We start from the raw sequence: 144,179 nt of genomic DNA on the forward strand, positions 1-144,179 counted from the left end.
CTAGCTGGCAACATGGTACAGTCAATAAGCCACTGGATATTTGGTCTAGAAAACTGGCTTCACTCATGACTCAAAGCCCTTTAAGACAGAAAATTGTTCAGCTACATGTTGATGTCTAAGCTCTAAATTCACTTTGATAACAAAGAGAAAAGAAGGAAAAGAGGTCCTGGGGTCATCTGCTGGTTAAATGGTAAAAGAGAAATTATTTCCACTTTGATGTATACTGAAGTTTGCAGGTAGGTACCCTAAATAAATTATGGAAAGACTACTTGCAAGTTCCTCATACCAGCCCAGATGAGTTAAGATTTGAAGACTTAAGGCTAACAAATATTTTTCTGCTTTGTCAAAGCTCGAGCTGTTCAAGGTAAGCAGCCAGTACAAATCCAAATGTAAATACCTCCTAATAACCCACAAGAAGGTTTCTTTAAAAAGTACTTGCAGGGCACTTTGGGTATTTTTAACACCTCTGCTGAAGTTCGTGGCTTTATCTTTCAGTTACAGTTTCTGCTTATGTGATCCACCTGTATGCTTTTTCTCTGCGCTTTTCTTTGTGAGGAGGAATTCAGGGCAGAGGAGTCCAAGATGGGCTTGGATGGAGCAGGCAACTGATGTGGGAGTAAAATCCACTAAGGTAGTGAAATGGCTATAACACAGCACTTGACAAGAGCTAGAGCCTTCATCAGTGCAATGCATACCAGCGTTCCAGCGAGGTGCCTGTACCGCCAGTCTGTGGACAGTCCCTGCATGCTCTCCCCTGCAGGCAGAGCTGCCTGGTGTCCAGCACCAGGAGGTGCTCTGGAGAGCACCTTCTGGCTCCCTTGTGGGTTTGCTAAGTGTTGGGCTGCAAGTCTGCTGACCCCACTAGCCAGGAGATGCAGGGTGAGCACTCATTGCATTCACAGCCTCCCCTGCAATGACCCTGCTCTTCCACACTTGGGGGCCTCATGCACTAAGCAGCCAGTCTGTACTTTCATGAAGGTGGAAGATGGGCTTATTAGATTTTGGTGTACATTCATTTATTGTGACTAAACTAGTTAATACTTGTAAATGAAAAACTCACCAGTTTTCCATGAGATCTCTTGACAAGAAACCATTTTTTTCACAGACTGTAAGTTTAGGTTGCTAGAAGATTTAGCTTGCTCACTTTCAAATTAGCTTTAGTGCTTTTCACATATTCCTTCTGCTGATATTTTTAACTTGGACAGTGTTAACAGAGGTAACATTCAGAACTGAATGCTGCACATCCTTTGTTGACATGTCCTCCTGAATTCAGATCCCACCAACTAGCATTTGGGGGAAGAGGAAACAAAGTCTTACAGTAGAGAAGTTACTAGTCTAAGGGAACGTAGCAAACCTTAAAGTACAGCTTAGTTTGCTAATTCTTAATTGAACTGAACACAAGAAAAAATTGTCAGGCTTTTTATTGCCAAATGCAGGAGAGCATCAGTACATAGATTAAAAGCACAGAAATGACACCCATAATGAACTAGGCCACTTCATTGCTCTCAGACTTATACATTGGCTAAAATTCATGCTTTTCAGCTAGGAGGGATAAGCAGATGCTCAGATTCAGAAGCTGGCAATAACAAGGCTGATGAGAAGAAATTAATGTTCTTTGTATATCATGATCACATCCTCATTTTATCCCTGTGCTTTTCAACAGGATAATCCATACAAAATACTATGTAATGACTCAAATTAGAGTTCAGGAGAAAGCTTTTCAGAAACAAAACTAGGTAGCAACAATGAGAAAAGGTAAGCTTTCCATTGGAATTGGACACTTAGGCTTCTGTACTGCCACGTTTAGGAAAGTTTTAACAGTTAAATTGTCATTAATTTTTACAAGATTTATGTTAAAACCCCATATGATTATTTGAAACCTCTGCTAGGAGGCAGATTACTAAATAATTGCATAAATAAGATTAAAGCTTTCATAACAGAGCCTTCTACGAAATATTTAGAAGCTTTTCCTGATCTATTTTCAAGATTGGAAAGACTTTAATGTTATATACATTTCAAACTAAAAGACAGGTACAAGGGGAGGGCATGAGAACTGCCCATTTTTTTGCTATTCCCCTTCTGCATTTCATTGGTGTGAACGCTCATCTGTCTCCAACTGTGCTAATTACTGAATTACAAAGCTGGTTTGGATAGGTCTGTAGAAGACAGATACAGCACTAGAATGTGCTGCCTTCTCACTCCCTGAGTTCCAGAGGTTTGGAGTGCCATCTGTGTTCTCAGAGCCCCAGCGACTTCACTTGTGATGCTCAGCACTGGTACTGACTGTTGTGCTAAGCAAGAGCAAGGCATTATTATTATTATTTAACGTAAGAAAACACAACTTTCAAATGCCTTCCCTTGCCTTACAGCTGTATGGTGTTTAAGGGTAGACCCCACGAGTCATTCAGGTACATCCGAAATTTATTACTGGTCCTTAGATCTCTAAGAGATACTTATTTAACAAAATCATGTCAATGGTCATGTTTCACTTTCATAGCAAGAGTAACGTCAGTATAATTGCAAGGTGAGTAGAATTACAAAGTGTTACAAGCCTGTGGGCACAGCTAAGGGTCACCATTAATGCTGGAAATACACACACTCTTCTATTTTTGTGAACAGGAATGTCAGTCTTATCTAAATAATCTTGCCATAAATCACTTAAAATAAACACAGAAGTAAAGAAACTGGAACAAAACAAACTTACCTCAGCTGCTTTCATAGGTATGCTCTACTGTAGCATGTTTATAAACAGGTCGTTTTGGACCTGTGTATTATAAATGCTGAAAACCAATACCTTTTTCCTCCTAACAGAGTTAAGTAAATAGAAAATAAAATGTTTCTTCTTTTCTTCCTACCTTTGGGTTGGCCAGAAATAATACAAACAAGAATACTGTCCTCTCACAATGTGGGTGGGATGCCCCACTTAATTTTGTAGGGGAAGGGAGCATTTCAGGCAGAGTCAGTTTTTACACAGTCTTAACAAAAAAACAGCTAGAACACTATGGTGGGGCTTGCAGGGGCAAAACAATTCAAGGCAGGAGTTACAAAGCCTCATCATTTTAATTACTTCTATGAAGAAATTCTGAGAGGAGCTTTATAAAAGCTCAATACCACATGGAATTAAGTAGTACTGGTCGTGTCTGTGTAGAAAGGGGCATGACACCTGCTGCTGCAGGGAGCTGTGGTAGAGGCACATGGCCATGCTTTCCTCCGCACCAGTGTAATGTGCTCCCTTCAGAGCGTTACAGGACTTCATGTCCCCAGAGAAGCACCAACAGAGAAACTTGGAGAGGAATGCGTTTCCTGACGTGTTCCGAGCTGTGTGGCTGGGTTTACATCTTTCCTGCGGCTGGAAGAGGTTTTTGGTTGCTATTTTTTGTAAGTCATGCTGACAGTCACATAGCAATCTGATTGAGGTTTATTTTGTTCACCATAGAATTTAGTTTCCTAAAAGGCATTTTCAAGTATCAAGAGTCTTGAAAACGCTGCAAGTCCCGAGAAATACAAGTAGAAACCACCAGCCCTAACTCAGCCGTTTTCGCTTGGGAACGCGATTGTCCAGACACAGTCCCCGGGGAATTCTGCGGAGCAGGTAAAGGGGTGTCCCACGCAGCTTCACTGCTCCGTTTTCTTAGCAAGACAAATCGCTCTCCCCAGACGCAGCCTGATCAGTGCAGTAAAACCACCCAACGCCCGTGTTCGCCCAGGGTGGCAAAACTTTCCCAGGCCCCCGCCCTGGCGCCGCTCCCTGCGCTGCGGGAGGAGACCCGCTCCGTGTCCGACGGGCCCAGCGCGGGCAGCACCTTCCCTGCCCTCCCGCGGACAGGGCGGGGCGGGCGAGCCCTCCACCTGCGGCTGCGGGACTGCGACCCGCCCAGCGGGAGGCGCGGGGAGGGGGCTCCCTGCGCAGCGGCAGCCGGGCCCGCGCACGGCGGGTGGCGCGGGGATCCCTCGGGCTGAGAAGCTCCCGTGCACAGCAAGAGCTTCCCCGCGGCGCCACCGCGCTCCCGGCGGGGCCTCCCCGCGGCCCGGGCCACGCCGGGCTCCCCGGCAGCCGCGGGCGCCGAGCGCGGGCCGCCAGGGGGCACCCGAGAGCAGCGCGCCCCGCGGCGGCGCCTCCCGGGGAGCGAGCGGGGCCGAGCCTCCCCCGCCCCGCCACCCCCCGCCCCGCCGGCCCCGCCACCCCCCGCCCGAGCCTCCCCCGCCCCGCCACCCCCCGCCCCGCCGGCCCCCGCCCGAGCCTCCCCCGCCCCGCCGGCGCGCAGCGGCTGCCAGACCGCCGCGGTCCCGCACGGCCGCTGCGCTCCGCTGCTGGGCGCTGCTCCCGGCTGCCGGCGGTCGCTGGCCGCGGAGGGCGCCAGGATGCTGCGCCTCAGCCGCGGGGCCGAGCGCTCCCGCCGCCGGCAGCGGCCGTGCCCGCTGCTCGTCCTGTCAGCGCTGCTCTGGGCGCCGGCGCTGGTCGCCTTCAACTTGGACGAGGAGAAGCTGACGGTGTACAGCGGGCCCCCGGGCAGCTACTTCGGGTACTCGGTGGACTTCTACCTCCCCGATCCCAGCACGTGAGTGGCGGGCCGGGCGGGCTGCTGCCCCGCGCCGGGGGCACCGGCGGGCTTGGAAGGAGGCGGCGGGGAAGGGAGGGCGGCGGGCAAACGGCGGCGTCCCGCCCGCTGCCCTGGGTTGGGGTGACAGCCCCCGGGCCGCCGTGCCGGGGTCGTCGCCCGTCGATCCAGACCGGCCCGGTGACTCCCGGTGTGTTGCGCAGGGTCAGCGTCCTGGTGGGAGCTCCCAAAGCCAACACCACGCAGCCAGACATAGTGGAAGGAGGCGCGGTGTACCGGTGCGCCTGGCCCGCCGCCCGCTGCCGGCAGATTCCCTTCGACAGCACCAGTAAGTGGCCGCGGAACCGCGCGGCGCGGCGCGTATGTTGCGCGGCTGCGGCCCTCGGGCCCCTTCGGCGCGGGTCTGTGCCGCGCTCGCTGCAGGGGTGGCACTTTGAGGACCTGCGGCTGGCGGGGAAATCCCGCTCCTGGGAGCCCGTGTGCGTGTCCGCCAGCGGGGAAGGGTTTAATGGTCCCCGGAGAAGTAACAGGGGTATGAGCTTCGGGATCTGTGCAGAGTTCATCATCGCTTCCTTTTTTCTTGTTTTAATGCTTTAATGAAAGCTGTTTGTGGCAGCTTCCTCATCTTGAATCTTTTGTTTTGTTTTTGAGGGGTCAGAAGGCAAAACCCCAAGACCCACGTCTCACACACATCTCTTGAGTCCTGGGAATCACAGGATTGCTGGTCCTTGCTGTTACTTTCAGCAAAGGTTTTTCTGTCTGTCCGGATGGATGAAGGACCTCGTGTGGCATACTTACTTAATTCTTTTCAGAATGCAAGAATTTTATTTCAGAATATTGGAAACTAGATGCAAACTGATTTAGGCACAATGTGGATAGATTGTATCCACATCCAAAATAACAAGACAGATGTTTCTTATTTAATTATAGGGAATGCACATTTTAAACAATTCAGGCTGCTTATGTTTTCTGTTGTCTCTTTATAGATCTTGGAAATAATTTAAGCCTAGTGTTTGCAGGGACTTTAAAAATTATTTGCTTTATTTAGACAGACTTCGACATTTTAATCATTAAGCAAAAGTTACTGTTCTTTAGGTTATATTTAATCTTAACACTTGCGGTTTCTTTGAATGCAAACACAAGTAATTCATTTATTTATTTTTCTGAGATCACAAATTAAATTAGAAGAGCTGACTTAAATGTAGCACGTGGTGCAGTTCTTTACCCCTTCCAGCTCCAGCCACCCACACATCCTAATACTGTGTTACTGTCTAGGAACTCTACTCAGGATGACTGTTCCATCATGCTGAGCATTCTTCAGAACAGAGTAAGAGGTGGTTCCTGTATGTGTATGTGGCTACTTGAGCATGTCATTTTATATACAGGTTATGGTTATATATTAATGTGACTGCACAGACATAAACAGTATGCATACAGTATTTTAATATAATATGCCATGCATGTACATCTTTAAAGCAAAGCCAGATTAGGAAATATTTCTGTATTTCCATCTTATGATTGGGTAGTTTAGGTAGCAGTAGTGAAATATATAATCTATATTAATGAATTTTAATAGAAAACTTGCCCAAATGAAAATTTCATCACATTTTAAAAGGACGTTTTGAAAAATGAAAGAAAATCTAATAATGAAACCTAGAAGGACATGGACATCTGGTTTTTCTTTGGGAAACTCCAGAAAAGTTGCGTAAAGAGACACAGGACAGCTGTGTACTCTTGGCAGAGATGTCCTTTTGCAGATACTGTATTTTGAATAAAGGCAGGTACACAGGCTGATGAGTAAGGATATCAACAAGGTTTTGGACTGTATCATACAAATATCCAGCTGTGGTTCATTCAGTCTACATGAGACAGTTGTTTGTGCATCTAGGTGGATGCCTGATTTGTAGACAGCTGAAGTTAATCCAGAGAGAGCCCATTGTATAGATATAAATGCACTGTACTTGGAGGAGGGACTGCAGGGTAGGATTGCAGGTTTAGCAGTGTTATCATGAGCTGTTATTTGGACTTCTACTGCCACCAAACCTGTGTGGAAGTGGGAACGTAATTGGTAAGACTCATTTAGCTGTACAGATTATTTCACTATTTCCACAATAACAGTAAACCTAATTTCAGGAAGGGTTTCTTCATTTGCAAGTGCTTTGATGTTATTTGTATCAACATGATTAACATCCCAGTTCTACTAAATGAAAACATGAGTACATTGACCAGTGTTCTGTGATGGCTTCCTTCAGTCAAGATTCTGGACATTTCAAGTATGGTCTTACAGATGTGGAGTTACTTTGTACTAATTTATAGTTGTCCTGTATTTTGCAGGTACTGAGATGTTTACTGAATGAATGGATAGATATGCCTCATTATAAGACTGTTAGGCAAACTGAAAAGGAACAAAATCGCTTTCCGCCAGTGTTTAAGGCTTGGTAAGAGGCAATGTTGAACAATAACAAGCTCATGAGTTAGGGGAGGGAAGGAAGAAAGAAAGAATGTATCATTTGTCAAGTATATATATTGATTTGAGAAAACCAAATAAGGGATAGATGCCTTAGGGAAGAATTTAGGCTTGCTCAGGTTAATATTATGATGGTGAGCACTGAACTAAGATGGTCTTTGGTCCTGTAAAGGCTGTTTTTGTTGAAGAGTTTTGTTTTTCTCTGTCAATGATATCTATCTTTAAAATAACTGAAATTTTAGCTTAAAGAAATTTACTCTGTATCCTGCATGCCATGAAGTCCTGAAGGGAGAAAGCAAATGCTAAGCCTAACTGGACCTGGCATCCTGACACTTGTGTAAGACAACTGCGGTGTTCCTGAGTGGATCAGAGATCTGACACTGCAAAGGTTGCACCTGCAGCCACAGGCAAGGTGCAGCTAAGCTCCCTGCCACTGTGCAGGCTCTCGCACTCAGAACTAAACTCTGTCCTTTGTGTCATGTAAGCTTTAAATGACAAAAGACAAATCTTTGTAGCCTGTGAAGCTCTCTTGCTCCCTTTTTCCCCGAGACCAAGATCACATAAGGGAATATACATCATTGCATTTGTTATTAATGTAGACATAACAGGAGCACTTAGGATTCACTCAATTCCTACTGAAAGATGAAAACAACCTTTAAAAAATGTGTTATTACTTCTGAATGCCTTGTTCTAGCTGTCAAACAGGGACTGGGCTGCTTACTACTAGCACTGGTGCTCAACACCAAGACTATACTTGAAACCTTCTCTGTGGCATGGTGTGTATGTTAGGATGCCCAAGCTGGTCTGAGTGCTATGAGCAGCTGCACAGCTTGTGTGGAAATGTGTGCAGGAATATCTTCAATCTGTTCTTAAAAGTCATACCACCTAACTGAAATTGTTCTACAAGCAGTTGTCCCAGGTGGTCACTAATTTCTCAGGTCACCTATCTCCGTTCTTCAAACTCACTAGTCCAGACATTTCCAAAGCAATGAGGTGATTTACTTGCAAACTAACATTAATAATTAATCCTGTTGATGAAATACTGTTCCTTCCTGACAAGGCAGAGGAGTGAAAGAGGATGAGATTTTTACGTGCTGTAGGGTTTGGGCTAACCCTTCCATAAGCAAGTCATGTAACTGGACATTCCCACATGGGCCAGCCAGTGATATGGCCTCCAGCCAGGAAGGGGCTTGAGCAGGAACTCGCCATGTTTCCTGCTGCTGATACAGCACTGACTTTGCAGTCCCATATTTGCAGTTCTTTAAAGCTCTGAAAATGTGGGTGCTGGGGCCAAGGCTCAGGGAAGCTGCTGAAAGCACTGCCCCTGAGAGCACAACTGGTGCTTTACCTTGCTCCAGTGCAGCAGGGAAATGAGATAAAGTATAATGGAAGGGCTTTTAGTATCCCCTTACTCCAGGAGATACAGACTGAGGGCAGAGACTCTTACCCCTTGTTGCTCTGCTCTGCGAAGCTGTCCTGTTACATTGCAGTTGTAAGGCTGTGATACTCTTTGAAACTCAATGAGAGGACAGGGAAACAAGCCTTGTCATTGTATTAAAGAGCTCTGATCTGTCTTCTCTGTCTTACTTACACAAAGCTAATGTCTCCTTTTCAGCTTCTCCCATTATGAAATGTAGTTTACTGTTTGACTATTTCTGCTTTAGCATTCAGGTAGTATTACCAAGTCCTTGTGTTTAAGCTGGATGCTGTTCTGTTCAGCTGCCAGGAGAGGTAGCAGGAGAGCATTATGAAAAAAACTTTCTCCCTGTTTGAATAACTGGGCAACTTCTGAACCACTCCAAGCATCTTGCAACCAGAAGCACACTTAAATGCCCCCTGAAGTGCACTATTGCATTTGAAATCTGGTAAAAAACTAATAGTTCATATTTCAGAAACTCATTATAATGGTCACGTTTAATTGTAACACTTACTGCAACAAGTTCTTGTGTTTGAAATAAGCCCCCAAAAAGCAAAATTTTAGGTACCACTTCCCCTGAGTTTCCAGAACCCACTGGGGTGTTGTCTTCACTATCAATTAACTTTACCAGTTTTAGTAAAATAGGTTAATTTTTTTCTAAACTAGCTGGAAAATTTTGAACAGCCTCTGTAGAGGAGCAGTGGAGAGGGATGTAGATCAGTTCTGACCAAGCATGCAGTTGATAAAAAACATGAGCTAATCTGGCCAGCAGTTGAGCTGATTGTAACAGAACCCAGGTACTGTATGAGAAAAGAATGTATAGTGGGACTCAAGAGGTTTAGTTACATGAAAAAAACATTAGCTGTAAAGATTGTAAGATTTTAGGGAAAACTTAGAATCCTCTTATAAAACAGAATTTGCATCTGAAGAGAAAGGGCTAAGGGATAACTTTTTGTACTTCTAAATGTTGACACATTTCAGTCTTCTATGCCAGTAAAACCTTATGTAGAGCCTCATGGTTCACTTGTAGCATTCTGATTTATAATAGACCCTCATGGGTTTCTTTTATAAGTCTCAGCCTTATCTAAAGAAGGGAAAAAAATACCCTTAGCTGTGTTAGTTCAAGCCCTGAGGTCTTAATTTGGTAGTTTATCAGATTGTACTTAGGGAATAAATCCCATTGGGATTGATAATTCTTTTTTTTTATTATTCATGGAATGAAAGTCCAAATAAAACACTCTAGATATGATCTATTAAATTAAAATAACTCATATGAATAGCATCTAAGGCACAATAAAAAACAGAAATGAAATAGATATTTGCAGAATCAGATAGATCTAAAAATAGAAGCAGCTCTTCTCTTCATGCGTGTCCTTACTGACTTTAAACAGCATTAATGTTGAAGGCAATTCCTTGGCTTGATTCCCTAGATCATAGTCTTTAGGTTTACATTTGTATTCTGTCTTTCTATGGAGGGTCTAATACCAATGACCCTGTGAATGTTGCTGACTTAACTTTGCTTAGTAATGGGTGGAGTGACTGGAGTCTTCCATGGTAGCGATACCAAAAAATACCACTCTGCCATGGTAATAGGGTTGGCAAGACCCCTTCTGTTCCTCAGTTCTAGAATATGGGACCATGTATGCTAGTACAAACTCTTCCCTCTCATAAACACCTGCGAGTCTTGTACTGGTGTTTCAAAACTGTACATAGCATTCCAGGTGTTGTCTCCATGTGAGGGATGTATTTACTTTCCTTGACCTGTATATATTTATATAAATATAAACGTTGGGGTTTTTTAATCTGTATTCCCATTTTCTATAAATATGGATAGATTGAGGTGATTATTCACCTCCACTCTGTGTATATATAATTATGTATAATGTATCAAGTAAGTATTTATAAATATATGAAATATATATTACATTTTATATTGTCTATAGTTATTTATATTTGGGGATGTGCATAGATACACACATGTATCAAAACAGATATTTGAAAGAAATTTGCTATCCTGGAAGTAGTCTGTGTAGGTACAGATGAGATAGAGGGCAGAGTGTAACAGAGGCTGCTGCAGATGCCTGGTTAATGGCCATCTGTGTTTATCCCATACATGCAGGCAAACACACACGGAGCAAGTAAACATCATACTTTTCATAGTTCCTGAAGGGTGCAAACTTACCTGAAAGAGTGGCAGATCTATTGCATAGTCAGATTTGTTGCTTTGATTACACTTTTAATTTAACATGTTGCTGTGTTAAACTTGATTAAAATATTTTTATTTGCTTTTGTTCATTTCAGTCTTTTGAAATCATAATAGATGATGCATTTTTTTTACTTTTAGTTTTCAAGAGCTGAACGAATCACAATGAGCCACTATTGGTGTTTACAAATACACGCAGATCCTGATTACTACAACAAAGAAATATTTGTAAATTAATGTTTGATTCATGCCTGTTTAACAATTTATAATGTTCCGACTCAGTGGTTGAGAGGAGACCAATCCCTGTGGAAAGTGCCAAATTTAGTCTAATATGTGCAAATAAGGGATTTGCATTAACACTTGCTCCAGGTTCAGGCTTTTAATTCCTAAAAATGAATAATTGCGCTGTTGTTCTTACATAGGTTTGCATTTTACTGTCCGGATTCAAATTTTTCTACTTGTCCAGCTACTGCTTTGGTAATTTAAGGAGGCTTTTTCTCTTTGGTAGCCCCTTGGTACCTTAAGTCTAAACAACTGGGTGAAGGAACACTGATTTTGAGAATCATGTGTCACCATCTCCAGAGCTGCTTCCGAATCTGGATTGTGGGATAGAACCAATGTGTAGGAGTCTTGGTTCCTACAGTAAGAAAAGGAGATGCTTTTGCATTGCTGACATGCAGTTTAAGGATGTCCTTGCACCTAAATTTATACTTACACATCTCTCTGCACTTTGCATATTCCTGGTTGTCTGGGTCTTAGTCTGCAATACGGCCCTAGGCAGTACAATTCAGAGTGACTCCAGGGCTAAGTTTCAAGCCAGATTTGCGAGTCATCCAGACTGTTGACCATCTGGAACAGCTCCTGGGCTGGCTCTGAAGCAATCCAGCTGGTACTCAGGCACTCCCTGGACCGATCTGTGGACAGGCTCAGGCGTTGAGTGCCCAGCCCAGCTGCTGCCTTGTATTCTAGCCATCCTTGCACAAGTGTCACGTAGCGTAATGCAAGATAGCCTGGACTTCATCCTAAAAGGGGCCAGGCATTCTCTTCCAAAAGAGAAGATGACATCTGAATGCAAGCTGAATTCAAGCCAAGTTCTTCTGTTCACAGAAGTACAGCTTAGCCTTTGGGTAAGGTACAGTATAGACACAGCCTGTGGGCCTCACATCCCCATAACACAAGGAGAGATATTTCCCTGTCATATAAAGGTGTTGTCAGGATACAGACATATTTTTTTCGTACTTAGATAACAGTTTTGAGAGATGTACCAAAGACAGAAATAACAAGTCCCTTTTTTTTTTTAAACTGAATTGAGATTTATCTGAGTAAACAAATAGGTTTTTTTCTGAGTAATCTGTGGCTATCTGCAGTTGGTAAAAAAAAATGATTAAGTACTTCTAGGCCATGGTTCTTCTGACCTCCTCAGACATATGTTTTAGGAGGAGAACTGTACCCTAGATCATGGACATTTACAGAAGCTTCATTCAGAGCCTTGTTGTCTAATTGAATCCAGTCAGGGCACAGAAATGACAGTCCATGTGTATTCAGACAAGTTAATTTTGTATGTAGCTTCATTTTCATAAAGTTACAGGGGAAGCAGTAGCTGGTTTACAGCAATCTGAAATACTGAATGGTTGTTATATACAAAAGATTAAACTGTATTTTAAAGCAAAGCCTCAGAAGCTGGGAATATGACTCCGTAGGTCCAGCCAAGGATCCTGAACAAAGGTGTTTAGAGAATTTATGTCAAAAGAGATTTATCTAGAGAACAAAGCTATTTATTAAGTTGTGTGTCTGTTATATTTTACTAATTATTTTATAATGAAAATCCCATGTCACATGATGGTGGATTCATCCTGCACCATATGCCACTAAGCAGGGTGGGTGAGTGTTTACAGTTCTGCAAATGCTTGTCCTGGTTTTAAAAACTAACTTCTTTTCCAATTTTAGTATACTTTGCCAATCAGCAAGTGTGTTGTTTTGATTGAAAGTGTAAACTCTTTCTACATTAGAATGCTGGTTGTGAGTATCCTCAGAGCCAGGCTAGCTGTGAGTGTGGTTTCTATCAAGACCTCATCTGTGGACATTGGTCATGTTCAGATCTGCTGAAGCATTAAAAACAGAAAAAGAAATCTTCAAAGTTTGAAAGAGTCTAACTTCACTGGAAAAAAATATCACAAGTGATGTTGCCAACAACTAGGTAGAAGCTAGCAGCTCCTACAGTGCATTGTGTCAGAGTCACTTTCTCCCACACTCTCAAAGTTTGGACCTAACTTAAATAAAATACATTTTTTAATTAATATTTTTTGAATTATTTAAAATTACTCTTCCTGAATTTTTAAGTTCTAAATATTCCTGAAATGTATCTCTTTCATAGTGATTTTCCATACTAGCTCCTGTAATTGGTGCAGCTCAGAAACAAATATTTGGATAAAGTAAGTTTTCTCAGAGACTTTTCAAACTTTCACAGATTCATTCTCATTTAACTTCCCTTCATGTTTATTAAGAAAATATAGAGATTGAGTACCCTTGTTTCCAAATACAGTGCCTCTTTCTTTCTAATTCAGTTTCTATCTGTAACATTTATGAGGTTACCACAAGCTGAGGTAACTGGTGATCCAACATCGTAGAAAAGTCTTCAGATATCTCTGTTCCTGATGGGCAAATCCCAGGAAGTGCTGGCTTTTTAAAGGTGACAGTTATACCAGCTGCATTTTTCCTCATGTTTTTTTTTAAAAAATGATGTAAATCCATAGAATATAACCTGACATTTTTCTTTTTCTGCATTCCAAGGTAGACAGTGTCCAGTTTTATTTTCACTTACAGTGAATAAAAAGGGTTGATTCTTGTGAAATGTCTCCTGATATGAACCAGAAACAAACAGAAGGGAATGCAGATACAAGGGGGAAGGAGTAATGCCCTGCTTATGTATAAATTGAGACGTTCATTAAGAATGACTGGTAAGGAAAGAGCATAGCTCTTGAACACATGGGAAATCAGTTTACTTCAGAGAACTGAGGGTGAAATGAAGGGATGTCTGCTTTTTATTAAAACCTGAAATGCATTATAATTGGCCTGAGTCTTTGCCCCAGATGGCTTCTCTTATGCTGACATCTGCAAGAGTGTATATAAAGCAACATTAAGAAGCTGTCTCTTGTGACAGTGTGTACACATGTAATTCTGTTAAAAAACTAAGTCCTTTGCTATCTGTAGTGTTGGTCTTTGAACAACCATGCTGAGAAATGTCATTTGTTTGACAAAAACTAATTATAGAACATACTTTTTCACATGGAAAGTTTTTACCTCCTATGAGAAAAGTTTTTAGGGCTTTTCACCTCTTTTTGTAGACTCTTGTTCATTTTTCATCATGAATTCCAGGTAAACTCTTTTTTGGTGGAGGGCAGCACAGGGTTTCTTCTTCTAGTCTTTTGGGTTTTTTTTTCTGAATTTTAAGTGTAATTATTTTGAATTTTCACATGTGAATATAAGGTGTTTTCACTGAGCAGTGAAAAGCTTGAATGATAGTAGAATGCCCATTTCATATTAAACTGGTAGGACAGTGATCGTGCATACAGTGTAATATATCCATTAGCCTCTTCACTTGTATCTGTAATTCACAGGGTAATACTTTTTGAAATAAACTGTCAACATACTGCTTCTTTCTTTGTCAGACAACAGGAAAATTAAAGTCAATGGCACCAGGGAACCTATTGAGTTTAAGACAAATCAGTGGTTCGGAGCCACAGTCAAAGCTCATAAAGAAAAAGTTGTGGTAAGTCTTATGCATGTGGTATTCATTTGGAGATAATGTTTACTTTTCTTAAATGTGCATCTCTGATAGCTCTCAGTGTATAGATAATGGAAACAACTCTATGATTTTGCATGATTTATAAAGCTGATGATGGTAAATTTAACTCAGGAAGTAAAAGCAGACTATAAAATAAAGCTGAGCTGATCAATTGAAGATGATCCTGCTGCCATGTGAAAATAGCAGAATGCCATATTGCAGTGGAGGTGAATGATGTTTGTTGTTTTTTTTTTAAACAAGAAATTGACATATTTTAGAGATAGACAGTAACTGATAGTTAGGTACTATAACATGTTTTGTGTTACTAAGCTTTATTTGGAATGTTAAATGCAGAATTTAGCAGAAGCCAAGAACCTATGCTGCAGTTCATTTAGTAAGAGAAAGCACTGTTTTGAGGGAAAAGACTTGTTATATCACAATTGCATTACTTTAAACAGCTATGCCATAGTCTTGGTAAAACAGCTTCAAAAGAGTAATGATGAAAAAATCTCCAAATCAAGATTCCTGACAAAGTACGATATCTGTTTTCAGTTTCACTGAATGTTTTACCTGTATTGGTAGAGGACCCCAGCAGGGGGCAAATACTTTTATTGCTAAGTGGTGGTGGTGGCCCTTACACACAGACGTTATATTTGCAGTTTATGCCCTAGGGTTTACACTGAAAATACCATGGAAATAATTGTGATAAAAATAATTAGTTTGGTTATTAGTTTTATTAGTTTTCACAAAGCAATAATCTGTGTCTTGGGATTTGCTTAAAACTTCCAATTATTACTTAAGAAGTAGTCATATAAGGAAAGAAGTATCTAAAGGAACTGCTTTCCCTTATATAGCATGACTTGTGGTAACCTAAGGAAGGATTTTGACATAAACAGGTAATTAGTAAAATACCACCTTGTTCTGTTACAGAGCAAAGTAAATGTAAAAATTCTAAAAATCGCTGAAGATTTTTTTTTAATGTACTCTACTAAGCAACAGTTCACCAACCTAAATAGAGTAGCCCATTACCATCATTTGCTGAATCTTAATCAAGGGAGCAGAAGACCTCATTACTGACTCATGTGATGTGTCTAGACTGACCAAACTTTGTTTTGCTTTTGACAAGTCTTCTCAGGCTTTCTGAAAAAAGATATAGTCAACACTTCTCAGGCAAAAACTTGAACAGCAAAGACAGAAAACTTTGTCTTCTAAGATTTGTCGACTGAAAGGAGGAAAAAAGAAATTACCAAGCTGTCAGAAACTTTTTTTTTTTTTAAACTACAAATACAACACTAAACTGTATTAGGTAAATGTTTATAATTATGTTGAGTTTTTTTTCAGTCCATTTTGGTCAAGGCAAATGTACCTAAAATCACCCTCACAGGACACATACTGCTCTTTGCTGTACTCTAGTTTTGCTCTTTGTTATGTTTTAAACTTTAAGGTCTTCTAGACAGGGGCATGTTAAGAGTCTCTTTTCCTTAAACCAGTGTTCCAGAAGCTCTGACTTCTGTGGTAAGCTCTGAGTAGCACAGGGGTTCACCCAGCTGGAACTGATTGCAGAACTAAGGCCTACACAATAATGCCTTGCCAGAGGTAGACAGATTTCCAGTTGTACAAGTAAGACAACGTAGGACATGAATGGTTTGTGTCTTTCAGAGGCAAGGTTGTGAGGAGATGTAGTGTCTTCACTCTGCTGGGAGAAAACTTAGGGCACAAGTACCCCTGAAGAGTGACTTGCATACCTGATAGCTTATATATATTTTTTTTCCAACTATGTATTACTTTAAAAAAATATAATGTCTCTCTCTACATAAGTTTTATGTCTTCTATCCTTACAGTATCGTGTTTGTAACACTAGTACCATAGCACAGAAAATTAAATATTAGTTTACTAGCCCAAACTTACTTAGCGAAAACCTGTTCACTTGGAGACTGTTGGATGCTTTATAGCTGTATCATCTCTCCAAAGATTTAAACAAAGGGTTGTAAGAAGGCAGACATTCTGATGATTGTGATATGACACAGCATCCTGACAAATCTGCTGAGTAGAATCATAGCAGTTCTGCTGCAGCAGCCACTACCTTACGACAGATCAACATCAAAGTAGGAAAGTCTTCAGATACATGTATATGATCTTCATCTTAAATTAAGGGATCAAGTCCTGTGCAAAGAACAGTAATAGAGCAAACATGCTACTTGTGAAGTAGGCTTAGAGGGTGTTTGTAACATATGCTTAAATATGAGTTGCAGTCCCTGATGGATTTCACCTGCTAAGGGCTGTAAGTGAAAGATCAGACTATGCTTTTCAGGTTATAATAGAACTATAAGAGGCAGTTTGCCCTGCAGTTTCTTCTGTTATTTTGTTAATGATAAGTGCTATATGAATAATACAATACCGGAGAGAATCATTGTACACTGCTTCATTTGCCAGATGTGTGATTGTATGAAAAGTATGCGTGACATCATTTCTGTTTTGATAGGCTTGTGCTCCTTTATATCATTGGAGAACCCTTAAAGATAGCCCTGAGAAGGACCCTGTTGGCACCTGCTATGTAGCAATTCAGAACTTCAGTGCCTATGCTGAGTATTCACCTTGTCGAAACAGTGAGTATTAACAGGAACACTCGTGTGTTGGAGGAATTGATACTGCGCTCGGTGTTTTCATGCTTTCAATCTTCACACAGTCTTGATTGAATGAAAAGTACTTTATAACATTGTTGCACTGGATGAGGGTTTAAAGAAAAATTGACATTAAATTATATGCCTGCAATTGGATGCTCTATTGTATAATTGAAAGAGAAGAAATTAAATAAATTAAGCTTATGCAGTTATAGTGATGAGATATAATTGGTTCAATTTAAATGGCTTTAAAATGTTGCTAACAGATCTAGATAAGAACCAGACAGCATTTTAAACCAATTACTCATGCTTATCCTGCATATAAATCTCTCATCACAGGATCACCATCTGAAGACCAGACCCTACACAGAAACACACAAGCCTGTATCGCCATTCATGCCAATTTAATCCACAATAGCTCATTTATGAAGGACTTCAGGCATGGAAGAAGCCATGCACGTTAGCACTGCTCTTCCACACTCTTCCCTGTGCCATTTTGAGGATGTGGTAGCAATCTATGGGCCTTACGTCTTGGGGAATAGGGAAGAACTACTTGTATATTTAGAACCAAGTGCATCCAAATCATATTACACTTCAGTCCTCATTGACCAAATCTGTATCAATCAAGGGCTGGCCCTGTGAAGGACAGGCCCCTTTCCCTTGCCATAGTTCAGAAAAGTTATCTGAACACTGACACATGCTGACCCATCCACTATGTCAATATTTGTTGAGAATGCCTTAGTGAACACTTACTTTTGTGTTTATGGCAGAGCAGACTGTGGTGTCCATTCTAGGATTTCTTGTTAAGTTGTTTGCATTTGTATTTCCAGCCAAATTTAATCTGAATCCCTGATAGTTGTTGCAAGGGTCCTTACCTGGCAGTGAGAGAAGAAAGTGCCAAGTAGTTGGTGCTATTTTTAAAAACGTTCACAGGGGATTGCATGTTCAGTAGAAAGCCTTGATGGGCTCTGCCTCTTCTAAAATAGAATGCACATCTTTTCATGTATTTTTGTAGTTTTGCACTTACAGCCTTACAGCTGTATAAGCTGTCTTCCACATGCCCTGTGAAATCAATAAAATGCTTCTACCTTCATAATTGCAGGCAATGCAGATCCCGAAGGACAAGGCTTTTGTCAAGCAGGTTTCAGCTTAGATTTTTACAAGGTGAGATTCTGCTTCTGAAGTTCTTTGACCAAATTCAGTTCTGATATATCCTCATTGTTCAAGCACTAAGAGTTTATCCCCATGCTGTTGCATAGGAAGAGTTTTGTGAAGTTGTTGCAAGTGCTTTCCTCCTTTGCAAGCTTCAGACCTTCTGGTTTCATTAATAAAAGAAATAGTGCAATCAGCACCTGTTTATCTTTTTGCAGCACTCCAGTCTGACTCTGTTCAGTTTATCATAACAGATAATTAGGCCAAAAATTGTACATGCTTCTGTCTCAGTGTGCCCCACTTAAGATGCTTTCCAGAGACCTGACTTTCTGGCAATAATGGCCAGGCACCAGGTAGTCTTTAAAAGATAGAATAGCTTGTATAAGGATGCTTTTGGAGGCAGACTGCTTACTGAGTAAGACCATTCTCTTGTGGAGGTGAAAGGGAAAGTGCTTAAGGGAAACAACTAATTGTTCTTTTATGCCAAGAGGGTCCAGAAACAATATTGGGGCAAAGAGTAAACTTTACAACTCTGGTTATTGTCTGTGCCATTATTACAGCACCAGGAACACACATGACTTTGATCATTGCCATTGCTTTCAGTGTTCTGGAGCTACATTGTTATTCACATTAGTAATAGCTGAGGAGTAAAGACCTCATTGTAGGGTAGCCAGAAGTATCTTTCTCTATGAAGTGTTCCTGTTGCTTCCTTGGATGCGAAGACGCTCTTTTATGCTGACTTTGTTTTCTTACAAATAATCAGCAGTTTTTACACTGCTGTTTGAGTGATAAATACAGCTTTCATTCAAATTAAGATGATCTTAACTTCACTTAACTGTGGAATTTCCTTCAGATCCATCCACCTACATCCTTTCCTTTGAACAGAGCTATTCTCCTTTATCATTATTCTGATATTCTTTTTGTCATTTATATTATTGTTCCCATGCATGCTTAATTTTCTCTAGTTCTTTTGTTGTGTAATTTTATTCAATTCTGCTTTTTATAGAATGGAGACCTGATAGTAGGCGGGCCTGGTAGTTTTTATTGGCAAGGTATGTTCATCTAGCTGGTTAACTTGATCTAAGAAGTGAAGCATAAAGTATTTTGAAAATGTTTTTCTAGATTTCCACTGATTTCTCAATTTAAGATAACCAGTCTCTGGTCTTACTTTCAACAGTTGTAAACCAGAATTGAAACAAATAAAAATAATTATTTTTAATATTGCAATTTTAGCACATTTTAAATTTAATTAATAAGCTGACTTTTTCCTAGGAATACTGCAATTTTAAAAATAGCTAATAATTCCAAAGTTTTTGTCACTGTTTGTTTCTGAACCCAACCTTTTATTGCTATCTGCATATATTTTTAGTTCATTTGTGGCATCACTGTAGTTTCCAAGATGTATTTTCTCATGTAGATAAAATCTGAATGGGTTTCATTAAAGAGTAAAAAATATATTTTTGCTTTATCCTGTTAGCACATGTATGAAATAGCTGATTTCCAGCCTCTGCCTAGCACTGCCATTGCCAGCCTCCTTGACATGTGGTTTTGCATTGCCCTTGAAGGAGAATGATCTAGTTGATTAATGTGGTAGGGAATTCATAGCTTTGAATTCTGTACTGAGAAGTTGCTTCCATTGGTCTGCTACACTGGTTCTGTACAGCATCAGAGGTGGCTGAACCTGAAAATGCTTCACTTAAGTTTGAATCAATGTCTTGTACTGGGTCTGAAGGTGTTTCTGAGTTGGTTCAATCAAGTCTCAATGCCTTGTTGTATTGACTGATGTGTAGTCTTGAGACTTTCAGGGAAATAATGATTGAGAGATGTCTACGCTTTCCAGCTGTGTTATATTATCCCTTTAGCTCTGTTCTGGTGTTCTGCTATTTTGTAGAAGCTGGGTCTCCTTTATGTCCCTTTCATTTAAGTTGTTTGAATCCAGGTCAGGTAATCACTGCAAGTATTGCGGATATCATTGCAAATTATTCCTTCAAGGATATTCTGAGGAAACTGGCAAGAGAGAAGCAAACAGGAGTGGCACCACCCTCATATGATGACAATTACATGGGTAAGCTAAGCTCTATGTCAGTTAGCAATGTGTTCTAAAAGCATGGGGCTTATATAAATGTGAAAAAACCCTCTAAATTGCTAATGTCCCAACTGTAAGAGGATTTAAACATGTTTTGCCTTAAGCACAGCTGCAAATCAGTAGTTTGCTAATTATGTCAGTGTATTTACGAACATTCTTAAAATTATGCACAGCACCAGGGTTTGAAAGTTGAGATCTTAAATGATTCATTAGGGTTCTTCTTACTTGATCTTAAATAATTAATCAGAAATACAAAATTTTGCCATTTTAAACTTATTTAATTCCAAGATAATAGATTGAGTTTAAAGTAATTAGTGTCTATTTTGATTTTGAATAGATACAAGAAAATTCATTTCTACAGTATTTTGTGCATTACTGCACAAATACTCAATTATTCTCACTGATATTGAGAAGATATAGTTAAAGTAAGCAATAGAAAAAATGTAATAAATAGAAAAAATGATCTTTATGTTCCTTTTATTGGATTTACCAAGGTGCAAATCATGCTTAACCAATCTGTTAGTTTTTCATGATGTCACAGCTGGTTGGCTGGATGAAGAGAGAGCAGCAGATGTCATCTACCTTGACTTCAGCAAGGCTTTTGACACTGTCTCCCATAATATCCTTATGAAGAATCTTGGGAAGTGTGTGTTGGATGAGTGAACAGTGTAGTGGATTGAGAGCTGGTTGAGTGACAGAGCTCAGAGGGTTGTGATCAATCGAGCAGCGTCAAGTTGGAGGCCTGTAACCAGTGGTGTCCCCCAGGGGTCAATACTGGGTCCAGTCTTGTTCAACATATTCATCTGTGACCTAGATGGGGGACAGAGTGTATCCTCAGCAAGTCCACTGATGATACACATCTGGGAGGAGTGGCTGACACTCCGGAGGGCTGTGCTGCCATCCAGCGTGACCTGGACAGGATGGAGAGTTGAGCAGAGAAGAACTTAATTAGATTTAACATGAGGAAATGTATCGTCCTGCACCTGGGGCGGAACAACCTCATCCATCAGTATAGGTTAGGGATTGATATGGTGCAAAGCAGCTCTGAGGAGAAGGATCTTGGAGTCCTGGTAGGCAATAAGTTAAAAAAGAGCCAGCATTGTGCCCTTGTGGCCAAGAAGGCCAATGGTATGTTGGGATGCATAGGAAGGGTGTGGCCGGTAGGTTGAGGGAGGTCATCCTCCCTCTTTATGCTGTCCTAGTTGAGGCCACATCTGGATTACTGTGCTCAATTCTGGGAGACCATATTAATGTCCATAAAATATCTAAGGGACGAGTGTAAGGAGGATGGAGTCAGGCTCTTTTCAGCAGTCCCTAGCAATAGGACAATGGGCAGTGGGCACAAACTGCAACACAGGAAGCTCCATCTGAGCATGAGGAAAAACTTCTTCAGGGTGAGGGTGACAAGGTGCTGGGACAGGCTGCCCAGGGATATTGTGGAGTCTCCTTCTCTGGAGATGTTCAGAACCCACCTGGATGCAGTCCTGTGTAATCTGCTCTAGACAATCCTGCTTTAGTGGAGGAGTTGGACTAGAGGATCTCTAGAGGTTCCTTCCAACTCCAGTGATTCTGTGATTCTGTGATTAGTACTGATATCTAAGAGTTTGCATGATATTCATATGTCCCTGCAAGACAGATTTTTCTTCACATAATTACAGAAAGGACACAGTAGAATTTGCAAAGGTGCATCCTTTCATCTTTTTCCATAGATTTGAAATTACAGTTCATGATGTAATCCAGAAGTCTTTACTCTGCCAATAGCAGTTATCTCACAAGTTTACTAAAGCTCCAGGAGGTACCTACCTGCATTTTTAAAATTTGTATTGTGTATAAAGCTAAAACAGAATGCTCACCCATTACAGTACAGTAGTGAAGACCTAAATTGTGTCAGTGACTTTTAGGGCAAACCACTATAATACCTGCTGCTTTTTTAGATAAATTATTAAGTATTAATGATTTAGAAGCTAATTTTTGGAGAAACAGGATAGATTTATTGCACACTCAGACCTACAGTTAATTTAGTCGTAATTATGTGAAAATTCTTTTTTCCACACAGTTTTAGGATACTAATTCCAGAAAATGTGCATTGTGATGATCAGATGAACAGACAAATGGAATTATCCTTGCGTATTTCTTGAAACAAACGGTTTATCAAGTGTTTTGCTTGTAATTTATCTTTAAACAGGATACTCAGTGGCTGCTGGGGAATTTACTGGAGATTCTGAGCAAGGTAAGAAGGTTTATACTTGAATGGAAACCATATGTCCATGCAGCTATTAAATTCCTCACTTTGTGTCTCTACACAGGAACATACCTTTTATCCATTTGAAACACTGATGAGACTTAAGCTAGCTGTACTCCATATTCTCAGAGGCAAATACTTGCTTAGAAGGTATAGCTTAACAAAGCAGAATTTAAGTAACCCTGAGTTTTGAATCTGATGTTATGGTATTGTGCCCATGCATCTGTTCAGCAGTTTGAGCTGCAACAGCATGATAGGTGAAGCCATCCAGGCTCACTTAACTAACCCAGTTTGCTGACCATTAGTAACAAGTGTAGCCAACAGTGCAGTCCTGTACAGTCTTCCGGTCCATATGTGGGTTCCTTACCTGCATAGAGGCTGCTGAACGTCAGCATCTGGCTGGCTGGAGGCAACATGGCTTGGAGATGTCTGTGTATGCTGAAAGCACACCTCTGACTGCCACATGACATCACAGCCCGGGCTAGGAGATAACATTCAGCTGCTTCTGAATAAAGATGTGTCTACACCAGCATGCTAGCTTTTGTTGGTGAAGGCAGCTCTTGGCTCTGTAAAAGTTTCCCTAGTTGCAGTTCATGTGCCTGAAAGATGAGGTGTCTGTGGCAGTTCATTAGCTGACCCTTTTCATGCATTATGTTTTCCTGCACATGCACAAGACGGTAAGAAAAGGTTCCCTGTGATCTTGGTCCTACTGCAAGATTTACTTTTAACAGCAGGATACAGAAGAATTTAATTCCTTTTTATTAAAACCTCGGCTTACAGGGAGAGAAAACATTATACATGTAGATGAAATGTTCAGTTAGATCCTTGAATTAGGACAAGCTGAATGCACATGAATATAAATATCCGAATATAATATCATTCCTAAGTATTTGTAGAAGTTCTTGGATCAAGTAAGTTTGATACGTATTTAGAATAATTCACGTTTAGATAGCAGCTGTCATCTGGAAAGAGCCAGACATCTCACAGACTTTAAGCATTGCTTGAAGATACGACCACTGTGAAAACTTCACCAGAAATGTTTCATGGTCTGTAGAACCCCAACTTCTAAAATTCTCCATTCATGAGATTCACTTTCCTGTGTCACTCAGGGTTTAAAACACTGTAATGTGAAATAAAGGTGTATCCCTGGTAATAGAAGGCTGCAGCCATTTTTGTTTTGGTTTGGTTTTTTGGACTGTTTGATTTTTTTTATGCATACTCACAGTTTTATAATGCGTGATTCTTGAATCAGTAAGTCACATGAATGATTGGCACAAAAAATTGCATTGTTGGCTGACCCAGGAATCATCCTGTGTCCTGTTTAATCCTTCATTACTACTTCCACCCCCCCTTGACCAAACACATTCAACCACAACAGAGTATGTGAACACAGAGAGGAAGAGACGAGTGTGAGGTCAGTACAGGCAGGTGTCTGAGGTACTGTGGTGTCTGAAGATCCTGCTGCTTGTTTTCTGATGTTGATACCTTCATGAGGAAAGGTTTAGACAGTAAAACTGCAGGGCCATGACTTTGTTTTCTTCTTTTTTTAACCCGTTTTTTCCAGTAGTTGTTTAACATGTTGCTGTTGGGCAGAATTTATGTCCTGGAAGGCAGCTAGGTGAAATGTTTCAGGTTCTTGTTAAGTGGATCCTCCAGTGCCACTCACAAAATCTCCTTGTAATGCATTTAGGTAGCTTGTGCAGAACTTGTTGAACACTTACGTGACATCAAGCCAAATAAAGATGAGACAAACTGTTGTGCAGCCAGAAAAAAAAGGAGTATATGAAAGAAAAACTGTGTTTAGCTTCATTACTCTGGCATGTGATACCACAACCAATTCTGGTTCCTTCAGTCCAGAGCTCTCAGGTAACAAGCTGAATTATACTGAGAGCTTTATCACACTGTATAAAGCTAAGTAATGCTAGCCAGGAAGAGATTTCTGGGTGAATGTATTTAACAGTTAAGATGTAATACATCATGCAACTAGATGTACTGAATGAATGTTGAAATTTTATGAATTAATCTCTTGAAGTGATTTGCAGGTGTTTCTGATACAGATAACAAATCAAAATCCTAAGGGTTATATATCAAGGAAGAGGTGGGATAGGATGTGTGTTGCATGCACCACTCAGATGGCATAACCAGTTCGCTGTTGATCATTTATCTTTTCAGAGTTGGTTGCTGGAGTCCCGAGGGGAGCACAGAACTTTGGCTATGTATGTACTGGACCCACATGTCAGCCTTTTTATAGTGAGAAGACAGTTAGGCTATTTGGAAGGTTAAGGTCTACATTACATTTCCTGTCCCTGTGATCCCAAACTTTCTAATCAGAGAAAAGTGCCACTGACTTTCACCCGTGAGCTTACCTGAGTGGGTTGAAATGTCTCACTGGTTTGAGCTTTGAATATCAAGCACTTAGTCCCCTCTGAAATCTGTTTTAAGTAACCAATTACAAGCGTGTTTTGAGTATGACTAGTATCCCTACACCTACTGAGTGTTACTAGACCTAAGCTTACTCACAGCTTAGCGTATTTTGTGTGCAATGCTGTGTCCGCAGTGGAGAGAAGTCCAAGTTCAGATTATTCATACCCAGTGCTTATTTTCAGTGCTCTGAGTATATATACTGAATACCAGGTACAAAGAGTCATGATATGCAGTTAGAAGTGAAGGAGAAGCCAATATATGTGTGTGGATGCTGCTTTAAGCTCATAGGAAAAAAAAAAAAAAATCACCACTAACCTGATGGGGAAACAGAAATCCTGGCCACAGATATTATCTAGTTCTCCAGATCCAAAACTCCCCGTGTCTCTGGAACATATTTATACCATTTTTCTGAAGAGAGGTGTGCATGTGTGTGTATATATATTTTTATGTATGCATGTATGTATTTATATACTTATTTATGTTTTAAGTTCAAGTTCTCATGACTAGTAATGTTAGTCTCTAATTAGCAGATAGTTTGCAATTGCTGCTGCTCAGTGTCCAATAAGGAAGGAAAATAGTCTTTTCTCCATTTTTTTCATGGGGGGACCTGAGACTTAAAATCTTAGAGATTTGTTCAAGACCATACAGGAAAACTGTGGTGAGACAGAAAATAACTGGTTTTTGTGTCAAATTGGTTTGCAGTGATGTTATGCTGTAGCACCTCCATGTATGCTTGAAACGTTCTGTATTTTTCTGTTACCAGGTCTCAATTATTAATTCTTCAGACTTGACCTTTATCCAGAACTTCACTGGTGAACAGGTAATGTCAAGTAACTAACTACATGATGAAATATTTTATCTCTAGAGGATACTGTTTCAGTTTCAGTAATATATAAAATACTTTTTAGAATTAATAACCATAGAAGCGAAGAGGATTATCAGTAAAAACTTTTCAAAAATGGATATCTGATATGAAAGCCTATCTGTTGTTTTTTATTTCCAGATGGCGTCTTATTTTGGGTACACTGTTGCAGTATCTGATGTTAACAATGATGGGTAGGTTACCAAATATATTCAGCTCCACTGAACATTTATAGAAGCAATGCCTGATATTTATTAATAAACACAGGTTTTCAGGTGCTTCATACTTCAAAATGCTTCTCTTCTCTGCTTTTCTAATTCTAATTATTCATATAGGCTTATCTTTGTGCAATCACAGTGGCACAAATACTTGCAGGGCTAGTTTGGGTGAGTTTATTTTCCTGAATATTTATTCAAAGCTTCTTGTTAGAGTAGAAATATCCAAAGTCTTAGGAAACAGGTTCAGGTATAAGAGTGAATAAGCAGTGCTAGCTACTGCTGGGAAGAGATAGGTGAAAGTAAAAAAGTTCATTCTTCTGTTCTCAAAAGCAGGTAAGTCTTCTCACATGTGGGCCGTGCGTAACTTCACTTCTCAATTTTAAAAGCTTTCCAGTATCACTGGCTCCTTATTTCAGTACCTGCTGGTTGGCCACCCGTTTTCATCCTCCAGAGGACCAGGAAGTGTCTATGGCCCATAGCGGTTATGACAGGGATTGTGCTTCTCTGAGGGACAATGCTGTTCAGCTCCCAGGGTCATGCCTAAGACACTTACAGGCTTCAGGCCTTGTTGAACAAAATGCTAGCTTTGAACTCATGTAAAGGCCAATTAAATCTTTTAGAAGATCAGGACTTTAGTTAAGTGATTATTAATACTAGCTTTCTAGCGAGGAGGTAAAGATCTCTGAAGCTCAGAGCCTTGGTAGTCTGCACAGAGGTGAGCCAGCATTATGTGTAGAGCTGTGGCATAATCTTGCCTATTGTCCAAAATGTGTCAGACCTGTCTACTTCATATTCTTTCCTTGTGATTGTTTCCTACTAGGTTTTCAAATATAGTACATTAAATAATTATTCTGGTCTAAATCACTGATTCCCATGACACTTTAAAGAGAGGGATACAAGAAAAGAGAAGAGTAACAAGGTGATAAAATGTTCCAAAATAAAAGAAGGAAACAAAAAAAAAAGAAAAAAAGCTGTAGCAGGTTCTCTGTTGGCTTCATAGTACTAAAATCTTTCCACATTTCTAAGGTCACATTTTGTCATAATACCATGGCTTTTGAAAATTCCTGTATTTACAATAATAGTCAGGTTTAATTTAGTCCTACCGTAAGGCATTACTCATGTGAATGGGTGGAGAAGCGTTGGTCTAAGTTACAATATTCTGTCATCAGACTTTCAGGGAACTTGCTATTTAACTTATCACTGTACCAAACAGTTTCCTGTGCAGGTTATTTCCTGTGAACCATAGGGTTACTTGGCAGGTCTCATATTTTCTGTGTACATCTAAGACCACAGTTTATGTCAATAATATAATCAAACTTCTGTTGAAGCCTGTGTGGTCTCCCAGCCTATATCTTAAAAGAAATCTAATTACTCTCTCTGGGATCCAAACATCCCACAGAAAACAAAACACAAAAAGCTCTACTTGATAAACACGTCTGATTAGATATGTAGTCTGTCTTTGCTGGTTTGCACATATAGTCCATAGAAATATTTATCTGAAAGGGAGAGTAAAATAGGGAGGGGAAAAAAAAAAAAGGGAAATTACCACTTCAAATTCGCTCGGTATTTTTGTACAGCTAAGGACAAAGGAGGTAGTGAGGACCTTATGAGAAACCTGATTAAATTATATGCTGACAAGTTTTAAAGCAATGATACTTTCCTATAATAAAACTGAAGATGTGGCTCAAAGATAAGGCTCATCCTAGGACAAAAGCTCTGTTGACCTTCTGCAGAACTGGAGTAGGTGTTCCAGGGCAACCCTGGCATTTTTGCCTGCACCACGTCAGGATTTTAGGCAGCACAGGGAAATGGAGGTTGTTGTTTGAACTACCATTTAGTCAACTACTGGTAATAATGAGGAATCCAAAGTGGACCTTAACAAATCAAGCTTTTCCATCAACTTACAGACTGTGTTTCTTGTAAAGAGGGTAAAAGGAGAACACTTTCTATTTAGACTGAAACAGTCTAATAAAAGTAGTGAAATAAACTGTTTACTGGTCTTTTATTTGGCCTGTATCAAAGCTTCCCATAGTTACACTTTGACCTCTTGACATTTCTCAAACTCCTGCTTTTTATTACTCAGTAGGATACAAAGAAACTGCATACAACCTCAGCAGGTGGTCAGCCTATCCCTTTTAAAGATTTTTTTATCAGAAAGGAAGCAGTACTGGCTGGTTACCTTTCTGTGCTGGAACAAAAATAAATATATAATCTGTGTTAACTGCAACATCTTAGTGCAGTAATGAAAGAAATCTAACCTGTTCAAAATACCACTGCAAACTGTGGTCATTGCTGCACGAGGAACTCCAGCTCCTGTCTGCTTGCTCTCTCCTTGCCTCAGGAATCTGGTATTTGAGTTAGGCTTCTGCTTAGAGAATTTTAGGCCACTTTGGATGGTAGATAGTTTGCCTATAGTTTTTACCATTTTAGGCACCCTGGATATTGCTCTATGGACTGGAGTTTTAAAGGTATCTACTTATTTTATATCAATGTACTGGGAGCATCCTGGCTCTGAATTTTTTTGGTTCCTTACCATCTCTAAAAAAATCTTCCCTTAGTCTTACGATCCATCATTCCTAAAATATTGACTGGTGCCAAGCTCATCTTTTACCTTATGGTTTATACAGCACGTAACACCACTGAGTCCCAGTCTTACTGGTAATACCTGGACTGTGATGAAATAAAACAATAATTGATGATGGTGCTAGAGTGTAATGCTTTTAGTAGATGGCATAGGTAAAATAACTTGGGGAAAAAAAAGAGCATTCGTTATCTGTTTTTTGTTGTTGCTATTATTTCTTGGCAACTGTTTCAGCTTACATTCTCTTCCAAATATTAACATCTTCCATTAGTAGAGAAGGAATTTTGATGTTTAGTGTGAAAGGAAAATCCCACCTTTGATGTCAGGTCAGCATCTGCTTCCTTCCTTTTTTTGTTACTCATTCCATGTGGTAAAATCTGATGTATAAAGAACAGAACAGCTGTACCAAAGTGACCTGACATTTTGAATTACAGTTTCCTTTATGGAAACATACTATAAAACTTAATAGAAAAATAACATTTCTAGAAGTACTTTGTCACGATTTATAGAATGTGTGATTAAAAGGCTTATAGATTAGATATTCTGTACTAAATTCTATGGTATATATCTTAGAAGCATAGTATATATCCATGGTAAAGTAGTAGCTGAGCTACTTCTAAATTGTATGGGTTTTTTTCTAAGTAGATTGGGAAAAACATTGTAATGCAATTTTACTAATTGGTTTAATAATTGATAAAGCCTTTGAGAAAACATCACTTTTGGGAATATGATTAATTGAGAGTAGAAAGTTTTCTACAACTTTTACAAAATTTGAAGAAGTTTCATGTTAGAGCAAGAGAATCTGTTTTCCAAATTAAAAATTCTGGGATTGAGTAGTCCTGTATATTTGCAGTAACAGTGTTCCTTAATATGGATGACCAGAGTCCACTGAATATAATGGGAATTGTCCTACTAGTTTATACGGTCTTGAGCACCTTCAGAACTTGATCTGATACTGTCATTTAATATCACAGAATAATCTATTAAGAATATTTCTGCTTGTTATGTGTCTGTCAATCTTGCTTGATTTTATTCTTTACTGTCTAGTAAAAAGGTCTTTTTTTCCACCCCATTTAGAACAATAACATGCAAAATATCCTTTGATCACTCTCTCTTCTTTTACTGATTCTTTCTGGACATAGCAAAATGGACAGAATAACTTTTCCCTCTAAGCATCAGATTTTTGTGATTCTGTGATGTCCTTTCTCTTTACTACTTAATACAGCAAATTACGTGAGTGCTGCAAGTACTTGTATACCTAATATTCAACAAAAGTGTTTTCAGAAACAAAGCTTTGACTTTGTCTCCCAGCTTCCATGTGAATTAGTGATGAGGCTTTCTCTGTTAATTGATGTTCTACCTGTGTTTCGTGTATAGTACTTCAAAAACCTGCTGGAAGGTGGGGATTCTTGTTCTATTGTTTACTTACTGATGGGTATTTTTTAAAAGCTAGATTTTATGCTAAAATTTGTTTCTCACTAGCACTGTTAGCAGGATAGATCTGCAGAATTTGTCCTGGCAACACAGATCCCCTCTGAGCTAAATTCCTGACTTCTAGGTCATTAGCTGCAAAGCATAGCATTTCAGTGTCTGTTGTGGGCATAAACTGAAGGGCAAGAAGTTCTGTTTAAACCTCAGAAAAAATGTTTTTGCTGTGAGGGTGATCAGACACTGGAGACAATTGCCTAGAGAGATTTTGGAGTCTCCATCCATGGAGATACTCAAAACTGGAGTGGACGTGGCCCTGGGCAGCCTTCCCTAGTTGACCATACTTCGACCAAGTGGACTAGAAGAACTCCACAAGTGTCTTCTTACCTTAGTCGATGTCTCTACGATAATTATCAACTTCTGTTTAACAGATACATGAACTGTGTTGATTACATTCAGTCTTCCAGTGACACCTTTTTTTGTTTGACTCTTCCAGTTTAGATGATCTCTTAGTTGGTGCCCCTCTCTTTATGGAACGAGAATTTGAGAGCAAGCCTAAAGAAGTTGGGCAAGTTTATCTATACCTGCAAGAAAGTGCCTTCCTCTTCCAAGATGCGCAGATTCTGACCGGCACGGATGTGTTTGGAAGATTTGGCAGTGCAATCACACACCTTGGAGATCTCAATCAGGATGGCTATAATGGTAATTTATATGTAATGTAGTCACATATCTCTCTCCATAGCACTGAAATTAAAAATGGCTAAGCAGTGAATATGAAGTGTCTGTTCAGTGCCTGAAAAAGGCCTTTGAAAGATGTAACCCTAATGAAACTGATATTGAGGGCCAAACAATGAAAAGCTTACCTATAGGACAGTCATATTGACTACAATGCTATTTTTAACCAAATATTAGCATGTTCATTTGAATAAAAATATTATATTTTCTTTTTATTACTATAATTACATTTAAATACTTAGTTAATATGATGTTTTGTTTAAAAGCAGAGTTGTTCTCAAGTGCTTGGATGGGTTTGAGCATTGAATGAGGCTCACTAAATGGAGCCTTTTGCCCACAGTGAAAGAACTGGGCAGGTACAGATGTCATATTTTGCAACCACGCAGTGAAGGGCCACAAAATTGTATTGGGGTTCAGGGTGCACAAAATCTGAATAACATCCTGTGGGTAGAAGCAAGTGGGTTGTGTCTGCTGTGAATACCCCCACTGAGCTGTCCTGAGGTCCTGCTATGGCCCAGCTGGACCCCACGGTGGATGCTTCATTTTTTTCTACCTGTGAGCAGAAGCAGGGGTCTTCAGATTCTCTGTGCAGGGAAGGTTGGTATCCTTGCTCTCCAGCATAAGGCAGGGAGGAGACTTGGGTGTTTTTCTCTCTCACTGCATAGAGAAGGCTAAGAAGGATCTAGAGCCAAAATTTCCTGCTTCGTGACAAGATGCCAGTCATAGAGCTTTGGTGCACTCCTGTTTAGAGTGAAGGCAGCAATTCCAGCTGTTGAAGTAAAGTTTAAGAAAGAAGTCCAGCACCAGCTCCTAGATCAGAAACTAAGAAGGCGAGCAGTAGATACCTATCTTCCTCTTGTGTTTCCAATTAGCTAGCTCAGCTAGTGTGCCTGCTGAATCTCAATCTGGACATATGATTCTCTCCACATCCCATGCATAGAAACTAAGAAGAGCATTGTGAGTTCCACTTCTTGGATATGGTACCTCAATTTTTAGGGACTGCAGTGCTTAACTGCATAATGCCCTTGGCTTTCTGTTAAATTCCTGGCATGGTACTGTTCCCATTTCTGAGTAAGGTGTGTGCTTGGTATAGATGAAAACATTATATTCCATTGTTCCCTTTTGCATACTAAAGCACTGAATGTTTGAGGGGATGGGTTTTTTTTCTGTGTTGAAAAAAGAAGAAAAAATAAGTTTTATCCTACAGCTGTTCCTTATTAATTAGTTTATAAAGGAAATCAAGGAAAATTTGTGTCTGTTTAAAAATATGGAAGTAGAAGCAGGCATTAATTAAATCTTGGTTTATTAAAGCTTATTAAATGCCCTGAAAGTATGGTAAAGACATCCAGTGTGGACTGCCTATATAGTATAATGCAATAACCCCTTCAAAAGATGGTTTTATAAGCTTTTGTCTTGAAAGCTTGACAGAAAAGACACTGCAAACATTTTGTATATTTGCATTAAAACTAGAATCCATACAGAAATACAGAATGTTGAAGTTCTTGTGTGTATGTAGCAGAAGCCATTTATGTCTGTTTTCCTGCAAGGACTTAATTTTTGCTGTATTTTAATTGTACCCATTCTTTTTATTCTTTTATTGCACTACAGACATCGCTGTTGGTGCACCATTTGCAGGAGAAGACAGAAGAGGGAAAGTGCTCATTTATAATGGATATAGTAATGGGTTAAATACTAACCCTTCCCAGGTTCTCAGTGGAGCCTGGGCCTCACAGTCCGTGCCTTCGGGATTTGGCTTCACTCTGAGAGGAGATTCAGATGTAGACAAGAATGATTACCCAGGTAAGATTTTTCCATTAGAAAGGGAATTTCATACTTCCATTCTCTGGAAAATGTATTATGCCTGTACTGGTCCTTTTGGAAGGCAGAGGTCAGAACAAGGAATAGGCATTTTTTGATAGTTCTAACTTGCTTTCCTGAGAGTTAAAATCAGACAAAACAAATACTCCCTTTCCTGTCAAAAGACATGATCTGAAAGGCAAGAAAGGGCTTGAATAGTCACATTAACATAAAACATGTGAAGTTTACAATAAAAAGCTTAACCCTTTCCCCTACTTCCAAAAATTGAATGCTCTCAGCTTGTTGAACTTGTTAGGCCTCCTTCATCCTGGCATTCTTTCTTAATTAAAAACATGTTGTATGTAGAAGAAAGGATTGACTTGGTTGTGTTGCTAAGTTGTTTTTTGCTGTCCAAAGAGACACTGAGCTATATATAGGTTCTTAGTGGCTTTGATTACGATACAATAAAACAGAGAGAATGCAAAGACATTGCTTAAAGGCAGATATTTCATTTGGGCTTTTCCATACTTTTAATGTTTTCATTCTGCTGTATGGACTCTTCCTTTTTAGGTTGGCTTTGATTCCTCTTTATTGGTTTACCTGACATGCATTCAAATCTATGAAGTTTGTAACTTCAGTTGAGTTTTGCAGGAGAGGTATTTATTTTTTAAGAGGCATGTTCATAGCTTTGTAAGTGGTCTGAATGTTAGAGCTATTTTAAATGAGCTGTATTTACTGTCTCTCCTCTAGAAGCAAATCTTTTTCTTTTAATCACAGCCTTAAACAGAGTGTGCAGTAAAACATCATATTCTGTTATTGTGAAAGGTTCAACCAGAGTAAAATGCTGATAGTCTTTACTTCCCTAACTTACTATGAAATCATATTAGTTAGCCTGGATTATTTCACGACCAGTGTTCATAAAAGTTTTATTGTTTCAAAAGTGAAAATTGTGATTTACAAAGGGGCAAAAGATGGGATCTCCTTTACCTTTTTGTGGTGAATTGTAAAAACCTCTAAAGTGTCTCTTTTTGAAAGCAGAAGAGGGTCTCTGGGAAGGGGTGTTTACAATAGAAATCATAGTTTTACAAACAGAAAAGCTGACTGAAGAGAAATAAAGTGAGGCTATCACAAGACTGAACTGAGAGCATCTTTAGCATTTGAGAAAAGAAAGGGCTTTTAGACTTTTTGTTTGCATATTGTTGATGTTGCTATTAATAGCCCTTCATTGTCCATGACTAATGAGGTTCTTTTGGACAATGAAGCTCTTTATTACAGTTTCAGGATTTAAACATTTCTTAAAGCACTCACAAGGCTGCAAAACCAAAGAAAACAGGATATTGCATTCCTGACATTTCTAAGATTGAAAAGATAGAGGGAAGGGAGAGATTGTTTCAGGTCTTTTTTGAGTCACATGGGGAAGAAAGAAGAGTAGAAGTCTAACTAAAGTGTTAGCATACTTTATATGGAGCATCTTTTAAACTAATTTGTGAAAAGTGTAGGTAATGGGTCTTGACCTTTCTAAACGTTTACTGAGGAACTGCTTTCCAAACTACTGGTCATGACTGTGATTCAAAGAGGGCTGTGAAAGATCAGAAAAAAATCTCCAAAAAATTAATGTGATCTTTTTAATGGGTGTATTATAAAATCAACCATTTTATAGAAAGAAAAAAGTAATAAAACCAAATAATGTTGGCTCATCACTCTTAGAATTTCAGTTCCCATAGACTGAGGTGTGAGAGCCAGCTATAAGGTCTGGCTGCAGGTAGAACTATGTATTGCCACAGTATGAAGTGAGTTTCTCCAAGAAATTAGCTCTTCTGTGACTGGAGTTCAAGTGTTGTGTGAAGTCAAATGAGCTCAGGAAAGGATCATGCTAGCAAGAAGTTCAGGACTGACAAGAGTTTGTGAGGACTCATGTGACTCTTAACTGTGCTAATATGATTTACTCAAGCCCTTGTGCCTAACACTATTCATGAGGCAGGCATACCCCTGCTAGGAAATGAGAGGCTGAGAGATGGGAGTTACTCTGCCATTTTGTTTTTAATGCACTGTATAGCATTTTCAGAGCTTTTAGCTTCTACATTAAATCAGACCATCTATTAATCTTTTTGGAGTAGATCACAAACCTGGAGGCTGGAAGATACCACCTGCTTTGTGGCTTCTCATCACAGACCAGTGAGCTTCATGCTGGGCTCACTATATTGAGCCCAGGAACCAGTGCTCTTAGAGACTGAGTTACAAGTTGGGGAATACAGTCACTAAGAAGTAATGGGGAATCACAGTGAAATTTTTCTCCTACTGGACTAAATGTACAATAACATTGTACAATGTTAGATGTACAATTGGAGCAATATAACAATAACTGAACACAGCTGCCACTCCCCAGTACATTAGGGGCTCTTAGGAGGTCCCTTTGCTCCATCCTAAGCTTATTTGTGTCATCAGCGCCCAGAACAGAGAATGAAGCCTCAGCTAAGGCATGTACTTTGAATTGTAGTTTATTTATAACTTTATGTATCTTTTTCTATTAGCATAATTCAATTTCCACAGGAACAAAAGAAACCCATGAATCTGTTTAGCAGGAAAGAAATTTGTTTCTTTTGGCTTCTGGGCATCCGTTCAAAGCTAGTCCCCACTGAGTTCTTGGAGTCTGTGATTATCTAGGTGATGGTGCTGCACTTCCAGCTGGTTCATCTGTATCTGCAGGGCTTAGGCATTTGGAGACTGTAAGGTTTCCACCCTCACGTTTCAGCATATGTTCAGTTACTTGCTGTCTGATTATAGCTGAGCAAATAGTTTATAATGAATAACTTACTCTACTCATTAAGCTTGCTTTCTTCTTGTGGCATATCCTCCAGCAGACTGTGGTTTCTTCAGATGCGTTTGTGAACCAGCATGATCTAAGGAGTTTCTTGGTGAGGCCGCATCTGGAGTATTGTGTCCAGTTCTGGGCCCCTCAGTTCAAGAAGGACAGGGATCTGCTTGAGAGAGTCCAGCACAGAGCTACAAAGATGATTAAGGGAGTAGAACATCTCCCTTATGAGGAGAGGCTGAGGGAGCTGGGTCTCTTTAGCTTGGAGAAAAGGAGACTGAGGGGTGACCTCATTAATGTTTACAAATACGTAAAGGGTGAGTGTCAGGGAGATGGAGTTAGGCTTTTCTCAGTGATGACCAGTGATAGGACAAGGCGTAATGGGTGGAAATTGGAGCATAGGAGGTTCAAGGTGAATATACGAAAAAATTTTTTTACTGTGAGAGTGACAGAGCACTGGAACAGGCTGCCCAGGGAGGTTGTGGAGTCTCCTTCACTGGAGACATTCAAAACCCACCTGGATGCGTTCTTGTGTGATGTGCTCTAGGTGACCCTGCTCTAGCAGGGGGGGTTGGACTAGATGATCTTTCGAGGTCCCTTCCAACCCCTAAGATTCTATGATTCTATGATTCTATGATTCTATGATTCTATGATTCTATCAGTATAGGTGGATCCGGAGCAGAGCTCTAGATGAATTCACTATTCTAAGATTGTTGATTAGTGAATTAATTGCCCAAATAAATTATGCACTATTGTTTCTGCTCCCTGCCTGTTTAGTTGCTTATGTAAGTCTTCCTTATTAACTCAGAGAGTCCCCCTGGAGTCAGTTCCACTGATGCTTCATATTCACGGTATCTTGCTTTTATACAAACACAGCTGTTGGTCTGTTCTTCTGGTTATTCTTTTTAGTCAAGCCTTTGTCAGCAAAGGGAAATGTATAAAAGCATCTTCACGCCTTGTTATTTTGGACTCAGTTATTATCTTAAGAATAGCATGTAGTTAATAGAAACAAATTACTCTAGAAACATTTTAAGAAGGAAACAATTGTCATAATCAGACAAAATTTCCTCAGAACTTCAGTAATCCAGTATAATCTTATTAAAATAGGAGTATTTTACAGCTCAATCTGCTAAGTATATTAACTCAAACAGCAGGAAACAGAGAGACTGAAGAACAGTCCCTCTGTTCTTGAGGGACAGAAACCCTCAAGTTTCTGTCTGAGAGGCAAGAGTTCTTCAGCATTTGTAATTTTTTGAGAACAGTAGGCATCATGCCAACAATATCACAAATCATAATCTAGCAATGATTAAATTAGGAAGTTGGTCCAGGAGATTTGTGGAAGAGAAACAAATTAAATCAATGAGAAGCTGCATCTGCTCTGTTAAGAGAGGACTGCTGAGCGTGGGAGCCAGAACGCGGGTGTGGGTTCTGCCAGCAAATGCAGCAGAGCTGAAGTGCTACCAGCTAATTATGTTTTCCCATGAGTAATCAATCAAAAATGTAGTGACAAGCCAAGAATCTCCTGTAAATATCTCAATTTTATGGCAGATTTTTATCTGTGTATCTTACAGGTACACTTTTTTAAAATTTTGTGAGATATTTTATGAAATCACAGTGTTGTGCCCAATGGAATATAAGAATAAAGCAATTAATCCCAGTAAGCAGGGATTTATTGAAGTGACAGAAAATTAACAGCCCTTTTTTGGATTCATTTGTGGCATAATTATACTAGCATTGTATTATGAAAGGGACTCATTCAGACAAAAGAGGAGCATTGAAATGAATTAGCCTTAGGTGTTCTGCTTAAGAGACCTGCTACCAGAATGGTTGAAAAACAGAGGAGAAGCAAGGCAGTTGAGAATGGTAGGACTGGAAAAAGTGACTCAGTTTTCGGTGGTGGTTGTTAACTAAAATTCTTGAGTAGTTGTCCCTAAAGTTGTTCTCCCTGCCCAGACTCCCTGGTGCTGCATCTCTCACAGGGGATGTAGAAGTCCTTTAAAATTACCAGCGGTTCGAAGAATTTGCCAAGGTAATAAATGAATATATCTTACTGAGACTGGAAGTAGGACATTGTTGATCTTCCTACTTCCTCCATCTGGCTGAAGGTTTAGGGATCATCGTGGCAAGTTTCTGCCCTTTATCATGTGGTGTTTCAGGTTTGGCACACCACATGGCAGAAGGTGCAGGTAAACAGACCAGCTTACAAAATCCAGTGTGCCTTTCAGTGCTGTGCTTTTTCCTTAAATTTTGTGATTTTTGTCTCAGAAGATGGATTTTATTCACCAGACAACATCTTGCAAGCTTCTCCTTCAGAGCAAACTAAAGTTTGAAATAAGCATTAGTATTGTTTAACTTTACACCGTGCCCCTTGACTTCAGTTGAGTTCATGCCAAAGACACTTGTTTCAGAATTAAGCTCTGTGAACTCTGCCAGTTGGGATTTTAGTGCATACAACCCTCCAGCTATGTTAAGTTCAAGTTGAAAATTCTTTTGGAATTACTCCATGCTGTTGGTTTTTTTTAGTTTTTGCCGTGTGGTTGTGACCCCACAGCTCATTTTTTCCACAGGAGCAATGATGCAGAAGCACATGGCTGCTGCCACAAACCCTGCATACAGATCTCTGCATCTCTGAAGGGCAGCAGCTGATACAGGATCTTATCAATGAGATGACATAGGCAAAGCGATCATTTACATACATCTATGAGGTCCCTCATCCTTCTGAAAACATGAAATAGGAGAAAAGAAGGAGTGAATGAGATCTTGTGATTCTGATACTTCTCTCTCTTTCTTTCTGTCTTTATTTATACACATTTTAATCTGGGCTTTAAATAACCCTTCACAAATGCAAAGGAGCAAAGGTTTTCATATGCTTTCCTTCAGGCTTTGTTTGGAAGGTTTATTAGTAGTTTAACTGGCTTTTTTTGCTATATAATTCCAAATTGCTTGTTAAATCCTTTTTTTTCAGCTAGTGACCTTTGCATCAGTGACATTCTGTGTGCAGCATTAACCAGCAATGAATAAAGATAACTTCTCTCTATTTTTAGGAGGGGAAAGTTGCCAAACTTCAGATAATTTAGACATCTCATGCATTTTTTTCATAGAAATTATTAGTAACTTCTATTCTGCAGAACACCAAACAAATTAAAAATCTAGGAGATTTGAATACACATAAAATCAGAGAACTTTCATAAGCAGAAGTTTTTAATTTGTTTCTTCAATGGAAGAAGGAAGAATAAAATTACTGCTTAGAACTAACAGAACAAGTCGAAGCAAAGCAAAATCTCTGATGGATCTTCCAGTGTATGCTCTGCTTGAATATATAATGACTTGGTCCTTGTATTAGTTCATAGATGTCACTACTGGGTATGTTTTATTGTTTCTGTATTCAGTCTTAAGTTCACTTTTCATACTGAGTGGTTTCACTCATTCAAGCTCTTTGAGTCAAGAATAAGCATGGTTTAGGCCAGAGAATAAAGAACATGTCAGGAAAAAAGCAAGAGCTTCCAAATTGGAGTGATATGAGCTCAGTTCTGACTGCCTTTAAAATATGTTCAGATAGGGCCTTTGTGATGGTGCCATGATTAAATGACCTCATATTTTTTACTGTGTCTCCAAACCTGGCAGAGGTGGCAATGCAGAAAGATTGCTCATGAGAACCAGTCTTCTGGTGTCTTAGAACTACCATTGCTCCTCTAGACCCGTTACCCTCTGTTTCCAAATAATCTGGGCTCTGTCCCAGAGAAACCAGCATTTAACTGTTAAACTGTTGTACAAAATCCCTTTAAATATTAAAGTGAGGATGCTGAGATAGAGGGAACCTAAGTCCACACAGCTGTAGATACTGAATTAAGAGTTCACTCACATTAGTGAGGCTGTCTGACAGACTTAATTATTTTTACCTTCAGATTCAAGCAAGCTACATTTTATTAAGTTTACTTGTGTGTTCAAGCTTTCCCTTATGCCCATGAAGGGTTGAAGTGCTTTATTTCTTCAATGAAAGATCAAGCTATGAAGTCATCACAAGACAGGTCTGGATGTCCTGGATATCCACCTGGTTTGTCTCAGTTATAACATACCCTGTATTGAAACGTTTGAATTACCAAGTCTAGTATGAAGCAGTGCATATCCTAAGTTAAATCTGTTGCAGAATTCATAGAGAGCATTCAGCTGGGAACAACCCCTTCCCTCTTGTCTTTGATTTTCTGTTCATAACATAATGGTTAAGAAAAACTCAAACGCAAAAACCCCCAAACCAACAGAATATTAAATATCTTTGGGTTACCGTGGATGCTGCTAACAGGGAGCTGCCAGGGAAGGTTCTGCCATATGTGTTGTTTAGCCTTTATGGTGATGGGTATGTCTCAATTGGTTATTTATTTAAGAGGAAAATATATTTAGGTTTTTTGGTGCTGTGTGCAAGTTGTCTATAAAAGCTGCTAATGAAAACAACTCCTAAATGTCCCAAAAAGGAGATAGAAACAACACTAATTTTCTTCTGCTATTTAAAGTGTTCCTGACCCTGAAGCATATTTCTCTAAGGCAGATGGAAGCAGAAAAATGTAAATGTTGTACAGAAGGAGGATCAGACCCATAAACTGTCCATGTCTGCTCCTATTAGGACATTAATCAATGCAATTCATTGTAGGACAGGCTGTTGCCCATGTGGAGCACTTGTTTAAACTTGTGAAATCCTGACCATCTGAAAAGCAGACAGAGTGCTGGAAAGCATGCTGCCCGGCCCAGCACAAACCCACCCAGCTAATTATCATCAAAGCTTTGTATTTGCATCATGCCAGTGACTTCAGGGCTTGTTAAGCAAACTGATGCTCCAACTATGGAGGCAGCAAGTAAGGGTTTATTTACAGCTCCGAGTTGTGGTTTAATTAACTGATTTAGATCAATTTACTATTGCAATGTCTGTTGTAAGACTTGGTCTACTGAATTGGACATGTGTAAATCAAGCTGTATGATAACAGCAGTGAGATGAAAGGGTGCCCAGATGGACAGTAGGGGATTTGGGTGAAACAAAGCTCATCTCTCTTCTTGAGCTGTGGTCCTGCTAGAGGCAGTAGAAAAGTTTATCCATTTCCTCACTGCTTGGCTCCAGCTTTTCTCCAGCAAGCCTGAATGGTGCAACAATCTTTACAGAGAACCCTGTGTAGGGACTCCAGACAAAAAGAGGAAATATTTGGGCCTGTAGATTCCCAACCCAGGCTGGTGTCCAGTAGCAAAATGTGCCCAGAGCACACCTCTGACTATGTGAAGTGTTTTCTTTTAGGTACACTGTTGAAAAAATTACTTAGAAAGGAATTGTCACACTTGTTTGATGTTACTGCATTTTTAATATAAATAATCACATTTACTCTGGGAAAAAAAAGTGTATGAGAGGCTTCTATATAGTTCTTCTGAAGGTGTTTTATTTTTCCAGATTTAATTGTAGGTGCGTTTGGAGCTGGAAAAGCAGTTGTTTACAGGTACGTGATAAATGCAATTCATTTTTTATTCTACAGCTTTGGTGGGAGATCTGCAAGTAAACAGATTTCACATTCTTTGATTTCCCTGGTGCAGTGTGTAAAAGATGTTCATTACAAATGATAAATTAAGCATCTTGTGAGAAACAAATGGTTTTTCCCCATGCTCAAAACCTGTCATTTTCAATGAAAATTTCATGCTTATGGGTCAGGATTAAAGATAGGGCAGGGGACATGACAGTGAGAGTCTGCTGCAGGCCAGCCAACCAGGAAGAGCAAGTGAGTTATGCCCTTTATAGACAGACAGGATTAGCCTCAAGTTCACAAGCGCTGGTCCTCACGGGTGACAATCACCTTGATATCTATTGGAGGGACAACAAAGAATCACAGAATTGCCATGCTTAGGAAGGACCTCTGACATCACTGAGTCCAACCATCAACACAAAAGAACCCAAAAAAACAACCAACCAAACACAATCACACACACACTCCACCAAAAAAAACACCCACAGAAACCCCCACAACCTCAGCCACTAGAGCATGCCCTGAAGTGCCACATCTACATATTTCTTGAATACCTCCAGGGATGGTGACTCAACCACATCCCTGGGCAGGCTGTTCCAGTGCCTGACCACTCTTTCAGTATAGAAATTTTTCCTAATATCCAATGTGAAGCTTTTGTGCCACAGCTTCAGGCCATTTCCTCTCATGCTGTCATTATTTACTAGGGAAAAGAGGCCAATATCCACGTCACTACAACCTCCTTTCAGGTAGTTGTAGAGGGTGATGAAGTCTCCCCTCAGCCTCCTCTTTTCCAAATTAAAAATCCCTAGTTCCTTCAGCCACTCCTCGTATGACTTGTTCTCTAGACCCTTCACCATCTTGGTAGCTCTTCTCTGGACATGCTCCAGCACCTCAGTGTCCTTCCTGTAGTGAGGGGCCCAGAACTGAACACAGCACTTGAGGTGCAGCCTCACCAGTGCCGAGTACAGGGGCATGATCACTTCCCTACACCTGCTGGTCACACTATTCCCCATACAGGCCAGGATGCTGTTGGCCTTCTTGGCCACCTGGGCACACTGCTGGCTCATGTTCATCCAGCTGTCAGCCAGCACCCCCAGGTCCTTTGCTGCTGGGCTGCTCTCCAGCCACTCCTCCCCAAGCCTGTAATGTTGCCTGGGATTGTTGCGACTGAAAGGCAGGACCCTGCACTTGGCCTTATTGAACCTCATACACTTGGTGTTGGCCCATCAATCCAGCCTGTCCAGGTCCCTCTGCAGAGCCTTCCTACCCTCAAACAGATCAGTTGGTCTCAATTTGGTGTCATCTGCAAACTTACTGAGGGTGCACTCAATCCTCTCATCCAGATCATTGATGAAGATACTGAACAAGACTGGCCCCAAAACTGAGCCCCAAGGGACACCACTGGTGTCCAGCCAATTATATTTGACCCTGTTTACCACAACTCTCTGGGCACGGACATCCAGCCAGTTTTTTACCCAGTTTCCTGCATTTGGGGAAATCTCAGGGGTCAGCACACCCAGTGAAAAAATAAAAAGAAGACCTGGGGAACTACAGGTCAGTCAGTCTCACCTCTGTGCCTGGCAAGATCATGGAGCAAATCCTCCCTGAAACTGCTAAGGCACATGGGAAATTAGAAGGTGACTGGTGATGGCCAACATGGCCTTACTGAGGGAAAGTTCTGCCTGACAAGTTTGCAGGCCTTCGTGATGGGGTTACAGCATTGGTGTATCAAGGAAGAGGAACTGATGGTACCTACCTGGACTTGTGCAAAGCATTGAATACTGTCCCACATGACACATGTTCCTATACAGTCAAAAAGTTCTTGCTACAGCTCATCAAGATAAATTGGAAAAGCATAACATAGAAAATCAATTTCTTACCTGGGGAAATGGTACTAGAAAGAAATTTTTGAGTGACACTGATTCTTCAGAGGCTGTGTAGGTTAAGATGTTAACCATTTATTGCAAACAAAGGCTGCTGCTTTCAGCTTCAGTTTAGAAAAAAAGTACAAGATCCCATTTTACAATTCACAAAGTTGTTACTGACCATGGATTTTAACTAAATGCATCTGCTGCCCTCTTGGTCCAGCCACGCTAGCAGTTCCTTGCATTTAAATATTCACCATCCGTTGCTGCAACAATGAGGTTATATTGCTTGATTCTTGTCTGCCTTCTTGTTGCCTGTATTCCCAACACCACCTGACTGGCAGAAGGTATGTTCTGCTTCCCGACTGGATGCTTGTGAAAACATAAGACTTTTTAAGACAGGAATGTTAGCTTATTTTAGCCAACAGTAGGTGCAGGGAGTAGACCTGATTTTCCTACTCCCCTGCCTAGGAAACAGACAAATACTTTGCAGTACATCACTTCTCAGTGGCATGAATGATTGCACAGGATGTGAAACATTGGAGAAGTAGATCCAGTGTGTATTTTAGATAGCAATAAAAAATATGTTCTATTTAATTTAAGAAAATGAATAGCAAGAGGCCCTCAATCTTTCTGTTTCCTGGCCAGAGTGTATCAAATATGCAACTTGTCGTATTGCAAAAACAGAATTTTAATAACTGAAAGTTGCTATAGGAAAGGTTTTCCCTGATGCATAAAAAAAGAAAGCTATTTTATTTTTTGATGTTCTGATGAAGTAATATAGAGCAGTAATCATAAAAGCTTAGCTGTGGATTAAATTTGAGGAAAATAATTTTGTAATTAGCTGGTTTTGCCAGAATTATTTAAGTTACTGTACAATCATGTTGCTGTCTTAAAAAACAGAATTTAGACCCTTTCTTGTTATTTGTCTTCTAAATTGCTCTTAGTTATAGATTATCTCATTACTTAATAACAGATTGTTGTTGAGAGAGGTTCCCATCACCACCACTATATATTTACATACTCAGCAGAATTTTATTAATTTTACAAAGTGTCACAATAGGAGAAATCACAGTTTCTGACCAAAAAAAAAAATTAAATTCTTCAGGGTAAAAGCAGCATTATAAAGGTGTTTTCTCCCCAGTAACATTTCCAGCTTCATGGCCATCTCAGTGAAGTGTTTCCTCTGCTGCAATGTAGGTACTCATGTGATCCTTCTGAATGCAGTGAACCTTATTTCTGTCCCTCAGAGCCAGACCTGTTGTGACAGTGAATGCTCAGCTTATTCTGAACCCCGTGATTGTGAATCCAGACAATAAAACGTGTCAGCTTCCTGTCTCTGAGCTTTTGGTGGCCTGGTAAGTTCCTGATGAGGCAAAACACAGTCTTATCCTCTTTCTCAAATACTTCCTATTCCTTACTTTTCTTGCAGCTTTTTGTTGAACATGTTCAAAGTTCAAAAATAATGTTCAAACAGACTATGAGTGCAACAACAACAATAAAAAACCCAACACATTTATATTTTATATATTCCAGTACTTCACAGATCCTGAAGATTAAGTAGCTAGAAGTTGAGTCCTTTGATATGCTGGTTCTGCTTCTACATAGGTAGATGCACAGTGTCTCCTAGGATCGAGCTGCAAATTTGCTTGCAGTGTATGAAAAGAAACATGAAATGGCTAAGATAGACACAGCACAGAAACACTGATCTGTCAAAACATACAGCTTTGTTGAGAAAATGTAATAGCAAAAGTGATGCAAAGAGCTGGTGCCCCTACTATTTTCTGTTAGAGAGATCTCAGTCTTTTTTGGAACAGAGAAGATACCTGGCAGGCCATCCTGAGGGCAGCTCACAGAGTGTTGTTTCTGGCTGCCATTGGTCAGTGAAAAGCTTTTTTTAGTGCATTGTACAGGACAATGTTGCATACATCTTTAAAAGAGAAACCCTCCACCACAGTAGCATTTGGCTTTGAAAAGAAAAAGTACATTCAAAAACTTGAAGCTAATGAAAGCAATTTAAGATCAGTTACAAATATAAAATGCTTGCAGGACAGTTGGAGGCTATCTAACAGCACATAATACCACATAAAGGCACTTTTACGACACTAGAAAAAACATGACTTAGAAAGGACCCCAGGAATAGTTGATAAAAGAGGTTATTTCAGATAATAAGATACTGTTTAAAAGTGGAAATCATAACAAATGAGGAAACTAAAAACAAAACAGAGCATAAACATGTGCAGGCTGAATGTAAAATACCAGTAAGTCCTGCCAAGGAGTCTGTGAGGAGCAGATTTCTGGGGCATAAAAACTAGTCGTATCATTTCCTTTAAACACATTAGAGGCAGAAAGCCTGCCAGGACATGGGTTGGATGAAAAAAATACCAAGGTGTAAAGGAGGACTGCAGAAGATAAGGTGATTGCAGAACTGTTGCACTACTTTTATACCAGACGAGATCAGAGGGACTCACCACACGTGAGATGTTCTTTATAGGAGATAAGTTTTTAAAATAATGTGAAAATAAGAGTCATCAGAAGAGTTTTTATTGACAAATATGAATCGTAAATCATGACCAGCAGCAGTTAATTTAAGAGTCATAAAGGGACTCTGATACACTTAAGCCACTAAGTGTTACTGGCTTTCAATACATTTGGTGCAATTGGCAGCTCAGAAAGTCCCTAAATCTACTGACTGTGAAAATCTGTGGTGGGGCTGTCAAGAGAGTTTCACTTTTGCTCAGTTCTTTTACACTTTATGAGACTTCTCATATTTATCATAATGTTCCTCATTTTACATCCTGTGTAGAAAATTGCCCATCTACAGAGCAATGTTGAATGTTCTCAGGAGAACTGTGCAGTCCCAGATCCATCCTGATTTTTTTTTTATTCAAGCCCCTTTTGTTTTAATAGTTGATGTAAATAGAGAATTTATAGTATTGACATTGGGCTGAAGTATGTTCGTTGATCCAAATTGTTTTTTCAGAACTTCAGTTTATAAGACTTTTTAATAATCCTTTATACTGCAATGGAAAAGATTTCAAAACCACAACGTTTACCAACTGTGTACTGAAAGAAAAAAGGGAGATTTTTGCACAAGAGAAATAGATAAAACCGCCTCTGTTAAAAAAAGTGTTCCTGCCATAAGATATTGTTTGGAAAAGGGAGGGAAAAAAAAAAAAAGTGTGCTCATTTAGCATGTATTTTTTTCAGTACTTTTCATTTTTGTTTTACAATAAGCCAGATGATGTTTGGGTCATATCTGTAAGAATTTTAATAGGAGCATAATTTATTTCTGTCTGTTTTTTTTCTAAAATAATCTTCCCTGAGTGTTTAGTTCATGTAACAAAATGACTGAAGATCAGCTGCTGTTTTCCATGCCATGATTTTTTTTCTTAGTTGATACAAGCTTGCATTATACATATGAAAACAATTAGTAGGGAAACTCCAACAGGCAAAGAATTCCTCAGTCTCATGGGACAGATTTCTGTTATCTCTTAGCCAGCTGTGCAACTTAAATAAAGTGTCTACTAACTGACACTGCAAAATTAGAATTAAAGGAAACCTCCTACTAGAAAATGTTTAGGAAGTGTGTGTGTATGAATAATGTGGATGATTGTACATTTCCAAGTATTAGGAAAATACTCTTTTTGCCATGAAACAAATTGGAAAGCTGAAGCACGGAGGAAACATGCACAAAAAGGGATTTTTTTAATGCACAGTTCTAAGAGAATTGTCCTAAAATTCTAGAAACATATTCTTTCTTTTCTGTGTTTAAAATGTGGCTATTTCTTATAGCTTAAAATTAATAAATTTGGAATAAATTCTGCAACTTTGAAGCTATTAAAGAAAATGTAAAAGGCTTTTTTTTTTTAATTAATTATGGTGTGAAGAATGCAGGTTCATATCTGTAAAAAAGGGTAAATAAAGTTTCATTTTTCAAAACTTGTTCCTACATCATATGCTTTATTGAGTCCAAGACTGGGCTCCAGCTATCAAGAAGTCTAATTTATCTCGGCATTGCTGTTTTTTATTACCATTTGAGATCTGGTTATCCACTGTTTGTTGCTATTTTGTGCTTAAATTGTACCTGCAAATTTTATTCGTTCCGCTTCTTACAGTAATGTGCAAATGTTGGTACTTCCATTTGGCAGAGGAACAAGAGGTCAGAGAAGTTACCTGACTTACCAAAAGTTAGGTAGCATGGAGGTGTCCAATCATGATAAAAAGCCAATTTGCAGAATATATTTTTTGATTTGTTAGTGCTTTTCAGGTTTGCATGTCTAATCTGAGATGTGCCTTGTAGGCTTCTTCAGGGAACTAAGCTACCCACCTTCTGTAAACTGACTAAGCCAGAGACAAACTGCTTAAAATTTCTGATCCTCAACAAATTTTTTACTATTTTTCTAATTTTGCTACTTTCTGCTGCTAGTGTTGTATTTTTCCCTTGACTTAATTTCAAACTGGATCTTCATGGGTATGGACCTAGGGTCTTTTGTACTTTGTTGAGGTGAATTTATGTGAGATTTGCCATAGAGTGTTGGCCAGCCTGACTCCATGGGTCAGATAGCAAACTTACATGGCCAGGAGTCAGAAGATACACACCTCACGCCTCCGGGACTGAGGGGAGGCAAGTGGGCGGGTGGTGACTGTTAGTACCCAGGAAGCCCATTGCTGTGTTGCAAAGCTCTGCTGTGCCTGGAATGCAGCTGAGTAATGTGATCGTTTTCATTCTAGTAGCTCTGGAGACATCCAAAAGACAGTCATTTCAGTTATCTAGCAACCCTTGTGTTACCACAGCCTGGCCACATTGTGTTTCCATGGCCTAACAGTAGAAAGCCTTCAGCATTAGAGCTCCATGTTGGTCGTTGTGGGTCACTGGGTTACGCTTTGGCATAACAGAATCAAAAAGCAGGCCAAGTATCAGAGTGTTACAAGTATATTGACTTGCTTTTACATATTGTTCTCCAAAGAGGAAACAATTTGTTTTAAGGTCATTCATCAGTAGATGACAACAGGCTCTGCTATTCTTATGTTGAGGTTTGTGACCTTGCAGGTTGGGGTATCAGCCTCACATAGAAGCTTCAAGGGCCTTTCTACTGAGGCGTTAGCCATTCTTCCTCTCTGTGTGCAATCCTGTGTGCTAAAACAACAATGACAAAATACATCTGGTAGGATCTGGTAATTCCTTGCTTTTCACTTTCTGAAGTTTCCTGTTTTCTTCACCTGCTAGAATAGCCAGACAAAAATAAATTATTTCTGGTACAAACTGCAGTCCAGAAAACCCTATTTGGGAGTAACTGACTTTTTTAATTTTCTAAGGATTAACCATTTGGCTTAATACTAGGTAATTCAGTTTGGCTTCTAAAGAGACTACCCCTATCTATGCCATTAGTAGTTTTGGAGAAAGGAATATTTTTAAGCTTCTTTTTCTAATACTAAAAATGTTTCTGTTACCTGAAAAACATAAAATTATTTCAAACAAACCTCTTTCTTGCCACTAAATCAGCAGGAAAAACTAGTGTGTTCAGTTTTAAAGCTTTCCCTTTGTTTTGTAGCTACAGTCAAATACTGTTGGAACCATAAGCTTATAGTGATGACGGACACTCAGAGTAAATGCAGCATAGGGATCTCTTCAGAAATGCAAGCAAGATTGATAGCACATGAAAGTTCATATGCTTTAGGATGATGGTCTGTTTCCTGGTTGTTTCTTGTCTGCTGATGTTTTCTTCCTTTAATTGTTAATTGTCTTGTTTGGTTTTTTGCTCCTACAAGCAAGCTTGAAAGCTTGACTATTGTTTGTCTGCCTAGAAGTCAGACCTTAAATCTCACAAGTCCTCTAGACTCGTGTCCTCTTCTGTATTCTGTCTTTTCCTCTGCTTTTATTTTTCTCACAGCAAAAGTATCTCTCAGTGTCTCCACAGCAACTTCTTTAAGTGATGAGCATATAATGGTATAGAGAACTAAGTCCTTGTGGAGTGTGACAGCAGAAATCAAACATCAGGAGCATCTTTCCTCTGACAGATTTCTTGTTCCCTCACTCATCAGGGAAATGTGCCATGCTAATAGCATCAAGTGTCAGTTTAACTGTTTCCCTAGCCATCCAGAGTAATTTGTGAAAAAAAAAAGCTTTTTAAAAATGTGGTTCAGTTAAATATTCATATAACTTGCATAGATTCCTTACAAAGTAAAACTTTTCTGTAAGCATGTATAATTTTTAGGGGTTTTAAATTAATTTTTATAGTAAGTCTTGTTAGAAGGTATCAGCCAAGCTATAAGAGGATTCTCGTGTCAGTTGTTGAGTATAAATGCAAATCTATTGCCTGACTTACAGAGAAGTGGAAATAAGTTTTTGTTATGAGAAATAACTAATAATGGCTGAGGTGATGTTTGTATAATACAGTTGTAAGTATTGCTAGGCTCAAAAAAAGCTTGCTGTATTGAACAGGCAAATGAAAACCAATTAACACATATTTTGTTGTATAGAATGTGTTGCATTAGCATACTAAATAATGAACATTAGTAACTAGTTTCTCTATGCTTTCATTTAGGATGTGTACCTGTCAATTTCTGCAAGACTTAGCAAATTAAATACAGTACATTCTGGGTAGTCTTGTGCAACAAAAATTCAACAATTCAGTTGGTATGTTTAGAATGGATTATACTTTCTTGACATGATGAAGTCGTATAGTAAAGCCAATGGAAATCATCCAGTGTGTTTTGATTTGCTAGGAAGCAGCTTGGTTGACTACATGCTCAAGGGTTTTTCTTATTTGACCACAACAAACCAGAAAGGACTTGTGCAGACAGCCACATATAAAGGTGGTTTGCTGGAGCTCAGCATAAGGAACCCAACTTTGCCAGTAGTGTTAGAAGGGTGATCTCTGCTGCCTGTCTCAAGAATTGGTGGGAACGGAAACTCTTCTCCGTATCTTTCCCAGGAAGACATCCATGTCTTTGATTATTAGTGGAGCCTAGGAGACTTGCTGACTTAGTTAAGGAATATCTTACGTAGGTTAATGCAGATCTCAGTGAACGTCTTTTGTAAGAGGAAAGGAGAACTTTAAAGGTATGACATGGGAACAGTTGATTCCCTGGTCAGCTGTCTTTCTGTTAATAATTACTGCTTCTTTTTTGTAACAGCTTTACTGTGAAAGTCTGTGCACACTTTGAAGGTCAAAGTATTTCAGATGAGATAGGTAAGAAGTGTTTTGTATTCTATAATTTACTCTGGCCTACTCAATTTCAGATGTATTATTTTCTTATACCTTAAAAGACTGTAGGAGTAACATTGACCTAAGGCAAGAAAATACAGTTAAAATATATATATATATGTAAATATATATAACAAAGCTTGTATTATTCATTTGAAAGATTTTTATTAATTTTAAGCTATTTTCCTATTAAAACCAATAAGGTATCCTGATGGAGAATATTCTGGTTTTGGGGAAAAAAAAAAAAAGAAAAAAAGAAAAAAAGGCAGCCAAATTGGAAAGAGACAAAAGTCCTGTATGAGTATGGTCTGTAGATGAAATTAGAAAGCTTACATTACATGTATGCCATACTCTGGATCAAAAACTAGTGTGCTGCTAAATAGACAGGCACTTAAAGCATGGATTAGTTTAACTAGGAAGATTTTCTTAGAGTAATTAACTATAATATATTATGAATTGTTCTTACTTCTTTCCATGTTAACTAAATAAATATTTTATATGCTTTTATTCTTCAGTGCTGAAAGGTGAATTGCAGTTAGACTCACTGAAACAGAAAGGAGCTGTTAAGAGGACCCTCTTCTTTGATAACCATCAGTCACACCATTACTTCTCTATTGAGACAGAAAGACAGAAACAGCTCCATTGCCAGGACTTCCTTGTTTATCTCAGAGTAAGTTGTTTAAAATATTTGCACTGTCATCATCTTTTCATTAGTATCAAGGATTTAAAGACAGTAATAAAAAAGGAGCCACTGGAAAAGGAAGAATTATTTCCATTGTTCTTAGACCCCATAATTACAGAAGTGTGAGGTAAGAAAGGTCTCATCTGGGTGCCTGGAAAATTCTTCTACCTGGGCAAAATTTCCTATGTAAATCTTTGGCTCATCTTTTGTCAGTATAAGTATAAAAGAAAAACTTCTCCTGAAGAAGGATGTAGAGTTCCTCTATGTACAAATACATTGATTTAATGCTTTTCTGGAGGTTCTGATTAAATACTGCATCTGCTGATACAAAAATGCAAGATTGCTCTCCCTGTAGTATGCACAGTTGGATAATCAACTAAACATGCTAAATGTCATGTCAGTTTAGTTCCAACAGATATTTTAAAGGAGTGTCACCATCAATATTGGCCTGAAACTCATCTATTTAAAAAATACTTTGAAGATATTTTAAAATTGTTTTAGAAACATTAAAACCATGGAACTGAAGTTGTGAAGGAGAAAGGGTCATCAGTTACTTGCAGTTACCTCATGATATTGAAGCGGATTCCAAGGCTGGTCCTAAAAATGCAGTAGGAGGTGAAATGGAGGAGTCTCAAGCAGTATGCAAGGAAATACCTATCTAGGCAATAGAGGCAGTGAAGTTTTACCGTTGCTAATCCTTACAGATTATTGGTTACAGAACCAACAAGCAATATTACCTCCTCAAATCCACACATCCTCCCTCCATTCCAGAAGGCAGGTTGGCAGTAGCTGCTAGGAGTTGCTTCTGTGTGTTTCTTTTAAAAAGCTTTTTTTAGGCTAATGCTTTGAAAAAAAATTGAGCCTACTCAGCTCAGCCAGCTTCTTCCAGATGTGGGTCTGTGGAGGCAATGTGTTCTGGGCATTCCAGTTACTGGTGAGTCACTTTGGTTTGCTAATGGCATTACATACAGCCAGGATTTGGCCAGCAGCTTGTCAAAGAACTGTATCTCTACCTTCAATAAAGACTAAAGTCTGAATCCTTTACCATACTATACTAACCTGAAATAATTATATTAAACCATTGTTCTTTATTGTGTGATTATCACTCACAGGATGAAACAGAATTCAGAGATAAATTATCTCCCATCAATATAAACTTGAATTATAGTTTGGATGAATCCAATTTTGAAGATAGCTTGACTGTGAAGCCAATACTGAACTACTACCAGAAAAGTTCAGTGACAGAACAGGTATGAATTTTGCACACATTTCCTGTATATAAATATGAAAGCATTTACAAATACCATGTGTGTCATCTTCCTTAGAACAGAATATCATGCCCAGGAATTACACAACAAGGATTTAATTAATTCAAAATGTAAATTGAATATAAATATAGAACCAGGCAGGTCTTTAAAGCATTTCCAAAACTTTGTTGTGTTCATAGTTTAGATTGCATTCTGAAATACATAAGCCAAGTTAGTGTGGGAAAGGGCCTGAAAGATTATGTTGTTCTGCTAAGGACCTAATTGACAGTCTAAATAGTCTCCAACTACTCATATGGAAAGGAGCTTATAGAAAAAAGAGATTAATTCATTAGGCAGTGCTTGTAATATTTAAGACACTCAGATTAGTGATATTTAATGAAAGTCTTTGGTCTTCAAAGCATGTACTAACTGTGTGGTTTTTTTTTTAATTTTGCAACAACAAAGGCTTACATTCTGGTTGACTGTGGGGAAGACAACTTGTGCATTCCTGACTTGCAGCTTTCTGCCATGCCGTAAGTTAAATAAGACAAATGATGCTGCATATAACAAAATCCAGATACTTCTGCTTTATCATAATGAAATTTGTAGAACACGGTTCTGTTGTTTGCTATAGCTACTCATTCTTACCTGATTTCCAGATTTTAATTTGTGCATCCATTTCATCTAGAAAATGAAGAAGTGGAGACATATATGCTTGAACATACATCTTTGTCAGACACAGTCATGATGTTTTATGTTTGTAATAGAAAATACAGTTTGCACATGGTTTTTGGGAGTAATTCTCTGAATTCCAAGAGATAATACAAATTTTTGTTCAAGTGAGATTTTGGATTTTTTTACTTTAGTGTGGCACTGTCTTTCCGTTTGGGACACAATTCTCCTAAAGAGAATTACCAGAATAAAAGAATTCAAAACATGGCAGCAGTTCCTCCTATGGAGGGCGAAATATACCAAGCAGGACAAGTGGAGAACTTCTGACAGCTGACTCTGTGCCATCAAAATCAGTATGTAGCTGTGAAGGGAAAGGGCACAGTGCCATTGCAGGTCTCAGGAGATCTTACGTCATTGTTCATTTTACAACTGACATGAGGGGAAAACTGGAATCCCACCACCTTTGTGCCCTCCAGAAGACAATGCTCATGAGAGACCTGTGGCAAGTAATTTCTCCACTAGATGCTTATTTCTTGTTAGAAAGTAGTCAGGCTCTGAAATTTTATACAACTAACTTTGAAGTTCTTTGGTAGTCCACTTTGATTGTCCGAAGTGGTGTTTTCTCTTGAACTCTTTTCTACCCAGTTGCTGGCATACTTCCCATGGGGTCATTTTTAATGAGAAATGTTTTATTCTGTGTTCACAGAATATATTCCAGAATAGATGCTGTAAGAACAAAATGTCTTTCAGCTTTATTCAAGCGTAAAATATAATCATGCATGTTTTAACTCCTGACAAGTAATATGTTCTCTATAGAGATAAAGATCAGCTAATAATTGGAGAAGAAAACTTTGTAATGCTCATAATAAATCCAAGGAATGATGGGGAAGGAGCCTATGAAGCTGAGCTACATATAAAGATTCCACCTGAAGCAGATTACACTGGGGTTGAACGCAGCAACAAGGTAAATGAAAATCAGAATGTTAGCAATAACAAATCCCAAGAACTGAGAACAATGTTAACCTACAGAGGCTATACCAGCTGAAAGCAGCAAGTAGAGAGGTGCCTGTTAGGAAGGGAGATTCTGTCATCTCTCAGCTATCCTTGCTCATACAGTCTAGGCTAAAGATCAGCCATGTCACCAGAAGATGGAAAGGTGAGGGCCATGCTGTTCAGAGCCAGCCCAAGTCCAGCTCCTTACTATTAACTTAGTTGTAATACCACAAATACTGTCACATTTCCTCCAGGGCCAGAGGTATTAACATCATTCAGATTTTGAACCATTAGACCCCACAAGCAGCAGGGAGTGATAGTGCAGGGTCCCCTGATCCTGTGGTACCAGCTCCCAGTCGGAGTTAATGAGCCCCAATGAACCCCATATACTTGGACACCTCTATCTCATGCTCCCAACACACCAGTGTTTTAGCACTACTAAGGGTATCCCAGTCTCTGATATGCTAAATAGTCGAACATTTAACTACAGAATGAACTTGAGAGAGTTAATTTCCTTTGCGGTCAAATATTTTATCTTATGGATAGACCAAAAAGGCAGTTATAAGGTAAAACGTGCCCTTGTTCGCAGAAGGACTAATGTTGAGTCAAGTCCTTTTGGGGCCTGCTTGTTTTTTTAAAAGCAAAAATGAAACATTGCCCTGCAAACAAGCAGAGTGTTCATGTATTCTCTGTTGGAGAGCAAGTCTGAATCCCCTCATCTGCACATAAATCTCCCAGGCTGTTGCAACATGAACTTGCTTTTTTCTGTCGGTGCCTGGAATGTTCAGAAAGGCCTTAAGGGTGAGAGTGGGAGAAAGCAAGTTAATTTCCTTTCAAAGGCTAATGTTTTTAAGGAAGTTGAAAGTAACTTACATGGCATTTCCTTATTCTTCTGTCTGTCTTTATTAATGGGCTCTTAACCCAGTTTGAAAAAAAATTACAGTAATTAATGATGTCACTGAAGATGAACATATGTAAATTCTCTGCAACCTCATTTCTCAGAAGCATATCTTTGTGCACAAAACAAATAAGTAAAGACACTCTCCTCTTTCTACTATTTCTTTTGTTCTCTTAGTGTTGTCTCTGTTTTTTCAGACTGTGATCTATGAAGCTCAGATAAATGAGTTCTCTTAAGTGTACTACACCTGGTTGTATTTTTCCTTCGTTTCTCTTCAGGCACCTTTTACTGTTGTTTTGGCCATTGCCATTGTTCCAAAACCCACAGCACATATTAGCACATGTTGATAATTTCAGCTTGACAGAAATCCCACAGGGATTTTAATTATTTTAGGAAAAACATAATTTTGTAGTGCCAGTATGGTAGACTCATGGGGAAAGGAAGGAAAAAAGAAGTGGGGGATTCTGATGCTTTGGAAGAATAAGGAGAAGCTAGAATGGGTTGTGAAAGAGCTTCAATGTTCTTTTGCTTTTCAAAATAAATTTTTAAAAGCCTAGGAAACATAATGCAACTTCCTCATTTTCTTCAGATTTTGTGGAAGATGAAATACATTTTTGACAAGTACAAATCTGAACCCTTCTGAATTTGTAGAAAAAGTGTTTTGTTTTGCCTGAATTTACCTGGTTCATGACAGCACATAATTTGTTTCATATTCTTTTGTCATTATGTTATTTCTGAGAAGGATGTTTGACAAAAGTACTGAAGAAATTATCACACTAATATGCAGTAAACACTGAGGTATCCAGAAAAAAAGCTCTTAGTCTGTGGGTACTTTGAGACATGGACCTTCATAATAAAATTGTTCCATTATGTTGCCATGAATTCAAAACTATACCATGTCAAACTAGAATATCCAGTATTTGTAATTTTAAAAGAAAATTTGGAATGGAAAAACATGATTTTAAACTGAGACATTCTTTTATATCTTCCCTGTTCTGCTTTCTAATTCAATTCATTCTGTCTAAACATACAAACTAAGTAATGTGACCATATGTCTAAATGCATCATTTAAGTAATTTGACCACTCAAAACAAGAATTATCAGGTTTTTTCATATTTTTTTCCCCAGAGTGATCAGAATTCTAGGTATCAGAGGTTCATGTGTTACCAGGATGGCCAAATTCTTACAGGTCCTAGTACAATGAACATAATTAAAGAAGGACTCAATTCATTCAACGGCAGAGCTTTAAAAAAAATACAGCAATTCAGAGTAACTATACTCATTCAAAGTAGCTATACTCATAGAGGATATTAGGCTACTTTATTAAGGGGCTACTCTGGGTTTAGTCTATCTAATAAAGAAACAAATTTATCCCTTAAGTGCATCCTGTCCAACCTGATTTTTTTTAAAAAATTTATTGGGTTATTTGGTATCATTTGAATTAAACTCAGAAAGTGTTAAAGCCAGCAAGTTAACTGAAAATTCAGTTGCCTTCTACTTCTTCCCTTCAACTTTATGGAAGACAATATTTGACCTGTTCCAGTTGTCATTATCTTGTTATCTCAAGCCTGATTCTGCAGCATATTCTGCATAGACTGTGCGACCACATCAACAGAGGACCATTTTGCAGAGGTGGACGTGGTCCTATGCAAGCAGAGCACCCAGTGAATGCACGTGATCTTGAGGTTTGAGGTCAAGGATGTGATTTTGAAGTTGTGTTGATTCTCGTGCATACTGATACTTTGGTCAGTCAAAAGCTGATTAATGAAATACAATGACTGACAATGAAATCAAATGTGTTATTCATTAGTTGTGTTGTGGAGACACTTAGAAGGTCCAGAGATGAGGTAAATGCGTAAATTACCTCAGCTTTACTAGTTACTGTAAACCTGTTGGCTTGTAGTAACTGTCTATATACAGTAGATGTGGAGTTACTGGAATTAGCTGCAAAAAGTACAGCCATGTTATAGCACCTCAAATTGCGATGGCCAGCAGTAGTGCAAGATAGTGTATAATAGAGATGGTTACCCCATGGTAGCCCAGTTGTATGTTTGAACCCCAAGCCATTGCCGGTGCACTGAGGACTAATCCTTTACCCAGTGAGAGACCTCTCTATATTGAGCAGATAAATCTTGCCTTAGTAGCAGTGCCTGGAGCCAAAATTAATGTGGAATAATTAGTGGAAGTAAATCAGGCAAATACATAGCTGTAATAGGTAGTTGTTGCACACCAAAACCAGTGTATTTTGGCGTAACTGTCTCTGCTGGGAGCTGCAGAGTTACATGACCATGGATAAGCTCTAAGCCATTATCCCCATGCCTTTCTGAACTAAAGCACAATACTCTCTTAAAATAGGAAAAAGACCTGAAACCTTCCTGCCTTACCTGAAAATTCTTAGAATAAGTACATTAGTGGCAAGCTAGATGATATGTGATTTGAGCCTTGTGAGGACAAACACTAGTTCTTCATATATTAGCCAGATGAGAAGCTGGATTCTGGCACCTGGTACCTAATACATCCGTTTTTCCTCAGAAAGTAAGATTGGATGGTGTTGATCAAGGAAAGAGAGGAGAGGTGTTTTGCTCTGAAGCCTGTTGTGCTTTACTATTCTGGCATCAATTAGTAATTAATCACTGAGACCACCAGAAGGAGTTTCAAGTTTGTAGGCTGCCTGGATTACTTAAAGCATCCAATCATTTTCTAGTTAAAATGCACCCTGGGAGCACACGTGTTAATTGTTGGGGTTTTGCTTCTGCTCAGAACTGCCAAAAAGACCATGTGTTGCTATAAAAATATAAATTGCTACCAGTGGCAGGTAGGAGAGTTTTGTGGCAAAACCTCCCGTCTGGCTGAGTTACATGTGAACTTGATTCTGACAATACTGGGTGTTTAAATCTCTGCTCTTGCTTTCTTCCTGCTGGTTTTAATTTTCCTGTTTAGTACTTAATCACCTAAAAAATGTGATCAGTGCAAAAACAAAGGTAATAAATCTCAGTACTGAAGAAATTCTACTACATCTGACCCTTTGTCACATGTTTAGGCTGCACAAATTAGCTTTTGTGATGCTGGTCATATAAATTCCGTGCCATTAATCATTTTCAGTCTAAGAACATAGCCTCCAAATTGCAGAAAACCTGCTTGCAAAACTCTCATTTGCTCAGCCTTTGAATGACAAAAAATTGTGTCATAAGGGCTGATTTACTCTGTACTGATGTGCAATACAGCATTAATAAAGAAACTGCAATGTATCAAATATAGCTTAGTATTTATTGTCTAACATTTAATCCTGAATTTCACACACCTCCAAAAAACAAAATCAAAACTGTAAACCCACTCATCAAGCTAAAATGAACAGTCTTCCAAACAAGTTTGTTTTCAGCTGCGTTAACACCCTCTCTGCTCCTATGTGTTGCTTCCCACTTCTAATTAGACAGCTGGAAAGAGTGTAAAAATCCCAAGTCCCAACCCTCACATCGCTTGGAAAGGCTGTTAGTGGACAGGACGTGCTGTGCAACAAACTGTGTTTCCTCCTAGTGAATTGTAAAATTGTAAATGTGTGAGGTGTGTACTGGGGCCATTCTTCTTCTCTTCTTGGGAAATGATGAGGTCAGCATGGCCATGCTGGCTTTTACAGATAGGAATGACTTGGTAGTGGGTTTCAGGTTTTCCAGGATTTCCCAGGTCTTTGTAAATAAAGAGCAAGACAGTGCACATACTGCTTAATCTGTGAGAATCATAAATGAGGGGTGAGGTAGTGGGAGAGCCTTACAGCTTCAACTACCTGCATCCTGCTTCTGCAGAGATTGTTTGCTTCTGCACATATATGCAAGTATTTTCTTTTATTGACTATGCGAGAGGAAAATGGAAAAAAAACCTCCAAGCATTTAGTTGCTTTTTCATACTCTGTCTCCTGACTTCCACTACACTACAGCTCTTCATCCTTTTATACAGTCTGTTCTTTCTCCTGATGATAACAACTAGTGAAAAAGACAACAACATACAGTACATTTTACATTAAGAGCATTAGAGGGAAGTTGTATGAGTGTATCCTCAAAGTTGTTGAATAAAACTACCTGAAAAATGTTAGGTATTAACTGGACTTTGAATTAATACTTGCTGGAAAAACAGTTAAATTTTACTTATTGCTATAAATAATGAAAATCTTGATTTCTGATAATGTGAAAATTTGTCTCCTTTGTTGTGAAATTATAAACACAGGTAACAGTTGATGTTTTTACATACATATTTAAGGTTCTAAGTAATTTACCATAGGTTAGAAAATAAAATTTAAAACTTGGTCCATAATAAAGTTCTGCCAATGCCAGAATTTTACTACAGAGACTTATAGTGATGGATACTACAGCTATTGCAATTAATCTGAGTCCTATTCTCCTTACCCAGTTCTGCCTACACTTTTTTTTTTCTCTGTTGAGTCATTATGGCTATAGGAATGATTCACAATAACAAAGTATTATGTTAAAGTTAGAAATACAGTGATCTCATCATGGCTCTTAAGGTACTGGGAAACTTTCCTGTTTGTTTTCCCTGGCATCACTTTTCTCCCATTGTCTGACAATGAAGAATTAAATGTTTTGATAAGCACACTGAGCAGGTGTCTGAAATCAAAAGAAATGTCACAGTCAAAAAGGCATCACTTTCCCAACTGGATATAAATTTCTCTGTGATCTCTGACCTCTATATTGGTGTCCTTTTGTTACAGGCACTGCGTGTATTGAGCTGTGATTACAAGATGGAAAATGAAACTAGAATGGTGGTTTGTGATCTTGGGAACCCCATGGTGGCTGGCACAAATGTAAGGGAAAACCAGATGCATTTTCTGGTTTTTATCTAAATTAATTTTAAGTGGGAGCAAATGGAAAACTCTTCATTTAGCAGAATGTGTTCCAATAAGCAGCACCTAAACCAAATTATTTACTTGGACAGGAAACTGTTGGTGTAGTAAGAGGAAGTAGTGTGTTTCTGAAAAACTGAGTTTGTTTTTCTAAAAGATTAATGATGCTAGAACCTTTGTTTTATTTCACTTACTCTAGAGAAAATGAGAGTGACTCAATTCAATTGGCAGAAGTTGCACTACTATGAGGAGATAATCCCAGTCCATGATTATGATCTGTTTATTTCTCCCCTTTACTATGCTTTTTACTTAAGACATGTATAGTAAGTGACAGCTTCTTTAGCCTATCATCTTGAGTGCAAAAGGCCTATCTTATAATTCATTTATGTGAAAATCTGGTTAGTCAGGTTTTCCTTCAAGTTATTTATGTCATTCTAATGATTTTCCTAAGACAGCTATTTGTAAATCATACTACACATTAGATGGAACATTGGTAGCATTGTTTTTAGATAAAAGTGGAACTGCATAATGACTGATGATGGACAGCAGGTAACAACTAAACATAAGTTTAGAGATGAAAAAGGTGCTACCCATTCCACAGTTGTCACCACTTGTTCCTGTTTAATGATAAAACAGTTCAGGACAATCCTAGAAGTCTCAAACCCAGGCATGTTCAGCCACAGATGCCATTGCAGAGGAATTCTAGCACTGCTCATAAATACTATGAATATTTAACTAAAAACAAATAATCCAAGGTTGTATACCTAGATAAGAAACTGTCCTAATATAAATGAAGTAGTCAACAGAATGAACATATATGAGGAATTAATAAGAGCTTTTCATTCAAAATTACCACTCTTTGCATTTCATATGGGGCCTGGGGCTTTGCAAAGAAACAGAAACAAATAAATACCCTTAGTGTTTTCAAAATCCCTACTAAGTTAAGGTTTTTCCTTTGAAAAATCAGTTTTTTACTTTTCATACTATATCAGAATGTTTTCCTGGCCTCTTATGATCTTTAAGCAGTTCCTGTCTGATCCTCGATAAAAAAACTGGATGGTTCATATGATAGGAGACTGGGACTAGAATAAGCTTGTTTGGATCATAGGGTTAGCTTCAGATCAGCCACAGAGCCTGAGTGTGAGACCAGGCATCTCATACTCAACTGTCTTTGTGGTCACAAGCTGTCTCAGATAGACTCTTTGGGATTACAAGTAGCTGGAAACAGTTGAAGAATGAACTCCAACCAGTGGAACCACCAGGAGCAGGAACCTGCCTAGTGAGGATCCTTCTATATAGAACTGCAGTGAACTATAAGTCTGATGGGGCTACTAGAAACATTTTCTGGGAGAGATGTTGCATTAAGAAGGCAGACTGGATTGATATTGTAGTTATTAAGTATAGAGAGCAGGGCTGAAAGGTCTTACAGTTTTTGGGTTTGTTCTACTAAATGAAACTCCTAAAAAGTAAGAGTAATTAAAAACATTTCTGAGGAATGGAGTTTTCATAATGGGATGTTGGGATGCAATGATGGGCCAAGGGACTAGACAAATCCTAAGTCAAGGCAGATAATTTATCATGCCACAAAACCAGCAAATTTAGATATCTGTTTAGTAATTTCCTGGTTAGTCTTATTGCAGAAGCAAATTCTAAAACTACAGACAGAAGGGGCAAGAATCTTACGGTTGATTGGGATGCAGTGTGGGCTAAGGAGGGCAAAAATCCAGTGGGTTTGGAAGAGAAAAAGAAGACTAAACACAAGAGACACTAACATTGTATATCAAGCTAGGAGCAAATCTCTGTGGTTTGTATATTGTCAGAAACATAACCAATGGAAAGGTCTGAATGTAGAGGTGTTAGGTAACAGCGCCTCCTGCTCCTCCCTTTAAATCCAAAGCCCTAATTCCATATCATCCTTGACCCAAAATGCTAGCAATGTGAAGACTTCAGGGAGGCTACTTGGTGGCGAGTAAAGCAGTACTGCGCTTACCCGTCTCCTTATGTATTCTCACTGCATAACTAATCCTGGTTTTCTTCCAGACTAGCTCTAGGGCTGCCACAAATGCACATTACCCAATATTCTTAAGCAAGACGTAGAAGTAGCAGAATAAAACAGCAGGGTTCATAACATGTTTAATGATATTCTAGTTTATAGCAAAAGAATCCAACCCTGAAAAATTAAGGCATATGAAGATAGAGCATTACAAAGACAGATGGCAAAAGTATTTTATTATAGTGAGTGAAAGCTTAAAGCCTAACATTATCTTTGAAACCAGCTCCCCTGGAAGCTTCGAAAAGGTGAGAGGACTTCAGGTTTTTCAGTCCAAACGTATTTATGATGGCAAATGTACTTCCAACAGTGAAATACCAACCCTTTGTACAAATGACATAAATCGTAAGAGGCTGCTCTGATCTATTTCCAGTTTTGCAAAGCAATTCTACTCTGGCAGGAGATAAGTTACTCTCAAAATATTTGGTTTGAAAGGGACTCTCTGTGGAAGTTGTGAAGGAGTGAGAAGGAAGGGTTAAGTCAAAATCAAACATTCCTAAAGCTCTGGAGTCATTGTAATGACTTTTCAGCATCCTAAAATCTTAGAATTGGTTAACTCTTTAGGATCATCTGAGTATGAAGATTATGTTAGGACTTTATTATATAACTCATGGGATACTGCTGCAGTGAACTACAGAGTTGTCAGATGTTTCTTCAAAACACATTATTATCATTAAAATTAGTATATCTCTGACTTCCTGAAAACTGGTGACCTTGAAATCATTTACTGCCCACAAAATTGCTTAACTTTTTCAGCAATATCTTTGTGATTAAAAAAATAAGACAAAAAGATTAAAAAAGAAGATAAAACCAAACAGGAAGAAAAATCACACCTTATGGCCCAGAATGCAAACTGAATGTCTGGGATACCATCTCACAGGCAAAGAGTGCTCCAAGTTATGACACTGAAATGGATCTGACTAGCAAGCTTCCTAATGCCTGTTCAGTGGCCTGAGCAGGTGAGGTGCAGGTTTCATTATAAATTCTGGTAGATCGATTCAGGCGTTAATAGAAATCACTAGAAATAAGAAGACTGGGAGGCTGGGAAGATCTTGCCTATTTCTTGAGTTGTACCAAATAGGTTCTTAAATTGCACAGAGGCTTTCTCTTTCATATGCCCTTCAAAAACCCTTCAAAAAAATCTAGCATATGCAAAAAAAGCATACTTCTAGATCCTGTCAAACATAGTAAAAGAGTAAAGGTTACCAGGAATGGCAAAAATTTCATGTATTTCAAAGATGCATGATGTAACTAATGTGGAATAAAATAATGCAACGTTAATGAAACTAACAGGACTTGGAAAATTTTAAATAAAATTAAACTATTCTGATAAAATAAATGCCCCAATAAAATAAGGAGGTTGAGTGATAGCTGCTAAGTTACAAGCTTAAGTAAATTGAACCCTCTTGGCCTCAGTGGGTTTTCAGCAAGGGCATGTGAGCATCTCTGCCCTATTATTAGGAGCAGTGTCAAGGGCTACTTAACAAAGTCATAGGGCCATACAGAGGCAGTATCTGCAGCTTATTAGACTCATACAGTAGGAGTGTGTTTCAATATTAAATAAGGGATTAAGCCTCAAGGGTAAAACAGATCATCAGAACTGCACTTCACATCTCCTTTATCTGAGGAAAACTCTGTCTTGATTCATCAAATTTTTTTTCTGCTGTAAGTGGGAACAAGTTTATAGAAACTGATCAGTAAAAACAGTAAGAGAAATGCTGCATTAAATAATTGGAATTTTTTGTCTCAGAGATTTAAAAAAATCATACTGCATTTTTAAAGGTGAATAAAATATCAATACAGTTGTTAAAATAATCTCCATAAAGTGTTCTTTAAAATAGCTTACATTTCTATTCCAGGTCAGCTATTCAGCTTCAGTTTAATTTCATTAGCATTTACTTCTCATCCTAAAGATTTTGCTTCCAAAAAGATAAATTAGCTATAACTATGATATTAAAATGGTCAGAAATCAAATATTCAAACTTGCCATTGCTTTTATGATGGCAATATTGCTTTCATCCCATAGAACAACTGAAAGAAGTAATTAAAACACATTAGCTAAGTCTCGTTCTGGAGATGGATTAAGATTCAGTGATGCACCCCTACAAATGAGGAAAGAAGGAGGTTTAGAAGAATATTTTTTTTTAATAATGCTTGGGAAAAAGGAATTGCTTAACCGTCTTAAATGACACACACAGGGTAAAGTGCCTGCTCTTCAGTGATGTTGAATCTATGTCCCAAACATAAAACTCAATGTTGTGTAGTGCCCTGTTGCTGACAGTGTTACTCCAAGTATGTTAGGGAGGGTATGCCCAGCAGACAACTCTCTCTTTTCTTTCTTTTTTTGTGTTTTTGTTGGTGGTGGTTTTGTTTTTCCCCTGTAATCTAGTCATATTGGCAGAGATGAAGGAATCATGTCTTCATTTCCTAAAACCTTTTGATTAATTTCTCAGGAAGATTGTTTCTCCACATGGAGAATATGACTGCATGTAATCATCTTTAAAAAAAAAATACTGGAAGCACAGTGTGCAAGTCATCTGGAAAGAAATTTTACCATTAGGCAATAGGGGAGGTAGCAGAGAGTGGTAAAGTGTACAAGACTACAGACTGTAGACTCTACTGTCAGTCTCAGTGAATATTCACCTTTCAAAAACTACCAGATCTAAAACACGTGCAGTTGAAATGAGGCAATTAAAAACATTAATTTAAACATTGCAGTATCATTTTATTTATTTAGGTTGGAGGGCAGATGCCATCTCCCCTTTCTCCCCTGCCACTTGCATACTGGGGCTGTAATGATGTCCAACAAGAGAATTACAGAGACCTCACCATATGCTATTATGTTTTTCTCACTTAGTTAGCCCTGCAATTCCATTCTTTCTTCTGGTTTGACTTGTTCTTTACTCCGTGCCCTTCTTGCAGAGCAAAGGGGAATTACCACTGAGGAATCAAGGTCTGCATAAATGCAAGGGTGGAAGCCCTTATCTCCTTTAGTGTTGGGAATTGTGTGTTTTACCCTCTGTCTTCTGTGGTTGTACACTCTTAAGTTGTGGCAAACTGAAGTACAGATACAACTTTGAAGTTGTATTCCTCTTAACTGAACTATGGCTCCCAGAAGCTGCAATGCAAAAACTCAAACCAAATCAAACTAAAACATCAAGCTGCTGCTAATGTAGCCTCTGCAAGAAAAACATGTCAGCCCTGCGACACCTAAGGCATGCAGCTCATACGCCACAGCTGCTGGGACAACTGGAAGAGCAGAAAGCCCTGGAGATCTGGACAAAGGCAAAGGCATGCATGGATGGAAGCAGGGATGAGAGGTGCCAGACAACTGTTATTTTCTTTTGGCTTGGCAAAGTAAAGGGAAGACTGTCAGGATGAAGAAGGGCCCCCTGCTGTCTTCTTGGTAGCATGCTTGTCTTGCTCTTGATCTTTCATCTGTCCAGCCAAGTTTTCCATCTGGTGAAATACATGGGCAGGATCCTGTGTTTTCCTGAAAACTAGATTATAATATTTCATATTAATTTTTAAAAAGAACAGTACAAGTCTGTGAAATGCAATGTGAAATACTGCTTTCATGAGAGATCAACCATTTTTAGTAACATTGTTTTGTTTCTTTCTCAGTTCTCTACAGGCATTCGATTTTCTGTTCAGCATTTTGAAAATGCAGATTTCAGCATCAATTTTGAGCTTCAAATAAAAAGGTCAGATGTTTTATCAAGAGTATGGTTATTTTAAAGTCTGAATTCCTATTGATACCTTAAGTTTAGTATATAAGAAGGTTATTCTAACTCCAGTGTCAGTAGTTATTTCATGGGCTTTCCTATGGTAGCTTGTTTCAGAAGAATTTGTGGAGTTGGAGCCTTGTTAGCTTTTAGCAAAATCAGATTTATTCTGAGGATTTTGTTATGTTAAAATTCAGGTTAATTGATTCTGGTCAGTGGTTCAAGGGCCTGCTAAAGATTTGCCAAATTTGCACTTTGTTTTCCACTTCAGAATTAATGAGCAGTGATCATTTTGTAACAAAGTTCTGTGTTTACAAATGTGCCATGCTCTGAAAAACAAATACATGCCACTTCTTCAGACAATTTAAAAAATAGGAGAGCAGTTAAAATCTGCTCAACTAATTTACTGCCACAAAGAGACAAAACTGTCTGGTTTGATAAAAGTGAACCTTTGTCATTTTTCCATTAGTTTCCTCCACATTTTTGAGGCTGAAGTATTACTGCTGGAGAATCTTCTGGTTAATGCTAGGCAGTAATTCCTCCACAGGGACAAAAAAGCACAGGACAGGCTGGGTTAGGGCAACAGCAAGAACAAACCTGGGGCGTTTTCAGTAGGTGGCAGGGCTTCTGCTCCATCTGTCCTCATCAAATGCACACTGGAGCTCCTGATGGGGCCCTCCCTGCCCCACACAGAGGGACTTAATTGCTAGTGTCTATCCTTCAATGAGGGCCTTGATCATGGTCACTGTGGTTAATAACTGAGACATTTAAAATGTTTAACTCATGTTTCCAGAATGTAACCCTTGGAGGAAAGGACATGCAGAAGCTCAGTAAGGGCATAGCAAGGCTACAGAAGACAGTGAGGTGCCTGCTCAGGCCTCCACCTTCTTCCAGGAGTCTGGCTGGCAGACTGGAGGCCATGGAAACCTAGGCTTGAGCTCCTCTAGAGAAAGATACAAGATGTAGCATCTAGCCTGTAGGTCCTCTGTCCATACCACTGTTCACTGCAGGTCATTAATGCAAGCAATACAGTTTGAAGTGTGTATCAGAGACTCTTATCACTGCCCTTTTTGTGCTGTGAAGCTGGGGAGCTGCAGAGTGTTTTGGGTACCCAGATCTTTCTAGATAATAAAAGTTGCATGTAGATCACTTTCTTAGCAAAAATGACAAGGCTTTACTGAGGAATAAGTCTGAACTTAAGGAGATAGCACAATCTCATGCTTCCATTACTTGGAGGAAATAAGCACGAGACTGTGTAGTGTCTTGAAATCTGATTCCTTTTCTGATGTGGCATTTGCTAGGAAATTATATACCTCTTAGAGAGGGAGACGTCCTGGCACTTCTATTTAAACTATTTTCTTCTCTACAGAATATCATAAAGCACAAACAAGATTTGAATACCAACTATATATGAGAAAAGTCTTACTACAGAAAGCAGTGCCATTAAACAATTTGAAGAGCAGCTTCTTCTAGGAGTTTAGTGATATCATAATTTTTATAATTTAAGCATTTTTTGTACTTTTGTACTGAAAACAGTGACTATAGAGGATTACATCAAAAGTTCAAATTATGTTTGAGGGGAATCTGCATTAGTTTACAAACAAATTAGAGTTGCTTCTAATTTTGGCAATCTGTAACCAGGAAGCCTGGATCAAAGCTGTATTGCCCTTTATTGCTCAGGAGTCAGTTGCTGGGAATGCTGGCCTCCTCTAAATGTTTCCATTTGATTGATGCTGCCCAGATGTGATAACAGTAAACTGTGACAACAATAGAAGCTTAGTCTCCATGAAGCAAGGAAGTACTTGATTGGAAAAAACCTCCAAACTTAGTACTGTTAATCCCATAATTAAATAAATTGTAAGTCTGTAATTATTTATTTTCACCATCTTAATGAATTTGAACCTGCAAACCTTTCTTTTAATGAACAGGCTATATTCATAGGAATTCCTCTCTCTAATGAGAGAAACTACCTTTGCTACAAAGGATTTGCAATAGGAGAAGACAATAAAATGAGTGAGAGCACTAGGCTTTAAACATAGGGATCTGTTTTCACTGCTAAGTGGGATTAAAAATGTAAACACTCTCTGGATAGAGGAGGGGAGAAAATAAGAAAGGTAAAGAAACAGTTTATTTTGGTTCTTTTTCTTCAGGGACTCTGTCATGAAGAAGTCAGAAGTTTGGAGAGTCCTAAAAGCAAATTTTATTATAAAAAAGCCCATTTTATTCATTAACACTGTCTTCCTCACGTCTATTAAGATGCATTAAAATGTTCTATTAAGATGTTCCTATCTGTACAGACAGCAAAGTTGAACAAGGAAATTTACATTATATTCTGAGCTAAATTAATTTGTATCATTATATTCATGCATAGGATTCCTTAATCTTTAAAGGAAGCTTGAGGTAACTATGTTATTAAACATTTGATGATCTCAGATCATATCAAATTTAAATACCAGTGTCCTACAAGACTGAAAAGTGGCAGTACAAAGCCCATGCTGTAGTATCACACACACAGAGAATCATCATGGTTGGGGGGAAAAAAAAAAAAAGGAAAAACCACACACCCCACAAAGCCAACACCACCATGCAACCCCAAAAAACCCACCATACCCACCAGAGCATGCCCTGAGTGCCACATCTACACATTTCTCAAATACCTCCGGGCATGGTGACTCCACCACCTCCCTGGACAGCCCATTTCAGTACCTGACTACTCTTTCAGTAGAGAGATTCTTCCTAATATCTAGTCTAAACCTCTCCTGGAGAGCAGAGAGGTCTCTTCTCAGCCTCAAATATGTCCAATGACATCTCTTCCTAATTTTAGGCCTTGTGGTATTCATAGCTATGTATGTAACAATCTAGAGTTCTGCTAAGTAGCCTTTTTAAACCCTTATACATATCTTTTCCAGTTCTAACAAGATTAATTCCACCAGCAATGTAGTTAACCTCCATATCAACATCAGTGCTGTGGCTCAAGTACAGATCAGAGGGTAAGTATTCGACCATTTCAATTCATAATTATAACTAATTTTTGAGTTGAATCTTGCCACATATAATGATTCCATGTAGTGAATCTTTCGACATACTATAATCCCAAATGCCTTCTACACCAAGAACACCTGAAAATTCCAAGGGAGCCTCACTCCTGCAAACCTTGCACAATGGAGCTACTAAGGACTTACCAAGTCATGTAGGACAGGTCTGCTTATGTGGACTCCAGTAAACTGAGTGTCTGTGCAAATGCATGCACACTGTAGAGTCCCACGTTGTAGAGCCAACGTGTATGTGTATGGATGTTATTAATGTGAAACACTTCTTCATATGTGTAGATCTGCTTGTGCAACCACATAGGCGCTTAATTCTGAATACCAAAGCAGACTGCTGATTTTATGGCTGGAATGGTGAAACACAGTATGACAGAGCATATGCTAACAGAGTAGAGTGAGGCCTTTGGGGAAAGGATGAGTAAGGAATGAGCTAAGACATCAGCCAGCTTTTCCCATAGGATTATTACATTTCTGTGTGAAGCAGGTGCCTGTCCATTGACACAAGGGGTACAGAAACTAAACAAGCACAGGACAGGATAAAAGATAATTGTTTCTAGCTCTGTTTTGACATACAGCTTGTTTTCAGAAACTGCAATTTAAATATAAAATGCAACTAGGTGATAAGGATCTCAGACTACCCTGCAAAATCTTGGAACTCCTGCCCTGGCATCCTTGGGGAAGTTGGCAGGACGTTCTTTTAAAGCAAGTAATTGCCAAAAATGTTGGGTTTTTTTTTGTCTGGGATCTCAGATTTCCTACATCTTCTCTTCTCAAACTACAGCTCTGGATCTGCAAGGGGAGAACAGGAGGTACATGGCCCAGCTTCACTCCCACGGTCAGGCCATGAGGCCTGGCTGATGCAAGAGGGATATATGTTTCTTACATGATGCACCTCAAGGGGCTTCCTTAGGTGTAAAAAAATAAAATGCATTTATTTATGCTTTTATGGATTTATAAAAATCCATTTATTGTTATCAGTTCTAAGATAATACTTTGACTACCTAGTCACAGCAGAGTCCAGCTATTTTGCAGATCACAGAGATCATGTTTTCTGTTCAAATATTGAATCTAAATCAGATTTATAAAGTATTTTTCATCACATTTCTAAGTGCTTTCCAAGGTAAGAAGACTAGCCCTAAGGCTAGAGTTATGTGGAAAAAGAGGACTGGCACCTAGATTCTGTGTGGATATATGTTAACACTTACATTTCTGAAGAGGAGCCATGGCAAGAAAACATGTTTAAAAAGAAGATAAATTAGTATATTTCATTTTCTGTAATTAGTGGCAGTCTAGGAAAATTAACTGCATAGGAAGAGAGGTGAAAATTACAAAATTGGAGGAAGGTAACAGAATGAGAAATAGGGGCTGAAGAAAGAGGGTTAGTTGGTGGGCTGCGGATGTGAGGAAATGTTGGGAGGTGGAAATTACTAGAAGTTGTCATGGGTGGACACCCAGGTTAAGGAGTTTCAGAGAATCAATTAAATCGTTGTGGATAGACAGACAAGATTTCTCAGTAAGGGCTGCTTCCAGTGCTGTAGATTTTGGGGTTTTTTTTCAGTGAGTTTGCTCGTCACATTCATAGAAAAATCTGACAAGGTTTTTGTATTCTTTGCAAGATTTTTTGAAAATTTGGGCCTTAATCATGTTCTTTTTAGTGAAAAGTTCTGCAATAGGTAAATAGATAGACCCCAAAAAATGACCAAAACGTACTCAGTTCTTAAGAAGTGCGTGACCACAAGTGGAAAAATTGCTTGAATTGTTGCCTGCAGTGCTAACAAGTTATTAAATACAGAGGAATTAGTTAACTGAATGACTTCCTGTTCTTTTTCTCTTCAGTCTTTTAATATTCTTATTAGCTATAGCATGCATGTACAAAGGAGTATTGCCAAAAGCTTTGTTGACAGATTTTGCTAATTAGTCAGAGATGCTAAAGCATACGGCTCCAAGGGAACTATTTGCTCATAGTTTCCTAAATAAAAATAAAAGAGAGACTGTGTCCACGTTTGGACTGGAAAATAACTTGCATTCGTTTCCCTACAGCTCTGTAAAAACTTGTATGAAGTGGGACTGGAATGGTAGTACATTTTACTGAGGAAAATTAAGTAGTTATCAAATTTATGCAGATGTATGCATGCATGCTTATATACAGTGGACCTATGACAATACTGCCTCTGGGAGAAAGGCAGAAATATTCTTCAGCATCTTATTCAAAAGAAATGTAAGATAACTCCTTAGATAGTTCATTCAATGAGCAGTTGCTCTAATAACTGAGATTTTATTATTTTGCTCGCTTTGTTTCTTTTTTTCTCTAAAACTGTAAAAGTTTTATAGTAGGAATTTTTATTTCCCACTGCTGAAGGAGCACTAGAGGAACAAGGGATTCAGGAAGGAAGTAATTTGGACTGAAAGGATTTGCAGCTGGCAGAGTTCCTATGCTATATCCCGCATAAGCATTTTCTGTTGAACATACTTTGTTAATCTTATTTTCGTATTTGACTGATCATTATCACCTAAAAGTCTAGGAAAAATCCTCATCTAGTAAATAATTAAATTTTTTAAAAATTTCTAAGTTATATGCAAAATAATATAGTCAAAAGAGAGGATTTCTGTTTAATTTTACCTGATTTTGCTACTTCCTTGTCAATAGCAGAAGTCTTAAAAAAAACTGTAAAATCTGCTAAAATAAATAATCCTATATACTTTATAATAGTTTTAATTGAAAGTCTACATTTACACTTTGCACTTTGTTATTCTGTGGATAAGAAAAACAATGCACAGAGAATGTGATAGAAAACACTGGGTTTTGAAACCTGATGCCTGCTTCTTTCTGCCTGTGTACACTTCCTGGTCTGCAGATTTTTGCAGTAGCTGTATCTTGGCTTTTTTAACAACACAGGAAAGCTCCTATTCTCCAACGACAATGAATATTTAACATTCTTATTAGAAGCAAAGCCATTTGTGAAGGATAATGAATCAGGCTAAGTACCTCGTCTGAAATGACTTTTTAATCAATACGTTTAATTTCCTCTATTATTTGATTTGTCATGTAAATTTGTCCTGTGGCATACTTGTTAGTACAGAATGCTGGCCTTTTCAAGTCTGGGGAAATACTTAGAGTTAGCGGGATACTCCAGGATACCCTAAATTTCATGAAAAGTTGTTCTTCAGCTGAATGTTTTTCTTCTCCAGGATCCCGTGCTGCTTTGAGAAGCTGTATTCTGTAGGAAAGTTTCTATCAGACATTTCATTCATTGTATGTGACATAAGAGCTGGATGCAGGAACAGTTTGTTTCTTCCTAAAGTATTTTAAAATGTCAGCATTTGCAAAAAAAAAATAATCCAGTGTTCTGTTCTCTTATTCAAGGGGCAATCTGCAGTTGTGCTTTCTCTGTTTTGAGTCAATGGAAAAAGAATTAACACTGGTGGATAGAATTCCTTTTTATCAAATGTTGTGTTCTGAAATAAACCTTATTGGCAATTCCATTTTAACAGCTTTCTGTAAGCAAACTTCCAGCTTTGGCAGAACAAGCATGGAAATTTTATGGCTTTTCTATAAGCTAAAGATTCTGGAAACCAGCAAAACTGGGGAGTTGACCCTTGTAAAGAAAGGGTAATACTTAACATTTTAGCCCCTTTAGTACTAGATGACAGATGTCTGTGCCAGAACTTGCTTAATGTGCTAACAGAAATTACTGGGCTCTGATTTCCCAACTTCTCATCAATTGAGTGAGGTTAGAGCTGGCATCTGAATGGGACCCCTCCAAGGAACTTTCCGTTTCTATGGGAAATAAAATGCTTGTAATTATTCAAATAGAAATGTTAAGAGAAGAGTACTTGGTCCTTTCTTGATGTCAGAAAGAAAGGAAAAATAAAATAGTATATGGAAAGTTGTCAAATATTAAATCACTGTATTCTTTATTTATGTTTGATTTGCATGTTGCAAGTTGCAGCAGTGTTCTAGGGAATGCCTGAGCTGCCACTTTGTTTGGAAAACAAATGGGAAGCCTGGAGCACTATTTCAGGCTCTCGTCCTAAATTCCATGTCTTGACACATCAGTTTCCATTGTGACTTTATGGAAGTCATTTGCCTTATCTGTGCCTCAGTTTCCCACCTGTAAAGCAGATAGACTGCTTTGCAAGGTTTTTTAAAGGAACAATAACAGAAGTTACAAGGAATTTACAGTTATTGAATCATAGAATCATCCTGGTTGGAAGAGACCTTGAAGATCATCAAATCCAACCATAACCTAAACCCCCCTACCATAACCTGATTTATCCATTCAGTGCTGAAATCATGTCCCTAAGCACTACATCTATATTTCTTTTAAACACTTCCAGGGATGATGACTCCACCACCTCCCTGGGCAGCCTGTTCCACTGTCCAACCACTCTTTCGATAAAGAAATTCTTTCTAATATCCAGTCTAAACCTCCCTTGGCACAGCTTCAGGCCATAATGTCAGAGCAGTTAAATAAATATTTAAAAATGTATTGCAGGGGAGGAAGATGCATAGCGCTAACCATTTACATGTTTTAAATGGACATAAGAAAACACATTTATTTACTTAGCATAACTCTACTTTTGTGGATAATGTGTTCAGACACCTCATTGGAGAGAATGTTGTGAATGCCCAACAGACACCATTCCTCTCTGCAAATAGAGAGAGAGTCACTCTCTTCTCTGGAAAGGACCATCCATCCATCACAAAAAGTATGAAACTAAATGCACACCCTCAGTAGTCTGTGAAGACTGGGTAGTACTTGATGGAAGCATTCTGTTGTTCACCTCACCTAGTTCTAATGAATGTGCCCAAAGACAATGCCCGTGAGGGTTCAGGTTTCTACAGTGCTCTTTATTTTTTTGTAAAAGTAATGTAGCCAATCACTGGTAACAGTTACTATTTTAACCTGTTTTGTATATTACAGAGTGTCTCACCCCCCAACAATTATTTTGCCACTTCACAACTGGGAATCCAAAGATGAACCTACAAAAGAAGAAGAACTTGGTCCTTTAGTAGAACACATCTATGAGGTAAAAATGATACATGTTGCCACAGGACCTCATGCTGCTCCCATTGAAATTCTGATGAATTTGGGTTATTTTTTTTATCTACAACTAGATAAAGCCACAAATGTAAATATTCTGACTTCAGCACATGACCTAAATCTAATCTGGGAATTCACAACCCTAGTGTCTCCTCATGTTAGCGGAGGAGATATTTGTTTATGCTGGGAGTCTGTCTTTGGCATTTAAGGGAACAGTAAACAATTTGGGTGTTTGACAAGAACTAAAAACAGTGTTTAAAAGCTTGTTGCACTCAATGCCAAATATTTTCAGAGATTTGACTGGTTTCTCATTAAAAGCTGCAAGTGTTGTGGGCAGGAAAAAATATGCTTCCTTTGACATTCAGCTGTAGATATCCACATAAGTTGTCACCTTATTGCTCAGAAAATGTTCTGTTGAAAATAATTCATGTTTATTTCTAACTTGCATTTTTTCTATTGATGACTCATCAATTAACAAAGAAGAGGTCAGGTTAGAAAAAAGTTAATTGAGTGAACTACACAGAATACAGTCCATCTTTGGAATCTGATAGATGACCTTTATTCTAGGGGAAAGAACAGAGTACTTCACATACAGTTATAATTCACAGATTAGCACTCAAGAAAATAAAAGCAAGTGAGCTTAATCAGCAGTGTAAGATTAAAATTTGCATGGTTAATACTAAACTGCAATGAAACAGACTGCAATATACAAAATACTATTTGTGAATTCTTCATCTTAACACATTTCTCTAAGCTGGAAAACCTCTAACAAATCTTCCTGTCTCAAACATTTGGGCTGTTTCTGAAACTATGTTATAGAATCAAAGAAAGGTTTGAGCTGGAAGGGACCCGAGAGTTCAACTAGTTCCAACCACCCTGCATGGGTGACAGCTTGTCTGTACTCCCCCCAGGATACCTGGCCCTGCTTCTACTCTCTGTATACCTTGTTTTTACATTTAACTGTGTTCAGAAGCTCCTTGCTTATCCATACAGGCCTCATGGCTCTCCTGCCTGCCTTCCTCTTTGTTGGGACACTCTGCTCTTGGGCTTGAAGAAAGTGATCCTTGAATAAGGAGCAGCTTTCCTGGGCTCCCTTTCCCTCCAGGGCTTTGCCCCACCATACCCTGCCAAGCAGATCCTTGAAGAGACCAAAATCTGCTCTTTTGAGTTTGAGGGTAGTGAGCTTGGGTCTCTCCTTCCTCACTGACCTAAGGATCCTGAATTTGACCGTGTCATGGTCGCTACAGCCTAGTCTACCATTAAGTATTATGTCACCAACCAGCCTGTCTCTGTTGATGAGAAAAAGGACCAGCAAAGCACCTTTTCTTGTTGGTTCCTCTGCCATTCGGGTGTAGAAATTGTCATCAATGCACTGGAGGAACTTCCTGGATTGCTGGTGCTCTGCTGTGCATTTGCACAGAAGCATCTAAGATGATCCCTCTTCAAAGCAGTTGTGCTTGCAGGGATAGCAATTTGCAGGTCAGATGCTTTCTTGTTGGCCTGCAATCCTGCAGGCCCAGGACATATATGTGACTTCAAATGGATTAAAATAGCTACAGTGATTAAAGAAATCACTTTCATGGTTTATTGACATCAGCAATGCATGAAAAGCTCAAATACCCCCCAAAAAACCTTTTTTCTGAAGAAGATGTAAGATTGAAAGTTGAGGATTTTTGGTTCTAAATGAAGTTCATCAGTCACAAAAATTCTACATGTTTTTAAAAAGGGATTGTTTAAGGGGATTCAGAATGACCATACTTAGGATGATAATTGATGGACTGATGGGCTGGCCCAGGACAGGATGCATCATTAACCATATAGATAACAACAGGAGCTGGAATGTCCCAAGTCAGATAAGCCAGTGCTTCTGTAAATCTTTAAATCAGACCCCTAAACCAAAACACCCCATATCCATTTTAGCCCCTGGACAATGTAACTTCATCTTAACCTGGAATGTAGAAATATTCTCTGTGCTGTTACTATGGTGTGCTAGTTTATTGGCATGAGCCTGCTAGCATCCTGTGTTCTGCAGGGTCATAATAGACTTGATGTCTCGTCTCTGTGTGTGGGTTGGACTTTGCACACAGGGTAAAGAATCCGATTTTGGGACAACAGGATGTTCTCGCATCTCTAGAAACTTTGAGGCAAGCTCCGTGGTGTTCTGCCTCCTTAGCTTTCATGACCAGTGTGAACAAATATCCAGACTTTATGTCGTCATCAGATATTTTCAAATTGTAAACTGATACAAGGAAAGTTTTTTAATAGCCCACATTTTTTTATGTCTATTATTTCTCTCTTTACTTGTTTTCCCAGAAAAGATGGGATGTTACTTTTACGAAAACTAATTGCTTTTTTGTTTTCTTTTGGGGGAATTTGATCTGAGAAGTTCAGAGTTCTTAACAGAGTTCTTAACAACAAAAACTAGTTTAATCTTTGCTAAATCTTCTGTTTGTGCACCCTGAAATGTAATCCTTTTATGTCCTGAAATTTCAGTTACTGTTTTCAGGTATGTTCTGTTAAGGTTCACTGTATGTTTTTGTATAGTGTATTTTGCTAGTGTGTTTTGGTTTGAGTTTTTCATACTGTTTTAGGTTATTTTACCTCTCTCGCATGTAGGAAAAAATTAGAAAGGTTATGAATTTCTTGAATACAGACTCACAAAAAAGGTTGTTCTCCTACATTTGCCATTGGCTTTGTGACTAACACGGAGAGGTCCTTCTCCCCTACCTGCCACAGATTCTCCAGCAATAAAATATCAATGATCTGTATATCTTTTCCAAAGTAGTTAAAGGCTGTGGACACTTAGAATTTGAAAATGTCTTAAGTGGTGGTTGCTTTGTTCTCTCTTGTTGTTATTTACTGCCTTGGAAAGTACTGATTATATTGGTTTGACAGCTGCACAATATAGGTCCAAGTGCCATCAACAACACAGTTCTCCATGTCGGTTGGCCTGTGTCCAGTCGAGAAGAATTCCTTCTTTATATTCTTCATATTCAGACACATGGACCATTGCACTGCCAAACAAGCTCTCCTATTAATACAATGCAAATAAAGGTAAGTCCACCCCTTTTATTTCCATCCCTGTCTGCATTTTGCTTGATGTTTTCTGTCTGTGCTTCAACAGGAGCTTTTGGGGAATTTTTCACAATGACCTTGAGATAATTTTCCAGGGTAAGAATCATGATATAAATAGTCTATGTCTCTAGTGTGACAGTTGTGTTGCATGGTATGTGTCTGGTCTCCGCACTCTTCTTCAGTATTGCAGTGTTAGACACAAGATAATTTTTAATGGAAATTTGTAGGGTTTTTCTTGAGGGTAATTTTTCACATGGCTTTGAGTAGATGACACAATTTTGTTTCAGTTCTCATGGGACCCCTAAAATTCTTGTGTCCTGAAGAGCACATTAATTCAGGAAGTCATCTGTACAGCAGTGCTTAGCAGATTAACTCCCAAAGGTGATGTGTGCCTTTTTATGTCAAGTGATGCATACAGATCTTTGGTTGAGTGATACAACCTAGCACTGGTTTGTTTATCAAAAAGTCTTCTAAATGAACCAGTTAGCACTGTGGAAAATCCCTTGTAGCACAATAATGCAAGGTCATTAAACTGAAAGACATGAACTTCTCAGAGCTGTTGATTTAACAGCCAGCCACCAGTTATTGCGACATTAAGTATTTTTAAAGGGTGTAACAACATTTTCTTTTTTTTATTCCAATACAAATAATTTACAGCTAATTTGTATGGTGACTTGTTTTTTTAGGATCATAGGCTAACTGAGGTTGGAAGAGACCTCAGGAGTACTCTGATCTAACATCCTGCTTAAGTAGGGTCAGCTGTGAGATCAGACCAGGTTGTTCAGGACTTGATCCAGTCTGGTCTTTAAAATACCCAAGAAGAGAGATGGCAGAACCTCTCTGGGCAAATTCTGCTGCTTCTTGATTGTCTGTACAGGGAAAAGATTTTTCCCTGCATCCAGTCTGAACTTGTTTCAACTTACGCACATTGCCTGGGAAACCACAGAACTCCTTCCACTATGTTGATCTCTGTTTTCTGCTGAGGCTCCACAAATGGTTGTTGTGTCTGCATGTGGTCTAATGAGTGCTGAGCAGGAGGCAGGAATCGCTCCCTCAGTGAAGTTACTGCCTTTGCTCCTGTCCGCACAGCCCAGGACGCTCTGGGCCCTTGCTGCTGACAGGACACACTGCTGACTCAGCAGCAGCTGAAGCCAAGACTTTTTCTGCACAGCTGCTTCTTAGCCGGTCAGTCCACAGCATATTTTGTTGCCAGAGGCTACTTCCTTGCACACAGTATATAAGATACATATTTTGAATATGATATGCTGTATTTTGTATTCTGGTTAAGTTCAACATAGTATGAGACAGTACAATCTGTAAAGTGGGAATTATTCTAGAAGCCTATGTATTTTTTACCTGTCTTGAAGTGTTAATTATTTTAATTTTTCAAATAACATATTTTGAATATCCTGTAAAATGAAACTATCAACTGGAATTCTGCATGATATGGACTCCAGAAATTGAAGTTTTAATGTATTGGCACTTGATAAGACAATTCATATAGTCTACAATTTTCTAACTTAGTCAATGTTAATTCATAAAGGTTACAACTTTGTCAGAAACATTACAGGGTTTTGGTTTTTTGAGTTGGAAATGATTGTACAATTATTTAAATCATACCAGCAAAAAAAAAAAAAAAAAGAAAAATTCCGATGCCATTTTTTATTAAATGTTACTCCTAGGTATTGTTGGCCCTCCAAATGGCTTCTCCTTCAATAAACATGGTTCTTCTTTCATAGCAGAGCCAGAGATCTGAGAGTTTGAGGAAACAGAAGCCTAGTAGCAGCCTCCTCAGTAAAGTGCTGATATGCCAGTATCTAAAGCCTGTTTTAAGATCCATGTTTGTGATGGCATATCCCCTCAAAAGAGCTTGGTTTGGCTCAAGAAGACTTAGCAAAACACAGCTCTACATGTTACCCCATCAAAACCAAGGTATCCAATTTATTAAGCATAACTGATTCCAGACACTTCTAGAATAAACAACAATTCTGAAGTTTAACCAGTAGCCTGTGAAACATCTTGTGGGGAAAGCTGCACTCCAAATGCTACAAGTGCTGTAAGTCTTTGCATAACGGGAAGAGCTTTGATTTCAGTACGGTGGATGAAAATGGAGATGTCTTTCTAGTGAAGGAGGTTGATCACAACCTCAGGAGCAACAAGACAAATATTTATCTTGAAGAAACAGAACTACAATATATACTTCCAGGAATATAGAAAAACCGATGCATACCAACTACATTATGGTTAGATTTTCATATTTCACCCAGGAAGCCAGAGAGGGGTCTTAGAATTCCACCCTTTTATTTCATTTCTGGAGGAAGAAAAAAGAAATGAGTGATAGGGAACTGAAGATTAAAAAATCTTTCAATTTGTACCAAAAACACAGGAAGTTTGGAAACAGAGGAATTTTTTTTTCATCTAGGTTGAAAAAAACCTGTAAGGTCATAAAGTCCAACCATTAACTTAGCACTGCCAGGTCCACCACTAAACAATGTTTCTAAACACCACATCTGGTGAGGAGGAAGAAACTGAGCTGCTGCATTTGTGTGTGCAAGCCCATCATCTCAAAGCCACTGCTCAGATCAGGTTGCAAGTACATGAAGAGGAGTTCAGCATCCTTCCTTCCTAGCCCACTATGTTCTAAGTTTCAATTCAGAAGCTGAGATGGGAACTATAAGGAGGGAAGAGATCCTGGGTGAAATAGTGCCATGGTTTTTAATGATATTTTCAGCCAATGTATTTTTTTATGCTTTTTTTTTAGTTTTTTGAGTTTGCTCTTCCTTCTTCTACTTGATAACATCTGTTACATAAACAAGACTAAATTCTTGTGAGGCTTGTATGAAATCTTCCTGTAATAATGGAATAATGGTCCATCTGTCTTAACAGAATATGGCTTTAGATGCACAGTCATTATTGCAAGAATTTAAACATCCTTTCTGTATTTCATCTTTTCAGAGCACTGAACAGCATGCATACACAAATTAGGTTTCAAATATGTAATGCTTATCTATTGCTTCAGATGGGAAGAGGATACAGAGATAGTTTCCTTCAGGTTTTGTATAAACAGCAGGATGCCTGGCTCAGATTTCCAAATAAGGCTAAGGACATTACATGCCTGGCTTCTCTTGGGTTTCAGAACCTTGCTTTCTTAGGGTGCTTGGGCATTTCCCCTTTGAAAGGACTTAGATTGCTCAGTTTCAGTTAAAACACTATATTCCTCCCCCTCGCTGAATTTCTTATCTTCTAGAAAGGTTTCCTTTGTACTTTGTTATTTCTTCCTCAAAGATAAATCAGACCTGTGCACACGGGAATGCTCTTATTTATGGACTTTTCTGGAGCTTATCTTTCTCTGGAGGCGGTGAGGGATGTGAAAGGATAATGAAACTGTGAATCCTTCAAAAGATCTTGCAAATCTTGTAAAGAGGAGCAAAAGGACCGATCAAACATATGGAACAGATTCCCTTGGGGGAAGAGCTCAGTACACTCGGATGCTTCGATCTAGAAAGGAGGTGGCTACACACAAATATGATCCCCAAGATCAGAAGTTGTGGGAAGAGTGTGGGTGGGGATTGACTGTTCCTGCATGGAAATGCAGTGTGTTCACTGCACAGGAACTGGAGCATCAAATGAAGCCTGTAGAGCCAGAGCCAGATTAAAAACAAGCAAAAGGAAGTGGTTCATACATCAGGTATTAGATGTCTGGAACTTGTTGCCAAAGGAAGTAGTCAGTGTTAAAACTTTACATGGTTTTAAGAAGAAACTGGGTGAATTCAGAAGAGAAGTCCAGTGAAGATTAATAAATGAACAAAAACTTCATGCAGATCAGGAAGTCCCTGAGCTGAATACATTTGGAAGACGAAAATTATTAGGAGAGAGCAGTGTGGATATATGCCCTGTTCCTTCCACATCTGCTGAAGGGCAGTGTTGATGACAAAAGCGCTCAGCTAGATGGACATTTGGCCTGAGCCAGTGTTTGTAACGGGTTGTGGGGTATTTTTCCCAGACTGCCAGTGCCTGTAACTACCAGAGGTTTAGGAAGTGGTTTCCAACTATGGTGGATGATAAACAGTGACACCCATGGCACATTCTCAACAGCTGAGCACTGTAGTATCATGAGTGAGGCATCTGTCAGGGAAGCAGCAAAACACATGGGTAAGGTAAATCCACTAACGTGACTGAGAGGAGCAAACTTCCTCCAGAGACAGTGTCTCCTCATCCTGCAGAGCTGTTACTATTGTGTGTAGTTTCCTAGCCTGGAGACAAAATAATGCCATCTCACGCATTGGTCTCGAGCGGTCACTGACACTGCTTGTGTAACAACTTTTACACAAAGTTCTCTTCCAGAACATTTCTAGTGGAGTTACACATTGCAGCAGAGGGTAGTGCCTGACTAGAAAAAGAGGAAAGCTAAAATGGGTTTTGAAAGGAGAAGTGAAGAACTGGAGAGATCTGGAAATCTGCTCAAGGTGACCAGGCTAAGGGGAAGAAAGCAGTACAGTTGTCCCTGGTGGGGGAACTGAGACAGTCCATTGCAGGTTAACGGCAGGGAGTGAGAATCCATTTAAAATAAGGTATGGTGTGCAAAATATGTGGAATATAGAATAGCTACAGTGTTGTACATGCTGCTGGCTCAAGAAGGATAAAATATTATATTTAATCTGAACATCTAGGCCACTGGAGACATGTATGTTTTCTCCTAGCCACAAAGGGCTGTTTTCAAGTCTTTGCTGTAATAATTCACCACTGAGGATGCTGACACTCTAGGATCTATGAAAAAAATAAATACAAAAACCATCTAGTGTTCAAATGGAGCTACATATGTATAAATTGTGATCATATATTGAAGGCTTCTTCAAAGGCATGTAATTATATTGTGGTTCTTTTAATTTGTTATTATTAAAGAAGCCTATATATGCTGGTGATAGAATCCTGGAAAGATAATTCCCACATGTTATCAAATTGAGAGGGAAAGATTTACTAGCAATTTAACTGTTCCCTTATTGCAAAAAGACAATGTTAACCTAATTAAGCAACAGAAAGAGGGTTTTCATCAGTTAATAAATTACAGTATCTTTCACTTTGCAGGATTCTTTTGAAGATCACAGACAATGTCAAAACAGTTCCTCCTTCAGCCTCACAGTTTTAATCAGATTAATGGTACAAATTTTGCAGATGCAGTACTGCACAGCATTAGTGTGTGGAAGGTTTTGTGTGTTTCTTACTATTCTCTTTCCTTTAGTATGACAACATTTCTTACAATTACAAACATTTTCTTTAGGAATTTGTTTTAGATATTTTGTATTCAGAAGTCAAAGGAACTGATAAAATGCATTTCATGTAATTCTTTATAATCTGAGGCCCTTGAAGAATAGTCTTGTTTATGTTTAGGGAAGTTCCTGTTCAAATCTTGCTACAAAATTCCACATATATTTTATTGTGATTGTACATTATTGGATTGTCATAAATTAGACTTTACCTTTCCCTCTGTAGCCTCTCTGAGGTTCTTGAAAGAAGCTGTAAGTGCTGTGTGTAGGAATTAAAAAGACAAACAGCCAACAATACAAGTAGCTTTTAATCAGAGAATAAAAATTGGTGAAGATAAAGCTGAAGAGAATGCATTTATTATGAGATTAAATATTAACAAACTGTTGCATTATACAAAATTGAGTTTTTACCAGAATAAATCTGTATTAAGTAATGGTCAAAAGTTGTGTCACTAGATTTCAGATTTCCCTTTTTTTTTTTTTAATTTATTTTATTTTCTAAAGCTGAGTAAATAATTATACTTCAGTTGGCAGATTCTGATCCGAACTCATGACCAGATTTTGGTGCAGCAACTTTGAATTTATCCTGTTACAGGGATCAGAATCTGGCCCCAAAAGTCTAACAAAGTACAGAAATGAAATTGAGTCCAGTAAAAACTAGAAAAAAATGTTGTCTACTGTAATTCCTTTAACTGGGCAATATCTTGCTGTGTTATTACTAATTGTGCCCCTGGCTGTAGAAAGCATATTCTCATGGCTGTGCTGTTCATTTGAAAAGCAGTGTTAATCCAAAATTCAAGACCACTGGGAAGGGAGCAAAACTGTTAGAACCATTGTATGAGTATGTCATTACCATTCACATTTTTTCTTTTTTGCAGTTTGCTATTCCACAAGACACTCCTGAACTTGCTGCTTTTTTATATAATTCCACAAGTTCTCACTACATCAGGAGAAGGGAAGTCACAGTGGCAGAAGCTCACAGGAAAAACTCTGCAAAAATATTGGTGAGCTCTCTAAAAACTATAAGCTGGGACCATGCATGCAATATATCAAGGTGGCTCTTGATTTGACTGCAGTTTATTTACAGCCTTCTAAATATTGTTCTAAGTGATTTTTAACCTCTGCATTTAATTTATTACTTGTTAATATCACCATGCCACAGGTTAGCAATTTTGTTTGACAGATTTTTACATTAAAGATCATGTATGCTAAATTCCTGGCTGTCTTACTCCTGGCTGTTTGCAGACAAACCTCTGTGGTCATGCAGTGGCACACAGGGAATTGCAGCACAACAAGCCTCTCTTCCAGTAATTAAATTTCAGATTTTGACTTTTGAAATGTAGGTCTCTTCTTGTTAACTTGACTCCTAGCATTCTGGCTCTTTCTGATAGAGTAGCTCACACTTAATTAAATTAACATTTTCTTGTAAAGTAAGACTTCTGACATGCAAATAATTGGGAGTACATTTTTTTCCTCCCCTAAGTACCAATATATGCATAGAAAGGTAGGACTCCCTTTGCTTTGCCACAGGCAAGGCCAATGGGACATGTCACTGCATTTTTAACATTCTAGACAATGCTGGAGTGCAAGCAAAGATCTGTCTTCAGGAAGGTAGTTCTGGTACCTGAGTATTTGGACTTGGCTGTATTTTCAGAAGGTTGGGTTTTTTCCATTCCTGCATTCAGTGTCCCATCTCTAGGATACTGAAGCATTGTAGATACCAGCTCCCCTTGCTTAGAGGCTGTGTTCAGACTTTCTGACCTTGAGGTCAGTTGTGGAATTCATGCAATCACTGCTTTCTATTTTTTTTTCTGAACCTCAGGCAGAGTTTATTTCATCCTGTCTGGTCTCTTATTAGGTTGTTTACTGCAAGCTCATATTTGAGTTCCTTGACATCACCAGAATTTGGTAAGAAGAAAAGAACCTGACAGACCTAAGTATTCTGGAGTAACAGAATGATTACACCACTTCTGAAAGTTAATCTGGCAATTTTCATACCAGGGAGAAGATAGAAACTGAAAGAAATGAATACTATAATGTTATTAAGAACAAAATCACAGTCTACCTATCTGAAACAATAATCAGTGTCGATTCCTATATAATTCTTACATCAGGCTAATGCCCTGGAAAGAATCCAATTCCACTGGGGCTGAAGAAAAAATGCTTGGGCTTTCAAAGACATATCAGTCAATACCACAGAACATGTAATCCATTCTTCAGTAATACCTTAATTATCAGTTATTTTTCTTGGTGATTAGGCTTAGATGCTGCCAGTGTAGAAATTACTGCAGCAACTGAAAGCAGTTAAGAAAGTTATTGAGTATATCCTGCGTCTGCATCTTAAAATACAAAGCAGAGATTTTCCAGCTGCTTGATGTAGACAGTATTTAGATGAGTACTTAGTGCTATAAAATTGACACTGTGAGGACCAGTCTTCTAGTACAATATGCTTTTCATAAGCAAAATTGGGTTCAGTGCTTACCACTGGATATATAGCAGGACTTCTTGAGGATGGGCATAGTAAGGCAATTGTGTCATTTGTTCAGTTAGAAGGTGTCCCAATTCTATGTGCCTTCAGCATTGTATACCATAGACACAGATTTATTTATTTTTTAATAACATAATTGAAGTATACATGGAAAGTGAGTGTTGCTCTGGAAGATGACTGATTAGCCAAAGGTAATGATTTGGTAAAATTTGTAATTTTTTTTTTTTAATTTTAAGTTAATTTTGTTTTTATCGAAGTATTTTCACAGAGAGGAAAAATGCTCCAAGAAGCTCTTATTCTATTTATTTTATTTATTTATTTCTCTTCCATTAGTTCTGTTGTTACAGTGTTCTGAAAATCACTACAGGCTAAATGCATTCCTAAGGAAAACAAATATGTGTTCATGTCCTAAAATGTCAGCCAAAAGTAGACTTTTTTGCATACTAATGATTTATTTTTGTTAATATGTGGTTTTGGCTGCTATGATTAATGAAAACATCTCTAACCCTTCCTGCAAGATAAATAAATCTGGTTGGAGGATGTTTAAATATGAAAAGCCAAATAAACAAATAGTTTGAAATATTAATTTTAAAAGAAGGTTTATAGTTGCAGGTTCCAGGGTTTACAGTTTCATTTTCAGGCAGATTTAGAAAGCAGTGATTAAGCATGCAGCTTCTACTTAACTTGTAATAAGATAGAGATTTATGGGGAAAGCTGTTTGTGAAGATAGAGGATTCCTTAAGGGTGTTTTCAGATCTCTTACATGTATCATCATCTCGTTTTCTGAAGTATGGGCTCTGGTGGTGCAGCCGTTCTCACTCTTCTAAAGAGGATGTACCAGGGAAAACTCAGCTTTGCTTCTGAGGTCACAAGTCCTTCTATCATGCGTGTCAAGCATCTGTAAGGGAAGGATTCTCTGCTTTCTTATAAAAGTATGAATCAATTAAAACTTCAGCCTTCCTCCTGAATTCTACCAAAGCTTTTCAGGTAGAATGCATTTGTATATATAAATCTATGCATTTTTAACACATGCTTTTAATAATTTTTCTATGAGCTCTCTTTTCCTTTCTACACCCCAAGCAACCACATCATTTCTGTGGTTACCCCATGAGACTCTGCTCATTCACTTCAGTGGCTTCTAGTCAGCTTTTAACCTTTTTTGTGACATTCTTCTGGCAGACTTTAGCAGTATATAGAGTTGCACTGCTTGGCTTTTGTCTTCAGCGCTGTGCAAGAGCCAGAATCACTGCTCATCAGGAACATTTCATGGACAAAAAGCTTCAAGTAGAGCAACTAATGCATCTCAGCAAATGTTCTGGCTGCTATACTGTAAATATCAGTAAGACAACCAGGAGAGTTAGAGGAGCGGAAAGATTTAGGAACGTAAAAAAAGACTTCAGGCATAGAGAATGGAAAGAAACCATGTTGAAATCACAAAATGACTGATAAAGCACATGCTTTGAAGGATTGATTTTGAAAGTTCTTCAGTCAAGATATTACTGAAGGTAATTACTTCTGTTTTCATTACTACAGGTAGGTAGTTGTACTCATTGGTGGTGCAAAAAGATTCTCCTCCTTGGTTTATAGTTCTCACAAGGACCCATGAGCTATCTCATGTATGTTAGATTAAATTACTGATTTCAGGCAACGCTTTAAGGGAAAGTTGATTTGTTTTGCTAACTTATAGCATTTGAAAGTGGTTATGTACTTTTTTAAAGTATAGGTATGACTTCCCTTTATTTTGTATGCAGAACTGTACAAATGTGAAGTGTATCCTAATTTCCTGCGCTGTGGGACAACTGGAAAGAGGAAAGAGTGCGGCGCTAAAAATCAGGTCCCGGCTCTGGGCCCAAACATTCCTGGAGGTAATTCACACAAAAATCTCTTTGTATACATGCAGATGCCTTCATCTTTTATTTGACAGGATGTTTAAGAATACAGATAATTAAATTAAATGGGCCAAATGCAAATCCTTTCTGTTACAACTGTATTTGAAGATAACATCTCAATGGTTCCTGTTCACATGCATACTGTGTTCTTTTATTTTTCTCACTATCTCTCCCTCTGCATCTTACCTGAAAATTCCAACATTATTTTTAAACACCTTTCCTGGATTTTTTTCTGCTTTCCTGGACTGGAACCAATAATTCCTTAGATCTCCATGATGTGCTCTGCTTTCATCACATCTTTTCCAAAATTGATTGGTGTTCATTCTCTAGGAAATGATCTAGGGAAGAATAATACGTATCAAGTTCCTCTGGCATACAGCACTAGCATGTTGACAATCTGTGACTTAGCACTAAAAAGAGGGGACAGTGCAGATCATGGAAAAAAGGAACTTATCTGCAGATTCTTGCATTTTGAACTTTTACCTGCTCTCAGCATTGTGTTTACACTGCATAAGGCAGAGGGACTGCACTGTGAGCTGTTACCTCACAGCTGGCCATGTGTCTCTGGTTCTGTGTGGTTGTCGTATCTTTAACACTGTGCAGCACATTGAAAAATTAATAATTCAGTTTGCCATTACTGGGAAATCACTGCAGATCCTGTCTTGAACAAACTGACTATTCCCTTCCTTCTTCAAGGAATTTAAAATTCTGCAGTCATACTACCTGGAACCTTCTTGTGTTCCTCATAGCTGAGGGAGAAGAATTATCCCCACAGTACTTCTTACTCTAGCAAGAGAAGATTTGAGGAACTTAAACTTATAACAGGAGCTTTAAATCAAGCTCTTCATACCTTTTAAAGTAATTTCTCCCTTTCCTCAGTTGTGAAAGTAGATAAAATAATTTTTTCCTCACTTAACTTGCTTTCACAGAATCACAGAATCACCAAGGCTGGAAAAGACCTTTAAGATCATCAGGTCCAGCCTATGACCAACGCCACCACATTGGCTAGACCATGGCACTAAGTGCCACATCCAGTCTTTCCTTGGACACATCCAGGGACGGTGCCTCCACTGCTTCTCTGGGAAGTCCATTCCAGTGTCTAATCACTCTCTCCTTGAGGAAGTGCTTCCTAATATCCAGCCTAAACCTCCCCTGGAGCAGCTTGAGGCCATGCCCTCTTGTCTTGTTACTAGTTGCCTGGAAAAAGAGCCCAGCCCCCACCTGACTACAGCCTCCCTTGAGGTAGTTGAAGAGAGTGATAAGGTCCCCCCTGAGTCTCCTCCAGGCTAAACAACCCCAGCTCCCTCAGCCTTTCCCTATAGGACTTTCCCTCTAGTCCTTTCACCAGATTTGTTGCTCTTCTCTGGACCTGCTCCAGCACCTCAATATTCTTGCAGTGAATGGTCCAGGAGGACTGTTCAGGGTTCCCACTGAACCCCACACTCATGGTTTTGTAAAAAAATGTAGAGGAAAAGTTGCTGTGTCTGCAGCAACATCCCAAACTCTTTTGCGCATGCCATTAATGTACAAAATTTTCATATGCCAAAGAAAGCAGGATAATGGTGACATGCAACATTCCTAAACTGTTCTAAATTAAGATGTGATGATCTGCAGAAGCAATTGTTTGTGCTTACTAAAGCTGAGAACAGAATGTCATTTTGTATTTTCTTGTCATAGATATGCCAATGCAAACCTGATAAGAACAAGATTAAAAGTAATTGATTATTGCTAGAATGAAATAATGCATGTTTCTCACTGCAGTTATATGGATCAGCCTGTATATTTTCTTGCCACAAAAGATCAGTCGCGTATTGAGTGACTCCTTCCTCTTCCACTTAGTTTAACTGACAACAGCTGACCTCTTTCCCTCTTGACAGTTGTAATCCGTCACCTTAAAGCCCAAACTCCCATAAGAAATAACAGTTAAATGACATGCAATAATTAGACATGTTTGAGTAAATAAAGCAGCCCCAATTTCCCAACCAGCCAACAAAGACAGAAGCAGACATTGTGCAAAGGCCAAGAAGAATCACAGACTTTTTTGAATTAACTTCAAAGCCTGGCTGTAAATTTGAACCCTTTAGTAAAGCTGACTTTTGGATTTAGAGTTGCTGATGGAGCAAATAATAGCCTGATTCATGCAAAAGAGAAACAACCTTACATGGTTATGTTACGTTGTGTTCTGTTAGGCTTCTCTTATGTCCCCATTTCTCTAATCATGATATTTCTGAGTCATCAGAGGGAGAGCCAAGGGGATCTTGCCCAGTGTTCTTTGAACTCTGATGGGTGCTTTTTAATATAAGACTCAGGAGTTGGCTAGTAAAACATCTGGTTTGAAAATACATTTCTAAATAATGAATCTGTACCATCTGTCTGATTTGTGACATCCTTCCAGGCTCCAAGCTCTTTGGACACTTACAGCACTGTGGGAATTGGAGCTCTGCTCGTTCTTGACTATTATTTCAGCCTGTACTGAAAGTTGTTGTCTCAGGCAACTAGTGACGAGAGGAAAGGGCACGGTCTGAAACTGCAACAGGGAAGGTTTAGGTTGAATATTAGGAAGCACTTCTGCATGGAAAGGGTGATCAAACATTGGAATGGACTGTCCGGAGTCACCCTCCCTTGAGGTCTTTAAACAATAACTAGATGTGGCACTTAGTATCATGGTCTAGCCAATGTGGTGGTGTTAGGTCATAGGTTGGACTTGATAATCTCATCCAGCCTCTATAATTCTGTGATTCTATGCTTCCTCACAAGGATAAAAATCTCTTTCTGGGAGAGCTTGGGGAGACAGTAGTGTAAAAAAACCACAGAGGATGTGTGAGGTTCTCAAGAGGCTTGATGTTTACTTTCTTTTAATGTCATTGAATATAATTGTATTGTTTCTTGACTTTTAGATAGATCCAGGTATTTGAATTTGAATCCTGACTACATGAACCGTAATAGCTATAAGGGAGAAAAATCTAGTTTTAATCTGAGAAAGCTGAAAAGCAACAGAAACCTGGAAGCCACACTGTAATTGGGTGCTCCCTTAGAATACAAAACCATGTTTGGCTTCTCTGTTAAAGGCTTGTTATTTCAGTGTTTCTGAACATACATTACTCCTGTTTCTTTCAGATTTCTAAATATGGAAATAGATGCTTGACATAATAAAGGTGATGAGTGATGCAACACCCACATCTTAAGTGCCTGGCCCCAAACTGGAATACAGAACCTGAAACTAAATGCCTTGGCTCCCTATACAGCGTGTAGAGACACTGTGGTACCTCAGACAAAGTGATTTGCACCAACCATCAGGGTGGTGCAAGAGGGCTCTCACTTATCAGGAGGATAGGCACCCAAATCAGAATTAAGCAAGAATATTTCACCTGTCTCAGAAAGCAGAATAAAATTTCTCAGGAGGCATCTACAGCATTAGTTGAAAGGTTTAGGGAGGACTTTACTTATTCAGTATTCAGTGGCAGAAGCTAGAGCTGACAGTCTAGTGGTTAGAGAATTCATGATTGGAAGATGTGACTATTTCCTGGCGCCAGGAGCTATCATCACTGTGAGAGTGCATCCTCTATTGTACTTCCTTGATGAGAAATCTTGTTGAGAATCTCCATATTTTACTACTGGTGAACTCAGAGACTCCTTTTAGTGTGATAGAAATCTAGGCCAGGTAATGCTTTTGGGATAAGGATCAAGTTTAGCTGCACAGAGGCCATTGGAGGCAGTGTGCACATAACCAGTGGGGCCACACAGCCAGTCCTCAGTGCAACACGTGTGTGTCTGCAGTCAGAGCAGAGGTGAACTCGTGGAGGTGATCCAAGACAGGTGAGAGATCTGGTTCTTTTATAGGCTCCTTTATTCATTCCCTTTTCTCTCTCACCTCTCTACTATGAAGGTAATTATTCCACCTGTAAGTGGACTACAACCCCAAGGAACAATATTTTCTAGCCTCAGCACAGAACCTCTTTCTCTGCCCAGTGGAAAATATCTCATTCAAGGAAAGCTTGCTTAGTGTTTTCAAAGCATGTATCTGCAGGCAGCCTAATTTTCCTATCTGTGGTCAGAAGGGAAGCACCAGAAAAATTAGTAAAAGAGAGATCTTGGTCTCTTACTGTCATATGTAAGCCACCTATGGAAGTTTAAGTAGATTATTTTAATTCAGATTGAGAATTAAAAGCCATAAATTTGATGCACTGCCTTTCAAACCACATATAATAACACAAGGAGTAAATCATCAAAGAAATTTGCCTTTGTGTCAAACAAGTGTTGTTATTTGAAAAAACAAATTCAGTAAAAAAGAAAAGTGTGGGGCCAAAAATTTTGCATTATTCTGGATTTGATTGTTTATGTGGAATGAGGGCTAGGAAGAGACCTTGGCACTGGGCTGAACTGGCTGGACATTTCTTGGGTGTGGGCTAGTTTTGTTTTCATTCATTGTTATTTAAAATAATGCCAAAATGTTAACAAGAGCAGGACATGAGATTCTTGCTAGATGTGCTCAAGTATAGGTAATGTTATGTGTATGTAGAAATAAATATCTTAAATCAACAACCATTAAAATCTTTATATTAAAACGTTCTGAAATCAGAACAAAATATCTACCTCTATTATAATTCAAAATAGTCTATTGAAATGAATGTAAAAGATACAATATGTGAAGTGTAAGAAGTTAATGATAGAGATGAGGATGTATTGTCGTACAGTGAAGGAGTTGTTTTGTCTTTGGTCACTGGTGCATTTTGGTGGAAATACCCTCTTGTTACAAATAACACGAGTACTTTTTGGCCATGCGCAGAGTCATATAGGCATTTTTTAACAAATTAATAAAAGAACAAATAGTTGTATGACCTCTACTCTCAGCCTTTATGTAAACTACTCTTGTTTCTTGGCAGTAGTTCAGGTTTTTGGAGCTACAGGTCAAAGAAAGCAAGCTAATAAATTCCCAAAGGTTATATTTAAAAGGTAACACCATCCTGCTTACTCTCTTGTCTCCAAAATGTGCCAGACTCCAGCAGACATGAAGGGAAACAAATGTCAATCAAGCAAAGCCAATATTGTTCTGACAGCACTGAACTCCATATGCAGCAGAAATAAGTTCTGGGGGGAGAATTCCACTGCATCATGCAGCTTGCAGTAGAGAAGGTAGCTGCCCTTTGGGTAGGGTGATGCCACAGGGCTACATCTAACCAGAAGAAAGGTATTTCAGAGAAGTGGAACAATTCTCCATAGAAGGAGTAGAACAAAGCCATTCTGGGAAGTCTCTCCAGCAGTAAAACTCTTCAAACCTGTCAGGTAAAAGTTCTGTTTTTCCTAACCACAGTCTAACTACCTGTGGGCCGGATTTGTCCCTGCATTGTCCCTGCATTTTAGTCTGCTCATTGACTAAGAACCTCCATGTGTCTTAAACATGTTTTGGGCAGACTTCAGATCTTTGACTGAGCTTCCTGCAGAAACCACCAGCATTCCACTGGAGCCCAGAGGACTCTTCTTCAAATTGTCCAAGAGTTTCCAGCACTTCTGACATTATTTTTTTTGGTCTCTATTGTACTTAAAGAAACACTGCAGTGAATATTTTTGGGAACACTTTCCTTCATTTCTGGATGTTCCTCTGTCTTGCAAATGTTAAAGAAAACAAAGGCTTCAGTTCAAAAATCTATTTGCAAAACAAAAGTGTGTACAGAGAGAGAAGCCTCAATAAGTACACCAGCAGGAATCTACCACACAAGCAGCAAAGGGAATGGGTGTGTTTTGCCTGTTTGCCAGGATATTGGCAAATAGATGTTTCAGTGATGCTCCTAAGAGCAGGCTCTGCTTGTTCTACCACAAGGGGAACCTCAAAAGGCCAATGTAGCTAGGGCCAGGCTGCCTACTCTTGATCATTAGGTACTGACATTCACAAATGCCAAATGCCTTCTTCCCCTTCCTGTGAGCCATAAAAGTTCTCAGCTTGAATTGCAAACCACAGGTCCTGCTGCTGCCAGTAAACACTGAATATTTAAACATACACTATTTTAAAATTATATGCTAAAGAAGTGCCGTTCCTCACAAATGCCTTGAGTGTTATAAACAAGGCTGTAGGAGAGATAGCTGCCTGTATCTCCAAGGTGTTAGTACAAGTGAAAATCCTGTTTGCAACTGATGCTGACCACAGTCATTGTTTTAAAGTCTTTTGTCACAAACAAATAATTCTGAGAATGCAGGAAAATACTGTCCAGTCTTATATTCTGAGATGTGCAGCATTTCCAGGAGCCTAATGAAGGGCCAAGGAGAGTTGATAAGTGTGGGCACAACCCAATGTTATTAACCCCAGACAAGCATTAATACACAAGAAGTACTGTCCTCTGATGTTCTTGTAGCTGAAAATTAAATAGGCCATGCATAGTAGGTGAAAGGATTTATTTTCCATTAAGTTTCCTTTACGTGATGTTTCAAGAGAGTGAATGTACCCTAGCCAATCAGGCTCCATGTCTAATGTCTGCTTCTTTAATAATATAACATATCCTGCTCCCTTCATTACAGATCACTTCTACAAATCCAGTAACTCATATCCAGAATCCTGCTTGACATGAATTGCTTAGAACTGAAAACAAGGCTTTTTTCAGGCTTTTTTTCTGAATGCAAATCATTGCACAACTACAGATATATGCTGAGAAGTCTAGTGTTGTAGAATAAAAGAGGAAAAACAGCTTGAACTGGAAATGGAAAATAATTCGTGTTATAAGGAACAGTTCTTTTTCTGAAAACCCTCTCATAGATGTTTAGCACCATGAAAGTGTATTAAAAATACTTACTTGCCAAGTCTGTTATTAAATCAGTCTGTTTTTTCATTCTAAACACCGTTGTTAAAAGGTAGTTCCCTTTCGTTAGATGCCATCTGTGTTAAGGAGCTGAGTGGACTAACCCTTTGTGGTCATTTGAGGCAGTTTTCTTCATATTGCTCATACCTAATGTAAGCCCCAAGGAGAGATTGAATGTTCTGATAATAAACATAATTTTGAGAGAACAAAATTATGACATAGCCAGATGTGTTCCAGAAGGCAATAAATGAGCTGGCTTCATGTCATTGGTAAACACATATTTGAAGAGAGAACTAGTGTTTTAAAAAGAGGACTGAACAGACAAGGTGAATACCAGAACTACAACCGTGGACCTCAAGAGAGCAATCTTCAGCCTTTTCAGGGATCTGCTTGAAGAACTCCGTGGGAGATGATCCTGGAGAAAAGAGGACTCAAGGAGAGTTAGTGATTCTTCAGGATTAACTCCCTTAAACTCAAGAACTGTCCATCCTGACATGCCAGAAAGTCAAGGAAAGGTGGCAGGACCCCTGTATGGATGAACAAGGAGCTCCTGGTAAAACTCAAACATAGAAAGGAAACATAAAAAAGGTGGAAGCAGAGTCAGTTGACCCAGGACAGGGCTTGCATGGGGACTATAGAGACAGTGTCCTAGCATGCAGGGACAGAGCTAGAAAAGTAAAACACCTCCAGCAGCTGAGCCTAGCAAGAGACATAAAGGGTATCAACAGGGTTTCTGTATCAGCAACAGAAGGAAGACTGGGGAAAAGATGGGTCTTCTGCTGAATGGGACATCTAAAAAGCTGACTTACTCAGTACCTCCTTCACTTTGGTCTTTACTGATAAAATCTGCCTACAGTAATCCAAGACTTCTGCAACCAGAGGGAAAACCTGCAGCAATGAGTATTTGCGTTCAGTGGAGGAACTTCAGGTTAGGGGAACATTTAAACAAATTATATGTACTGAAGTCCAAGGTACTTGACAGGATACCCCTACAAAGGCTGAGGTAGCTGGCCAGTGTCAATGTAAGTCTACTCTCAATTTTCTTTGAAAGGTCATGGTTGTTGGAGGAAGTTCCTGAGGAGTGGAAGAAAGCAAATGTCACACCTATCTTCAAGAAGTATGATCCTGAGAACTACAGGCCAGTCAGCCTCATTTCAATCTCTGAGAGGGTGACGGAGAAAAAAAAATCTGGAAGCCATCTGAAAACATCTGGAGGACAGGAAGGTGATTGGGAGTCATCAGTGTGTATTTTCAAAGGAGAAATCATTCTTGACCAACCTGATAGCCTTCTGCAATGAAATAAATGAGGTTCATCTTGGTGGACAAAGGGAAAGTAGTAATTGGGTTTTATTTTGACTTTAGCAAGGTTTTTGACACTATCAAAACAAGTGAAGATAGGTGGACAGAAAGATGGATTCAGATTTGACTGAACTGCCAAGCTTGAAGTACGAAGGTTCGTTACTAGTGGTGTACCCCAGGGGTTAGGCCTGGGGCTTATGCTGTTTAACATCATTAATGACTTGGATAGGGAGACAGAGTAAACTCTCAGCAAGTTTGCAGGTGATAGAAAAGTGGAAGGAATGGTTGGTACACCAGATGGTTGTACTGCCCTTCAGAGAGACCTCGACAGGCTGAGGAACTGGGTTGGCAGGAATTTCATGAGGTGTGACAAAGGGAAATGCAAAATCCTGAACCACAGGAGGAATAACCCTACACATAGGCTCAGAGCCAACCAGCTGAAAGGCAGTGTTCTAGCAAAGGATCTGGGGATACTAGTGGACACCAAGTTGAGCATCAGCCCACTGTGTGTGCCCTTGCAGGAAAGAAAGCCAACAGCCTCTTGGACTGCATTAGGAAGAACGTTTCTAGCAAGTTGAGGAAGGTGACTCTTCCTTTCTACTCAGCACTTAGTGAAGCAGATCTGGAGTGCTGTGTCCAGTCCTGGACTCCCTGGGCAACTGAGAGATGGGTGTTAGTCCAGCTAAGGGCCACAATGGTGATTAAGGGCTTAGAGCATCTGATGTGCAAGGAGAGGATGAGAGAGCTGGGACTGTTCAGTCTGGAGAAGAAAAGGCTCAGGCGGGATCTTATCAGCGTGTGTAAACATCTGATTGGAGGGAGTAAACAGAGCCAGGCTCTTCTCAATGATATCCAGGAACAGGACAAGAGGGAAGAAGCACAAATTGAAATACAGGAAATTCCCCTTAAACATAAGAAAGAACTTTCTACTGTTAAGAGTTGTCAAACACTGCAATAGGTTGCTCTTAGAATTGTGGAGTCTGCATTCTTGGAGATATTCAAAACCCAACTGGACATGGCCCTGAGCATACTGCTCTAGTTGACCCTGCTCTGAGCATGTCATTGGAGTAGATGGTCTCCAGAAGTGCCTTCCAACCTCAGTAGTTCTTTGAAAACTTTGAATTGGGCCATGGTCATCCAACTACGTTCAAGGTGGCTCCCAGGTTTAGGTTATGCTAGGCAATGTTTACAAACTGTTCTCCATCAGTGAAGAAATAGTAGCCTGGATCTTCTTACCCCAGTCTTTGCTCCACAAAACAGCTGCAGGGCTGGAATTAGAAACAAGTTCGTTGAATTCCAGAAGAGCAGTGTAACCACTCAGCCATCCTTCCTTTGGGTAAAAACAAGAAAAAGAAGACACAGTCAGAGTGCAGGATATTCTGTTGGTAATGAAGTAAAATTCAGTGAAATACAAAGATGTCAAATTCAATGTGAACTGAAAGATTTACTTGATACCTGGTGAACTTTGCCTTAAAAACTAATTCCAATTAGATGCCGATGATGCCAAGAGCTCAACAGGATTCAAAATGTGTGCGTGGAAAATATTTGTATCCCTTGTAGTAAATGTTGCAACCATTGAGGCTCTTTTAAGGGACATGTCTGTGCTTATGCCAGTTCTTGACAGATTGAGGCAGATATTTTTCATACCAGCACTTAACTATCGTTTCAAGGCAGTTTGCACAGAGTGGGAGATTGTTGTCAAGATCGTTGCAGCAGAGATGCACAGTTGGTCAGATGTGGTGTGTCACTGCCTACCTGGCTTCCACATGAGGAGAAAGCACTAATTACAACTCACAGCATGAGCTACACGATGTAATACAGTTTTTTTTTAGTCCTTCTAAACCAGGGAAGGTAATGCCTAATCTAACAATCTCATTTTACAATATCTTATAAATACAAGCAAGTATAAATGAAAGGCAGAAGACAGACAGAGAGATACATTTTGTTTTGTCTGCACATCTTTGGGTTTGTTGAAGTGCTTAATGAAAGCTATACAAATATTTTACTTGGCAGCCAGTTAAACAGTGACTGCAAAGCTTCCTGTTGCAGTTGCACAGTGTAGTAAAAAAGCAAGGTGAGATGTTCTGGATTTTTGAGCTCTACTGCAATAGGAAATTGATTACACTCTATGTGAAGTACAAAGAAAGATGTGTGTTGCTGTTGTTCTTTGATGGGAAGGCATAGTCATTGCTTTGATGCCACCAGGGAGCTCTACCAACGTAAGTAGAATGCGAGTCCCATTGTAGGCCTGAAAATTTCTCAAGACACCCATGTTTGTTGTTGGGCTTGGTGAGTAGAGGCAAGGTTTTAAAATGTAGACAACCCATAAACCTCCTCCCTTCTTCAGACTCAACCGGTCTCCTCTTTCAAAGACAAAGATGAGAAACAACTCTGTCTGTCTGCATATCTACCCCTTCTCCCCCATGTGAACATGTGGCGTTTGTGTGCCAGCCTTCTGCTGTGTTACATGTTTGTCTCGTGGACACACACAGGTCCCAGGATTGCTGTACCATTTACCAGAAGAAACTATCTTTGCCTTGGGAAATCAGCGCTCTACATTTTTTCTGTTTATTTTTCATAGGACTTTCAAGTGTAAACATAGGTTTTAATAATTTCCTTTTTTAATGTAATTTCAGAGAAAGAATGATCTCTATACTCTTTCTTCTAACGTGTCCTTCGAAGTTAAGAGCATGCCATATAAAGTGAAACCAGCAAAGCTCCCCGAGGGAAGCATAGCAGTAAGTAACTGAGAATGATACCTTTGTGTGAAGCACATGTATTGGGTCATACTGATCACAGCTGTGAAAGTTTTTATAGATTAAAATATTGAGATCAGTCTTTCCTGTGTTTCTAGTGTAAATTCTTGAAATAATACCTAAAGGAAATACCTTTATTGCTTTCTGTGGAAGTTGCTGATATATGATACTAATTTTTAAACTTCTTGCTGCATTAACGTGCAGACTGCATTATTGCAGTCAGGATGGATTTTTCACCCAGAAGAAAACAACAAAACTGTGAAAGCCAATTAGCTAATCACCTTGTTTGAGATAAAAAAAAAATCTGGCAGAAATTTTTGTGCAAAATCCAAAAATTGGTTTCTGTCAGGTTTAGAGATCTCACTCTTTTCCCAGTCAGCAGTTGTCTCACATGAACTTACGGATTATCTATGGCAACTCCTTTCTTACCTGTATTAAGCTTCTTTGATACCTCAGTTTTCAGAAGGGTCTGCGTGCCTCTTGAGGGTTTCCACCTCAGCACACAAGGTGCAAGATACGAAATTACCTGGTAATCCCTGGAGATGTGATTGATAAATACAAAAGCCCTTGCCTCATTTGTAGAGCAAGATTTGTATGGTCCCGGTTATGAAAAGTTAATCTTGGAGGCATAAGTTTGATTTAATTGTTTGCTGGTGCCAAAGCACTGAGTTTGGGGAGCAATTTAAAGGAATTTGCTTCTTACAGTCTCTAGGACCATGGTTAAAATTCACTCTGCTTTGTCATTACTGTTGGAAATGAGTAAAATATGAATGCAAAATTTTATTCTAGTGCAAGAGTAATCTGAAATTGGCAGGCTTATTGTTCTCTTCCTTACAAAGATTTATCATTTACTGTCCTTTTAAAAGGCAAGTGCAGTGCAAACTTTTCCAAGTCAAATCCTGGTGGAAATACATCATAGCTGTTGAGATACAGTAATAAGGAACAGAATATTTTCTTCTATGGAAAACCAACATAATAATACACTTTACCGCATATATTGAATATATTTTAGAGGATACAAGCTATGAAGTGTTGTTTTGAACAAGCACTGATTGAACGGTTGATTAATACTTGCTCTGGGAAGACAGAAGATGAGATCTCAGTGACTCCAAACTCTAGCGTTGAGAGAACCATAATTTCACCAGGGAGATTTGATGCTTAGTGCTGTATTCATCCAGAAAGGTTCAAAGGCTCCAAGCTGACAGATACACTCAGGCTCTTTTTATAGTCCTGCAGCATGTGTTCCATACCAGAAACACATGTTATGCAGAGCTCTCTTGATAGTGGTGCCTTCATCTGAACTTAAGTGCTTTACCCCAGGTGATAGCCTGCTGTTCTCAACAAGCATCAGATGATCTATCAAATGATCAGATAAGCATTTCATTCTCTTACCCCAGCCAGTATAATGCTTGTTATTTGCTGCCAATGATTTACAGCAAAATGTCTGTAATGGCAACTGTAAAATGTTGAAAAATGATAGTGCTTTTATGTCGTTTCATATCTGGACATGGCAGTGGATGCTTGCCAGTTCTACAGCTTGATGTGTTATATGCACAAGATCTTTTGATGTTCCACTTGGAAGAAGAAATATTTGCTTGAAGTTGAGCAATGCTTAATATTTTTGCTGCTTCTGAGAAAGATCACTAGCTGTGTTTTAAAAGTTTCCCAAGATTTATTTGAAAGTTTATGGTTTTCTTTCAGACAATGCTGTTGTGGAAGTGGAATAGAGATTTTAAGATTTTAAAATTAATTGTTAAAAGTATGTATTTCATAACCAGCTAATACCTTACAGTTCATATAGTGAAGAGAATATATTCTAAAAGAACAGAGCATATGTCCTTCTTTTAATGCATACAGCACTGGGTTCCAATTTTGCAGGCTGATCCAAAGATTTTATTTCAAGGGTATAAATAATCCCAAAAACATCAGTAGCCTATATAGTCATGTATGTATGTGCTTACATATTTGCAGCACTGAGGTCTTTACTTTCATCATCGTGGAATTTGGGTCTATATATTGAACACAGGGTCGTTGTACATAGATGTGAGAAAGGTTATGTAAATGTAAGAAATGCAAATCTTTTATACTAAAATATGAGTGAAAATGGTACCAAACAGGAAGTTAGCTTGGAACTTACTGGGGCTTAAACCAAAATCCACTGAAATCAATAGAAGTATTTCCATTGATTTTGATAGGCTTGGAATTACAACTGTATATTGCACAATTGGTTGTATTTCCTTACAGACAGCTGTATCATTATTAAATAATACTCTTCTACTTGATGAATTTCATCTGCAAGGTGAAATAGTAGTTTTTATTGTAGAAGTATAGTTAGAATAAGCAGTAATTTGTTCCATTTTAATTTATTATTCTTGAAACAATTTGGGAGTTTAATAAAACATGATTGCTTTTCTTAAGTGCTTGATGGGATCTTCAGAGGGGATGGCTTTGGTATAAACTGTTTAAGCAGTGTCCTACAGTGATAACATTTATTTCAAACTCAGGCTCTAAACTCTTTTAGATACTACACAGAAATGAGAACTTTAATTTTAAATGTGCTTATATTCCTTATGAAATGTATTTGCAAAACAATTGGTAAAATGTAAGCATAAATGTCAGTATTAATTATGATTATAAGCTGAAGGGAGCTTTTACACTCTATTTTGAGCATTTTTTCAGAACATACAAGAAAATCATGCTGCAAAGGTTGGATGGGATCAAGTAGGAGTACTAAAGATTTCCTGTTTCTCGGTCTCTGTGAGCAAAATGAGTAAAGATTAGAGGAAGGTCATCATGGCCAGAAAAAGGGGTAGCATTCTGACCATTGATGCTGGATGTTTGCACCAGTAAAACCTAATTCCCATCTGTCCCCAAGGGCCTGTGGATGAACAGACAGCTCAGCACTCATGCTTCTCTCTGCATTGTGCTGCTTTCCAGTGAAATCTAAGACAATTTTGAAGCTAAATTGAGTAGCACCAAGATCAGAAGCAAAGTCCAACCTGTACAAAAATCAATGGCAAACACATCTAGTGTTTCTTCAGTTACAATGTGCTTAACTGTGGCACATTAAAAAAAAAAGCAACATTTTAATGAGCAACAAGTGACTTTCAGAGAGCCACAAGAGTGATTCTGAAGCTAAGACTATCATACAGCATCCATACTAAAATGAGCTTGGGTTTTGTTTCCAATAGCAGACAAAGGCTCTGCCTGTAACTCTCAAGTGGCTTCACTCTCCTCTCAGTGTTTCAGCCAGTTGGCATTCCTTGTCATCTCTTTGCATATGAAAGGTGTGAGATGTTCAGCAGTGTGATAAGGCCAAAAGTCAGGTGGCTCCTCTCAAGTCTGTGAGGTGTGCTTTGCACCAGCCTGACAGAGAAGCAATCCCTGTTTCCAGTGTTCAGTAAAAGAAAGTCTTCTAGCCCTGAATAGAGAGGAAAGCCAACTGAAGTACCATCTGAAGTACAGTGCCAACACACACCACTTGTGTAAAAACTGCACTTCTTCATATTGGCCACCTTAGATGAAAACAGATAAATTCCTCCCAAAACGTTCCCTGGCTCTGATCTGGCAGTACTAAAACTACCACATGGAGAAGAACAGAAATCCAAGCTGAATAATACAAACTTGTCTTAAATCAAAATCATGTGTAAAACTGTTGTGGACAGCATGGGGTGGAGGAGGGACAGTCTTCTGTGGAAATGGTGAAAACGAGGCAGGCAAAATTGAAGGGATGCTTTGTTTCTTTCTTCCCCTCCAGCTTCTGCCTCATCTCTGTGGGTGTTCAGGACTTGCAGTGTCAAACTGTTCACCAGGAATTGCATTAGTAGCCCTGCAAGTCTTTGGATAGCATATAAAACAAGGCAGCCCAGGAGCATTATGTTCCACTGGTAATGCACACAGGCAGGACTGAGGTTAATGACTACATACTCTGCTTAGGAAATAAATCTCAAGCACTTAGCACAACCCTTCCTTGCTTTCAAAAACCTAAGACGAAGTATTCTTGGGAAAGGGGTGTGGGCAACACTTTTAAAGATTTTAGCAGGCAAATATTGCATTAGCCATTGGTCTCACTCCTGCTGCAAGAGAAGAGAGAGGCTGCTGCAAACTATCTGCTTGATGCATGATAGGCCTAATTTGTGCTGTCTGTTTTACTCATTGCTGATAACCTAAGGATTATTAACATGATCTCTGCACTTCTATAAGATTAAAGTTTCTTGTTTATATTTCAACATTTGTCAGGCTCCAGCTGAGCTACTGAAATTAAACTGTAAATTGCACTTTACTGTCTGTAAAGGCAGAACGATAGAAGCAAGAAGGGAGAGAGGATTTTGAGCTCGTGGGGTACAGGCAAGGCTGAGCATTATTGCTACACCACTCATAACTGGTTGCAGTGCGTCCTCAGACACACCCAGACGTCCTTGTCCTTATCCAAGCTGACAGGTGCTCTATGAGTATCACAAGACCTAGGTTGCCTTAATATTTTCACAGCATAAGAGGAAAGAAAACACAACACACAAATACATCGAACATCTAGGAAGTGGTGCATGGAAGAAGATATGGAATGGCTACATAGGTCCATAGGCATACACTATCAGCTTTATCCAAAGCCTAATGAAATCCACCATTCCTAATGAAACAGGCAGTGTCCACTAATAATCTGCAAAATATAAAACATGTTTTGAGATCTGTATTGACCCCACCTGATTTTGAACAGTGAACTCAAGCACATTAGTTAAAGAGTTGTGTTGCCGTGCTCCTGTGCAGTCAGTCAGCAGCCCTATGAGTAATTCAGCTCCTAGACCACAGCAGGCAGCAGCTGAGCTCACCCCTGTCTGAGAGCACTGGTGTTGCTGAAGTCGTTGCCTTAGATTGGATGGTTGACTTGGTGCCCAAGGAGACAGCTGGGGTTCAGTCAAATACTATCTTAAGATTTGTGTAAACCAAAAGTCCTTCCTACACAAGTACCTGCCCTTTCTGCTAATTTCCATATTCGGGATGTACAGTTTTAGTAGACTGTTCCTCTACCAACCCATCCATACCTGGCCCACAGCTCGCCAGAGTCTTTTTGTTCCTATTTACTGATGTTACCCAGTCCAGTCCAGAGCCGTGAGGCTGATTCCATTTCCCATTGCATTTATCTCAGTCACATTGTGCCACCTAGGAATTTGGCTCAAGCTGTAAATACCAGAAATCCAGAATCAAAGTTTTGCAAGAAAATAGGCCTTCCCTTGGGTTTAATCTTACTGTAAAATGGAGTCAGTCATTTTGTCAGACTTGAGAGGACAGAGAGCCCTGCTTGGGCCTGCTTTTTCTGTTGTTTACAAATAGTTGTTAAGATGATTGCTGTAAGTCATCTATCACATCACTGCCCCAGCTCTGCAGTGCCATGCTCAGAAGGACTGTGCACTCTGCTTGAGTTTCATTTTGGACTGCTTACCTGAAATGTCACAGAAGAAATGCATAGTGGTGTGTCAGCAGAAGTAAAATAAGAACAATGTAGCTGTTATCAGTTGTGGTTTGAATTAAGAGTTTGGGCTGAAGTCAACCATTGTTTCAGAGTAATTCAGCGTAAGTCAGTTTTACTGGCCAAGGCTGTACCACAGCATACTTGTGAGTAGGATTTTGCTCCTTGAATCTTCTTGAAGCATGTCCACAGAAGGGAGTTTTTGCTGCTCTCTATTAGTGAAAATTATTTATATGTCTGATACAACAAGACTTTTGCATATGTACAAATCCCATTTCTAGTAATTATCACGAACAAGTGGAAAGGAACTTTCAGTAAATGAAGCCAATATGGGAGAGTTCCAAGCCAAGTGTGTTTCTAATCTGTAAAATGCCTTTGGAGTGAATGCTTATAACCTCTGTATTCTACTGTCAGATTTGCTTTACTTGCTTAATTTTTGTTCATTTCATGGATTCTTTCTATTCCAGATCAGAACATCTGTCATTTGGTCCACTCCAAATGTATCTTTTGTAATCCCTTTATGGGTTATAATACTAGCAATACTTCTTGGACTACTGGTACTAGCTCTGTTGACCCTAGCTTTATGGAAGGTATGTTGCATTATTACTGTTACCTTAAAAAAGCTCTGAATGATACTAACAGATAAGAAAAAGAGAGGCTGGAATTTTGTGTTCTTTAACAGTTTGGAACAAAAGCAACAATACACGTGTCTTTTTTTGTTTGGGCATTTCTGACATGCTAATAGTGTCACTGACCTTTATGCAGGGAACTTGTTTTTCAAAGTCCTTTATTATTGAAGTCTCGTTGTAAACGGGCATACAGAGTTTGGCTCTGTTTCCCAAGACCTATGATCCTCTTTTTCAGGATGTTTAGGTTCAAAAAGAAGTGACTCTAACTTTGTTTTCTCTGAATACTTCAGGAATTTCCAGTTTTTGTCAGCATGCAACAACACTCTCAGCCTTGACAATTCATTTTTAGAAGCTTTCCTTTTATATTAGTATGTCATATCTTCTGTTTTTAAAGTTTTCTAGTTCTGTGTTGATCATTACACTCCCTTCACAAGTTTTAAGACAAGTTATTTGAGACTGCTATATTACAGGGAGCCAGCATAGCTTTGGGCTATTCTCTCAGCTCCAAAAAAAAATAAAAAAAATAAAAATTTTAAAAATTCTTAACTTAGGATATGGCTTGTCTGCCCTTAGCTGCCTAAAGGTTACAGGTTATGTGTCCAGCCTATGCTAACTTTCCCGACTCGCCTTGTCAGTGCATGACTTTGCATCTCCTGCACAGACAACTTTCATTTGAATTTTTGAAGCTGTACTTTGCAACTCAATGCCTTGCACCTAAAACTTTCATTTTTCATAGGGAACAATTTGAATAGATAAAAAATGTCACAGTCCTGTCAGCCTGCTTTAAATTGTACCTGGCGTTTCAGGTTGACTGAGTGAAGAATGAAACTGCAGCCGAGTCTTCCTGTGTTTGTCTTACCATGATGCCTTTTTTTTTTTTGATTGCTTTCTGCAGTGTGGCTTCTTTGACAGAGCTAGACCTCCTCAAGATGACATGGCTGACAGGGAACAACTGACAAACAACAAGACTACTGATGCATAGAGGAAGAGACCGACGCTACAAGTCAGAATCCTGGCTGAGACTAGAAACACGATGAGGATTAAACGAAGGCTTCTTTCCACCAGTCTTCCTTTGTACCTGCAAGTGATATGGTCGCATGGTCGCATCCTGATCTATGCAGCATTCTGAGAACATGCCACACGATGGCCATCCTTGCTAAAGAAAGCAGCTTTATTACTGCCTTGCAAACATACTCACCACTGAGCAGAATGTTTATCCCATGTTCCACTCAGTCTACATTTCAGCAGAAGCTTTTGAACACGTATGCTATACTGAGATGCTTCCAGAACAAGCCCAGATCTCCCAAGGAGAGAATGCCTGCATTGCTGTATTGTCTAGAAGATGGACCAGGACAAACTTCTGAATGCTACTGTATCATGCAGAATACCTTTGACACCTCCCTAAGAAGAAGAACTTTGATGAAATTATGGCTCAGGGAGACAAGCAATATATCAGTACTGTGAAAGTACTTCTAAAAAACAAAGGTAGTCTATAAAGAACTTTGTAGATGGGGCACAATTATTTATTTTTTCCACCTTTTCAGAACAAGTATCTGATATAATCCTCAACTTAGATTTTGAGAGAAGAAAGTAAAAATAATAGAAAACATGTACTTACCCTGCATGTAAATAGAAAAGTAAACCCATTGTACACACATCTTTCTTGCCTATAAGGTGTTTTGCAAAGCAGAGAATTTATGCAACGTTTTACAAGATGAGACGTGATAAACAAGTACATGTTGTATCTCTTTCAACCCAAACCTGGCAGTATCCCACCCGGATAACTAAGTCCATGCACAGTATAGAGCAGGGGATGGGTTACCCTCTCATTGTGTTGCAGATGGCTGACACCTATTCTGCTGACACAGGACACAGTCATTTGTGAAACTCTGGTATAGATTATCACAGCCTCACTGGAGATCTGGAGAAGGCCTAGGTGTTTTGAGCTATGATAAATTTTGTCTGCCACTGCCCTCTTAATTTTTTGAAGTGGCCACTTAAAATGGAATGGCTACTGCCATTGTATTTTCTGTTTCATTTGTGTCATAGATCTAACACTTTATTCACCTAAAGAAATGTTTGCCTTTTTTTTTTATTTTCTTGTTACATTTTAGAGTCTACAAGCTGACAGCATGTTTAAAGTGTTGTTTTCAGCAAAATTTAGGGTTGAAAAAAATTACTTCTTAAGCAAAGTCTTGCAGAGAAGGGGAGCAGGATTTGTATCTATGAAGAAAAATAGGATGACAGGCAGTCAAGCATAAAGAAAAAGAAGGAAAGATATTGGATAAAGGGAAGAATACACATTTAGGAATTATTTTTTTATTCCTGGATTGAGGATTCTGAAGAAGAGAGGCTTCACTCTCTTCTATCAGCAAATGGTTCTTATCTCAGCAAGGGATCCTGTCGCTGATCTGTGCAAATTTCTGCCTGAAAGCTTTGAGTCCTAGAGTGCTGCCTGTGAGAGTGAAATACTGTGTAAAATTCCAGAGGGGCTGTTCATTTTCTGAAGCATACACTACCCATTCCTTCTCCTGAGCTTGTTTTCTTTCCAATCCATATCAGCATCTTAATCAGCAAATGGCCTGATCCATTCTGCTGCTGCTTGGATCCTTTTAGGTAACTGCCCTTCTGCTTCCTAAGAGAGGGACAGGACTAGCCATGAGACATTGTCCCTTCTGTCAGTCAGACAGGACATTTTGCAGTTTTACCATTTCTTGCATGCAGGCTGGCCTGTGAAATCCAAGTGGGAGTGAGGAAACTTGAGCAGGTGTGTTCCATCTTCATCTCAAAGGCAAATTTGCAAGACGAACTTTGTGGAGCCTGTAGCTCACCAGATGCCATGTGCCCATGAGACCTCATGAGAGGAAGAGACGCAAGGGAGGCCTGACCACTTCTTTGTTTCTTTTTTGAGAAAACCTTTAACAGCTCCCTTCCCCCAAATGGATTTGAGCCGACCCCTTGTAGAGAGATCAGCTGATAAATACCACCACAAAGCAAGCTCATCCCACATTTGCACACCTCTGTATCCTATACATTCCAGGCAAAACCATCCATCCATGAAAAGGTAGCTTCTAGCTTTTGTAAATATTGTTGTGTGTAGCAGCTTCTGAAGTAAGATCAGCTAGCTCGTTGCAGTCACATCATCTGCACAAATCCAATGAAGTAGCACCATAAGGAGATACTGAACATAGGACTTTTGTATGTGCAATACTTTATATTACTTATATACCTGAAGCATGTTTACACTGGCATTTGTGGTTGTTTTTTAAACTTATGAATATACTGATTAATAATTACAATAAAGAAAAAATAATAGAAAAAAGAAAGAAAAAACCCAACAAACACAGCTCGGTTCAGTATTTGTTACAATCTGTTTTCAGTCCTGCATTGCTCTGAGGATGGGACTAGGTGACCTCGTAAATTCTTTGCAGTTGTGACATGTATGGTTCACTTTTGAGCTATTACTCTCTATTTTAATGATGGGCAAAACATGTTCAGATACTAAATTTAAACCAAAAAGAACCTCAGTGACTGCTTTGCCTGGCTGGAATCCATCGGCTGCAGCTGTGCAATGTCACTGGAAACCAAATTAGAGGCACATGATCTGACAAACAGTTACTTTGAGCAAAACTTTGTTTTATATTTCTACATCCTTATAGATGAAACTTCCCTGTGGAAATGTCTGGAGCCTTGTGCTGTCAAGGACTGTAGTCTTGGGTCCCAGGATTTGTGGACAGCTTTGGCTGCAAATTGCAAACAGCTTTGTGAAGGAGATTTCTGGGTTTCAGTGCTTGCCAAGAGTGTTTATCCCCTGGGGAGATTGCATCCTGGATGTGGACACTAGCAGGCAGTTGACATAATCTTTCCCCCCAGCATATTAGTAATGTGCTGCACGATGACCTCTGCCACATCCCTACATGACTGAACTTTTGTTTCAGTGATATCAGCCTTGTAGTGAGTTACTAAATGCAGCTTTCTGTGAAAGTAATTCAGCCTTACGTTCCCAAAAGTGTCCAGTGAGCTGCTAATTGCTAAGACTGCAGGAGTAGTCCAGAGAGCAGAAAAAACAGGAGGTTACTTTATAAGTCAAAGCCTTTTAAAACTGTTTATTGTTATGACCACCTCAGTGATCTAGTAAACAGACAGACATTCATATTTTATTTCACATGCTGCTTGCCCAGTCTGGGAAAGGTTGCCCAGTTATTTCATTCATACAGGAAACTTTTTGAAAGTATCAAGTGTCAAGGGACATTTTATGTTTTATGAAAACTTCAGAATTCATCTAACAGGGATCAGTACATTTGAATATATTGTCACTCACGGATTTACTATTTAAAGGCATTTAGCAATACAATTTTCACATCACCACCAGATTGTTCACAAGAATTTTTTCTTGTCACCATCTATAACTCATTTACAATCCTTTCTGTCTTCTCCAACTTTTTTGCCCTGACAGCTTTTAGGGGTTTCCCCTTAAAATGGCACTGTTTTTCCCTGCCTTTTATCTGTGATTTTATTCATCCTTTAGCAAGAAGGATCTTCTGATAGGTATGGCATACAATAACTAAAAAGCCTTTTGGGAATGGACAAAACACCAGGGGACAGGCAGGGGAGAAAAATCCCAACTGGCCGTAGCCTGTGTTATTCCACTACATTGTAGCAAACTTTTTAATGAAATACCATCTGACACACTGCCTTTAGGAATTGTTTGTGAGCGAGTGTTTTATTTATGATTGTTGGCAAAGATCCATATTAAAATGTAGCGTAATGGTCGTGCCTCTTGACAATAAAAAAGTCTTGAATTTAGCTTGTTCAGGCGCCATGATGTGACACAGCAGGGATGCTTTTCATGTAGGACTGTTCTTGTTTTGCCTGCATGTTGTATTTGAGGGGCACTTAACTATTCAAGATGCTACCCTACTGCACACAGCAACTGTTAGAAAAGAGGAATGGAAGTAATTGTTCAACTCACTTTTCAAATGGTTTCATTTGTTTTCATCATGTTACATCTACTTAACTGATGCACCACATTTTATTTGGTTGTGTAGTGTTGTTTCAATAACAGTATGAAAAGTGAACTTCAGCAACTCTTTCCAAAACCAGGCTGCCTCAGGCAGCATTGCTTTTCCAGAAGCATGCTCAAGGTAACAGCAGAGCAGAACTCATGATGCTGTGAGAAATGATTAGTGCAATGTAGAGGCTAATTTACTTTTCAGCAGTTTGCCCAAATTCATGTTAATAAAGCATCAGCCTTAGATTCCTCATTTCTCCTGTCACGGAGGGCCAAGGTGTGCCCTCTTTATCATCACTGTAAAAGTGAAATACCAAGCAATCCTCATGGTAAAGCTGGGAACTGGAGGGCACATTTTAGACCTGTGCAAGAGAATAAAAGGCAACCAAATCAAGTGTGTGGCAAGAGCAAAAACACATGCCTGTCTTCTGATGCTGTCCTGGTCATCAAGGCTAAATTTTTTCTAGCAAAAGCAATCTGTTAATTTATCACATTAGACAAACAGCACCAGAAAAAGATCTCTGAAGTTGCAAGAAAGTTTCCATTAATCTTGTTTCTTTTGTAGAAATTTTACATTTTTAAGTATATATGTTAGCTCTTGGCTTTTCAAATACCATTACTGATTTTTTTGTTTTGTTTTGTTGGTTTTTAATTTCTTAATAGCATTTAGGAAAGGTTAGGTCAGCATAATAAAAGCTGAAAAAGAAAATACATTTAAACACAGTGAAGTCTCACAGGAGACTCAGGCTTAGACCTGGGCATCTCTTTTCCAGTTACAGGCACACAAGAGGCATCAGGACATATCTCAGGTGTCTGCTAAGACTTCCAATAATATTATGGCTTTGTTATAACAAGCACTCCCATGCCAACTAATGTGAAAACCAGAAGATTATCTTTTTAAAGATCCATCAGTCTGTCTGATCCATCCCCTGCTATATGCCTTGTATACAAGACAAGGCAGAGCATGAGTAAATGGCACTGTTACATTAAGCAGTGGTATAATACATTCACAGTTTGACTCCATACACTACAAAGAACCTTTCCTGTGGAGAGAGACAAAGACTGAATTTTCCTAGTGCCTGAAAGTAGCAAAGAATTGTTTTCTAGAGGAGAACATGGCACCGTAGAAGCCCTGCCCTTGAAGCATAACAGATACAAGTATAAATGCAAGGTGGCTGAGCATAAGGGACTTCAGCAGTTAAGGAGGATGCAGAATGCTGCATTAACTATAAATTACTTATGGGGTAGGGCTAGGAGGCTCTAGAGTAGTAATTAAACCTTTGAACACATAAATGTTACCAAAGAGTAGAACAGGAACAAGAAGAAGGTTGATTAGTAAGATGGATGGATGGCTTGGGAATTAGGCTCAGCTACAGCACATGAGGAGAAGTTGTGACCCTAGAAGATAATGAGATTAATGATCTAATACACTGTTGTTGTTTTTTTCACAATGGCCAACTGATTCACTGCTCATGTGAAGTTTGAGGAAGACCATTTCCCCAGTAATTAGCTAACGAAAGGAAAAAATATCTCTGCAGCTGTGACAGGACTATTGAGTTATCTGTGAGTCCCTCTCATTCTTAAATGAAGGGCTGCATTCACTTCATTGACTTTGAGAGAAGGAAGGAGGTGGCAAAGACATGAAACTTGAATTTCTTCCAATGTCTGCTAAAAGCTTCTGGCTTCACTGCTGTTCAAAGTGACTGTTTCAGTATTTGCTGAGGCTGTACAACATCTTTCACTGGAGTAGTACAAATTGTGCTTCCAAAGGTAATAGACATTTTTTTCAAGCCAGTAAAAACTAAATCTTTTGTGGAAACTTTGTGTCTATACCTGGCTTACCCAGGAGACCTCACCTCAGGAGTAAAGTGGTTTTTAAGTGGGATTATTACTTTGTTTATCGAGTGTTACTACATACAATAAGAAGCTCCTCTATGTATGTAGATAACTTCAGCCCTTACATGCAGTTATAAGTAATTGAACCGAAGTAACTCCTTGCTAACAGATGAAGGAGGCACAACTAAACTTACAATAGAATTGAAAAGGTGATTCATAGAATCAGGGAATAGTTTGAGGGGCAGAGACCTTAAAGATAATCTAGTTCCAACCCTCCCTGCCATGTGCAGGGACACCACCCATTAGACCAGGTTGCTCAAAGCCCCATCCAACCTGCCCTTGAACACTTCAGGGATGGGGCATCCACCACTTCCCTCAGCAACCTGTCCCAGCGTCTCACTACCCTCACACTGAAGAATTTTTTCCTAATGACTAACCTAAATCTACCCTCTTTCAGTTTAAAACTTTACCCCTTGTCCTATCACTACATGCCCTTATAAGAAGTCCCTCTCCAGTTGATGTAGTGGAGATGCAGTGATCCTATCTCATTTTTAAGTTTTGCTTTAATTAATGTTTTGTTTGCTATTTTTCATGTTTACTGTTTCTTTAACTCTGCATATACTATCTTGTGGTGCTAATGAAGCACTTAGACATTAGTAATGGTGATACTGGTGTTTGATGTAACAAGATATCACTAACAGATGAGACAGGAACACAGGGTGGGGGGAGGACCGTGTTCCTCCCTCAGCTGGGCTGCTCCAACAGCAGCTGCAGCTGACTGGGAATCCTCCACACTCCACAACGAGCACTTACTCCCACAAGAGGGGAAAATCCTGACACCGTAACAGTTCTCAGTCCTTTGGACATATCCCCTTAGCCTCAAAGGTTTCTGGAGCATCTTGCTGTGCTTTGTTAGGTGCTTCTTATTTAATGTTACCTGCTCCACTGGCTCCTCCACACTCAGCTGGTTTGGATTGCAGTGATTCAATGCCATCATCTCCTTTCCATCTGCTTCTTGTTTAAAAAGCTGAGGTTATCTCTTGTCTTATGAACATGTCTGCAACTTCTCAGTCATTCTCATATGATTGATGAGAATATATTCTGCTTGATTTGGAGGGGAAGGGGTGTTTAGTCTCCACCCCACTTTTTTAATGCCCATATATATACAAAAAGTCCTGTGGTATCTATTACACATTATTTCACTAAGAAACCAGCCAAGTCTTTGTTCTGTAATTTAGTAGAACAAAGTAAGCCTGAACTTGACCCTCCAGCCATTTTAAGCAAACAACATCTGTGTGAAGCCATTAGGTTTCCAGTACATTGACTCATTGCAATGTTTTTAAGAGCAAATATTCTTTCAAAACATGTTGTGGACTCTCCAGTGTCATTCCTGCAGATAGTATGCTCAGATCATACTATCTACTATCATTATGTAGATTATGTTTAGCTGATTTTATTATCTCAAAAATGTTTTTTCTGGAGTGAGGATGAAGTGAAGGAAAAAAATTCAGTTGTCTTTTTCAAGCATGCTCAGAAAGAGCTGGCAAGCTTTTAGCTACCACCCTCTCAATTAGCCCCTCAAAGGAACATCCTAAGCAGGTCTGCAGCAGAAGGGGGTGGCAGTGAGGACCGTGAGCACCACCAAGGAGGAGCAGTGCTGGGAAAGATACGGATTGGCTCCAGTGCATGGTATTGCTCCAGACCTGGCATGGAGAGAGGCCTTCTTGGCTGCCAGAGGTCTGAGGGCGTGTGTGCTTGGCCTCCCTGTTTCCTCCCTGCACTCTCTTCCTCAGCCTTGCTCTGGATGCCCTCACTCCTCCCCACAGGCCAGTGTCTTTAAGGTCCTCCATCCACCTTGCAGCTCCTCCCTGTGCTTCCAGCCATAAATCCCCCCTCCCCAGCCTCCCCACATGGCAGCAGCTCCACAGCTCTCTCCCTGTCCTTCTGACTTCACCAGTTGTTTCCCAAGCCCTGTGGTATGATGGGGCCCAGCTGGGCACCACAAGTCTCGCAAAGGCTGGATTCACCCATGGCTATCCCCCCACCTCCTCCCAGAGAGGCCTGGGCAGGTCCCAGACCTGGCAGAGAAGTCACAGCAGCCATGTCATTGTTGCAGGGCTGCTGAGTATGTGAACAGCAGCTCGCAACAGCCATGTCGTCACAGATAATCCAAGCACACAAGGGGGACAGCATCCCCCCAAGTCACTTACATGACATCACCTAAAGGATGAGGAAAAGGCTGAAGTACTTAATGCCTTCTTTGCCTCAGGACTAGTTGTTTGCTGGGTAGCCAGCCCCTCAAGCTGGAAGAGAGGGATGGGGAACAGAAGGAGGCGTCCATAATCCAAGAGGAAATGGTTAGTCACCTGCTGCGCTGTATAGACGCACACAAGCCTATGGGGCCGGATGGGTTATACCTGAGAGTGCTGAAGGAGTTGGCAAACGTGCTTACCAAGCTACTCTTCGAGGCTGATCAGCATTCCTGACTAACCAGGGAGGTCCCAGCAAACTGGAGGTTAGCAAATGTGATGCCATCTACAAGAAGGGCCAGAAGGAGGATCCAGGGAACTACAGACCTGTCAAAAATCTGACCCCGGTGCCAAGGAAGGTCATGGAGCAAATCATGTTGAGTGCCATAACACGTTACAGGAAAACCAGGTGATCAGGCTCAGCCAGCACAGCTTCATGAAGGGCAGGTCCTGCTTAACAAACCTCAGTTCCTTTTATGACAAGGTTACCCACTTGGTGGATGGAGGAGAGGCTGTGGATGTAGTCTACCTGGATTTCAGTAAAGTCTTTGATACTGTTTCCCACAGCATTCTGATGGAAAAACTGCCTGGACAGGCATACGCTCTGCTGGGTCAAACACTGGCTGGATGGCCGAGCCCAGAGAGTGGTGGTGAATGGAGCAAAATCCAGTTGGCAGCCAGTCACGGGTGGTGTTCCCCAGGGCTCAGTGCTGGGGCCACTCCTGTTTAATATCTTTATCAATGACCTGGACGAGGAGATTGAGAGCACCCTCTGTAAATTTGCAGATGACACCAAGTTAGGTGGGAGTGTTGAACCACTCGAGGGTAGGAAAGCTCTTCAGAGGGACATGGACAGGCTGGATCAATGGGCTGAGGCCAATCATACCGGCTTTTGTGCTGGTTTGGTTCTGACATGGTTTCAGTAGGGGGGAGGGCCCCAAGTGTGGCTCCTGTAAGAAGTTACTAAAAGCTCCCCCAGCTCAGCTGGCCATGGCAGAGCCATTAAAGAGACAATAGATGCACCTCTGCGATTAACATATGGAAGAAGGGGAGAACTGAGAGCAGAGAATAGCCCAGCTGGAGAGCAGAGGAGCAGAGCAGTGCTGGAGTGGAGATCCTGAGGTTAGTGAGGAAGAAGAGGAAGAAGGTGTCTGAGCACAAGTTCCCCTGCAGCCCATGGCGAGATGGCAGGCTGTCCCCCTGTGCCCCATGGAAGAACTTGGCGGGGCATCCCCCGAAGGCACCTGGAGGGGTAAATGTGGACCTGCAGCCTATGGACTTGGACCTGCAGACCCCTTCCCAGGGAAGGTGACTGTTCTCAAAGCAGCCTGTGACTCTGTGGGAAGCCCACGTTGGAGCAGCTTGCTCCTGAGGGACTGCACCTCGTGGGAAGGACTCATGTTGGAGAGGTTAGTGAAGGACTCTCTCCCATGGGAGGGACCCCGTGGGGAAACAGGGGAGGACTGTAAGGGATCCTGCTTCCTGAGGAGGATGGTGTGGCAAGGACCACCAGCCTGTGAACTGACTCTAATCCCCATCCCCTGTCACCCTGTGCCGCTGGGGGGAAGGAGGGGGAGAAACCGGGAACAAAGTGATTTGGGCCCAGGAAGAAGGGAGGGGTGGGAGTAATGTATATAAGCACTGCTCTTTGTTTTGTCCGTGTCCTGTGCATTTGATTAGTGGTAAATTAGTATTTTTCCCCAAGTTTAGTCTGTTTTGCCCATGACTATAATCAGTGAGCGAACACTCCTTGTCCTTTGCCTCGACCCATGAGCTTCTAGTTGGCCTTTCTTCCCCCCATCCCAGTGTGTGTTTAGGGAGGGGAGGCAGGGGCGGGTGAGCTGGTTCTTTGTTGTCTGTTAGGCCGGAACCAGGACAGCTTCAACAAGCCAAGTGCTGAGTCCTGCACTTGGGCCACAACAACCCCAGGAAACGCTACAGGCCTGGGAAAGAGTGGCTGGAGAGCTGCTCGGCAGAGAGAGACCTGGGGTTGTTGATTGACAGCCGACTGAAGATGAGCCCAGGTGGCCAAGAAGGCCAACAGCATCCTGGCCTGTATCAGGAATAGCGTGGCCAGCAGGTCTAGAGAGGTGATTGTCCCACCTGTACTCAGCACTGATGAGGCTGCATCTTGAGTACTGTGTTCAGTTTTGGGCACCACAGCATAAGGACATCGAGGTGCTGGAGCAGGTACGGAGAGGGGCAGCAAAGCTGGTAAAGGGTCTTGAAGTCTTACGAGGAGTGGCTGAGGGAGCTGGGGCTATTTAGTCTGAAGAAAAGGAGGTTGAGGGGAGACCTTACTGCTCCCTACAACTACTTGGAAGGAGGTTATAGAGAGGCAGGTGCTGGTGTCTTTGCACACCTAACAAGCAATAGGATGAGCAGAAATAGCCTAAAGTTGTGCCAGGGGAGGATTATGCTGGTTATTAGGAAAAATTTCTTCACAGAAAGGGTTGTCAAGAAGTGGAACAGGCTGCTCAGGGAAGTGGTGGAGTCAACATTTCTGGAGATGTTTAAAAGTCATGATATGGTGCTTTAGGACATGATTTAGCAGTGGACTAGCTAGGGTTAGGTTAAAGGTTGGACTTCATATATCTTAAAGGTCTTTTCCAGCCTAAACAATTCTATGATTCTATAATTATGTATCCTGCTGTTTCACACACAGATACACCTTCTTGATGATGAACCATCTCTCTGGACTTACGTTGCTCCATGTAACATTTCTTGCCCTATTTTTCTTTCTGGGCTCATCCCCCATGTCCCAGAACAATGTCCTGGCCCTTTCCTTGCAGAGCACCCATCAAAACCTCTCCCAGGGCCCTTGCCCTAGCTGAGCTCTGCCTCCTGTTTCTTGGCTATGAAGGCCACTCAGATCTCCAAACATGCCTGTGTAATGTGTACCCTGCCCTGCATCTCCCTCTAGGGCAGCTGCTGTTACCAGCGCACATCAGGGACATGGGAGGGAAAGGACAGCCTTGTGCTGGGCAGAACTTGGGAAAATACTGTTTGTTCATTGCCTTGTCCACAAACTCAGTGTAATTTTTGGCAAAGTACTTCATCCCTCACTTCGTCATCTGCAGCAGGGCCACCAAAGAGCCAGATACATTTTGCAGATAATAAACTCTTAAGGTGGAAACCAGATCTCTGCTGTTTCTCGAAGGCTGAAGCAAACCTACAATGCTGTATCAATGCTGAATAACGTCAGCCTCCTGGGAGCAGTTACTCCAAGTTCAAGTGCCTGTATTGGAGAAGAATGTGACTGCTTCTTCTTTTCCCACAGACCCATCAAACCATGTAGGGTTATTTTCTAGATGATTATGCCTGCTTTATTAGGGGGCACCGGTTATAACTGGTGAAATAAAGTAAAACCAAACTGATGACGAAAGTAGTTGTGGGTACTATGATTTAAGCTGCTAATTCATCTCAGGCCTGCTGAAGTAGTCTCCTTAGTCCATTATCATCAATCCAGTCAGATATAAAGCTACTGAAAGTTCATACAAATAATAGTTTTCCAAGCTGTTGTGTAGAACAATTCAGGTGGAAAGACCTGTTAATATTAAATACTCTCTTCAACCTTGGATACATGGACACCAAAGGGATCAGGCTTGTTTTTCTTTTGAAGAGAATTATCCAGGAATTACATGTAGTTTCCAGAGCTTCTCAACAAATTACTCTGGAGATTTTTGGCAACAAGTTAGAAATGCAGATCCTTGTCTTTGCTCTACTGTACACTAGAGTATTGCCCTTTTTTTATCCTCTGTAACTGAAGGGATGCACAGCCCAGAATGGTAGTACAGATACACAAACAACCATGAATCAGATAATTTAAGAGGATTTTGAGGGTTGTTGACTCAAGTAAGTAGAGGTGGAAGGTGAAGTAATTGGGGCATTGAATCCCTGGGTGCCCTCTGAAAAATCAGACCTGCCTGAAGCTTAACAGTCAGTAACGTGATAACACTTGAAAATCTTGGCTAAGCACAGCCTTTTGTTAAATCTAGCAGGATTACTTCATGCTGGCATCCAAAGCTGCTGTGGAACCACCACGAGTAGAAAAGGGTGGCAGTGGAACCTGTGTGTTAGTGTTGTATTTCCTTGGTTTGGCTTGCTTTTGTCACAGATGTAAAGATGAGGTCTAAAGCTTCTGTGAAAACTGTCTTCTCAGCATACTGACAATGATGCCTGCAGCTTAAAAAGACTGATAGGAGAATCAATCCTTTAATTTCACCTCCAGGTCCTGAATTTTTGCTCCTACAGATAGCAGGCAACAGCAGGCAAACAACTCAAATGCTGGTGCTCAAAGTAGAAATTAAGTATTTTTCTTAAATGTCAACTGTCTCAACTGTTTCGTTTGAGTGTTAAATGCTTCCACCAGGGGCTTCAGGGGAAGTGCAGAGCTTGGGTGTTGGCATGCCTGTACAATGTACTAAGCATAGAGCAAATTTGTGGCACAGAAAGCCTGCACTTCAAATATAAAATATGGAGCAACAGATGGATATAATAAAACAGGAAGCATGTGGAAACAATGGCACGATTATGAACAGCATAGTAAGCAATGGTCATAGCACACCAGGGCCATAAGCAGACTTCCTATTCTGGATGCCTTAACTGGGCTTTTAATACCTAAATAGCAGTTTTCTGGCCCATCAGGGCAATCCAGAGCATCTCTCCTAGTTACTCCAATGCCTTATACAGCCAGTGAAAGCAGCAGTTGTGGATTTGCTCTCCAGCAACTCTCTTGAACCCATCCGGCAGCCCTCAAGACTGGTGCCAAGGAGGAAGCAGCAAGCACCAATTTGGGCTTTTTTTTCCTGCCTTGCTGAGAATTGAGGAGCTGGGTGCCACCAGGATGTGCCATCCTGAGGCCCTGTCTTCAGCAGAGCACTGCTGTGCAAGGCGGGTGGCCAGAGGCTGTGCCCAGGAGCTGTCTCAGCCCTCCCTGTGTTGCCTATTCCGCTCTCAGGTGTGCTGCAGTTCACAGCAGCCCATGGTGCAGCAGGATCTCTGGTTATTCAGATTCTGACAGTTTGAACCAAGTCTAGCATCCCCTTTCTCTGCTTTGTGGTTGAGGGTGGTACCCAAGAGGCTGCTATATGTGCAGTGTCCCTTTCTTCTCTGGTCCTTTCTTGAGCCTGTCAGTATGCAGCATGGCCTGAGCAGGCTCAGTGGCTTCACACCTCCCGCAGACCTTAAGTTATTCTGCACCAGTTGCAAAACCTCTGGCAATGAGGTGCTCATGCTGATACTCTTCTAAGTATGTGGAGTAAAGAGTGAGCACCTAGAGAAAGCAGCAGCAGTAGAAGCACTGTTAAGGCTGGATACCTCCATGGGCCAACAGCCCCAGCTAGTATGTGGTACAAATAGCTCCGTTGAACTAAGGCTCCTAAATTTCTCTTGTATCAGCCTTAGGTTAGCTAACAGTCAGTCTAAATGTGGTCCCTTGCCAATAACACATTAACTCGAAGAAGCCTGGAATTCCAGCTATTTTGAGATTCCCAGTGAATGTCTTGCAAAGCTTACAGCCTTGCCATGTTCTGCTAATAATTTAAGTATTTAACTTCTCAGGTGCTCAGAAGCTCATTTTCGTGTTTCTCTCCTCAAAATACTAGCCAAAATTTTTCCAATTTGATTGCACAACACAAGCACCTGTATTTGTGTGCAGACATCTAAATCAATACCTTGCTGTGTCACACTCTGAATCCCTCCATCTCTAAAATTCAGCCACTCTAGATACTTACATATGGTTTTAGGGACCTAACTTTTAGCAGCTAAATTCACATTTCTGTTACTTTCACATGTTTTTAATAAGAATCTAAACATAAACCAGACCAAAGAAAAAGAGAAGGGGGAAGAAGAAAGAAAGAAAAACAATACCCTGTAGGATATCTGTGTTGACATAAAATAATGGAATAATCCTGACCTATTGCATCTGTGTATACAGATTTTTCTTTCAAATGTGAATTATTGAATCAGTAGTTCAGACTGTCCTTGGAAGAGAACTACTGAACCTCAAATTACCAAAATGGCAGGCTCCACACTAGGATATTTTGCCATGGAGATTCAAGTGCCCGCCATGCCTCAGCAAAAGGTCTTCACATGTTCTCATGTCCTCTCTTCTATTCCTAGGCCTTGGTCTCACCAATTAGTAAAGGCTTTCATGTTTTCTGTTCTTATGCTATTGTCCTAATGAGAACTATTCCTGGACAACAGAATTAAACTTAGTGTGTTCACATCTTCTAAAGCTGCCTTTTGGGGCTTGTTTTACCAAAAGGGTGAAGGAGCAGCAGCCTAAGGGTCCAGAGATCAGCTCTAGACATCAGGCCCACTCCACAAACTAACAGACTCAGGAGAGGTTCTGAGTGAAGAAAAATTATGCCATATTTGGCAACATTTAGGAGATGCCCAGTGTTGATGGAAGTAGAAATTACTTGGTTTGGCTATTTCATTTCAATGGAGTTTGGGTTTAAATTTACAAATAAGAAAGGCGCGTTGACTTACCTGCAAGCTCAGAAAAAGCTAAGTAATTTCCTGAAGTTCCCTCAAAAGCTGTGCTTTACTCCTATCTGGTACCTGTAGAATTTTTTCTGTTATTTTATGGTAACATGTTAAGAGAAAATAAACCGATGTGTCACAGTTTGACTCAGGATGGACGATTAAACCAGCGACAATGATGCTCTCGATTCCCTCCCACCTTGGTAGGGAAAGGAGAGAGAGAATAAGGAGAGAGAGACTTTCAACATTGAAAACTAAACTAGACAGCTTTAATTAAATATTAACGATAAGAATATATGTACAATTATATACAAGTATGTGCAGGAATGTGCAAACCCCCCCCACTCCCAGCAACTCCTGCAGCACTCTCCTGAGCTGTGAATAGTCCCAAAATGTCCAGGAGCACTGCTGGAGAGAGTGGCAAAGCAGACAGGAGCTGAGGGGAGAGTTATGAGGGTCAGGGATGCACAAGCCCAGGGACCAATGGTGATGGATGGACGGAGTCCTCCCTGGACCCCGGCCATGGATGGAAGAGAAGGGAAGAAGAAGCAGGAAGGAAACGGTTTGACTTCCGTGATCCCTGACCTTATACCAAGCTTATGTAGATACATGGAATGGAATACTTTGGTCAATTTAGTTGTCCATCTAGTCCACCCCTCCCTACGGGAGGGTCACAGATACAACTCTTCTGCTCCTTTAGTATCTGAGGCCGCAGATTCAACAAGCAGAGCAAAGTGACCTTGGCATCTCAGCAGGAACATAAACATTCCAGTGTTATCAGTTCATGAGCTGGAAAACTTGCTGCTAGTTAAAAGAGAGTTCTCTAAAGGAAAAAATAAAAATCAGTAAAAGAAAAATTGGCTCATCCTGGCTTAAGCCAGGACATCCATGTCTTTTCTTTCCTTGCACAGTAAAATATATCAGCAGTGTCAGAAAATGGAGTGGTAAAACACTATCTGATATTTTGAGATTATTACTGTGATTTCACCATCCCATAGGATAAAGTATATAGGAAAAAAAATAAAAGATTACACTTCCTTCTTGCAACCTCTCTCTCAGCTTGGTTGGTTCTCTAAAGAAGGCCACAGCTGTGAGTGCACTTGAGCAGGTCCATCCACAGCTCCTTGGGCTGAAGAGCAGAGGCTGGTGATTTTGGCTGAAAGACAACATACCTCACACAGCACATCATCTTCTTCCACAATGTTGTTATTCATAACGAGGCCAAAATAGCACATCCTATTGTGGTCCCCTCAGCATTGCCCTTAGTCATAGTGTCAGATAGGGCTCCCAGGCTGGAAAACACTGAAGGTGTTTTACTGTTTTGTCAGGCCAAGGCAAAGGTTTAGCTGCAGTGACCCTCCAGCCATGAAAGGTGGGAAGTGCACTTCTTCACACAAAGACTGGAATAGCACGTGTCTATGCCCAAAACTTAAACTGAAATCCAAAATTATTACCATACTCCTAGCAGGAGAACACTTAAGAAGTTTGAAGATTAAGCGCTTTTGCTATGTACCTTCTTCCTGCTCCAGTGAGCATCTACAGAGAAGCATGAAAGCTGTGGAGGTGCCACAGCCTTGTTACATACATGTCTGCTGTGATCCCAGGCAGGATGTGTGCTGCACCTTCAGACTTAGATCTGGCCCAGTGTCTGCAGCAGGAGCCAAAGATTTCCCTTCCTATGTATGCACCAGCACACACATAACTCCTCTCCCATGCAAAGTTAGGCAAGAAGATGGATATTACCTAGACAGAGGCATCTGATGGGGTTTAGCACTTTTATGGCTTTGTGTGTGTGACTCAGCTCACTGGCTGTAGTCAGATGTAAAAGCTTTCTTCATCCTTTACATTCAGTACTTCTTGGTTTGGTTTACAACCACCAAGTCTTCTCCATGTTTTTCTTCCTTACAAGGAAAATAAACTTGTAAAGAGGGAGAAGTGAAGGGTTACATCTGGAGAGAGTTATGGCTGTGGCTCAAAGGAACAACTGGAATGTCTGTAATGCGGAAGTTTCTTCCATGAAACCATTTTTCTCCTCTTCTTGGGAAGTACAGATACATGCTGCTGCTGTTCACAGGGCGCAGCCCCAGTGCAGATTCCAGCGGGGGCTGCAACAGCGTCCCTGCAGAGAGCACAGGTGGTGATTCACATCGGTACTATCCACACAGCCTCACACAAATCATCAGGAACATCTCAGCATTAGAAAGTTTATCTGGCTTGAAGCTACTTGTAAGAACCCACAGACATAATAGTAGCAGCAAATTTTATAACTGGCTAGTTCTGATACTTTTTGGTCCATAGTTCTGACAAGCTGAGTGCCTGCAGACCCCACAGCTGGTATCAGGGGTGCTTGGCAGAGAAAAAGACTCTCTGCTTAGATGGTGACTTAGAGATCAGCTGTACCGAGTCTGCCACAGTCCCACAGCTTCATTCACATGTTGCAGGTATTATTTTGGAGGATGACATCTTCTATCTTCAAACTCAACTTTAAATTTTGAAGATGATAGGAGATGAAGAGACAGAAAAGGAAAATACTTTCATTAGCATAAATTCATGATGTGAAGGCAGTTTCATGAAGGGGAATGAAATGCAGTTCAAAACCACTTGCTTCTCAAGCTGATGTAGTTTGTCACTAAATATTTTTTAAACAAAAGCTTGAATTCTGATCCTGAAATCCAAGTGTTTATCTGCTTCTGTTTTTATTTTTAAATCCCTCTTTAAAAACAAGAAACTTGCCCAGATACTTAACTGCTTAAAAACAATTCAGTTTCTGAAAGGAGGGTCAGTGTTTGAAACCCTTACTATTTATTTAAGCAAAAGTCAGAAAGTTATTTTAAATAATTGTAGTATCTGTTAAACCATTATATCTGAATTTTTACACACAGAGTTTATGTTTGTTAGTTTATAAACTCATTTTGGTAGAATGAAAGTCAGAGAAGAGTAAAAAACAACCTATTAAGCAATAACAGCCAAGGCCAATGGCATTCTGTGGTGCATTAGAAAGGGTGTGGTTTGTAGGCCAAGAGAAGTTCTCCTCCCCCTCTATTCTGCCTTGGTGAGGCCACATCTGGAATATTGTGTCCAGTTCTGGGCCCCTCAGTTCAAGAAGGACAGGGAACTGCTTGAAAGAGTCCAGCACAGAGCAGCAAAAGCACGTGAGCATGTGACACAAAGTTAATTCTGGACTTGTTAGTCAGTTGTAGAAGGGACCAGTTTTGATGGTAATTCTCAGCTCAGGAGCACTGAAGCCCAGGTTACATCCCTTTGCTATCACAAAGTCAAAGCTGCTACGAAAGCCTCCCTTCTCTCCAGATAGAGAGCAATGAAGGGTGGGAAGAAGAAGGGGCATGGTGTCTTTCTGGATATCTTGGCCAGGGTGGGAAAGCAGCAGCTGTGAGCTCTTTAGCTCTTCTCAAGGTCTTTCTCTGCTTTCGTAATGAAAGCAGAAAGGGAGATTGGAAGCTGGAAGTTGATGAGCATTCTCACCTACCCCATTTCTGACTTCCTCCTGCTAGAAGCACAAAATACAGCAGGAGATACTGTGTGACATTTCTATTGTAAATGTTTTAAGAGATAACTATGTGTACAGATATAGTGAAACTTGAAATGGGTGCAGTTGTAATGAAGCAGTTTGACCTTTACTCCTAAAATGGAAAATGGCCATGGAATTATTTTCTGTGACAAGAAAATCAGTCTTGCATGTGTCATAGGTTTGAGGGGAAAGGGAGAAGGACTTCTATATAACCGTGCACTAAGGATCCTAATTTGGCAGGGCTTCCATTATTTTTGGTTTAGAAAATGTTTCTTACCAAGATGACTATCTGGGAACCTTCTTGTCTTTTCTGTTCCTTAGGGTTTTTCCTTAAAGAAGATGTTTTAAAATTATAGAAAGAGTCACAATTTTTACGTTTTCAGACTCAGACATGCCCTAGGTTCTGTGCTCCCCAAGACAGACTGCCAGGCAGCTGGAGGGAAAACTGTTTCTTTATAAATTGAAACTCTTATTTCATTCCCTCTTTGCTCCCTTTTCCAGTCACCTAGATTAATTCTATATTGAGAACATAATTTAGAGCATTTATTGCTTTCCCTCAGACCAGAGGACATTTTTTTTAAAAGGAAAATCTTCATAAATAATACTTTGCTTAAGTAAGTGTGCTGCAGAAGCTGAACTGTTGTGAGCCTTTTTCACCCAGGCAGCCTGCAAATGAACAGCCTCATGGAAAAGGCATCACCACAGTGGCGTGAAGCCAGGACAGCAGTTGAGGTATTTTACTTGGGTAACAATGGTGGGATGGTTTTCTCAGGTGTGACACACAAAAGCAGCATTTTGGCTGCCTGCATATCCAAGGCAGTCCTACTAATCTCTGGTGATTGTACTACTATCCTGATACATACTTCTGTTTCCTGATATGTCATGGTCATGTACAGCAGAGGACACCTCACTTTGCACCAACCCAGCCCAGTGATGCTCACCAGCAGCACAGCCCCACCACCCTGCAAGAGCTGCACCTTCCTCTTCACTCCCACTAACAAACATCACACCGATGTAAATGGCAAATGTGTTGAGGGCAATGAGATTAGATAAGGAATAAGAAGAAGGGAGGAGGCAAAAAGAGAAATACTCTCCTTCTGCTGGCATGTCATCACTGGAACATCTGCCTCATGTCTGGGTCTGCTAATGATCTCTTCTCTGAAGCCCTACTACAAAACATTTAGGGCTGATAAATCATAAGGGTTTTTTTGGTTTTAAGATCCCAGATGCTATGGGCAAAAAGAAGATAAAAATAAAAAAATGGACCCTTTATCTTACCTTAAATCTACGGAGTGCTGACACACAAAAAAAGAACCTTTAAAAAGACAGTGGAGTCCCATAAAACACAACATGAACATTTTTTTCCCCACTTTTGACTGGATTCCAACTCATACTCAAGATATTCTTCATTAGTCTCTTTTTTGGAGGGGGGGAAGGAGCCTTGTCTTTAGGAGCTGTGTATATAAGTTCTTGACTGATGAACTCTTCTATGCACACATGAGCTTGTTCATCCAGTAAAAAGTCATTTTAAAAAACCAAACAATAAATTATAGGATGATTTCATTGCAAAGGTTAGGGGAAAGTCAGAATTGTTTGCTAATATTTATTCTTTCCCTCTTCAGGACATGCTGGATTAAAAGACAGTATGTATCGGGGCTTTTCCAGTTGTGTTTGTACACGCTGTTTCCCACACCCTCACGCAGAGGTAGGAAGCAGAGTACATACTGTTTATAAAGCTAAAGCTGGATAAACTATCTGCAACACAGAGTCTTTTCACAAATTCTCTGATAATTGATCCTCGCATTTTCAGTTTGTTTGCTATGGAGATTTGTCCAAGCAAGAATCAGACTGGAGGAGCTGGGTGTCAATGGCACCACTGCCCTGGGGGATCTGTAGCAGCTCCACACCTTTCAGAGACCTGGGAAGAACAGACGGAGAAGTTTACAAACACTGAACAGCAAGTCAGTGCACCACAAAGAAGCTGCTAGTATTAAACAAAGCTCAGTTTTCTCAGGAGTAGTAAACATTGTTTGGAGTCAGTGTCTGGAGATTGTTAGTACAGAACTTCCCTCTCCAAAGGGTTAAGAAAAAAACAGCTTCCAAAACATCAAGGTCTATTGTTCAAACCAAAACATGGACAGGCTCCTGCAGGCAACTGCCACTACAGATCTGTTGGCCTTCAGTGGTCAGCCACCCCTCAATTTCTTTCTTTAAGAGACATCTATGGGATTTGATCATCTGATGATGATGTTGATGCTAGCAGAACCACAGAGAATTGCTGTAGATGTCTTCAGTGACTACAAATGCCAGATCATTAATAATACACAGAAGTGCTGATGTCAACTGATGTCACACATTTGCTTTCGCTGTGTAAGACATGTTGGTGCTATCATATACCTTATAGTACTAAAATCATGGCTTTCTGAGAACACAGTCCAAGAAGCGCAGGGTTTGCTTCACATACTTTTACACCTCAGTGAATTTCCGACAGTCTGAGAGGTGCGCTTTCCATTGGGCTATATGGGCTACTGAAAGCCATTGACCCAATCTATTTGTGACAGCTGATCTCCTCTCTCAATGGAGGGAAACCGTGTCCCATGAAGTGGAATCACCCACTGCTGTAGCTGGTGCTAATGCACATGAGAGAGAACAAACATTTTCTTTGGTATTGATGAATCCACACGCATGCAGCGCCAGACATGAGTTTTAATAACTGTGGTTATTTCCCACTGTACTGAAGCACCTTGGCCTGTGCATGGAAATAAAAGGCAAAGAAAAAAAGAAAAATAAGGAAAAAAAGCACAAAAAAAACCCCAAACCAGAAAACAATAAAAAAGAAAAACACCACAAAAACAAAACAGAAGAAAAGGTATTGTGATTTTCCTACAACACAGACATGTTCTTTAAGCAGCCAGTCTTGAAAGAATTGACATGGGATGTTCCAGCGGAAAAGCTTTTGACATCTGGTTCTGCTCACACAAATAATGTGCTACCACAGTAACTCTTGGAGGCTGAAATAGCCTGCACACAATGGAGGACAGGGAGAGAGAGAAAGAAGGGTCATTGACTCCGAAGGGATACCATGGCCAGAAAGAGTTGGCTAAGGGTGCTTCTGGCCATTTACCATCCCTAAAGGGGAGGTCTCCTGTGCAGGGGCTGTGGGCTGGGCATGAGTGAGAGGGTTGCCCAGGAGAAAAGGGAAATAGAAAGTGAAGTGCAACTCTGGAGATGTTTTCCAGCACTCATGCCTGTTAGACCCTGCTGCAGCTGCTTGTCTTTTTTAACAGTCAGAGCATGACTGCAAATAAAAAAAGAACAATATGGGCAAGCAGTGGAAAAAAAAATGCTCAGGAAGTGACTGGTGGATGGACTGTTAGATGGACTGTTACTACCATATCCATAGCTGGAAGGACAACTCAGAAAGCAACTACCTTGTATCTGCCCAAAACAAAAAATGTAGATGAGCACCAAGACATGTATTATAGCCTGTAATTCTGTGATTGATGACTAGAGCTTTATCTCCAATTCAGTGCTTCCTCCAGCTTGTATGTCCTCAGAGAGAGAAGGCTGCCAGTGAGGACTGAGGATAAGGGGCACCCAACCAGGCTGGCTAAACCCAGCATCGCTAGTTCTCAGCTGGGCTCCTCTATGTATCTGTCCAGTACCAGACAGTACTCAGTTACTTCTGCATGAATCAAATCCAAGATACTGGTATCCACTGAAAAATCCTGTCCAATTCATCTAAATACAGACAACAGTGGTGGTACCACTGGAAATATGGGTTTATCAAGTTAGTACCCTTTGAAGGTACCCCATTCAACACTGCATGGCATTCCTGTGACTGGGTGGCCATACCCTTAATTTCCTCCAACACTTCCATTGGCCCAGGTGCAAGGCCTGGTATTTTCTCATTCTTTCTCCTCACAGAGCTGAGACATCCAGGACAACCCAGTTGAAATCTACTTGCCCTTGTGCAAAGCATTTAATATTGTCCCACTCCTTGTTTAAAATGGAGAAACACAGATTTGACAGGTGGACCGCTCAGTGGCCATGGAATTGGCTGGATGGTTGCACTCACAGAGTTGCAGTCAATGGCTCAATGTCCAGGTGAATTCCAGTGACAAGTGGTGTGGCGCAGGGGTCCATACTGGAACCAGTATTATTTAATTTTGGTGACATGGACAGTGGGATCAAGTGCTCCCTCAGCAGGTTTGCCAACAACACCAGGCTGTGTGGTGTGGTCAACATGCTGGAGCTAAGGGATGCCACCCAGAGGGACCTTGACAGGCAGGACCTTCCACAACGCCAAGTGCAGGGCCCTGCACATGGGTCAAGGCAATCCCTAACATGGATACAGGGCAGGTGATGAGTGGAGTGAGAGCAGCCCTGCGGAGAAAGACTTGGGGATATCTGATGAAAAACTGAGTATGACCTGGCAATGTGTGCTTGCAGCCTAGAAAGCCAATTGTATCCTGGGCTTCATCAAAAGAAGCAGGACCAGCAGTCTGAGGGAGGTGATTCTTCCCCTCTACTCTGCTCTCATGAGACCACACGTGGAGTACTGTGTCTAGTTCTGGAGCCCCCAACATAAGAAAGACATGGACCTGTTTTAGCAGTTCCAGAGGAAGGCAATGAAGATGATCAAAGGGCTGGAGCACCTCATGTATGAAGAGAGGCTGAGAGAGTTGAGGGTGGTGAGACACTGGAACAGGTTGCCCAGGGAAGTTGTGGATGCACCATCCCTGGAGGTGTTCAAGACCAGGTTGGATGGGGCTGAGCAATATGGTATAGTAGGAGGTGTCCCTGCCCATGGCAGAGGGGTTGGAACTAGATGATCTTTAATGTCTCTTCCAATGCAAACCATTCTATGATTCTATGAAATGGTGTGCAATAATGTGACCTGGTACAAGGCTACAGCAAATACTGGAGTGTGACCCAAAAATACAAATGAGATTTATGCCAGTACATGAACCAGGTGGCTTCTGTGTCAAGTGACTGCATATCAGCACAGCCAGATATCCTGGTTATCCTTAGCATAGTACAAAGCAGGTGGAAAAAACCCAAAATAATCCACAATGCAGACACCACTACATTTGGACAGTTAAGAGGAGAGAAGCTGCATCTGTACTTATTGTCAGTATTTTAAAGATATGATTTGACAAAACTCAGAGCTGCATTTTATTAACTTCATTATAAAAAAAAAAAAAAAGGCAGAAAAGCAGATTATTCGTAGCTGGACAAATCTGCTGAAGTTGGTCATTAACATGATATCCTAAGTATCTGCTACTGAGACCCTGCTGTCTTCATAGAGTCAAAGAAGCATGAGATAGAGAAGACCTGCAAGGTCATGTAGTCCATCTCCTTGACAGTGTTTGTTGTTTTGTTCCTCCCTGGTTTCCCATGTCTTAATTTAAACTTATTTCCTTCCTCCTTATCAACCATATGAATCTCCTTTAAAATAACTGCCTTCCTCCTCCGTATCTGAGAACACATTTCATGTCTTTCTCTTAGAACCTGAAATTAATCTGTTTTCATTAAGAGTTCAATTGCAGTTAATCATTATTGTCCCCATCTCTTAACTTTTGCTTGTTCTGTGCACTTTGTTTTTTTTCAACTGAGGCCAATAGTTCTCTCCCTTACCAACCCACCTGTGAACTTGTATTTAGTCACATAACCTTTTTTAATCCTCTCTTTAATGGTTACTGAATAATAGGATTTTCATTCTCATGAAAGCCAGCAGTGATGGACTACTTGCGCCAAGATAATATGTTTGTTTTCACCTGTTCTTAGTCCAAATCCTGCTTTTCCTTGCTTGCAGGTTTATTAGCTTGCTTCCTTTGTAATTCCCTTGAGGCCAACAATAATGTTTCCTCTTGCTTGTTCTTATCTTTTTCCCACTGGTAAACATTTAATCTACTTGTAATGCTTCAGTCATTATTTTTTGTAACACTTTTATTTTCACCCCAAAGCCTGGGCTATTTGGCAAAGCTGTCCTGGTATTTTCTAAATTAAGCTGACCTCAGGATAACAACTGCTACTTACAACCAGCCACAATTAACTGCCCAGTTACTAACAACTCTTTTATTTGACCTTGTCTTCTTAATTAGGCACATGTAAAACATTACTGAAAGTTATAGCAGTTTTTCATTAGAATTTATTATACTGTAGCGCAAAAAATAGGAAAAAAATGCAATTATCAGCTCCATTATTACTCTAATATGTAATTATCAGGTTATAATCAATTGCAGAGGTAACCTTGTAAGTACTCCAGTTCTTTAAGTAGGAGAAACCATAGTAAAGACAAGTCATTTTCTCACCTTTATAAGATGTAAAAACATTAATCTGAATAATCACTAGGTGCAACAGCCAAGGAGCCCTCAGTATTTTGCAGTGCCTTTAACTGCATTTTCAATTTGCCAAGAATACAATAAAATTCTAGTATACTAAGCCCATTTATTTTGGCTTGGTCAAAATGTTTTTAATATACTGCTGTTTTAAATTAATGAAGACTGGGCAGGCTGCTTGTAGTACCCCATGCATGTAAGATGGAGGGGCTGTCCTCCTCTGCTTCTGTTAAAAGCATTCAAGATTATCTTTTTCAGAGCAAAGATGCATTCCAGTATCCTTGTAGGTAGTGAGGATTTTTAAGCTGCCCCTTTCTAGAATGCCTTAGTGGCTTTTGAATTCCTAGGAAGCTGGCCATCATTGCAGTTAGATTCCAATAAACTAATTCTGCCCCAACTTGCTCGAAAAAACAATCCATGAGATTTTTCAGGGAGCAATACATCCTCCAGAGAACAGGTTTCCACCATTTTCTGTGTCAAAGAGCTTCCAAATCAAAAGCTGCAGCAAAGTCCTTTGACTTTATCAAGAGAAAATGCTCTGACTTCACTCAAAAGACATGTTCCGGTAAGTCCACTTTGGTATTCCCAAAATTCAGCTTAGGGGAATATTTGGTACACAGGGGATATGAATTTTGACTTTTCATTCCAACTGGAGATGAAAGCAAATTCAGAGAGCTAATTCCTGACCCCCTGTCCCAAACAGAACTTCAGCATTTCAGCCAGCTCACAGCAGATTCCCACTTACAGTGCGGATTTCCTGTCTGCTCCACAACCTTCTCCAGGAGTTTGAGGGTAAAACTTTCTTCTCCCCTCCTTAGCAGATCAACTGATTAAAACAGTAACTGATCCTTAGTAACTAAAGGCTAAAACTTAAAAAAAAAAACCCATAATTTCCCTCTGCCCTTTATTTTTGTTTGCCCAAGGGAGGGTAGAAAAAGCAAGTATTATCTACAGACATTTTTTTGGTTTTCTGAGGCCACAAGCACAAAGCTCCCCCCTCCTTGGAGTTGCAACCCCTTTCCCTACAGCTCTCTGTGATATCTCTGTATATCCTTCCTCTCGTTATTTGTCATGCATCTTCCAAAATAAACACAAGTGCAGAACCACAGGATAGCTTCAGATTGGCAGGATTAGGATCAAAAACTAGATTGGCTTTAGGCTGGAGGCAATACTGCTGCACATGGGGATCTGAGTAAAATCTCTCTAAAAGGCTGCTATTTTTTTCCATTCTCCTGTAAACACCAGAGCAACATTCACAACAATGCCTTCATGTTTTTCAAGAAGCAGCAACCACTTGATTTCATGTTTTGATGAACAAAGAATGTTCCTGCCACAATTTTTAGTGGGAAAACTTTACCGCATAAACACACTATGAAAGAGCACTTCAGAGGATGTGGAATGGTTATTGGTATAGTCAGGAGGGCAAAATCCTATTCTGTAAGGCTTTGTTGGTGTTTCTCAGATAGGCAGGTAGGGAATTGGAATTTCAATTCAGATTGTTGTTGTGTAAATTAGTATGTGGTTGTGCGTTGCACAAGATGGCATAACCCAGATGCTGTGTTGCACAAGCACCCAACATGAAAGGAACAAATGGCTTCCAGTCATCATAACACTGTTGCTAAGCTCCTAAATAGCCTCTTTAAAATCAACTAAAGTATCAGTTTCCCAGACTCTACAAGAGAAGGGAAATTGCACATGAACTCTAGTGTATCAGCAGCAAGACAGTTGATTTCAGAAGTTCAGCTTCAGCTAGCAAACTCTTTAATAAAAGCGCATTTTAAAGATTAATCAGGAGTATAGGGAAGTCAGTACCATTTGCACAAATGTGAACCAGGATGCATAGGGCAATCTTTATTTATGTCCTGTGTGATCATGCATCTTCCTACTTTCTGGGAAAGTGGGAGACTTAGGGCAGACACGTTTGTTCTGCCTGCACTCTGAGCTGGCAGGAGAAGCCAGGTCCCACCTGGAAGCTGTGGCATCACATCAAATGTGGAAAATGGATACAACTTCTGTGTGAGGCCATCAAATAAATAAGCATTATGCATGGCGGGGTTAATTGTATGGCAATACTAGGTTAGGACAAGAAAAAAAAGGTTTTGCTATTTTAAATAAAAATTTCTTCCACGCTATTCTTTTTACTCACCCTCTCTTGACTTGTCTTTCAAGGCTTAGTCCTACTTACTCTTCAGTCACCTGTACAATTTTCCCATAAAAAGAGAGCAAATATAACAAGCAGAAAAGAAAACCTTCTGTGCCTGTAGGACATTTCAGATTTCATTCAAGGGACAGCTCTCACGATTGCCTGTTTTATACTATGAGTGTTGTGGAATTATTTTTTTTATTTTTTTTTTAATCAGAACTCAAGCACAGAATTTGATGTTTCCAAAGGTTTTCTCTGATTTAATATGTCCTGCCTTAAAAGTGTGATTCAAGGCAGAGAGATAATATGAATAAAGGTATTTTATTTCACACAGAGGTAATCTCAGTTACAGAAAGTTTACAGATCTCCCCTTTAGGCAACACTTTCTTCCACCTAGGGTTAGAGCACAGCCTCAGGTAGGATGTGCCAGTCAGTGCTTCCCTGGCACAGCTGGAAGTAAAGACTCAGCAGAGCAGCCTAAGGGTTAGAAATATCAAGCAACACAAAGTCTCATTTCTACCTGCTTATGATATTTCAAGAAGTCTCAGGGGAAAAAAAAAATAATCATTATATGTTTATATATTTACTTTAAATGTTCCATTTAACACAGAAAGCTATACAACAGCTTTGGACAGTAGTCAGGCTGACTCTCCACTCACTCTCAGAGGTGAGTTCAATATCCAGAAAGTAAGAATTCCCTGATTCTGGACCAAATGTAGTTTGACCGGGGTGCATGAGATGTCCTAGCACAAACAATCCCAATTCCTATTTTATACCACAGTTGCTTTAATTGGTTGTGGAGATGGAGCTGGAAAAGGACCAGGACCTGAGTTAGGGCTGTAAACAGCACTTCTGAGCCACTTCACTGGCTCAAAGATGTTTTGGGTATTGCTGTGTAATCACGGTCAAGCAGCAGAGTTGAAAAGAGCTGTCATAACATTCAAGTATTTGTTTTCTCTACGAATAAGGCACAGATTAAATATGCTGAAGTTTAAAAAATTAAATAAAAATATTTAGAAGGATATGTAGAGGGTGCTCATGCTTACATACAAATGAGAAAAAAGCACTTTTTCTGTTTGCTTTGAGAGTAGAAATAATGCAAAAAGCTTGGAGTAAGATGTAAAATATGCTGAGAGGGGAAAAAAAAACACAACAAAACACCACAACAAAAACCAGGAAAGTTAAAATAATGTAATTGATTAGGTGAGACCAAGGAATTTGCTTTTTCCTTTCAACCAGAACCAGCGCAATGGATGCCTGCCCCGGAGCCAAGAGCTGCCCTTGTGTCCCGCTGCCTCCAGCCAGCAGCCCGGGGCCGGGGGCAAGGCCGGGTGTTCCCGGGACGCCACAGCGATGTCCCTGCTGCCGGCAGGGCGCTGGGACCGCCAACACGTCCCGACCAACCCAAACCGTTCTACGGAGCCGTGACTGCGCAGGGACCGCCAGCGGCCGCGCCCCGCCGGGCTCCCCGGGCCCCAGGGCTGCGGCGGCGATGAGGCGAGAGCCCGGCGTGCAGCGCCGCAGCTCCGCGGGCGCACGGCGGCCCCGCCCGGGCACAGCGCCGGGGAGCGGGCGGGCAGGGCAGGGCAGGGCAGGGCAGGGCAGGGCAGGGCAGGGCAGGGCAGGGCAGCGCAGGGCAGGGCAGCGCAGCGCAGGGCAGGGCAGCGCAGGGCAGCGCAGGGCAGGGCAGCGCAGGGCAGCGCAGCGCAGCGCAGGGCAGGGCAGGGCAGGGCAGCGCAGGGCAGCGCAGCGCAGGGCAGGGCAGGGCAGGGCAGGGCAGGGCAGCGCAGGGCAGGGCAGGGCAGGGCAGGGCAGGGCAGGGCAGCGCAGGGCAGGGCAGCGCAGGGCAGCGCAGCGCAGCGCAGCGCAGGGCAGGGCAGGGCAGGGCAGGGCAGGGCAGGGCAGCGCAGGGCAGGGCAGCGCAGGGCAGCGCAGCGCAGCGCAGGGCAGGGCAGGGCAGGGCAGGGCAGGGCAGGGCAGCGCAGGGCAGCGCAGGGCAGGGCAGGGCAGGGCAGGGCAGGGCAGGGCAGCGCAGGGCAGCGCAGCGCAGCGCAGGGCAGGGCAGGGCAGGGCAGGGCAGGGCAGCGCAGGGCAGTGCGGGGCAGGGCAGGGCAGGGCAGCGCAGGGCAGTGCGGGGCAGGGCAGGGCAGGGCAGCGCGGGGCAGGGCAGCGCAGGGCAGGGCAGGGCAGGGCAGGGCAGGGCAGCGCAGGGCAGCGCAGGGCAGGGCAGCGCAGGGCAGTGCGGGGCAGGGCAGGGCAGCGCAGGGCAGCGCAGGGCAGGGCAGGGCAGGCAGCGCAGGGCAGGGCAGGGCAGGGCAGGGCAGCGCAGGGCAGGGCAGCGCAGGGCAGTGCGGGGCAGGGCAGGGCAGCGCAGGGCAGGGCAGGGCAGGGCAGGGCAGGCAGCGCAGGGCAGGGCAGGGCAGGGCAGGGCAGGGCAGCGCAGGGCAGGGCAGGGCAGGGCAGGGCAGGGCAGGGCAGCGCAGGGCAGGGCAGGGCAGGGCAGGGCAGCGCAGGGCAGGGCAGCGCAGGGCAGTGCGGGGCAGGGCAGGGCAGCGCAGGGCAGCGCAGGGCAGGGCAGGGCAGGGCAGGCAGCGCAGGGCAGGGCAGGGCAGGGCAGCGCAGGGCAGGGCAGCGCAGCCCCGTCCCGCCGCACTCGCGTCCCCGCGCCCCGGGCCCTGCGGCCGGGCGGGCTCCCTGCCCTGCCCGCCCCCGCCCCGCCCGCGGAGGCGCCGTGGGCTGTGTCGGAGCGTCCCCCGGCGGCCGCGGCACTGCGGGGCGGAGCCGCGAGGCCGGGCCGGTGGTGCGGGGCTCCCGCCGTTGTGGGCTCTCTGCGAAGAGGCAGCGGGCGCCCCGCGGCTGCCTCCCGGGCCGCGCTCGCAGGCCGCCGGCGAACGGGGCCGCGACGGGGCGGGCAGTTGCGGTGCATTTAAAGTTTAGTCATGCAGTGGTGCAGGAGAGGCACTTCATAAACCTTTGGCCTTTTCTGGCCGAGGTCCCCCTGCGGGCTGCCTCTCCTGTGCTGCCAGAGCCAGCAGGGCGGCTGCGGCCTCCTGGCTGGGGCGTCTGGTCCTGAGCGGTTCTTCTGCCTTGAGCATGAGGAACCCAGGGCCAGAGGCTCTCAGCATTGCTGTGTGTCTGTTGTCCTGTCTCTGGAGGCGGTATCAGTAATTTTAGGTAACGAGAATAGCAGCGTGCCGACCCTGCAAGGCCGGGTTGAACGGGGCTTTGAGCAGCTTGGACTAGTGAGAAGCGTCGCTGCCTGGTCAGGGTGGCTGGGACTAGGTGATCCTTATGGTCTCTTCCAGCCCAAGCCATTCTGTGATTCTTGAGTATTCGCTATAAAACACATTTTGTAATTGCAATTAAACTGAGGGCTTCTGAGAGGTTGGAAACATTACATCTGTCAGGAAAAACAGCCATTTTGAAGCAAAGTCACTGGTGGAAAAGATTCATCTGATTGGCAGCAACCAGTTTCATTTCTGTTTTACTGTGGAAAAAGTGGTGGTTTACTTCATGAGTATAAAATTTGATGAACTGAAGAAAATAAAATAAGGAGACTGTGGATCAACTTTTTGAAGTCGGTTGACTTTACTACATTTTACTATCCTTGAAATAGACTTTCCCTTAATTTGTAAACCAGGTCACTTATCAGATAGTGATACTTATGTAATTATTATGCAAACCCTATGTAAGGGCAGTTCAAAGGGGAACTATGCAGGAAAAAAATGGGAAAATGGAAAGAGGTGATGACATCCCACCTTACACCTTCTGTACATTTAAAGGCTAACTTCTTGTAAATGTCAGTCATTTCAGAAGAGCTTTACCCCTGTGAATCACTTAAGTGTCTGCTGGGCAGCTTTACATGAGTTGGAGCATTTGGTTCATTTCATACTGGCAATCACGGCTCTTACTGCAGAGATTAACATCCATTGCTGAGGGTGTAGTGATAAATACATACTAATTACATTTATTTCAGTCAAAGGTGTTAGCTTTTGGTGCTTACTCCTACCTGAAAGTAACAAATTGTTGCTCTACTGCAGGGGATGTTTTTGGGCTATTACAAAAAAGGATATCACAATGAGCTGAAATTGTTTTACTTGTCAGTCATAATTTTAAAATTATTTCCTATAGTGTATACTAAATATATCTACTATATCTCAAGATACTTTTAAAAGTACTCAAAATTTTAGGAAGCTTTCAGCATATATGAATTGTTAAACAGTGGCAGTAGGCTTATTGATCACATTTTGCATTGTCCATTCTCATTGTACATTACAGGTTATTATCATTATGGAACAGGCAAAATATTGAGAATAAACAAGAAAAAGTGCTAGTAAACATAAAATACACTTTATTTTAAGAACCCAGGCTGTAAAATTCCAGGAAGCTGTAGACGAAAATCAAATATGTCAGGACTTTTCAAAAGCAAAGAAACACAAGCCCCATTGCCACCAAGATCGTTGGAGTCACCTGTTGAGCAATTAGGGCACTGTCACCTCTTCCAAAGTGCTCCAGAAATCATTTGGAGAATCATAATGTGAAGTGATAGAGGAAGTCACCAATGGAAGCTTCGCAGACCCACCATGTACTTCTGAGTATAGCAATCCAAGAATAAGCATTAGTTCCTTTGTTTTTCCTAAAGGAAAATAGGTGTTCCTGTTTACTTCGTCAAAGGATCCTTTTTCCCACTTTGTGTAACTTGATAATTGTACTACTGGGAGCTGATGCTGAGGCTGACTTTAACAGCCTGCAGTGGAAGGCTGTTGGTCACAGGAACCATTCCTCCCACTGCCCTGGGAGGCAGCTCTGAGATCACATCTGCAAATCATTCAGATAAGTGACTTTGGTTCTACGTAAAATAATCTCCTACAACTGTCCAGTTTAGGAATTTATATGTGGTTAGTGTGATAAATGTTAAATGTTCTTGTATATATACACAACAGACAAAGGATAATCATAGGGTCAATGAAAAATTACAGTGAGGAATCTGTACTGGGTGATAGGAAACAGCACATTCATTGAACAGGTCATTTGTAGCTGTCTGCAGAAAGGAAAGGGAGGGTTAGAGTCTGCCCACGTGTTAGAGATAACAGCAGCAGCAGCTATAAAAGTTCTAGATGCACTAAAAGCAGACAGAGCCAGAAGTCCCGATAATGAATATCCCTAAGTTTTTAGGAGAGGCACATCTGCAGGCATTTCACTGACATTTTCTAGAAGTTCACAAGGGTCAGGAAGAGATTCCTGAAGATTAAGGAGTAGCAGATTTGAATCCTGCATTTTAAAGAGGGCAAAGGACAGGAAACTATAAACTAGCAAATGGAACATTGTTTGTAGAGAAACCTGGACACTACTTGAGTGATTTGGCTAAAGAACACCTGGAAGGGTTCACTCTGATTAAGGAAAGCTAGAATGGTTTATAATTAATTATATTGTTTGAGGTCTTTGAAGATATTACTGCCGTTGGAGTTCTTTATAGGTATGATGACTGCTGTGAATCAGATACATTTGTTTGTATTGTCATAATGGTAGTTGGGTTAGTGTGAAGCAACAGCACATGGATGCTCCAGCTGAAGTTTCTGTGGAGGTGCAAGAAAAGTTAAATGCTAGACAGAGGCTGCTCTTTTCAGTGATAGGAAAGAGTTTAAAAACTAAAGGCTATAAAATTAAAGGCTATTAGAATACATTTTTTCTATGGATTTTTTTTTTCATTCTCTTATTTAAATTGTTTTCTTGAACATTAGGGAACATTATATTAAATAATTTTTAGAATAAGTATTCTATTCTTCCCTTGGTATTTTTAAAAATAAATTTTCTTTCTGTGTTAATTTTCTTACAGCAACACAGTGAGTCCTAGTATCTTGCAGTTAGAGGAAAATCCATTTCAAAGTCTGCTGACGTGGCAGTACATGCCCTTCCAATCAGAACTGAGAAGCTGAGGCAGGGAGTTGAACACACAGTAAGCACACCTGTGTCCTATGCAGACCTTCTGCAAAGTCAGTTGTGCATTTGTTACTGCTCTTAAGAGGGTGAAATAAAATAGACCTGCACCAGGAACAGGGGTTTCTCCATCAGTCTTGCTTACTGAGGTGAGGTTTTCTGCCAGGCACTGCCAACTCGGGGAGGGACAATGTTAAAGTGTGACTCTCTTAGCGACCTCCCCTTCTCAGAGTTGTTCTCCAGCCATATCTCATTCAAGTAATACTTACGGCATTAGGGAGCTATCCCTTTTCACTCTTCTGTCAGGACATCAGTTTTGCTTTCTGCACCAGCATCAGCCCTTTGGAAACAGTGGAGGTTGAGCCTGGATGCTGCTGTGCGAAGCAGACCCATCAAGAGACTGCTCTTCTGGTGCATCAAAGGTGTACACACAGATTTTCTAGCCCTTAAAGATACTGTGTTCGAGGAACAAACAGCAACTAGGATTTCTGGACACTTCCTACCTTCTAGCACTCTGATTAAGCAGGGCTGGCTGCCAATAAAGAAGGAAAACAATTTCCTCATTGAAATTTATTACCACTGTGTATTGGAACTTACTGCAAAATTACTTACTGCTCAGCAATGTCATTAATTCTGCAATAGATTTTCTTAAGGTTTCCATTTTCACAGGCTAAGGGCCAAATTCATCCCAGATGTAACTTCATTATTGCCGATACAGCTACACTAAGAATAAATTTGGCCCCATGATTTTAGGATCTCTGTGTGCAGGGATTCTTCTGTTGTCCGTGTCAAACCATGTAAAAGACAAACTCTTGGATTCACCTAACTGTTCTTCAGTCGAGATTTTATGTAAAACTTCACAGCTCAAGGTCAGGCACCTCTCCAGTGACAGGAGCTCCACAGCCGAGAGCTCTTTTCCTGCTACACTGTGAACCAGGGACAGCTGAAGCTGCCATGTAGCTGAAGGAAGCTGTACACATTGTAGCTGTGTCCCCCATACTCCCCCAGGACTAATATGTGGCTGAAGCCCATTTAGATTGTGTGATAATTCACTGCTTTGTAACTTCTTGTGCAGAAACCGTAGTTACATAGAAGGGTAGAGAGAGATCAAATAGGTGATCCTAAAACAAGGAGATTAAGACGTTGAAATTATGTTGAAGTAGAACTATCATGAGAGCAGTCAAGAATATGGAGCACCACATGTTCCCATGATCCTCCTTATTGATAGTTTACTCTATCAAATTTAAATAAGATCTCTTTCAGGCATTATATAAATGGAAGAAAATATAATTTGTGTGTCCAGACTAGAAAGGCTCTTTGAAATTACAGTGATGTCTCTGACACTACATGCTGTTCTGAAAATCCTCAGGCTGCCCAAGGTTTCATCCAGGCACTTGCCAATGAAAAGCATGCTGTTAACTTTTATTGAAAGTTAAATTTCTGAATCCAGAAACTCTGCACACAGAACAGGCCTCAGTACACTCAGTACTCCATGTTCCTTCTAATGAAAGCTCAAATGGCTTCTATAAAAATACCAGTGATCAGGTTTTTCTGTCCATAATGGGTGATGAGGATAACTTTATACCTGTGTTCAGTCAGTGCTCACACTGACAAGCAAGGCCAGAAAGCCCTTGCTCAGATTCTCTTCTGAGGCAGTTAAATTATGTCCACACAGTCTTTCAATGTCAGTGTTACACTCACGTTAACAACATTCATTTGCTTCCTTAGAGTTTTCTGTGTGTATCTGAACATAGAATCCATCTCAGACTTGGATTAAATTTAATTTCAAAATATTGATCTTTCCTTTGAAAGATTTGTTCTTCACCAGAGTTTGTACGAAAACAATACATTGGTTTTACCTGTTGCACAAAGGGTTACATTTCACTTTGCACACTCATTTTGTGTTTGCTTTGGACCCTATCTCAGTTTAAATGCTTATGTTAAGCAAGTCCTTAAATATTTTGTGAGGTGGGATTCTCAGGCCTCACAGACTACTGAAGAGGCATTAAGGGTTGTTTTTTTTTTTAAAGAAAGGTACCCACCTGGACGCCTTCCTGTGTGATGTGCTCTAGGTGATCCTGCTCTGGCAGGGGGGTTGGACTAGATGATCTTTCGAGGTCCCTTCCAACCCCTAGGATTCTGTGATTCTGCGATTCTGTGAAAGGTAAGTGGTGCTGTGGGTGTTCAGTGTCATGAAAGAGCTTAGGGCTTATTCCTGGACAGGAACTTTGTGATTAGTTTTGAAGATTTAAAACTATGGAGGAAAAGACAAAAAATTAAAGAAGATAAAATGCATGTTTTATTTGGTGGTTTGTTTTGGTTTGGTTTTGTTTGTTTGTTTGTTTTTCTGTTCTTGCTTAAAGTCTGACAGTTGAAGCTGGAAATTTCAGACAGTTTCTGGAATGGTTCAGAGGTAGCTCCTGTGCACCACCATGGCTGATGGTAGACCTGTGATGCTGGAAGCTCTCTGTCATAGGAGATTTTCTGCATGCAGTTCACAATGCTAAGCAGGTTGGTATCTTACCCTGGTCTTAGGAGCCTCAGAAGCCTTAGGAGCTGTGGAGACTTCCTACCTGCTGAGGATACTATGATTTATTGCCACCTGGTCCCAATTCCTCGTAAACTTGAATTCTTACCAGACATTTTCTGAATCAGACTGTCGCTCTTCCAGCTTTGCAGCTTACAGGTTAAGGCAGGGAGAGGAGAGAGTACATGGGGCTCAGGGTCACAACAGTCCCCTTCAGGTGGTGACACCTTTCTTAAGGTATCTCTTTCCTTTGAGATAGAGCATAGAAAGGACTGGTTCATCCTGTGAAGATTGCTTTTCTGTGTGCTGTGGCAGCGTCACAGGATGAGCATGGAATGGTTACCAGGGCTTACTTTGCTAGGGAGATAACCATCTTTTCTCATTCCTTTCTTTTCAGAACACGAGGAGGAATACCCCAAGCAAGTGTTTGTGGTGTTTCTTTCTCATGAGTTTTATTACTGGATGGCATCTACATTGGCCCCAGTAACTGCTTTCCCCCTCTCCAACATATTGTCATAAGACAGCATCTTAGAGAGCATTTCTGGCTGTCCTCACATTCTGCATCAGAGATGCATAGTTACGTCACATTTGATCCATATTTCATCATTTTTGGCTCTATCCTCTGTCTTTCCCTTTTTGTGATGGTTTATTTTGTTTTATTTTTTGCGTTTTTCTCAACTGGCCATTGTTTAAATGCTAGGAATCTGTTTTCATATTACTGTGTTTATATTTTCAACATATGTTTATTTTGCTTCAGAACACCAAACGACCTGGCAAAAGGAGTAGCAGCTTTTATAAATAAAGCCATTACTGTAATTATTCTTATTTTTAACTTGCAGTGTATTTTTATGTGACTCAAGAGATGCAAACAGAGAAAATTCCAGGTCACACTTAATCAAGCAAGTATTACTTTGTTTAACTGTATTATCAGCAAGAAAGTGTAGTCTTGGCTCACACTACAAGCTGACTTTTATATTTAACACTAGAGGCTTTCAAAATTTCAGCCTAGTTTTTTCAGGTAAATACACTCAAATACCCTGGCTTTCTTTAAGGATGTAGTAAGACATTCTTTTGTCCTTTTGAATTTAGGTGATTTTAGTTACAGGATTTTTTACTGAGAAGATAGCTCCTTTATGATTTGGGTGTAGATTGCTGATTGTAACTTCAATTACTTCTATGAAATACTTCTCTTTTCCTAGATCCTTTACCTACCGTGGCTCTCACCTCCCACCTCAGGCTGTTCTGGTGCAATAAACACTCTCTGCAATTATATTTTTCCAACGCATTTCCCCCTCTGTCCAAAGCACAATGGATCCAGCCCTACTTTTGCAATGGGAGTTCAATGAGTGAAGAACAAATTGAGCTTTATTCAGTGTATGGGTTTAGAAAGGAACAAAATTCTAGCATTCCCTTGCTAGTGCTGGAAAAATGTGCAGTGACACAGCAGTGGATATTATACACACTGCAGTTCATTTCAGCAGCGTGGCTTCTCAGAGCAGCCACACACTTTGTTTTAATAAAGGAATAAAGATAAATGCACAGCTAGGAAAGAGCATTCAAGTAAAACCAGCCCATTCATGTAATGTAGGTTTTGTAATGAGCATTGCATTGTGTATCCATCAGATACTTGTTCATAAAAGGCCAATGTTATGCTATATGTGAGAACTACCTTCCAGTTGTGTCTTAGAGTAAAGCACTTACCACTCATATAAAGAAGTGCTTTCTGTTGACCATTTGCTCTCATGTCCTTTGATGGATTTTGAATCCATAGGGAGTAAAAAGGCTATTGGAATGATGGTCTCAAAAAACAGCAAGGAAGAAATTCAGCATAAACATTTGATTGAATTCATGGTTACCCTGCTGGGTGACTTTGAATCCCTGACTGCAATACCAGTATTCTGCTGGTGGACCAGTCTGCCTTCTCTCTGTATCATTCTTCTCTTTCTCATTCTTTGTAATCAGTTTTTCCATTTCTTTTGCACTGTATCTAGCTGTATCTTTCATAGGACTCAATATATGCAAATTTACTCCTTTGCTTACTGCCTGGGGCTTTCTCAATTTGGATTCAAAGCTGTTCCTCAGAACAGGTTTTTATGGTAATGAAAGACCTCCCTTCTTTGCTCTTTTTATTCAGGTTTTCTCCTATAAACTTAGAGACCTATTCTTAGCATTCTTAACACAAAAATTAATGTGAATGGCAGATCTATAAGAATGTCATTAAGAGCTCATAAGGCAAGAAATACATGGTCCCCACTAAAAATAGTACTATTACATGCCATCTGTAGGAGAAAAGATGGAGATTTTGGTAGTTTCACATGTGAGCTCACGAAATTACAGGTTTTGGGGTAGAAGAGTACTGGGGTTTATGTTAAATTTTGTGTGGAGCCTATTTTTACTTGCTCTGTTTGGGCTTATTTGTCTAAGAAGGATTTTTGTTGTCTAGTCCTTTCATAGTAATTTGTGGGAGACGTTTCAGGAGGGAAAAAATGAGGTGGTCACAGTTAGACTTTTTCTTTTTGGACTATTCTGCAAAAAGTCACAGAGCTTAATTTTGGCTATTCTGACACAACTGAACACAGTTTTCCACTTAGTGAGGGAGAACTGGCCACATCTAAGACTTTCTTAAGAGCAGAGCTCAAATAAAGTCATCTACTGAACTCGAACTAGAGCTGGGATTGTTTTGCATACAGCCAAAGAAACTATAGGTGCTGGTAAGCCAGTGGAAACATTATCAGGGACAATATGCCAGTATAGCTCCAACCCCATAAATGACTTTACAGTGGGAAGAGGTCTGTGGGAGTGTTTATATTTGTCGTCTGATGTCACTCTGTTTCATTTTTATGATGTGTGATAGATGATAGATGGCATGTTTTTATTAAGCAGAGAGCTTTCAGGACAGCTTCCCTCTAGATAAGGAATCAGTACACCAGAGAGCAGTGGCCTTCCTTTATGAGCTGCAGCCAGGAGGGCTTGGGGTGAAAAACTCCAGCATGTTTTCAAGGATTGATTTAAATTTGTTGATACAGGGGAAAATGAGGAATTTGGAAGGGCTGTCATAGTCCCTAGGTGATATGTGAACAATCAGACTTGAAAATGCTCCTGCATCCAGACTGGTAAGTCTCTTACCTGACTGAGGATGTGTGTCCTACCAGTCCTTTATACAAGGGCATGTAGTGATACGACAGGGGGTAATGGCTTTAAACAGGAAGATAATAGATTTAGGCTAGACATTAGGAAGAAATTTGTCACTATGAGGGTGGTGAGACACTGGTACAGGTTGCCCAGGGAATTTGTGAATGCCCTGGAAATGTTCAAGGCCAGGTTAGATGGGACTTTGAGGAACCTGGACTAGTGGGAGGTGTCCCTGCCCACACAGGGGGTTTGAACTAGATGATCTTTAAGGTCTATTCCATCCCAAACCACTCTACGATTCTGTGATTCCTGTCACGCACCATGTCTTTTGCAAGAAGAAAAACTTAATCCTATGTTGGAGCATGCCAGCCAATTCCACAGTCAGGGATCAGTATCCCCCATGCATCCATCTGTCCCGGTCTAGCTTGAGATCATACAATATGTACCGAAACCAAGATCTCATATTGCTAGTAGGCTTCCTATGCCAGAGCCATTCACAGACTTGGCAGTGTGTTGGCCCACCTGAGGGCAAGGTCTGCCTGAGCAACCCTGTGGTCCCAGTAGCCCACAGTCTTGAGCCCAAACAGGTCTTCTGGTTCCCCAGACTCCCACAGGGTACCCAAAGCATAATGCTGATAGGAAGGGCTACAGGTCTTTTTTTTAGGCCTTTCTAAATCAGCTGTAAAATTGTTTACAAAATATGTTTAACATATTTTAAATAATAAAAAGAATCACTCATTTCTTGAAGAAAAAACTGAAGACCAATTTTTTTATCTGCTGAAACATTAATTTGTCCAATTATATGTCCAATCTATGCAGTTGTATGTGGTAGGGGGGGAAAATAGAACAGAAAGCTCTGAATTGCTTTGGAAGAGAAATATCCAATAAAGAACCCAGTTATTGAAACAGCACATTTTTTTTGAAATAGAATAATTAGATGACCAAACTATATTAGATAAGCAGTAAGGTCTTAGGAAAAAATTTAATTACATAGGAAATTACAGTTTCTAGTTTATAGTCACTCCATGCTGAGGATTCAGTTTATTCTCTAAGACATGAATCATTAAATGACAGGCTTTAAACAAGTTTTTTAATTAATGTTTTGTATTTAAATGCAAAATAACATGAAGATTGAATTTTTTAGATTTACAAGGATGCTATTACGACTGGCAGATGTGAAATTTAACACAGACAAACCACCTCCTGCAAGGACTGCATTTCATTTTACAGCTTTCATCTGATATTTTGCAATCCTTAATTTGGACTTCTTTCAGCAGTGTTAAAAATGCAGCTCCTGAGGCTGAGTGCCCCAAAACCCCACAAGTGTAAAATCACACCCATGATCTCTCAGAGCCCGTTTCCCACTCAGTCACTGTAAACCCTTAGGGTTTGAAAATGAAACAGCTCTCAAGCTTTAAAAGTGAAATTCACTTCACCTGCATGAAATCATAGTAATCAAGTTTTTTTATGGGTGAAGTACGGCAAGGGAGAGGGAGGAAAAATTTACACTACAGAAATGTGGGGTCAAGTCAGGAGGTCCTGCACAGTCCTTCTCCCTTCCTCCTTCTCTTGCAGCTTTTCCATTTCTGTCCTATTGACAAGAGGAAAAGCTGGGGCTTCAGGAGCTTCAGGCAGCCTACAACCAGGATCTCTTTCTCCAGCTCACTGTGCCCTCTACTGTAGTCTTCCTTGTGCAGCTGTCCCCCTGTGGTCCCATCTTTACCTTGAGACTTGCTTGGTGTTAGCTGCCTGATTCATTGAACCATTTACACACCAGAAGGCTGTGCTGCCATTCAGAGGGACTTAGACAGGCTGGAGAGTTGGGCGGGGAGAAACATGATGAAGTTCAACAAGGGCAAGTGTAGAGTTCTGCATTTGGGGAAGAAAAACACCATGCACCAGTACAGGTTGGGGGCTGACCTGCTGGAGAGCAGTGTAGGAGAAAGGGACCTGGGAATCCTGGTAGACAGGAGGATGACCATGAGCCAGCAATGTGCCCTTGTGGCCAAGAAGGCCAACGGCATCCTGGGGTGCATTAGAAAGGGTGTGGTTAGTAGGTCAAGAGAGGTTCTCCTACCTCTTTATTCTGCATTGGTGAGGCCGCATCTGGAGTATTGTGTCCAGTTCTGGGCCCCTCAGTTCAAGAAGGACAGGGATCTG

At 40.3% G+C, this 144,179-nt stretch overlaps 1 protein-coding gene across 1 annotated transcript; it reads left to right on the top strand.

Moving 5' to 3' along the window:
- Positions 1-4,362: 4,362 nt before the first annotated feature.
- Positions 4,363-107,579, top strand: ITGA8 (integrin subunit alpha 8). Its single transcript, XM_051612121.1, has 30 exons — positions 4,363-4,559; positions 4,763-4,887; positions 14,315-14,415; positions 16,913-17,036; positions 18,154-18,215; positions 19,210-19,255; positions 20,143-20,268; positions 22,475-22,519; positions 24,704-24,747; positions 25,719-25,775; positions 25,959-26,011; positions 30,541-30,746; positions 32,388-32,579; positions 40,817-40,862; positions 43,999-44,106; positions 49,889-49,944; positions 50,475-50,629; positions 51,754-51,891; positions 52,354-52,421; positions 53,377-53,524; positions 59,172-59,264; positions 64,978-65,057; positions 67,988-68,068; positions 73,051-73,156; positions 76,066-76,224; positions 82,388-82,513; positions 85,749-85,862; positions 96,610-96,711; positions 102,661-102,783; positions 103,718-107,579. Exons 1-30 carry the CDS (start codon positions 4,363-4,365, stop codon positions 103,802-103,804), a joined length of 3,168 nt encoding a protein of 1,055 aa, XP_051468081.1. The 3' UTR covers positions 103,805-107,579.
- Positions 107,580-144,179: the final 36,600 nt, after the last annotated feature.

Source organism: Apus apus, chromosome 2, assembly GCF_020740795.1.
Source record: "Apus apus isolate bApuApu2 chromosome 2, bApuApu2.pri.cur, whole genome shotgun sequence".
Classification (NCBI taxonomy): Eukaryota; Metazoa; Chordata; class Aves; order Apodiformes; family Apodidae; genus Apus; species Apus apus.

Bases quoted from the DNA above. Each gene is read 5' to 3' on its own strand.
- ITGA8 (XM_051612121.1), top strand. From the start codon at position 4,363: ATGCTGCGCCTCAGCCGCGGGGCCGAGCGCTCCCGCCGCCGGCAGCGG. The intron at 4,888-14,314 runs GTAAGTGGCCGC...TTTCTTTGTCAG, and splicing joins GATTCCCTTCGACAGCACCA to ACAACAGGAAAATTAAAGTC. The intron at 76,225-82,387 runs GTAAGTCCACCC...TCTTTTTTGCAG, and splicing joins TTAATACAATGCAAATAAAG to TTTGCTATTCCACAAGACAC.